Source organism: Culex pipiens, chromosome 1 (genome assembly GCF_016801865.2).
Source record: "Culex pipiens pallens isolate TS chromosome 1, TS_CPP_V2, whole genome shotgun sequence".
In the NCBI taxonomy this organism is placed as follows: domain Eukaryota; kingdom Metazoa; phylum Arthropoda; class Insecta; order Diptera; family Culicidae; genus Culex; species Culex pipiens.
The window spans coordinates 100,230,579-100,344,200 of record NC_068937.1 but is presented as its reverse complement, the minus strand read 5'-3'; the positions used below and the strand labels follow the sequence as shown (position 1 = coordinate 100,344,200).

The following is a 113,622-nucleotide window of genomic DNA, read 5'->3' as shown; positions in this document are numbered from 1 at the left end:
GCTGGCGGTTTACGACCATCAGTAGCATTATGTGCCGGAAGTGATGACGGGACAGTGTGGGATGTCCTGGAGCGAGACCCGACGAACCTGATCAAGAACATCTACCCGGAATACCGAAGAAGTCACCGGTGAGTATTGAGATTGTGTTCAGTGCCAATTTCATTTACTTTCAAACTATTTCAGCAACTCCCGCCCGCAAACGCTCATCTCGACTCAACTTCCCTTCCCGAATCAACAACCAATGGCCAACTCCTCCAAGCCTTTCCTGAGGATGGCCGGCAACGAGACGACCGTGTTCTCTACATCGCTGTCGCGCTCAAATGAAGGCCGCGATGTTGCTGCCCAATGAAACATCCATCCGTAACCTGCTCATCCTGGGGCCTTCGAACGTTACCGGTGGCGTACCGTGAGAATCGGTACAGCTTGGACGCGGAAGTTGGCCAACCATAAGCAGATGCGTTAAATACAAAAAAAAATATTGAAATAAAATCCATCACATTTTTCGAAAATCAACAATGTAATGTTAAATGCTAGGGGTGGGACAGAATTAATGTTTTTATTATTCGTTAATCTATTAATCTTCTCATTGAAAAGTGCCGGCGACAAAATTGGGCGAAAAGTTCACCGCCCGGAGATCGCGAGTTGGCGCGAGCGAATGAACACCGCGAAAAAAGATTTGGGGGTGCATTGGGGTTAAATGATCATTTCGTCATTCGGCTTAATTAAAAAATAATTATTTTTTCGTAAATATCGCTACTTTGATGCGATGTAATTCATTTTTACAGTAAATTAGGCATTGTTACATCAAATTTGACCTTTCAAACGCACTAGAATGGCCAAATTTTAAAACATCAATGTTTGCCAATTCGACCGTTTTTTTTTTATATTGACGGGGGTTTTGATATTTTTATGAATAGACTGACGAATAGTTGAGCTAGCGTTCCCACCGTGTATTATAAATCTCGGTTTAATTTGACAGCTGATAAACAAAAACATGACAGTACATTGTTCTTGCCTTCTCGTGATTTTTTTAAGTTTAAATGTTTACGGTAGCAAAGGAAAGTTAAAAACGGATTTGATCCGGAATCTGTTTTAACAAAAGACGTGGACGGGGATATGGCCACTATCTGAAGATTTTTCTATCAAAAAACGAGGGCGGGGAATTTGTGGAAGCATCCGGAACGGTCAACAGTTATGCTGTTTGAGTCGTGCAATGCTAGAAGACGTTTATCAGGGCAGGGTTCCGGCGGCACCTTCGTCCCCCATTATACGTGAGCCGTCTGGCAAAGTAAAATCTAGGAGACTTGGTGGAAGCATTCGGAACGGTTCACCATCTTGTTTTTTGAGTCCTTTGGAGCCCAAAAACTATCACGGCGTTGTGCAATGAACAACAACGAGGCCAAAAACCTCTTTCAGACGATTTTCTGTTGAAGCCCGTCAAGCTGCCCTTGGAGCAAAAGGAAAATTATTTTGTTCCCCCACAATTTCTTCCCGTTTTCCACCATCCTCGGCTGGACTTTTGCTGTGGCTTCTGAGGAACAGCTACTGTCTTTAAAAACCCCGGGAGACCCCCCCCCCCCGTGTACAATTCCCATACAAAACAAATCTTTTTGTACAATCGCTAAAACCACCCTCCCTCCCCTCCCCTAAGGTGACCAGGTGGTTTATGGATGGTCCCTTATGAAAGTTGCAGTTGATATTTCTCAAGAGTGAGTCCACGAACAGGGCATACCCCTTTGTACGGGACGTCGTTTGGACCTCACCAATCTGCCTGAAATTTTCAGGGGTTGTTTATACATATAAAACTAGCATCTTGCCAAAATATGAGCACTCTAGGTCAACGGGAAGTGGGGCATATCGGGACACAAAGTTTGAAGGTTCAAAAACGTCAAAAATCTTAAAAAGGCTATAACTTAGGCAAAATTCAATTTATTTTCAAAATTCAAAATGCATCTGAAAGGGCTTAAAAAATGCAACAAAATGCAGGATAGAGCATCCCAATTGGTTAAATCTAAAGGGAGTTATTGGCATTTTAGTGAAAAAAAAGCATAATTTTCAAACTCAAATAAAAAGTGTTCCATCCAGATATCAACTCGGTTCGACCTGCAGCTTGTAGGGGACATCTGGGACTACCATCTGAGACTGAGAACGCTTTGGGTAAGGCAGTTTAACATATTAAATAGACACTTTTACTTTTAGTGAATTTTTTGGTCGTAAATTTTTGCTCGGGGGACCCCTTAGATCCCATTTTCTGGTGATAATTTTATCATATTCGTGTTCCTGAGACAATTTCACAATAGAAACATGCGTAAAAATGTTTATTTTGATCCATTTTAACCCTTTAAAAAATAAAAGTTAAAAAAATTAAAAAGCTTCTTTTTTCTGGTGTCATCTAGTATCCTTGGAAACGAACTTGATTTTCAATAAATGTGAATCGCAGATTTTTTTTAATCTTTAATTTTTAAAGGGTTAAAATGGATCAAAATAAACATTTTTATGCATGTTTCTATTGTGAAATTGTCTCAGGAACACGAATATGATAAAATTATCACCAGAAAATGGGATCTAAGGGGTCCCCGAGCAAAAATTTACAACCAAAAAATTCACTAAAAGTAAAAGTGTCTATTTAATATGTTAAACTGCCTTACCCAAAGCGTTCTCAGTCTCAGATGGTAGTCCCAGATGTCCCCTACAAGCTGCAGGTCGAACCGAGTTGATATCTGGATGGAACACTTTTTTATTTGAGTTTGAAAATTATGCTATTTTTTCACTAAAATGCCAATAACTCCCTTTAGATTTAACCAATTGGGATGCTCTATCCTGCATTTTGTTGCATTTTTTAAGCCCTTTCAGATGCATTTTGAATTTTGAAAATAAATTGAATTTTGCCTAAGTTATAGCCTTTTTAAGATTTTTGACGTTTTTGAACCTTCAAACTTTGTGTCCCGATATGCCCCACTTCCCGTTGACCTAGAGTGCTCATATTTTGGCCAGATGCTAGTTTTATATGTACAAACAACCCCTGAAAATTTCAGGCAGATTGGTGAGGTCGATGCGAGATGGGTATGCTTTGCTCGTGGACTCGCTCTCAAAATGTCCGCTGACCAAGAACCCTGCTAGCGAAGATCTCACCAAGGTGTTCAAGCCATGTTACAGGAAGCACATGAAAACATACCCCTCCTTACCCCTTTTTTATTAGCTAATTAATAAAAAGCGAATACATTAACTTTATTTACGAATAAAACCGAAAAAATTCAAAATTTGAAGCAGCCCGTATCTGCGTTTCTTTTTCAATTTTTTGTTCTGGGTTTTTCTTCGCCTGCTATTCGGTAGTGCACAATTTAATCGCGATGGGTGCTTCGTTGGAAAGTATCCCGCTGACCGTTCGGTTTCGGTTCTGGTTGAAAAGGTGCAGCCTGAACGTACCGTTGACGCTCTACTGCATCATCCGCGGGTCCTCCAGCAGTGCCGCCTGCTTCGAGGCCAAACTACTCGTACTCGAGATCAACCCCGCGACCGACAGCATCAGCGAAAATGACGACGATGAGATGGTCGCCTCCGCGGACAGTTTGAGCTCATCGATCAAATGAGACTTTCCTCCTCCTCGTCGTCGTGATGGTTGGATTGATTAGCTTCATCAGCAGGATAACCTCCTGGTTGAGCTTGAGCGACTCGCACTACGGCTCCGGCCACTGGTTGCCCACCATAGGCGGTTCCTCCGTATTCCTCTCCTCACCAGCAGTAGCGGCTATGTCATCACGTCGACCATCCACAGCACCACATTGGTGACCAGTTTCCGCCCAGATTGCTTAGCGAGTTGAGCAGTGTCATGCACGCAACAAACATACTGTAGAGAGCGATCTGAAACAGGCCGTAGTTGGTCAGCAGGATCAGATAGTAGTAGTACGGAACGTGGTGGTCATAGATCATGGCAACAGACGGCCGCGGCTAGATGGCTTTGAGGTAGACTTCCATGGGTCTTGGGCCGGTTATGTACTTGCTGATGACGAGTCCGATTGTGACTGTAGAATGGCCGTTAGGATGAGAATGAGCTTCATTTAAATAAAGTCCAGCAGAAGGCGATACGTTTGCTTGATGTTGAGATCTACGCTCTCTTCGTTGCCACGTTGGGCACTTGGCAGGGATTTGCGTTTTAGCAGGGCTGCCATCGTGGTCGTCACCAGGAACACCAATCCCCAGAACCGCAGGGCCCGGCAGCGTCACTAGCGCCATGAGCACCACGTAGCACAAAAAGTATCCGGCCGTCTGGCCAACGCTGTTACAAGTGGACGAGTGACCTACGTTGCAACGCTTCATCATCGTCAGCGCCCACCCGTCAACGGCAATGTTCTGCGTGGCAGCGAGAGTTTCGAAATTTGGATGCTGGGTTTGGATGCTAACTAGCGTGAGCTGGCGGCGAGGAAGTTCAGCGCGAAAAAGATCCCCGTCAGGATGGAATGGGCGGAGGATGGGCGCGACGTGGGACGGCACATCATCTCCCTCGGAGTTTCCCAGCCAGCGGTTCACGTGCAGGCTGAGAATCAGCAGAAACAATCCGATCAGGTACTGCGTCGTCAGTCGCCGCGCAGGTCGCTCCGCTCGTGTTTGTCCTCATCGTAGAAAACGCCGGCACCGGTTCCTTTAGCCACCAGCAGCTGCTCTTTCTCCGCGGGCCGCTTTCAAACAGCCATCGCTGGTTCTGTTTCTTGCTGGTGCTTTCACATGGCACGTTTCATGGCACACTTAATCTGAAAACTGTAGAAAAGTATCATAAACAACTTGAACAAAGGCTGTTTGCCATAACAACTGACCAGCTCCTTGCCGGCTTCGTGGCGGATCTCTTTAGCTACGTCTAGTGCGATTCATCAGCATGCCCCACTTTTACTTCGGGGCGCATCTTGGCCCAGAACACTGAGCGTAACTTAACCTGAAAATTGAAAAAAATACATCAAATAAAATTTCACCAGATTTTAGGAGACTAAAATTAAGTATCAGTCTAGAAATATTGAGCAATTCTTGACTTTTTTTTGATAAGGTCCTATAAACAAATGTAAACATTGAGTGTATCCCGCTTACTCCGATGGACTTTGACATAAGGTGTGAAAGGGATACACTCAATGTTTACATTTGTTTATAGGACCTTATCAAAAAAAAGTCAAGAATTGTACTTCTTTTTATCGCAGCATTCTGCATGAAATAAAAATTTGATTGCGGTTGATTCTGCGTTGCGAATGGCAGCGATTGGCAGTGTTTTGACTGCATTTTCTTCCGGCTAGGCCTTTTCCGACGACTACTGTTGTGAATGTATATTTTTCCTTGCTGGCACATAAATTTACTTACCGTTTCCGAGGAATCATCAAACTCGAACTGATTTTTTTAAGAAAAAAAAAAGCTCCGAACGCTTTCACAACACTTCCTACCGCCCGAGCACAACAACAGCAATGAATGAAAATGGCGTCCCACACGCATTTATTTTTTCTCACACGCTCAAAGAATTAGGGTGGGAAACCAAGGTTTGTCAAATCGATCAAAATGAAAAGGTGGGTTCGCGTCAATAAATTAACGAAATATCAATACTTTAACTATCTATTTTAATGTGTTAATGATCTATTAACCTATATGTCCACCCCCTAGGTTCGCGTCAATAAATTAACGAAAAATTAATACTTTAACGATCTATTTTAATGTGTTAATGGTCTATTAACCTATATGTCCACCCCCTAGGTTAAATGTTATTTATTCTTGCCAAAAAAGTTTTTTCTTATATTAAAAAGTAAAAAACTTTTACCAATACAACGATTTTGTTCCAGAAATGCATGGTAGTATCACAGACAAACAGACGTGAAACTCTTTTCTATTCCATCGCTAACGAAAACGGTCAATTCAAATTCAAACAAGCAAAAAACATGGATGCCATAGTACCGCAACGAGACACGATCAAGAATGATGTCGCCACCGTACACTTTGACGTTTCTTGAATTGATTGGTTGTGTGTGTGAGCGCGGGATATTTTTGTTTATGCCGCTTGATTGCTGTTGCAGCAGAACAAAAAGCACGAGGTATTGTGAAAATCAAAGGAAAAATTGCATAAGAACATCGTTTTGATCAAATATGATTCAAATTTGCTGTGAAATGATACAGGAGTTTTTGATAAACTAAAAGAACTGTTATTTTGGGAGATTTTTGAATCCACGTTGCTCCAGCTTTACCTTATGAAATCTTGGACCGTTCCCTGACAGGATTGATCAGCGTGAACGTGGCCCATCTAATCTGCGGAAACCTTGGCCTTGGCTCAGCATTATTGTTGTTTTTTGCATGATCAACTGCGAAAGCAAAATATTCCTATTGAGATTCCCGTTAATTTCGCCACTCCGTTTAAAATAAACACAAAAGTATTTTTTCCTAGCTCCTCCTGTACTTGTTCACTTTAGCCAAGGCCTTTTGACCTGCCTTTGTCGCCCTGTACAAATGATGGTTCATGTCGGTTCCGGACCGCGGAGTGGAATCTGCTGCGGAACGTCGTACGAAAGAGGATACCACAATGCAATGTTTCTGGTGCAGCAACAGTTTAATTTGCATTCTTTGACGCCATCGCGTGGAACTTTGGCAGCATTTTCCCGATAATTTGTCTGATTCAAAAAAACTTACCCTCGAACATAACAATGTTTCATTACATAAACAACATACAAACGTCATTTTTCTTTTGTACTCGCCTAATCGGATAAGGGGAAGATGGTACACTCTTATGGTGGTTTATTGAAACGATGAGGTTTCCGCAACAGGACTGCAGATCGCGCTAGTGTGCAGCCCAATTTTGAATTTTCTTGTGGGGACGATGGATTTTTTGAAAAAATCAACTAAGATTCACGTCTGTTTGTCTGTGAGTATACTGTCGTCGTGCACAACCAAGCCAACTTTCAAGCTGACTCCGTTCGGGATCAAATTGCTGTGATATCTCAGAGGACCGTTTCGAAACCGCGCGGGCCCACTTGATTGCGAACAAAGTGGAGTTCTTTACCCACGAGAGCGAGCGGCAACTCCGCGTCGTCATCAGGGGACTTCCATCGGCTTGAGTGAAATCAAGCGCTTGAGAAGATTTCACATCCGGTGGGATGCCTACCGAAACAAGCGACCGAACGTGACCCAGTGCAGGAACTGCTTGCAGCTGGGTCATGGAACCAGGAACTGTCACCTCAAGGGGAGGTGCAACAACTGTGGGGGTCTCCACAAGACGGACGAGTGCGAAGTCCAGGAAGCCGCCGCCAAGGAAGGCGGAGAAGCAGAGTCCAGCAGTTCCGGGGTTCACGCCGGCGGATCGTGTACATCAGCCTGTGGCGCAACAGGCTTTGACAGGTTGCGCTCGTATTTGGATTTTTGTCTGCCTTCACAATAGAGTTATCTACGTGCGCATTAGCCTGTCCCATTTTGAGGTCATGTCGAGGAATTTCAGGTGCTCACTTCTTAAATGATAGATTATGATGTTAGGAACAATGTTTTCTTAGACAAGAAAAAATAATAAAATACTTTCTCGCACCCCCTAGTCGATTTACTGAAAAAAGTCACTTTTTTGAACAAATTTTCTAAAATCGCTTGGAATCAATACAAAAACTGTTTCGATCAGGTGTGTATTATCTTCAAACGATAGGTTTTTGTCCATAGATTAAGATGCACTATCAATATTGGACCAAAATTTAAGTTTTTGGACTCTCCCAGGCGGATTTGTGTCGAAAAAATCGCATTTTTTCGAAACTTTTTTCAGAAATGTTCATTTAATTTAGGGTAGCCTATTTTTCCCAGTAAAACCAATACATGCAGCTTGTAGGAAATTTCATGGCGAACATTTTTCCCTCTGAGAAAATGCAATTTCGACACTCCAGAGCCGAGATATTTGAGTTTTAGTGAGGAAAAAAGTGCCAATTTTCAAAATTTCTCAGAATTCAGAAGCAAGGCCTACTAATTACACGATGTAGCAAGCATATGTCTCAAAGGTCAAGGTATGCTTTTTTATAGTAATTTTGGCGGCTGAATCCAAATCTGAAATCAAATTTCGTGTAAACAGTGATGTTTTGGAGCTACACCCTTTTGGAATGTTATTTGCGTGTTTAAGAGGCAGTTTTTGTAAATATTACTCGGTTTGTTCTAGAGGTCGTATCGAGGTGCTCCGATTTGGATGAGATGAGATGAGATGAGGGAAGTGGGGTAAAACGGGCATTGAAGTTTGAAGTTTCCAAGGATTTCGAATATGACAAAATTGAGACTAAAAAGTGCCGCTATGGATGCTGTAGGGACAATAACTAACGTTGTAAAATGTTTTTTATAGAAAAATCGAAAAACTATGAGAAAAACTGCGATTGGCCAAAAAGTTATTACCGTAGGATTATAGTCCATGAAATTCCCTAACTTTTGAGCTAAAAGAGTATGGGTGTTGGAGGCTGTTGCAAAAAGATTTTGAGGTTTTAAAAAAATCCATTTTTAACAGTAATTTTTTTTTTTTCATCATCCCGGTACGAGAATCGAACTCACGACCTCTGGATTGGAAACCCAGCACGCCGCTAGTCGAAACCCATCCCCTACCGGTCAGTATTCCCAGTGAGCATATTTACTCTTTTAAGGGATCTGACTTTGCCGAGCCAGACAGGAATCGAACCCATCACCTTCCGCTTACGAGGCGAAACCCGCAAAAGCTATGAGAAAAAGTTAAACTAATCCTGGATGTCTATGGCTCATTTTGAAGTGCTTCTAAAGACCTTTCGAATGCATCTAAGAGTGTTTTGAAATGATGAAGTTTTACTAAAATGCGAGCAATTTTAAGATTTTTTATGTTTTTGGATCTCAAACTTCAATGCCCGTTTTACCCCACTTCCCTTTGTCGTAGAGGGCTCATATTTGGCATGAGTTCATCTCATGTATAGACAAACAAACGCTGAAAGTTTCATCCAAATCGGAGCACCTCGATACGACCTCTAGAACAAACCGAGTAATATTTACAAAAACTGCCTCTTAAACACGCAAATAACATTCCAAAAGGGTGTAGCTCCAAAACATCACTGTTTACACGAAATTTGATTTCAGATTTGGATTCAGCCGCCAAAATTACTATAAAAAAGCATACCTTGACCTTTGAGACATATGCTTGCTACATCGTGTAATTAGTAGGCCTTGCTTCTGAATTCTGAGAAATTTTGAAAATTGGCACTTTTTTCCTCACTAAAACTCAAATATCTCGGCTCTGGAGTGTCGAAATTGCATTTTCTCAGAGGGAAAAATGTTCGCCATGAAATTTCCTACAAGCTGCATGTATTGGTTTTACTGGGAAAAATAGGCTACCCTAAATTAAATGAACATTTCTGAAAAAAGTTTCGAAAAAATGCGATTTTTTCGACACAAATCCGCCTGGGAGAGTCCAAAAACTTAAATTTTGGTCCAATATTGATAGTGCATCTTAATCTATGGACAAAAACCTATCGTTTGAAGATAATACACACCTGATCGAAACAGTTTTTGTATTGATTCCAAGCGATTTTAGAAAATTTGTTCAAAAAAGTGACTTTTTTCAGTAAATCGACTAGGGGGTGCGAGAAAGTATTTTATTATTTTTTCTTGTCTAAGAAAACATTGTTCCTAACATCATAATCTATCATTTAAGAAGTGAGCACCTGAAATTCCTCGACATGACCTCAAAATGGGACAGGCTAGTGCGCATGTATTGCGTGTACGTAGGTACACGAAAAAGATTAAGGTCAAATTTTGTACCGGCCAGCAAAACAAATGGCGATAACTCTATATACTGCTTTAAAAAAATGTGATATTATTTCTGATTTCAAACCACAATGTTTAACATTTATTTTTATTTATTTTTCTTTCGTATATAGAGAAGATACAAAGGTTGTTTATCTTTATTCACTTTTTTTGTTTACTTTCTTCTTCTCTCTTGTTATTACTCCTTCTAGCGTCTTCCTCTTCATCTTCTACTACTACTACTATTTTGCTTCTGCTCCTTTCTTCCTTTATTTTTCCTTCTTCTTCTTTTCTTTATCTGAATTGCCTGAAGTACGCGCTAAAGATAAAGTGAAATTGAAAGTTTTGTTGTTGCCCTATCTGGTTCCGTTCATGTGTACAAATACAAATCCTGTCTCGCAGTACAGTTTGTTGTTCGCCACATCGTTTTTTTTATATCGAACCTTCAATTTTAGCGTTTTGCTGTTGTTTTTTTTCCGTTATCACCTTTTCAAAGTGTGTGTGTGTGTTTGTTTGTTGTTGTTGTTAATTTTGCTGTTTGTAGTTGTGTTTGTTTTAGTTTTTGTTACTCTTTTTTTTTCGCTGCTGTTATTGTTGAGAAAAGTGGGGGCCAATATTTGTCCGTTTCGAACCAAAAAAAAATAATCAAATAATAGAAAAAGTAAAAAAACACTGCTAAAACAAAACAATAAAAAATCAAGAAATTTTTCTTAATTGCTGTATGAGTGTGCAAGTATGTACGTATGATGTGAGTCTGTATTGGTGAGAGTGTGAGTGAAAAGAGAACTGAAGGAATAGTTTGTTTATCTAGTAATAAAAAAATGCTGTTTTTGTATCTCCAAAACACAAAACAAACAAAGGTAACACTGAGCACAAAACAAACAAGGGTTAAAAAAAAGATGATTTCGTGTGAGAGGGGGTTGTGTGAGTGTGAGTGAGAGAGTATGAAAATGATGTCTGCTCATTTTTTTAAGTGTGTGTGAGGCGGAGAAAGAGAGTTGGAGGTTAGGGGGAAATGTCAACGAAGATGTGGGCTCATTACTCTACTAATAACGCTAACTACTAGTGAACAAAACTTATAAACGGAGAGCGTAAATAACTCTAGAATCTTTCGCTGACGGATGACGTTTACGTGTGTTACTGAGTGAATGATTCGGCGAGGGAAGTTTGCTGTTTATGAATGTGTGTGTGTTTGTAATGGTAAATGAGTTGAACCTACTTCAGTAACTCAAAAAAAAAAAAATAGTTTAAACAAAATTAACACAATAACGTCGGCAAAGTTGGCTGTGACAGTTGGCATTATTCTCTCTATCTCTCTCTCTTTCTTGCTCTCTCTTCTTCGCTATTGTTCTCGCAGCGCGCTGCGCGCGCTCTTGTATTAGTGAGTGAGGCTGCCTGCGTTTGAGTTTGATACTCTCTTTCTCGCTCTCTCCATGGTCTCCTTGGATGGCTTGTTGGGGGTTTGTTTTGTTTACTTCTTCTCCTACTCGTTTCGTTAAACAGAAATTGAGAAATTTTCAACGAAAAAAATCTAGCTCAACTTGGTGGTGTTGGTGGTGGTGGTGGTTGTTTACGCTCTTCTGACGTCTACACAAAATCAAGGGGGTTTGCTTTTTTATTTGTTTACCTTTTTTTCGCTTCTCCGAGACGCGTTGCTCGTGACTTTTGTTACGTGTGTAAGTGTGTGTTTGAGAGTGTGTTTGCATGTGTTTGGTGGTATTCTTTTGTTTACTTGCGTATTGGTTATTTTGCTTTGAATGGGGTTTTGTTTTGTTTTTTTTTTTCTTGGAGAGTTAATTGTTGTTTTCTTCCGTTTTGTTTTCAGTTTTGCATGTTTAGATAAAGAGATTAAAACTATTTTGCTTCACTATGTTTAATGTTAAAATTCTGTGATACATATTATAATTGTTGTTTTTGTTTTGTTTACTTGCTTCAAGTGTGGTTGTGTGTGTGAGTGGTGGCTTCTGCTTTCTGGATTAGCTAAACTAGTGTACGTGTGAGTGTGTTGGTTCATTTGTTTGGGTTATTCATGAAGTTAGGGAGTGTGTAAGTAGGGATGTGTTTGTGTGGAGGTGAATTTTTAAGGGGAAAGGGGTTGTTGCTTCTCTTTCGTATCGTTAATTAATTAAACGTTGTAAACATTAAATAAAAAATAGTGTGTGGAGGCTTTTGGATAATTTAAAATTAATTAATTATTTTTATAATGTATTTCTATGAATAGGTATTCCATTTTTCAACGGCAGAAGGGGGAAATCGTTCATTGTTTTTGTTTGTTTCTTGCGTAATTTTGCATTCTCAAATTCTCTCGCTTAGATTTTGTCTGGATTTCTTGCAGTTACAATATTTAATCTGGGCTCGCTTGTGTTTTGTATAAACTAAAAATAAGGGTAATTTTATCTAAAATAATTAAAATTTACGTTAATGTAATCAAAATACAATATAAAATAAAAAAATATATAATTAACATAATAACTTCTCAATATATATTTTATACAAATATTTTTGTTTTCGTCCATGAATCTGACGTCGCTTGCCTTCACTTCCGATTAGTTTCGTCTGTGTTTGATTTTCTTTTAGTTTTGTTTTCTTTTAATATATTGTAGCTTCTTTACAGTGTCTCCATTCCAAGACTTCCTTTTCCTTTATAGCGCGTTTGTTTTTTTGTGTATACAATTAAGAATAACATTTTTTTTTTTTTTTTTTTCATAAAATTATTTTTATTAGGTCCTTTTCGGTACTGGGACCTGGTTAGGACCGAGTCGGCTTTTGTAATTACATTTGGCTTAATAATTACAGAGGATCTTGTGTGTAAATGTTAGTGGGAGGGGAGCCGATTACCCGCGGCCTACTCGGGGTTAGTAGGGAAGGGATTGATGTTAAAGACGAGGCGTGGGAAGGGAAGGGGGATTGTGTAGGGGTCTTGGTTGGCTCTGCTGGCCTTTGCGTTTTGTCCTCAGCCGCAACTATTAAGAATAACATCTAAACGTTAATATTTACTTTATTAATTTAAATTTTCCGGGGAAGGCGCCGCCATTTCATTTCAATTGTCACATAATTTCGCAAAACTCTTCGAGAACAGTGCAAAACAACAACTGTCCTACCCCTCGCAGCGCAGCTGTCAAACTGACAGCCACGCGATGACCGAGTGGCTCGACACTGCTTGTCACCGCTCGAAATGGCTGCGTGCAGTGCCGGCGCAGCAGCAGACTAACAAAATGAACGTCGTTTAACAAACAAACAAACAAAAAAAAAACAAGAAAATTACGATAGATAACGATTAAAAGGTAACGAAAAAGAGTACGTAACGGAAAATTACAGCTATAAAAGGAGGTAAAAAGTGTAACTTTGGATCAAAACTTTCATTAAAAAACGTAAAAATTTAGAACGAAAAGAAAACTGAAACTGCGCCACTGGCGGCACTGCCGCTGCCAGAGTTTCAAACTCAAAAAAATGGATCCAACTTGCAACCCCTTCCCGCGATCGACTGGAAAATGCGTAATGATTAAACTTTTTTTTGTTGCCTGTCCTTTACATATTCCGCTACTTCTCGCTTGGAGTTTTTGCTTTCCCTTTCTCTTGTTTAGAATATTAAAAATAATGATTGAATATTGCATAATTTTACCTTTCTGTTCAGCGCGCTCTTCTCTCTCCCTCCCCTTCTCTCGCTTGTTTTGCCGTCCCTTTTAGATTACAATTAATTTGGATCGAAACAGAGAAAAAAATAACTGTAATAAGACGCTTCTAGCTCTAAAAAAATACGCTTTCATAAACTGCTGGTTGCATTTGTTTGCCTCAACCGTTTTCCCTTGTTCTCCGAATTTTCCTTCAAACTACCCCCCGTCGGATTTCAAATTGGCAACACTGCTGCGCGCGCGCGCTGTCAGCGCGACCCAGGGGGGTGACACTTGCTTCCTTTTCTTTTTTGACGCAATTTTCCCTTTCCTGTTTCCTGCTTCGTTTGCTTCACCTTCTCTTTCTCTTTCTTTTTCTTCTTCCTAAATAATTTGAAATAATTTTCATTCAGTCTTTTCTCCCACAATTTTTTTGCTTGTGTGTGTATTTATCGTTTGTATTTCCCTTTCCTCCTCCTTTTCCTCCCGCTTCCGATTTTCGCTCTCTTTCTCTCTCTTTCACTTTTCTGCTTGTAAGAGTGTGTGTGTGTGTGTGGTGTCTACGTTTCTGTGTCTAGTGTTTTCGTGTGTAAGTGTGTGTGTGTGCGAGTTTTCCATTCTGTGTAACTTTTTATATTTTAAGGCAGCTTTTTGGGGCACCATTTTTCAAAAAAAACAAATCATAAACACCACGAAGCCGACATTCTCTTGCGCTACTTTTTACTCTTTCTCTCTCTCTTTTCTCCTTCTCCGTTGCAACCAGGTTCGAGTCGCTGTTCTGTTCTGTTGTTTTTCGATCGGGAAGCACGCTGCAAAAAATCGCAGTGGTGTGCCCCTCGGGCTGTCAGTTTGACAGGCGCGATGCGCCCGAGGGGCGCGTCACTACGATTTTTTTGCAGTGCATTTTTCGACTGAAAAGTTGGTTAATGTTATTTTTAAGATTTCTAGCAAAATAAAGTATGACCGAAATTGGGTTATTGAACGATTCCTCTGCTATCCTTCTTTTTTTATGGGGTTTGCTTTCAAACAATGAAATTTAACGAAAATCTTGTTATTTTTTAGTGCATTTTTTTTGGAAACTGTGCGCTCCTCTAAAGATACAAGCCGCCGAAACTAAAGTTTGCCTTTGCAGGTTGGGCAAAGCCTTTCACACACAATTTCCTCGAACTGATTTTTTTACTTAAAAGGGGTGTCTCGTGTAGGGTCAATAGTTTGGGTTATAACAACTAAAGTTTCAACTTTTATACAATGTTTTTTTTAATGGTTATTTTCCTCTCCGCTCCTCTAGATCCAGTTCGGTTTTTTTTTCGCCAGTAAGTGTGTAAGCAACAAATAACAAACCATGAGTGATTTTTTTGTTTACCTTCAAAACAAATTTAAAAAATAATCGATTCGCGACGCTACGGCGACGGCCAGTGTTGCCAGTCGGTCGTCAACAAACATTTTCGTTTTTTTGCTTTGCAAAAGAGCTTTAGATAGATGTTGTTTGTCAAGTTTTCGCAGTGTGGTGGTGCTTCTTCTTCTCCATTTTCCCCGATTTTGTTCTCCAAAAGCTGTGCCAATGTTGATTTTCCTCCTTTTCACTTTGTTAGTCCCGATATTGTCATGCCTAAATTGATTTTCTTTGTTTTTCCTTCGTTTGCCTAGAAAAGATGATATAAAATTTTCGCGTTTCACACTTTCTATTTTCGTATTGTTTTACTTCTTCCGAAAGTTGTTTTTGCTGGATTTTTTTCTTTTTTGGGAAATTTTGAATTTCGATATCACTTCCTAAATGCTTCCGATTTTTGGGGGTTTTAAACCGCCTTTGCTTCTTCTCTAACTTTTTTGTTCGTTATTTTTTGCTGAAAGATTATATTTTGATGATCACTTGTTTTCTTTTTTCGCCTAAAGCCAAATGGGTTACGTTTCGTTTCGTTTTTTTCCCTTCCTCAAGAGCCTAAATCCTAACACATTCAATTTTACAGGGTTTTGTCTTCTTTTTACAAATAATTTCTTTTGTTTTAAATAATCACATTTCACCATATTGTTTTAATTAATATTGTTTCACGTTTTCGTCTCAAAATAAATCACTAATATGTTTCTAATATTTTTTGTTTTCTTTTTGTTTTTTGATACCATCCAAACTTTTTATTTTTTTCCTCCTATAACTTTTGCTTTTTATTACTAAATACACGTTTCTTTTTTTCGCACATAATTTGTTCAAAATGTATTTACACTTTCAATTTTTGCCGTACCAAAAGAGTCACCAAAATAAGACCTTTTCACTTTTTTCCGAAACACAACTAAACGTTTTTTGTTAATTTTGCCTTTTTTTTCCTGAACACTCAAACGATTCGCCTTGCTTTTTTTTCCTGTAATATTTTGTGTGTTATTCACTTGTCGACACGATTTTGCTTTCTTTTCATTTCAAAAATTGAAGCACTACCATTAATAGTCTAACTAAATTCCTTTACTTGTGAGAGTGTATAGGTATGTGTGTGTAATTGTGTTTGTTGACCGCGACTAGGCGATTCCTAAGCGATTAGAAAATATTGGTAATATAAGTTATAAAAATAAAATTTTACGATTTTTATCACTTTTTTCCGTTAGCCCATCCCTTTTTTGTTTTTTTTTACGACTTGGTGGTGGAGATCCGCATTTGCTTGCATATTTGCTTGAACAAACTAATTCGTTTATTTATTTTTGCTGTTATTCTGTGACGTGAGGGAAATTAAAATTTGGAATTTTGATAAAAATTCGCTAAATAATAGCTTCAAAACGAGGGGTGACCTAATTGTGTTGACTGTTATTATTGATTTTTTTTTTGTAATCTCAAAGTTCCGAATCGATGAAATTTTTACAAACTTGTTTGCTGTTTGTCAATAAGTTTTAAACGAGTTTTGTTTGATTCGTTAATTTCTACATCTTAAATATTAAGAATTACGAAAAATTCAGTCATTTTTATCTTCTATTATTATTGTTTTTTGATGATTAGCGAAAGATAGATTTGTTTTTGCATGTTTTTTGTTTTTTAAATACAATATTTAGCGCTCTAATTGTGTTTTCGTCTCGCGACGTAATTTAATTACAATTTATTAAATGGGACTGCTATTTTGCTTTATCAATAGTACGTTTATTACAGTTGTAGCTTCCAATTGGGTTGCAGCGCGCCGCTTTTACCGCTGTCTAATTTAGAGTGTGTGTGTGTGTTTAGCTGTATTAGTGCACTCAGCGCGCACTTGCTGTCAGAACTTTTTCTGTTTGTGTTAGTGAGGGTGTTGTGGCGCGACGCGCGCGTCCGTATTTGTGAGAATTTCTAGTGTTTATTGTTCAGCGTGCTGTTTGTTGTTGTTGCGGTTGCGGTTGTTGTTGTTGTTTAGCAAACTGTTGCGAATCCTTAACTCCACACCGAGTACGTGTCGGTGTACCACTGCTCCCCTCCGTTGGTGCCGAGGGGCTGCTGGGGTAACGGCTGGCTGCCCCAGTTACTACCAAGATTTCCTAACGCCGCGGCCGCCGCCGCTCCGTAGCGCCGTTTTATATCCCCTTGATTTTGGTGACCACCGTCGAACTTACGCTTACCGATTGCTGCTGCTTTTTGTGATATCACGCGATTGGAAAAAAAGTTGGGTAAATGGGGGTAGAAATTGAAGAAAAAAGGAAACATTATTTAAAAATCTTGATTTATTTTCATCGAGGGTTTGGTTAGAGTTGGCTTAATCCTAAATCTCTGTTCGTTTTTACACTGGTCAGTATTTGACAGCTAACGGTAACGCTTAAATCTGTAACGCTCCGTCTAAAAACTAGCCAAAGAAGCATGTTTCAGGGTTATTTTCATTTTAATTTCGTCAAAACCTAACCTAATCACCTAATCAGTTTTTACCTTTCGAGCGATTTTTACCCAAAACTGAGTCGTAGAATAAGAAGGCTGACAAAATCTGAGTGTAAAGCAAGTCTGAATTATTTTTTATGAGCGTGCAACCACAACAGTGACGTTCCCCTCGGTACTCAAAACATTGAAAACGAAAAACGTCGTTTGCAAACATGTCAAAACACACTTTTGACAGTTTCTGTCTTTCTCTACACGCACGTTTAAAATCACTCAGATTCCTTTTAAACCATACTTATCTAGAAATTAGTAAATGAGGCATGTGTCAAATTTCAAGCAAAACAATGTAAATGGGCCAATACCGAAGTGTAAACAAAGAGTTTGTTCTGCTCGTTCCTAATGTAAACATCCACTGACGTAAGCAGGATAGACAGTTTGTTTATACTTCGGCTTTGGCCCATTTACATTGTTTTGCTTGATTTGATTAAATTTCACATAAAACTAAGCAATATTCACTCGTTTTTGAATATAAGTAATTTTCAATGTACGTGTAGGGAAAGACGGGAACTTTGCAAACAACGTTTTTCGTTTTCAACGTCAAACACAACGTTTGCACGCTCATCAAAAGTAACTTATTTCAGATTTGCTTCTCAATCAGATTTTGTCAGCATACTTAGTTTACCAACTCATAATCCAAGTTATTTACCAGGTTAGGTTTTGACGAAATTGAAGTGGAAATAAATTTAAAAAATGTGGTATTCTGGATATCTGAGCTGTCAGTTCGATAAGCGTTTCAGATCGAGGGGCGCGACACCAAAGAAAAGTTTCAGTGTAAATCAAAACAGAGACATGATTTAATATTATGTTCATAATTGTACAAAGATTTAGCTGTTTCCTGCGCAATAAAGTTATAGTTTTTACAAAGTTGACGCGTTTTCATACAATTCCTGCGATTTAAGATCTCTTTCTAACCGCTGACTTCCCTACTCGCTTCCGACGACAGTCGCTCCAAAATCTCCTGCAGCTTCTCGAGTTTTTTTTAAAGATAACGCAACAATATTAATTTTAACAGCAACGTGACATAAGTTACTAAAATCCTAGAAAGCGGAAGGCAAAACAAAAAATCTGTACTTCAAGATGGCTTCCGTTGGCTTCAGTGCTTTGAGCAGCCACGATTTTCTGGACCGTCTCCTTGTGAGTTATTGGGATTTGAGGAAGTTTTCGGTAAATTTTGAGTCATGAAAGAAACAAAAGGGTTGATTCAAATTAAAAGATTTCGAAAACAAAACAAGATAAATAGAACAATTTTGTTGGGGGTGCATTCTAGAATTTGTGTCAAACCAATATTTGAAATAAAAACCAGAGGATCACTTTGCTTTTTCCACAAAGAGAATTGGATACAGAGCTGTGGAGGAAAACCTGGTAAAGCACGGATAAAACAAGAAACAATGTGCTCTAATACGAGCAAACAGCTACAGAAATAGACAACATTCTCATCTACTATTCTCGAAAAGAAAATAAAAACCTATAAACGTTACTTTGGAATAGTAAATTTGATCAACAAGAAGTGTCGTGCCCCTCGGTTCGAGTAAAATGACAGTAACACGTTGAAAAGAAACTGCAAACAAACGAGTAAACAAAATATTCACTTTTCATTCAAAATTGTCTGTTTATTTTAAATAATCTTTAAACCAGATTATTTATGTTGAAAACTGTTTTCATGTTTGTTACTTTAAAATTATTAGCTACTAACCTAAGATCTGATCGCGTCGCTTTTCAGGAAAAACAAACCTCAAAACAAAATTGCGGATCTTTTTCAATTTGTACAAATTTGACGTTTGTTGAGGGTGCCAAAAAGTTTGGTTATGTTTCTGCTGGCAAAAATCAATGCGAACCGAGGGGCTCGACGCTTCTTGATGATCGAATTTATTATTTCAAAGTAACGTTTGTATGTAAACAAACCGTCTGTTCTTCTCGCTCTAGCGAATATTGGTTACATTGAGTGAGAGCGGGAACTTATTTACGTTGTCATTTTGACAGCTACACTCTCAAAAACAAATTTAAGACGATTGTTTCTTGTTTTGATCTCTCTCGCTCTCCTGCTGATTTTGGTTACAGCGGTGTGGTGTGCAATCGTTTCAACTGTCATACACAAAACCAGAGTTCCCAAATGAACCGGTTAGGCTAGGTTCACCTATAAACTTGGTTCGGCTTAAGCCTCCCTTTGTGGTTCAATCCTGGTTCAGTGAACCATGAACCATGGCTTAAGCCAGGCTAACCAGGCTAATGAAAACCATAGGAATAATGCACTGTGTAACAAATATTATAGTGTAGCAATGTTACAATGTAACATTCATTACACCGTAACATTCGTTACACCGTAATATGGTTACACCGTAACATTGTTACACCGTAGTATGATTACACCGTAACATTGTTACACCACAACATTCGTAACACCGTTACATTCGTCACACCGTAACATTGTTACACCGTAACATTGTTACACCGTAACATTGTTACACCGTAACATTGTTACACTGTAGTATGATTACACAGTTACCTTGTTACACCACAACATTCGTTACACCGTTACACCGTAACATTGTTACACCGCACCATTCGTTTCACCGTAGTTTGGTTACACCGTAACATGGTTACACAGCAACCGGTGTAACCATACAACATTCGTTGCATCGTAGCATTCATTACACCGTGACATTCGTTACACCGTAATAATGTTACGATGTAAGACTGTTACGGTGTAACAATGTTACGGTGTAACAATGTTACGGTGTAACAATGTTACGGTGTAACAATGTTACGGTGTAACAATGTTACGGTGTAACAATGTTACGGTGTAACAATGTTACGGTGTAACAATGATACGGTGTAACAATGTTACGGTGTAATGAATGTTATGATGTAACAATGTTACGGTGTAACAATGCTACGGAGTAATGAATGTTGCGGTGTAACGAATGTTACGGTGTAATCATGCTACGGTGTAACAATGTTACGGTGTAAAAATGTTACGGTGTAACAATGCTACGGTGTAACAATGTTACGGTGTAACAATGCTACGGTGTAACAATGCTACGGTGTAACAATGCTACGGTGTAATGAATGTTGCGGTGTAACGAATGTTGCGGTGTAACGAATGTAACGGTGTAATCATGCTACGGTGTAACGAATGTTACGGGTTGAGCATACTACGGTGTAACAAAGCTTGCCGTTTAGCCTAACATTCTTTGATCAGGTTCAAGCCAGGTTCAAGCCAATGGTTCATTTTGGCTAGCCTCGCCTGGTTTGAACCAAATGAACCATGGCTCACGGCGCTCAGTGAGCCTAAGCCGACGATGCTTGCCGACGTGTGGTGTGAACCTGAACCAGAAAAATGAACCTAGCCTAGCCGATGGCTTAGGCTCGTGGGAACACTGCACAAAACTAATACCAAAAAAACACTGTAAGAAGAGAGAAAAGAAAAAAAAACGAGTGGACACAGAGTAAAATTTTGAGCACTTACCTGAAAGTTTGCAAGTGTGTGTGTGTGTGAGTGTGTGTGAGAGTGAGTATTTTGTTGGTTTGGTTGGTCGGATCGGAATATGGTTTTGTGTGGGTTGCGGTACGGAATCTATCGTTGGCCAATTTTGAGAGGGGTGGGGATGGAACAAACTTCAACTAAGGCAAAAAACTAAAAGTCAACAGGCGCTGACGTTTCGACACGCTCTCTAAACGGAAGTGAACGGAAAAAAACAAACACTGCATCCAACTTCTTGGTGGAAAATAAACAAGTTTCGCTTTCTTTCCTTGTGGAGCACGGAAACCGTTGAAATAAAGAATAATAAAAAAATCATTTCGAAAGGAATATATGAATATATATTTTTTTGATTCGCTTATCTTTGCAGTGTTTCTGACGTAGCAGTAGAGAAGAACAGAAAGAAAATAAACTAAAACCTGCTGGGTAAAAACAGCGTTTGTTGTTGCATTCGCACAATCGTGTATTTTTATTGTTTCATTTCATTGCGTAACTTTCGCTCGCTACAACTTAAGAACTCCAAAGACTAAATATCCTAACAACTAGTATAGACAATGTTTGCTTCTCCCTCTCTTTCCTACATATCTATGTGTGTATTGGTGTGTGTTCGTGTTAGCACTAAATCTCGTTCACTTTCGGTTGCTTAACGTCTAAATAAGGCATATTCGCATTGTTTACTTTCTCCCTCGCTCGAAATCCTAACCTAACCTAACATGTTTCTGTTGCTGTTGTTGTTATGAAAGGGGAAACGAATCGATTAGTATTTTTTTCTCTCTCTCTTTCTCTCGTGACATTTTGATGATCCAAATTGTTTTTGTTGCGATAAAAAAAAATAATGAAAACTCTCTTTTTCACTGTCATCGGCGACGGTTCAGAGCACTGTTTTTGTTTTGTTTTGCTTTTTTTCAATTGACTCAAGGAACCTATTGTTTTCATTACGGTAGTTGTTGTTTATTATTAAATCAAGACAAATAAGGAAAAACGAGGATTGCTTTGTGGTGTTCCGCAAAAAGAATTCTTTTCATTGAAACGGATTTTGGTCTATTTCCGGGTTCCGGGGAAAAGTGGGCATTTTTGTTGCAGAAATGTTTATGTATTGGTGTGTGTGTGTGTGTGTGGGTGCGAAGCAAAGTAGGGAGTGGAAGGTAAGCTGTACGTAGGTGACATTTGCGGAGGAAACAATACGGCACCAACACGGTTGCGCTAGTGTTGGTGTGACGTTAATTTGATTATTTAGGCGAAAGGAAAAGACAACTTATGGGAATGGTGGGGGGTAGTTTGGAAATGCAGCAAAGAAACAGTAAACAAAACGCTAGTAATCAATGGTGCTTGATGGTGTAGGTGCGCGGCAGATGAAGGGTTAGCGTTCGCGCAAATGGTTGTCAAACAGAGGACCTCTATTGTTATTGGAAATTTGTTGGTGTTTGTGTGAGAGAGTTCAAATCATAGCAAGAGCAGCGAATCGGAACTCAAGGCCGTTTGTTTTGGTGTTTCATGGTGGGGCTCTCAAAACAAACAGACGTAAAACTTTGACTTTGACAGTTCGACACCTTCACCAGTGCATTCACGTTGCGCTAGGTTGTGTGGAAATGTCAAAAGTTTTACGTCTTATTTGTCCGAGATGTAATGGTTTGTGGAGGAAGTTCACTTAAACTAGAATTTAGGAAGTAAAAATAATTTAACAGCAGAAAAATCAACAAAATCGAATTAAAATAGAATATCTAATCTAGCTTTAAGGAAAACAGACTTATTATATCTTCTCAATTTTCAGTAGCTTTTAACAATAGTTGGCGCTGCGTTGTAAAAAAGAGACTTTTATCATCTACCCATAATTTTGACAGATAAATTTCGGCTAAATACTAATCGATTCATTGTGTCAAACAGTTGCTTACAAATCTAGATCATTGCTTTACATTGAATAATTAACTATATTTTGCTTATTGTTTACTCTTTCGCCTTCGTAAGCAACCAGCGAGTTGCATTCTTTACAAACAAAAAACGAACAATCAAACTAATCACAAACTGCCTAACTCTGACCTCGCTGAATTGTTCTTCTGTTTAGCTGTTGGAAAAAAAATACAAGTTGCTCAATTGCTAGCAAGAGTTAATGTTTAGTAAATATTAGGGGGCGTCTACAATCTCCCTCAAACGTAACTTTTTGACATTTGCGGTTACGTTAAATTACTTAGTCCGTGTGATAAAGAGCGATAAACAAAACTTAAATACAACAATAAACGAGCCGCTTCGATGTGTCCTCCTAACGCGCTTGCGTCTGTATTGGTATAGCGCACTCTAGATTTTCTTACAGCGGTACCTCTCTCACTCTCTCGATTGTTTACGTTTCCTTACTTTTTTTCTTCCTTCTGTCGTACTTCTAATTGTTTGCATTGCGTCACTACGATTTCTCTTCCGTTGTTTAAAAATTAGTTTAATGTGTATATTTTTTTGAATTTGTTTTTTTGCGTATTTTCTAACGTTTCTCGTTTGCAATTTTTGTTTGTTTTATTTCGTTTAAATTATAAAATATCAAAGTATATGAAACAGAACTAATAAAAAATTGGGGTAAACAGAGAAAATAAAGTGAAAGCTGGCCGGTCCTCACCTGGTATATTTGGTGGCGGTTTGGCGCGCTGATGGGTGCCACGCCCGCTGAGACGAGTTCGACCCACCCCAGGGACCACCACCACCGCCGCCCCGACTGGTGCCGGAGCCCCCGCGGTGCCCACTCGCAGACCCGGCGGGACCCCCCGGCGGTTGCTGTTGCCACGGTGCCCAACGGTTCGGCCACGTGCCGTGGTTCCACGTCCACGACCAACCCCCTGTTGTTGCGTATGTTTGCATGTTTGCGTTTTTTGACAGTTCCGGGTGCACGCGTTTTTTTTGGTTGTTTCGATTTGATTACAGCGGTTCGCATTTTGTTTACATTTTGGTTCGATTCGCCACGCACAAGTTTTCGTGTGTTTGTGTGGGTGTGTGTTTTTGGAAATGAGTTGTGTTTGTGTGTATGCGTGCGAGCGGACGCGCATCGACGGGAACAATAGAAATGAAAATAAAAAAGAAAAACATAAGAAGAAAAAGAAAAAAAAGCGAAAAACGCGTTAAAAAGTGAACTCGATGGTTGGACGGTCCCGGTCCGGAGAGCGGAACGGGTCGCACCAAAGATCAAACTTAACGTTAAACGTAAAAACTAAGGTAATTGTACATTTGAAAATATAACTGTAAATCTATACTGAGCTCCTCTCATCTCCTTCGACTTCAACTCCCTAGCGTCTACCGGTTCCCTAACATTCTAACCTTTCGTTTTTTTTTTGAAAATTGAGAAGAGTTAAACACAACAATCGTTTGTCCCGTGTTCCCTTAACGCCGTCCAGCGCCAACAAAATGGCGGGACACGCTTTGTAAGGTTAGTTTAGAGAAACAAAAGCGTATGTGTGTGTGTGTGAGATAGCGTGAGTTTGGTAAAGGTACCACTTCACAGTTCGAAACTCTCCGCCATGATGTGGTACCTTAAGAGCTTGACAATCTGGATATTGCGAACAAAAAAACTCTCCTAAATGCTGACATTTCCTTCCTCTGTTTGTTTACATGTGTATGTGTGTGTTTTTTTTGGTGAAGAATAACACTGCAATCATGGCCGAAATGAGGTTTTAAAGGATTGGTCCGAAAACATAAAGATGATGCGGTGGCAACAAAATGGGTTAACACTTGTAGGTTATGTTTTTGTGAATGGGGAGGTAATGTGGGGTTAAAAAAGCATAATATAAACAAAAGCAATTTGGGGGTACTTAAAAGCAAATAAAGCGAAACTAAAAGCGTTTGAAGGAGTTGGGGGAAAGAAACTAAAATCTAAGAAGCGATAATGGCGGCCATCTTAAACTCTACCCAGCTGTCAGGCGCGTGACAGCTCGACCCTAACCTGTGTCGGCCGGCTAACTCGTGGCGTTTGCGATCGAAAAGTAACAACTCGGTAAGTTAAGAAGAAAACAAACAAGGCACCTGTGGTTCTCAGACAATCTTGCGCAGCTTGGAACCGACCACGCCGCTCCGGGCGGCAACCGCGGCGGCCGCGGCAGCTGCAGCCGCCGCCGCTGCTGCCGCCGAATGATGGTGATGATGGTAGTGATACGAATGATGATGATGATGCGATGATCCGGCGCCTCCTCCTCCACCACTTCCACTTGCTCCTGCTCCACCGCCACTACTGGACGTTCCGGCGCCAGCAGCGCCACCCGCCGTCGGATAGTCAAAGTAGTAATCGTCCCCGTAGCCGCCGCCACTTCCTCGGTAGAAGTCGTCGTAAAATGGCGGATCGGCAAAATGGCTGCCACTGCCACTAGCGCCGCGCAGCGGATAGTCCGCGAACCCGTAATAGTCGTAATCAAAGTCTGGCGCGTGTGTGTGAGTGTGTGAGATGAGTTCGATCGTGTAAATGTATTGGTGGGAGGCGCGTCGAGGGCGGGCATCGTTTTGACGCGCACACACAGATTCAGTTTGCAGCAGTAGTGGTGATAGGTTTCGTTCGCACCGCAATTTTGGGCCGTGACACGTGACAACAGAGTGTTTGTGTGTTTGTGAGTACAGGTGAGAGAGAGCGAGGAAAAGAAGAGAAGATAGAACCAACAAATGCGCTCAATCAAAACATCATGAATTGTGACACGTTTGCCTCGGCTGCCTAAACTGGGGGGTCCTAGAAATGTAAATTTTGGTTTGTTTTGGTTTTGTTTTTGGTCGAAAGGGGGTAAATTTTGACGTTTGTTTTTTTAGTTTTAAGGTAAATTTTGAATTTCGAACTACTTTCACGATGTTTTTACGCTGCAATTCTCTCTCTAGTGCTTGCAAATACTAGCAAATTTTGGATTTCTCTTCTCCCACATGTGGACACCGGAGGGGGGTTCGAGGGGGGTTGCGCAACGCTAGACTTACTTGGAGGGGTGCGGCCAATTCGTAGTATGCATACAAAACAAAGTATATTTAACCAAATAAAAAGGTAAACAACCGATACCGAAAACTACCGAAACCAAACTAACCAAATAAAATAGTAAATAACTAAAAACTACCAAACTATGACGTGGAAAATAAAACATTTCCAGACTCTAACCTCAAAAAGAGCTTAACTTACTTACCGCCACCTTTGTATGTGTTAGTGAGTTAACGCGTGTGATTGTGTTGGTACAAATTACCAAATTTAATGTATTTTAAAGAACTTTTCGAAAAGTAACTTAAATGCTTCAAAGTGACGAACTTCGCACACAACAACAACCCGTGGACACACTTGACACATACACACATAGTTACATTTTGGGGATGGATTGGTTAGTGTTTGCACGTCCAAACGAACTACGCCACAACTACAACTACAGCAACTACTATTTAGGAGAGGTTATGTTTGCAGATTTTTTTATAGCTGAGAATTTTGAAGGATTGGGGAATCAAATTTTGATGAAAATTGATGACAACGAAGGAAAAAAAAGCGATAGAAAGTGACAGTACTTAGAGGTTGACGTTAGCGTTAGCGTTAGCGAATGAAAAACCTACAAAATACGGGACGCACGGGATTTGCGAACGACTCTACTTGGTTGGTTTCAGAAAACTGGACACTTTCCGTACGGATTTTGTGCGGATTGCGCACTAGCGCTATTGTGCTAACGGCGTTTGTTTTTTTTTTTGGGTGGTGAAAATCTCTTTTCAGATTCCTAAATTTTTGTTGGTGGGGCAAGGGGTGTGGGGGGAGGTGTGTAAAGTAGGGTAGGTTGGCAAATTTTGTGGGTTTTTTTTTGGTTTTGGAAAAAAAAGTTTTATTTTTTTGAGTGTGTAATCAATTAACGTAATAATAAACAACAACATTTCTTAGCAATAAACAAAAGTCAATTGAAAAATCATGCAGTGTCTTTCCTTATATTGTTTTTACTGTCGCTCTCTCGCGCGCTGATTTGATTTTTTTTCTCTCTCGCGAACGCTTGCTTCGCAAACGCTTCAAATCAATCTCTCTCGCTCCCTCGGCTAACGCTAAAGAGAATCGCTCTCGACGTCCGGCAGAGCGTTTGTGTGCAAAGGGATGAGCGGGAAATTGTTGAACGAAATCGAAACCGAAACGGAAAATTACTCTACATGCACTGAAAAAAAAAAATCAACTCAAAAAGTACAACAACGAAAAATGTTTTGAAAGAAACCGAAAAAATAAAGTTTTGCGTAAAATTTTGCGAATTTTCCTCTTTGGGTGAAATCAAAAGAAGTAGATTTTTGTAGCTTCCAATTTTGATCGTTTTTTTTTTCGTTTTTAGTTGTTCATTGTGTAGAGAGAAGATAAAATGGTTGATCTGATTTGTTTTTTTTTTCTGGGCTCGTGCTTTCGAGAGCTCGCGCGCGCTAGACTTTCGTTTCTGATGCGGAATCGTAATTGGTTTGTTGGAATTTGAATTTACATAAACTAGGACTACACACATTGATCGAGTGCTGTTGTTCCTTTTTGCACAATCGGTTGATGTTCTACTTTTTGTGTTTTGCTACCTCCCTTTAAGTTTCTCTTTTTTCCACTCTATTTATTTTACTAGCTGCCACAAGATCGTGCACAGCGGCAGCACCAATTTGAGTACTCTATGTTTAGTGTGTATATATTTTAAATATTCTCATCTCTTGCAGTACATAATCAATATATATATTTAGTACGACGAGTGACTTTCCAAGTCTCCCACAGTTAAAAGAAGGAAGAAGAAATCTAAGTGTTCAAAAGAATTGCATCGACTTACCATAATCGCCACGGCTCATCGGTCCGCCCCGGATCGGCCCGGTCCGGGGGCCACCGGCTCCGCTAGGAACTCGCATCGGTGGCATTGCACCTGACATCATACCGGCATGCTGCGGCGACATGCTGTAGGGAGGAACGAAATCACTGTCGGGAGAGAAGAGATCATTACTACTCGCGGAAATGAGCTTCGTCAGTTCGAAAGAAAGGTCCCCCCTTCCCACGGCCCCTCCAAACCGGGCACCCGGACAACTCACCCAACTATCCCCATTCGGCTCTGCAGAAACTGGTTCATGCGCCTTTCCCGGGCCCGCAGAATCTCCTCCTTTTTCTTCTTGTCGGACGGGGGCTTAGCCAGCGATACCTGCAACGGAAAAAAATCCGTTAGCAAAACTTCAAACCTCTCGGAACCTCCCGGAAAACCTACCTCGATGGCGGAACCGTTGATGTCCTTGCCGTCCAGGTCCTTCATCGCGTTGACCGCGTGGTCGCGGTCCTCAAAGTGCACGAACGCGTAGTCCTTGATCTTCTTCACCCGCTCGACCTTGCCAAACGCCTCGAAGCTTTCCTGTAAGAATCACACAGCCATTAATTTTAGATACTCTCTACCAACTAATCACGAAAAGCCTACCTTTAACTTCTCTTCACTCGTGTCCTGTGTCAGATTGCGCACGTATAATACTTTCACCTTGCTCATCGTTTGTTCGTCCGGTTCCTCCTGCGGGTCCGCCCAGTCCACTATTATATCACAACCCCACACCTAGAGAGAAAATGAGAGAAAGATCTGATAAACTTTGCTCGGTGGAGATTGGTGGTGGTTTACTACTGCTACAAAGTATCAAGCGACTCCATCAAGTTGCGATTATCCTTTGAACGGTGTCCCACAGACCCCCCAAACAACCCCCCAGCTACCATGTAAAAATACTTTGAATGTGTTGGTAGCCTTATTGTGGGAGGTACAATAACATCCCACAATTCAAGCAAAACAATGTAAATGGGCCAAAGCCGAAGTGTAAACAAAGAGTATGACCCGTTCGTTCCTAACGTAAACATCCACTGACGTAAGCTGGACAGACTGTTTGTTTACACTTCGGCTTTGGCCCATTTACATTGTTTTGCTTGAATTATTGAACAGGCAATTTGGAAACAATGTTTTGCTGCTCTTGATAAAAGAGTCTGCAGTATTTTGTAAACAATCAACTTTAACAATTTCAAGCGGCGCACTGTCACTTTTTACACGGCGCTCACGTACACTACCAAAATTTCAAAAATCTGGCCAAGCCGATGAAAAATCTGGCAAGCAAAACTTAGTGGCGGACACGTGGCGGATCAAAAAGGATTATGTCAACTGAAAACTATTGTTGTGTGATTAAATGACCTGATTTGCACTGTTAAAAATATTTGAATTTTAAAAACATAACCTTAATAAACAAAAATTGAGATTTCCACGTTCTTATTAGTAACGAAATATTGCTTATTGCGAGATAAAATCACTTTCCTCCTTCGCTGTGACTGACAGGAGGTTACAGCCGCCGAACTACCGCTGTGTAAAAATCAGCAGGTTGAACTGAAATTCAGCGTTGATTTGGCTGTCAACCTGAGGGCTTTTGTTAATTTGATTTGGTTAACCGCGGTGGATTTTCTTGAAATAATTTGAACTGTCAAAAATCCACCAAAGCATCTACCACATTGATCGCACAAAAATCTGTGGTAGAAAAGTATCCACCGGTAGATGCTTTGGTGGATTTTTGACAGTTCGAATTATTTCAAGAAAATCCACCGCGGTTAACCAAATCAAATTAACAAAAGCCCTCTGATTTGTTTTGAATATTTTCCAAAAAGTCAGCAGAAAACTCAAGGCAACCTTTGACAACAGCCAAAGATTTGTTCTGCGGCTGTCATGCGGCCATTCTTCTGCGGTCATATCAGCGCGCGTGAACTCTAATTATTAACGCCCGCGATAATATTCAAAATCAACTGAAAATTAAAAATCTGACGAAATCTGGAATAAAGTATGATTTATCTTTATTCTGTCGTGCACTTAAAAAATCGGGCATCTCTGCTATAAAAACAAACGCTCGGTAGTGTCTGTGAGCAATTTGTTTGACCTCGAGGGTGTCAAACCAGCGGGGTCTAAACGGTCTAAAGCGAAAGCTCAACCAGAGGCAAATGAAACGTCAAACGCTGCAATATGTACTTTTTGTAGATGAAAAATGCTTGTAAACAATAAAATGTTGTTATTCGCAAAAAGTGATTTATTTTTATTTTTAGAATCCCCCAGCAAACCACAAACCATGAAAGATTGGCGCAGGGTCTTATCCGGAAGAGATCCGGACTAGTGTGTAGTCTGCTCACTCGTTATGTAAACATGCATTGGTGCTCTTTGTTTACAAACTGACATTTTTGCAATCACATTGATTTGCTAGATATTTGTTCTACTTTGACGTTTGCTGGGGGTTTCGAAAAAAAGGTGTTTATTTTTGCAAGAAATAATACTGGAGCTGAAACTTAATATTGTTTTTTTTTTATTTCTGGAGCAACATTTGAAAGGGGCGGTACGACATTGCTCCTATGCACCCTATTGGTTACCTATGCTCATAGAATCTTTTGAAAACATTCGTGAGAAAAAAAAAACAGATGAAGAATCAACTCTTCAACGAACTGTCGAAATAACAACCCTTCGAAAAATTATAATAGAAATGTCAGAATAACATCTATCTGAAGGACAATGACGTAATAAATATGCCGCTACCCTTGAGTGACTCCGGCATTGTTAACACTAGATCGATTATGATTCTAAACAATCAAGTAAACATCAATGCTTCCCTCAAAAGGTCCTGACTTGTGAACGTAAACAACCATTGAAAGATTTACGTTCGCTCAAATCGATTTGTTTACAAACATTTGTTGCTCTTGAAATCAGTTGTCATGCCGAGGGGCGCCTCACTACTAGCAATTTCGCTAATCAATCAAACGCTTTTGGGTTTTTCTTAGGTTGGAATCGTCGAATTAACAAGAAGAAATGAGGGTTCGTCGCTTTTAGCTCACTTTTTAGAGGAGTCATTATTAAACATTTTTTCATTGTGAACATTCATGTCAACATTGTCACAATTATGTAATAAACCGTAGAAAACGTTAATTTGGATATTTAAGCTTATTTTTCAGTGGAAATTCCCGCTCTTTTCTAAAATTTCAAAAGAGACTTGCAACAACATGATGGAGACGGACGTACTTTGTGACTAAGACTTCATAGACTCACCTTTATTCTTCCTGTTCCGAGTCGCCGCTTCGCGAGCGAAGCCGCTTTGTGTGATTCGTACTCGAGGAAGCAGAATCCCCGGTTCTTCTTCTTGTCGTCTGGTGAACTGTAGATTATCACTTCTATTAGGCCGGCTGCGGGGTCCAGACAGAGTTTCGGATTTGCGAGTTTTCGATGACGAGTTCGTTTTGAGAGGGGCACACGACGAAGAAAAAGAAAACGTTTTAGTAAAGTTTTGTGGAGGGTGAAACGTAGTACTAGAATGAAATCTTATCAAACTATGGTAGCACTTAAAACTAACGCTGCGCTAAAATTTTTGATTTTAGAAAAATGAAAACATATAATTTAAGTAACTCACATTTTGCCGATTTCACGCACAATTTTGTTGCATCCTAAGCTTTGTTTTTAGATTTATTTTTGTTTTGCCTTTCCAAAGCAGGGAATCGAGCAAACGCTCAATTCTCACAACAGATTTTGATTTTTCGGTCAAATTAGGTCAGAATTGTGCCAAATTCAGTGCCAAAATCACATTTGTCCCTTATTGCGAATTTTCAAATTGCACGGATGGTGGTGGAGCGTGCTCTAAGCCGAATTGTACCAAAAAGTATCCCTACACTGTTCGACATGTTTACAAACACAAACGATTGTTTGTGTTGAATCCTTGAGTTGACATTTGATCAACGTACTAGATTTTGCGCGCAACTTGACGCAAAACATGCACGCAAGTTGCACACAAAACCAAGCCATCGTATCTCCGGGAAGGGAACAAAGCATGTCATTCTGACGGAGAGCATAGATACAGAGGAGTTTAAGGGGTGAGGGCGTGTGTGACGGGGGTGTTTCAACCGGGGTCTTTTTTTTTAAAGGGGGGTGTGGTTGGGAGTTTGTTCCATTATCTATGTACACTGCGAGGATTTGCACGATTTGAGTCGTTTATTTTCCACGCACTATGGGAATGATGAGCGAAAAATTGGTCAAAATCAAATAATAAGTTTATGACAGGAGGTAAAAAGGGACAAGGGGCGCGAAACTGAAGAGACACATAGATCGGTGGGGTATTCTACCTAAACACACACACATTTATCGAAATTATAAAGAGGAAATGAGAACTAAAGAAAATAAATGCAATCGCATCTGACGTTTAACGTCAGACACAGAGTTTCTCCAGTCATTACACACACGGTTTTCGATTGGTCGAAATCAAATCTTGGGAGCCCAATAAAGGTGGCGCGCTGCTTTCCAATCGGTTGGGCCAAAATTGCAACTCCACATTGTTGAACACACACACAAGTTTATTCCGGATCAAAACAAAGGACGCAAGGAGGTGTGTAAGGGGCATTGAAGACGGAAAAAGATAGTATTGGAGAAAAATTGCGAAAAAGAGAGGTAGAGGTTGAAAGAGAGAAAGAGAGATAGATAGTTCTGATCTGGGCCGAATTGTGTGATTTCCGGAATGGCTCAAACAAATACACACAAAGAACGGGGAGTGACGTTCCGAATTGAGAGGTACTAGAATTGGGTGCCGTACTAGAAGGCGTACTCTGTAGCTTGACAATTCGGTTTGACGTTTGTTTACCAATCTAGTTGGGCGTGGCTAACGGAGTGTGGGAAATGAAGGCCAGATCAGTCCGTGTTTTCAACGAAAAGGGGCGGGGGTTGTCAAATCAGTGAGACCAATGATATTTTGCTGTTCGGGACAGTTTTGAACTCGGTAGAGGGTACAAATAGTGCGAATTTGGCAGTGATTTTGGAACGTTTTTCAATAGCTTTTTGCGTTTTTTTTTGTAGGTTGTAAATTGTTGAGCTACAGAACCGTCAAGGTTGAATTTTGACAGATTTTGACAAGATCGCAAAGTTGTTACCGTAAGTGGTTGTTGAGGTTACGTTCGATTCCCGCTTTGGCCCTAGCGCACAGGGTGTCTCTTAAGATTCGCGTAAATCAAAATTTTGCATTCAATCTACTACTACTAAACCAGCCAAAAAACAAAACCAAATTTTAAGAGACACTCCCTTCTTTTTCCTCCTAACACTGGGAAGCGCCAATTTTCCCGCAATTTAGAGCAATTTTGAGAACAAAAGAAACAAACCAAATTCGGAAACGATTTCCACTAATACAAACAAACCAATCGAAAAAAGAAGAAAATAATAGTAATAAGAATAAAACCAATCGCATTTATCGTTCTTACGGGTAGCAGTGAAGAAAACAAAAGTTTGTTGTTTTGTTTTTGTGAAACACAGTAAAAAAATAAGAAGAAGCCAATTCGAATGCGTCAAATTCCAATCGCTAGTAGTACAGGGTAATACCAAATTATCACACGGTTGTTGTTGTTGTTGTTGTAGTGTCCATATTTTCGAGAGGTCGGTAGCAATTTTTTTTTGGGTGGGATTGTTTTTGTTTTCGAAAAAAAACTATTCTACTACTGCACACGGCAAATCGGTTGCGGATCGTGGTGGAGGGGTTCGTTGAGGTACTAGAATATGCCAATCCATTATTGTTGTTGTTGTTGTTGTTTTGGTTGTTCGGAGGGTCGTCGAGCGTTTGTGAGGTCGGAAATTTTGGATGCGTACACAAATTTGGAAAACTCTGCACAAAAATACTCAAAAAAATACATTCTCTGATATTTTCGTTTTTGCTTTCTTGCATGAGGTAGATTTGTTGTGTGTACTTTAAATTTGTTGCTTGGTTTTTGGTTAAACTTACGTGCATATTTAGTAAATTCCTCTAACAACTCATCGCGATCTCTATTCTTAGGAATATTGCCGACAAAGAGCCGGTGATTGTTAAATGATATCGTAACACCAATCTTTTTGCCTTTCCGAATTTCATAATCATTCAGCTGGAATTGTAAAGTTCAACAACAAGGGAAGAGATTTGGGGTTCAATGCATATTCTTTTGAGAAAGAGAGAGAGAGTTGATTTGTTTTGATTTTTGGTGGTATGATTTGGAATGATTTTGCTTGAAAACGAAACGAAAAAATGGCGGTGAAAACTAAAAAATGGAATTTTCTAAAAAAAATCTATGCATGAGCGAACCAAAAAAAAAGGACTAAAATGAGCTCGAGGTATGAAAAACTAAGCGATTTGTGAGGTTTTTTTTAAAGGGATAAACAAAAAAAACGGATAAGGGGATCGACAAAATGGCGGAAGCGACAAACGCGCTGACAGCGAGCGAGGTGAGCTGAAATGTTTTGACGTTTCGGGTGGAATGGATGAAAGGCAAGTTAGAAAAATTTCTTTTAGTCTTGTGTTGCCCAGTTTTGGATTGTTTTTGTTTTTTCAGTTGTCCGTTTGACGTTTCTCTACGCTACAGAAAATTTCTATTGGTTTTGTTTTTGTTTTGAATGCGCTGTTTTTAGAAAGAAAACAAACAATTTTCGTTAGGTTTTAGAGAGATAATGACTGGAGATTATCGCAAACTTGGGTTGGGTTAATTCGTTGCTTCTATTGTTAAAATCGTCGCGAGATGGTGTGTGTGAATGCGATTAGCCACTTTTGTTCTCGCCGCGCACACACACACATTAACTGTTAGAACACAAATGACGGATGACTGACATCTGTTTCGCTGGTGGTGAATTTCTAGTGTGGTGAACAATGCGGTATGAGGTGAGATTTATGAGGTGATTTTGGTCACGTGGGCTGCCCACTTTTTTTTTGTTTTGGTGGTAAATTTGAATGAATTTTGATGATTTTTGGAAGCCAATGAGCCGGATGGTGGTTAGACACAAAAGTTAAAAACAAGTTGCTAAACGCTGAGCTAAGGTCGGTTAACACAAAATTGGAACTTAAACAAATAATTGAACTTAAAAAGGAACGGAATACTCAACGCAAACAAATCAAATAAAAATAAAATTCTGCTGACAGCACTGCGACGGAAGCTCAAGATGGCTTGAGAGTTTCAGGACAAAAATGGAAACTGACAGCATTGTTTCGATTGCTACAAAAACTGACTGGGATATATTATGATCAATGATAACTTAGACCGATAATTGAAATTACGTCCTATTGAGAAATCTTTCTAGAAATTTTAGAAAAACATCTATCTGAAGGACATTGACATAAACAATGTGACGCAACCCTTTAGTGGATACGGCATTGGCAACGCTGAATCGATTATAATTGTAAACAATCATGTAAACAACAACGTTTTCCTCAAAAGAGCCAAACAATCAAATCGGTTTGTTTACAAACAATTGTTGCTCTTGAAATGAGTTTTCATGCCGAGGGGCGCGTCACTACTAGCAATTTTGGTAATTAATAAAACTTTTATGGATTTTTTTATTTAAATTAAAATTAATTTGAAGTGATGCCATTGTTTTCAACAACTTTAAGAAAATATTCTAGCTGCGTTTTGATTGACAGTAACCGAGGGGCTGCTAAATGTGCAAACTGTTCAAGAATTGTCAACAAAAATCTCCGAAAATTAACTTTTTGTGCTGCACTTGTTGAAAATCCACGTGCAAACGTGCAACTGTAGGTCAATGCCCACCAAAACCAAGTGAATCTCACAAAGTAACAAAGAGGAGGACCATCTTTTAAGGAGCAGCATCTGGTAGCCGTCAATCGCCTGCAAGTGGTGCAATTACAATCTGCATCCTGCATCCCCCCGTTGCTCTCCCACGAAAAGCTTCGAGAGGGCAGTCAATTGCACGCACTGAACCCGGGCCGTTTCATTATTTTTGCCTCGAGAAATAATCCCTTCCCTCTCCGCCGATCGTAAATTTGAGGTTAGGGAAGGAAAAAAAACTTGTAAAAAATTGAAGCCAGGTGTTGAGCGCGGCTAACAAGCGCGCACGTTAAATTGTAGTTTGTTTGTTGCAACAAAGAAATTGCACAGAATCCCGGACGAACATTGACCAGAAAAAAAAGTACAAAGAAGTAAGGAGAAGTAAAAAAAAATGCACATCTCAAATATAAAACAACAAAATAAGCTGCAACTGCTAAACGCACGGGAAGCTGCACGGATGAAGATGAAATTGATGTCGAATGTGTTGAAAGAGAGAGAGAGAACGAGAGAAAAGAGAGGAAAACAACACAAGAAGAGTTGCGTCGACGGCGAACAAGACAACTCAAACAAAACAAATCAACGCCAAACAAAAACAAGAAGGAGCGCGCGCGCGATCCTTGCGTGAGAACGAAATCAAGAATGTTTTGCGCAGCGAAGGGGACGATTAGAAGACAAAAAAAAACTTTTTTTTATTTTTATTATTTGCAAATGGTTTGGTTTGCATTTCAACCGGGCAGGAGTGCCCCCCGCCAAAAAGGGAGAAAGATGAAGAAAGAAAGACACAGGAAACGAGAATGTGCAATTAAAGTACGATTTACGATGAAGGGCGGACGAAAACGCAGACGACGATGTTTTGGGGTTATCGAAAACTGAACATTTTGGCGAAATGACGCAAGCCGCTTCGCCAAAACGTCAAACATGAAGTTGTGACAGCGAACACATGCACACGCGCGATTGACAATGAGAGTTTGATTTGATTGTGTGCGTGTAATTGGGGCGCGAGCAGAGAGAGTAACACTGAAGAGAAAGAGCTACCGACGTTTCGACCCTTCAGGCACGCGTTCCTCTTGGAGGTACGTCAGCGCAGCCGAGTTAGTGTGATTGGTGTAAGTGTGTGACGTTTTGCTTGTTTACGTTATCGTTTGTTTGGTTCGTTGTTCTCGGCGGCAAACTTAAACGTTAGTTGTTGGCAAACTTAAAACTAAGGGTCAGAAAACTTAAAACGATAAAAACGAAACGTTTTTTCAAAACTTTTATCATTTTTCCCTGTTTTTTGTTGTTGCTATAAACCAATTAGAAGAATTTTGCTTGTGTTTTTACCTGTTAGTTTACCAAATTCGTCTAATATCTCCTCTTTGCCTTTTGATTTAGGTATGTTGCCTACAAAGAGGCGCAGATTCGGTACGCTTACGTTAATTTTCAAACATTTGCCGGGCTTTATTTCATAATTATCGAGCTGTGGGTGGGAGAAAAACGGTACAAATGGGTGAGGAGAGAAAGAGATAGAGAAAAAAATGATAAACAATGGATAAACGAAAAATAATGCATTTTTGCCGATTTGTTTACTACGTGGCGAAATTGTCACCACGTAGATGTTGCCAATTTACGAGGGGTGTGTCACGGCGAGTGTTATTGTTTTGTTGGAAACGGGGGAAATTTCGTTGTTTTGACATTTGAAATTTTGATGATGAAAACGAAATAAACGAAACAAACGAAAATATAAGGAAAATTATAGGATAATTGTGGAATGAATAAAATAAGTAAACAGAAGGTTATGAGAAAAAGGAAAAACAAAAGAAAACTACTGATAAAAACAAATCTAAAATCACAGACAAACAGACGTAAACAAAGTGTTTCGTTCAACGAAAGCTAGATGACGTTTACGTCCACTTGTCCGTGCCGTAAAATATATGATACAAAACTAAACTAGAGAAAAGTTAAAGTGATGAAGAAAAAAACTTAAGCATGCTCGTAAATACAAGAATAAAACCAGACACGGAGGAAAGGCGCGCCCTCTTCAGAGTGTCAAAGTCTCTTGACGATTCTGAAACGAGCACGAGCCGTTCCCAGCCAATCGAGAAAGGAGATTTTGCTAAAATTAGACGACAGCACAAGCCAGCTTTTCCAATCGATTCGTACCCGCGGTTGTTACCAATTAGGTTGCTGCCGTTGTTGTTGTTATTGTTTTCGACGCAAAGAGGAGAACCTACGGAATAATTTAGCTTCGGATTGTTTGTAGAATTGGTGGTCGCTTCGGGGGGATGTTGAATGCGTGCATTTTTCAGTTATTGTTATGTTGAACAACGGTTACACAATCGTTGCAACCCTTTGTTAAACGATTGTGTTATCTGTTTGGAACAACAATAATGAGTCACTACTCCTAAGTGACATTACAAGCTAAACAAGCGTTTCACAGCGGTTGCAACCATTTGCGAAACACTTGTGCAACCTCTATAGAAAAAAAACCAATCGGCAAGTCGTCCAAGAAGCAACTTTTCGTGATGACCTGCGGTTGCATCATTAGCGGCAAACTGCAACAAAATTACAACTGCCGGAGAAACCAAGGATGCAAAACAAAGCAAAATCCAACACACACAAATGGCCTCCAAACACGAAGCTTCCTTTTCCTGAACTCCTAAACCACCCTTCGGAGTCCGGTTGGCGAGGAAAGTAGTAATTTATTGGTAGCAGCTGCTACCATTTCTCCGCGCCGACGAAAATTGCAGGACGCCCGGAAACCAGCTGACTTGTTACAGGTCATTAATTTCGCGAGAGAAAAAAAAACTGCACACAGAAGGTGAAAAGGGTGAAAGTTGTGTCCGGAAAGAAAGCAACCTGCTGCAGCAATTTAGGACTCCGTTTTCGGAAGGTAAAAGCAACCGAGGTAGCAGATGCATCACTCCGGCAAACAGGAAGAAAGGTGGGTCATCCCCATTCGCGATGCCTTCGGCTTTTGTAATGAAAAAGTTTTCTTTTTGGCGATATCTTTGAAATTGATCGATTGTTAAATTCGGTTTGAAGTTTTGTTTTTATTTGTGTCGGAAAGCACATTTCAAACTAATTGGTTGGTAGACCCCTCGGATTCCGTGGTGAAAGAGATATTCACCACGGCAGCGCTGCGCTGCTAGCAGCTGTCAATGTTACAAGAGTCTTGCTTTGTTTACCACCTGTGACGGCATTTAATTTCGCGAATGCTGTTTTGAGAAAATGTATATTCGTTTGTTTTGAAACGTCAAATTCAGATTCACAACAGCGCTACCGTCAAAATTTAGAAGTAGAACCACAGACAAACAGACGTGACTCTCCATACAAATTATTTTTGAAATTCATCGTCCTTCATCAAACCACCAAATCACGGCGACGCCAGCGCTGCCTGGTGAGCTTATGCCGAAGCGCAGCCCAAACATGCCAATACAAATCCATTACTGTCATGTGTCATGTCAGTGTATGCGTGAGACAATCAAGCCTTAACGATTGTAAACATCAACAGCTGATTGAAATAATGTTGGTGTTGCTTATCGTCAGTACTCGATGCAATAAAAATTAAAATTAACACCGACGGCCGAAGATGACGGCCAAACCATGCGGCAGCATCAGCAACGACGCACCACAACCGCAACGACAGAGACCAAACCACTGGTCCTCCCCGTTGCTCCCAAAAACATCCGCGTTTCGTTTCGAAACATCCGCGGGAAAAGTGTCCACGGCGCAATTAAGTTGCATTAAACAGCAAAAAGTGGCGAATGAGATGAAAAAAGTCGCAAGGATTCCAAAAAACGCTGCCGCAAACTCTTAGGTACATCGAACATCGCCAAAAGGACGACCAGCAGCAGCAATCCATGAAGGATAAGCAGGTTGCTCCAAGGTTGCTCCGAAGGTGATGACTTCTCCACAGAATCAAGCTTCCTCCGCAGTAGCGGACGCCTCATCAGCAGCCTCGGCATCGGCAGGCCTACCGGGTTAATAGTGGGGCTAAGGGTATGTCCTCGCTAGTCAGCCGCTCATCTGACCCTGATCGAAACTGCCCCAATCTTGTCCCGCAAAGCCTGGATTGTATATCACCGTTAGAATTCCTGAATTCTATCATATTTTGTTTTGTTTTCATTTGCTGCCACGTGCTCACGCTCAACTTTACAACAACAAAAACACATTACACACACTGAGGAAAGACAGGCGAGCTGTCACGACAGCAGCGCCATCAGCGCCGGGTGAGTGGATGCCGAAGCTATATTGCATTTGAAATAACCGTTTTTGGCCCGGTTATTGAAGGACGATGGTTCCGCACTCGAGTGTCCCGTCTGTTTGTCTGTGGTAGAACTTAAAAAGAAATAATTCCGGGTAAACTTCGCTTCTGTATTTTGCAATTGTAACAAGAATTGCGACCTGCGACACAGCTGTCAAAAGTTGTTATTGTTTACAGTTCAGTTAGTCCGGAAGAGATCCGGAAAAAAGATCCGGCAGCAATTTGTACTGATTTGAAGTTCGCTGAAGGTGCCGAAAATTTTGGTTATGTTACTGCTTGCAAAACACAATTTTTTGTAGCCGGTTTAGCCTCACTTTTTTGGAACCTCAGTAAACTAAACAAGTTGCACCAACCAAGTAGAGGTCAGGTTGGCCAACGTAACCTCTGACGTAACTGAAACATTTCCCTCAAATTCCCCCTTAAATTTACTGAAAAATGCACACATCCGACAAGCACGGGATATCCTTCCAGAAACCTTCCGCGGCAAAGGTCAAACCCGCTCGGGCACGACGAGGTCCCGTTAGCCGGCGCACGCGGCGCCATTTGGCGATTGTCCCGCGAACCGTGAAAGGTTTCGCCCCGAAGTGTGCCCGCTGCTAATTTGGTGTTATTTATGGGTGCAACCTCTTTGGGACCCCCTCTTATTTTGGGCTTCCGTTTCGGCTACCTGGACAAACTGCAGTTTTTTTTCGGTTTGCTCCTCGAGGTCATCCTTCTGTTGCCAATTTGGGCGTCCCTTCGGTCGATCCCGTTATTGCAGTTTCGCTAATATGTTCTTCTTCGCATAAGTCTGACACGCGCGCGCGGTAACGGGACCTCCGGCACGCGACTCCCCGACAACTGTCAGTTGGCAACTGTTACGCGGGCGCGCGCGTTTGTGTGTTTTGTTTTTGTTTTGCGAAACGATGACAGGCAGACAGGCGGGCGGGCGAGAGAGCTATAAACTACACGAGGTGAAGTCGTATCAATCGCTACAAGACCGTGATGAACTCTGGGGTGCGTTGAGATAACCGGAGTCGGGGCGGGCGGTTAATCACACAGGTGTTTTCGACAGTTTTGTAAACATAAATATAAATATATTAACGGGACTCGGTCACACGGTATTCACAGGTCACGAATTGATTGGTGGAGGTGGAGGAGGAGCAGGAGAAGACAGAGAGAGAGAGCGAGAAAGATTGCCCGAACATGCCCGATGCGATGCCATAATAGCGCATGCCGTAAACGTCAGGTGCGCCGCCATTATGGCGCCGCTGTCAGTTTGATAGGAGAAGAGGTAGTATTTGCGCACGAGCTACGCTCGGCTGTCAATATGTAAAAAGTAAATAAAACATTGTTTACATCCCGAAAGCAAGGTGTTCTTTCCCAAACCGTAAATAGAAACAAACTAAAAATAAACTGAAAATAAAACCCGTAAACTAAAAAAAAAGGACTAAAAAGTAACCTGCTGTGTAAGCAAAATACCAAAGTTACGGTCGTGGAACGCCACGAAATACCCAATCACCTCTACTCATTTGGATTTGAAACTTGTTACAAAGTACGGACGTGGTTCCCGCTCTCCAGATTAGACAGATTAGGTACACAGAGAGAGGTCGGTGTTGTTCTGGTTGTTGTTATACGAGAGAAACAGATAGCAACAGGACACAATATCTACAGAGGGGTGGGAGTGTGTTCCCAGGGTTAGAAAGAGGGAAAGGTCGTGTAGTCGTCTCGTTGGGTTTCTCTACACGAATACGACAGAGATGATAGGAGGGGTTCAAATGATACGTGAAACTAGTGCTAGATCTAACGGGTTTGGTGTGGTACTAGGTCCGACCTTGGAATACGAGCGTTAGCGAAGTACTAGATTCGACAGTGTTCTAAGGTCGGACGCAAACATTTCTGAAGGAGAATCTTGTATTGAAAAGAGACAAAAACATTCCGGGATTTTTCGGGGAGGATCATCGGGATGAAGGAATCGTGTGTGGCATTTTGAGAGGGGAGGCAATATTCGACAACAGTAGATCCAAAAAAGTAATGGCCACGGGGCCGGCTTACCTCTCGCACTGCGTTGCAGGCAGCGTCCCGGGAGGTGAAGGTGACGAACGCGTAGCCCCGATTCGTGCCCGTCATCGGGTCCATCATCAGGCGGAGATCCCAGATTTTGCCGCACTTTTCAAACAGCGGTATCAGCTCGTCCTCGTACATGTCTTTGGGGATCTTGCCGCAGAACACCTCGCACCCGTTGCCCGGGGTGCCGCCCTCCCAGTTGGGTGGCGGCCCGCCGTACTTTCGTTGTCCTGCGGCGACAAAAGGAAAACAACGGTTGCAGACAAAGCCCTACTCGTCACTCCCTCTCCTTCTTACCTGTGGTCACGTCCAGTGTGTATCCTGTGCGCTCCAGAATCGCCTTGATCTTGTCCTCGTCAGGGCCCTTGGCTTGTACTGTTATTGCAGGTGTGGGAAGTCCTTGCTGGGTGGCTCTGCTTTTCTGACTGTAATACCGTAATCAAAATTAGAACCACCCTAACCTGCTGTCAAAGATCTGCCGCCGGACTTACCGGTACGTCTTCATGACGCCGCACAGGTAGGCCGATTTGTTCGACACGTGCTCCAGGTTCGACTCGAGAAACTGACCGAGCACGTTGAGGGCGCCGTCCACCGGGAACTCCTTGAGCGCGTCGAGCGCCCGCTCGTCCAGCTCCGAGTGTGCGAGCTTGCCGGTTTTGTAGATGTCGTCCAGCTTGCCGGCGACCTGACGTGGGGAACAGAGAAGAATGATGGGAGGTTAACAAACGGGTTAAGTGAGAATTGGAGGGTTTTAAAGGGTTGGTTTTAATCAAAGCTGGTACTTCGATTATATGCCTATATTCGGTTAGTATTTCAAACTCTCCGGAAATTGATTACCGTCAACGGAACGAATCGGGACAATACAATATAAACAGGGACAGCAGGTTTTTTTTTTTTTTTACTTTTTACGAACTTTAATGCCTCATAATTTGAAACTTTCCTTTTTCGTTTCATAAGTCCCGATTCGCTCAAGATTGTAATTGGAACAACATGGTTCGGTGTTGATAGTAATATCCGGATATCCGATTGATAATTTTCTGAAATTCGAAGTTCAAAAATATCCGATACAATTTATATGAAAAGTTGAACTGCTAAATGGTGAGTAAACTTCGTAGCATGTCACAACGTAAATAATTTTCGTTTTCATTTTTTGTAACGCTGAACACGAGCACGCGAAAGAGAACAAGCCTATCGTCTCTCATTTGCGAGATATCACTGAAACGAAGAGATTTTCGGGAGAAATTTGTTATCGCTGCATTTTTGTTAATTTTTGATGACGAAAAATGTTGGTAAATAACGTGATGAAATGTGTTAAATTTGACGAAACAATTGGTCAGATTTGTGTGATGATTGATATCTTCTTGTTCAAAAAATCATTCGTCGTTTTGAGTAAATTTAAACGCTGGATTTTGTAAAACAACAACAAACCAAACATTTTGTTTAAAATTCTTTTAAAGCATCAAGTTTTAGATTTTTTTAAATACTTTGTTCAGTGTTGTCTGTGAAAAAGAATTTTCAGAACAATTTATCGTTTATTCCATGGGTTTCAAAAAAAATACGTTTTCTGTCAAATAATGTTTATTATTATTGTATTATGCTGAATCGCATTTCAAAATTTAAAATTTTGCTATCTTTTTTAAAAGGTTCTATGTGCTTAGGAAACCCATGGCGCAATGGTTGTTTTGAAAAAGTACTCTAGAATTGTTATTTTAAATCTGACAGAAGCCTTAATTGGGTGACTTTTTTTTGTATTGCGAACCAGTCCAAGTTCTATTTCAAGTTTTTGAATTCTCCTGTCCCATTCCTATACAATTATCGTCCCAATTAATCCGGAACCCCAACAAAGCTTGAGGAAACCATAATTTAAGTAGGATTTATTGAGCAATTTTTATCAAAATAAATAATGTAAAAATTCAACCTGTTTCTTTTGTAAAAAAATAAAATTACTGCATATTTTTACTTACAAACTGAGGATTTCAAAATATTTTTTTTTGCAACAGGACTAAAATTTCAAATCTTTTTACTCTATTTTCGAGAAATTTCGGTAAACAAATACAAATACTTTAAACACTTGTTGTTGCACATATTTAAGATGTAATATCGATCTTTTTATTCCTGTATTTAAAAATTTGATGTTTAAACGTCTTTTCACTTTAATTAAATGAATTTCAATCGTTTTCTCTGAAATAAAATAAAGTTATTTCTGAAAAAATCGTTAGTAATGACTACAAAAAGCTATATGTAAACAATGACAAAGATTTTTGTGACAAAAAAGTTTGTATTTATCATGTTTGCTGCCAATACAAATTTCCATAATTTTTTTGTCTGAAGTATCTCTTTTTTAATTATCTTTTTTTGCAATCATTTTTTGAATCTACTTACTATTTCTGTCAATCTCGAATGACAAAAGGGTCGGCTTTTCATCATCAAAAATAACAGCACAATAACAAAAGCATCAATTTGAGTGCCGTAATGTTCAACTCAACTTCTTGTGTTTTACTGCAAAAAGCTATTCGAAGGATATTTCCGAAATTGCACGCAATGTTTTACTCAAAACGATGCAAAATTTGTTTTTTTCAGCGCTCGTCGTATTCTGTACGCCTTCTTCTGAAAAAAACCTCTTTTTGCACCTTGTTTTACCAACTCCTATAAGAGTTTGAGTCTGTAGCATCTAAGAGAATTAATCAAACAATAATTTCACAAGCAAAATTTGTAAAATTGTCCTCAATCGTCCAATTATTTATTTGTATTTTTCACTGTCCAGGAAGCCATTTTGAACAATTTTTTTTCTACGAAAATCTTTACTTCACTTGTTTTATGCATTTCTTCTATTATTTTTATATATTTGTACGATACCTTTTCTGCAACCTCTCTTTTTATCTTTATCTTTTGCCGTTTTGAGTTTTTTCAAAATATATTTTTCCATTCCCTTTTTTGTATCATGTTTTTCATATTCTGTGCCAGAACATTTTATCATTGCTTGAAAATACGTTTAGATATAGTTTGGAATATAACAAGAAATAATGCATAATTAAATATTCTTAAAATATAGGGAAAATAAATCAAAACACAGGCAAAGATGACCGTAGAAAAATGCATTTTTTTAATGTTTAAAACAAGTCAAGTTGCAAAACCATAATTTTGTGAAAAAGAATAGTTTTTTGAATAAAACAGATTTGAGTCAAATATGTTTTATCCTCAAAACTTTATTTTTATCGTTATCTCAAAATATGTTAGAAAAAATCAGACTCAAAAGTTTGAATACAAAAAAAAACAATGACATTCAGAATTACCAAAACGGAACGACAGACTCACCTTTTAATTTTTGTATTTTACTTTGATACCATTTCCAGAAATGTCTAAAAGATCTTAAAATTTGCGATGTTAAGTCCAAACCATTGTCCAAATTCGATTTCTAACATAGTTTCCATGAAGTTAGACCACTTTTATGAAAATAGTCGCTTACCAAAACAAACATTTTTGAAAATAGTTTTAATATGTTGAAATAAGACATTATTTTTACAAATAAGCATCAAAACAACTAAAAAATCAACTAATGTTACATTAAACGTGATTAGTGAAGCTACCAAGAGTGAAATAATTCATTTAGCTCAAATTTCGTAACTTTTGATTGTTTTTATAAGGCAGGAAAAGGGTGGTCCATTCTGCCCCCAAGTGGATTTTAATTTGACACTTCCACCACCAAGCCTCTAAACGATTTGAAGGTTCCGTTGTTGTTTGATTACCTTGAGAATAGCTCCATGTAACATTCTAAGCATTGATCAAACTTTTTCAAACAATCTAACTTTCGAGAAAGCTTATTCAATCTTATATCCCACAAGAACCTCGAAATAAACAACATTTGCATGGTTTTGTCAATAAATTTACATTTTTGCTCATAATTCGAAAAACACAATGAATTCAAACGTCGTTTTCGGTGTGGTGATGTTAGTTGACGTCCTTTATAAGAACCTTGCCTTACAGTTGGTCTAAATCCATTCTGCCCCCCTCCCCTCCCCCTGCCCCTATACTTTATCACACGCAGAAAAATAAGGCATATTTGAATCAACAAAACGTTTTGTTGATTTGAAAATCAAGCTTTTTGTTGAAACAACGCTAAACGTCAAAGCAACTTTTTCAAAACAACAAAAGAAGTTTTTGTGGAATTGAGAAAATCAAGGTTTGTTTCAACGCAAAATCGGCGTTGATTATACTGCCGCTCTAATCTTGTCCGTCCCATATGTAAAAAGTGAGTGCTGAGATAACGCTGTGAGAAGCCCAAAAAAAGTTTCACCATTTTTCTCATTCTAAACCAACATTTTCTATATAATTTTTTATACAGTTATTTCGATATCAGTCTAAAAAACACCACTATCATAAATTTGATTTAAAAAAATAACAATTTGAAGGTAAATTTGTGGAATTTTCAACAAGAGACCGACTTGACTTTATTTGTCCATAAATAAAGGCAGGTCAGTCATGGTATCAAGGTAGGCTTGAACATTTACACCAGAGGTTCAACCTGATTCAACTGTCATTTCCAGGTTTGTTTTGGAAGTTTTCCAAGTAATTAATGGTCACCAAATGATACAAATTTGTTTATTTCAGATTTTTATAGAATTCCAAGATACAAAAATATGACCAGCAATGACACCAGAAATTTAAGAAATAAAGAGGCAAATGACATATGGATGCAAATCTCAACTGCTTAACCGTTGAAATTAATTTTAAAAAAATCCGCTTTTCAGAGGTGGAATCTTTTCCAGAACCAGGATCAAGCCTATTCATTCAAGACAAAATAGAACTAATTGTATGGTGTAGATATTAGCCATAACGGTATGCATTTTATTTTTTCTATTCGTGGTTTTCCCTTGAAAAAGAAAAAAAGCAAAAAAGGTTTGGATTATTTCGTTTTCAATATTCAAATATTTCTTCAGAAATGAACAGATAATTATATTTTCATGCTTTAAGTATTCATAAAGACATACTCTGTAAAATTTAAACAATTCTGCATCCACTCAAACGATTTGCGAGACATTTCTATATGAGGAACTGACTTGCCTTTATTTTGCATATGGGACAGCACGAAAGTCATATTTATTTTGGGTTTTTTAGAACAAACATTACTTGTTCATTCAGTAGGCTAAAATAACATGTAAAAACAAGACTTTTGTGAAGTTTATCTCATTTTTGACAAAAATACATATGGGACGGACTAGATTAGAGCGGCAGTATATTCAACAAAAATTTTGTTGGATCAAACCTCGTACAGGCTGATTCTACAAAATATTTTCTGCGTGCAGGACTGTGGAGTCGAAGTCGGATCCGGAGTCGTTGGAACCCGGAGTCGGAGTCACAAAATCTTTTGAAGTCGGCTAATTCCCGACATGTTTGTATAGGAGTGGTTGTTGGAGTCATCGTCACAGTCGTTAGGGTCTGATTTTTTTTTTGAATAGCTTTAGTAGGAGAGTAAAGAATTTTTCTCGCGTTGTTCCAGATATTCGATTTTTTTATTTCGAGGTTCGATTATCCGAAGTGTTTTTTTTTTCGGACTTTGGATAATCAAGTTGGGCATGCACTTACAAAAAACCCAAATCTATATTAAGAATGTAGTAAACGTTATTACGTTACTGCTATTGGATTTGGCAACCACATCTGAAATATTTCTTAAACGCTTCAAAATCTCTTGTGACATTACTCGAAGTTAACTCAACTGGTAGCGCATCCGAAATAAAAACAAGAAAAACAAATCAGCTGGTCAAAGGCCAGGCAGCAACAATCACTCACCTTCTTGTCCAGGCCATACTCGAGCAGTTTGGTGTAGTCCTCTGTCCGTTCGCCGTCGCCAGCGCCTTCGCCCATTTTCGGATTTGTCATTTCTTCCACCAGCTCACCATTACCTTCCGCCATTTCTGTGAAAAAAAAAGAAGAAAAAGAAAATACCAAATTAAATCACCGCACCTTAATTACAGCCCTTTTACACCACCCCATTAATCCCTAGGCGTAACAAATAAACAGAAGAACAAAAAAAAAAAAACTGTGAACAAACCACGCATATCATTACAACACACCAAAAAAAAGGGAGGAAGCAAGCAATTGAGCGATTCACCCCCCAAAAAAATAAACCAACACACTTGTGAGAGGGAGAGAGGGAGCGGACAAAAGCGGTGCGTCACGCACTTCTTTGCGCGAGGTCAGGATCCGGTGGAGTCGCATCATCCCGAAAAAAAAAAAACGCACAGCCTAAAGCAGGAACAGAACGGTTCCGAGGAGACGCATCCGCAGAGAGTCATCAAACGCAAGAAAGAAAGAGAGAAGAAAAAGAGGGAGCGAAAACGAAACGCAACCGCGCGCGGTGCGTGCACCGCAGAGAGCCAAAATCAGCGCGAGAGAGCGTCACCATCGCTCTCTCCCACAGCCTACCGCGATTTGACGGTGACGAGACAAAGGCGCGCACAGACTAGACCAGGGAGAGAGTCACGCAGTTTTTTTTGTTCATTCTGCAAACGCACAAATTTGTGCGAGGGGGGGCAATAAACATAACCTCTCTCTAATCGGTTTCTTCTTTCCCGTTTCGTTGCGTCGCGTCGCCGCGGCCAGTGTGCGAATTTAGCTCAAGGTCGCCGACGCACACGCATAGGCGAAATCGCATACAACGGTGCGCGAATTTTACGCACAAAACGCACCACCACAAAATTGCGTTTTTTTTTTCGCGGGTCTACACGCGTTTTTTTTTTGCTGCGCGATCTCTCTCATTTTCGCATCTTTCGGGCAGTTTAAAAGCCGCGAATCGTCGTGAGTATGCGTTTCGCACTAGACGGACGGGTGCGTAAGATGCGTGAGTGTGTTGTGCACGGCGTCGACGCGTGAGGTAATCTCGGAAGACGACGGTAAAAAAGAGTGAGAGTTTCGCAAATTGGTCAGGGTCAGCGCCGGTTTGGCATCCAACGAAAAAAAGAAACCGGTTTGGGATGGTGTGCGTAACGCACACGCGGAAGACGAGCTCTGGATAGACAGGTTGTCAACTCCGGGTGTTAGAAAAGGGGTGCAGATCTTCGCTTCTATTACGGACATCAAAGTTGAGGCACCTGCGTTGAACAAGTGAATCGTTGCTGAAACAAGGGGTAAGTACAAGTGACGTCCCAACTGCGGACTTCAACTTTAAGGTACCTCAAGCAGACTAGCAGTCTAGTTTGAGGTGTCAACGTGGATCAACCGGTAAGTACAAGTTAGCTTAAGTTCTGTCAACTCTGTCAATCTGTCAACCCAGTCAACGACCTTAGTCACCCATCGTGGCGATGCGTCCTTTAAACGCTCGCTCACTTTGCTCTTACTCTCGCTCTCTCTCTCACGCACCGTGCGTCGCTCTCTCGCTTGGTGTGCCAAAAAAAAAAAAAACTGACGCAACCTAGCAAATTCGCACTTTTGCGCTGCGTAAAGCCGGGGCCCCAAAACTAGGTCAAGCTGCGTGCGTGTGCGTTTTCTGCGAGCGCGGCGATTAGAGACGGACGTTGAGACGGGGAGAGGTTTGGGGTTTTTTTTTTGGCGAATGCCATTATTTTGCTTTGATGCTGGGGGTTCGGTTCTGCGTGCGTACGAGGGTTGGAGAACGGGGGGGGGGGGGGGTCGACCCGACTGTTTGTGTGCGTACGGATTCGCACATTTTGGCACACTGCCTTTTTCGTAACGAGCCCGGTTGAAAGTGAAAACGTCGGGGCTTCAGTCGACTAGGTTACGGTGCGCCGCGTGGATCGCCAAGTTCTGCCGACTGACACGAGCTGACGAGCGAGATTTGCGTTGACCTACTTTCGGGGCGGTGCGTTATCAAGAGTGACCTCAATTTCGGCGATATTTGCGGGATTGCGGGTGGAATATCTACGCGAAACCGAGTTCAAAATCCCGCAGTCCGACCCTGGCGTGGGGGTTCTAGCGCGCGCGTGAGTTCTTCACCGGTCGCCATTTTCGGATTTGCCGTCACGATGCGGATTGGAGGTTTTGGACCGTTTCTGGACCAGATTTGGGACATCCCAGGTCGCGTTGAAGGTTGCAAACGATTTTAGGACCGGATTTTGGCAAGATCCCCCAGGAAATGGACCCGTTTCAAGCTGTCCAGCGCCCTGCTGACGTCACAACAACCAGCGTGACGCTGTGTGCGTGAGCGGCCAAGTTTAGGACGGAACTACACTCCTTGGAGGACATCCGAGGCGCTTTGGAGTTGCTCCGCAACTTCAGGACTGCAATTCGGAAAGACACCGCCGGAAATGGATTGATTCCAACCTGTTCAGCGTTCGTCGTGACGTCACGGCAGTGTGACGTCTCAACTCAGCGTTGTTGTCTGCGTGAGTTGCAAGTGTTAAGGTGAAGGTTAGTGGCCCAAGTTTCGGGAGTCCCTGAACCGAATCCCTCCTGGATTCGAGCCCCGCTACGTCCTCGGGATGGCGTGCAAAAAGGAAGACGCGCAAGGAATACCTCGATTTAATGACGGGGTTCGTCGCGATCAAATTTTCAAGTTCGCGTGCGTGAGTGTGTGTGTGTGTGGTGATGATTTGTGTACATTTAATACTTCAACTTCTAACAAGTTCCAACGAATCCGAACCCCGTCCCGCGCCGTCCATCTCGTGGTCGTGGGTTGCGTCGGTGTGCGAGACAAGGAGGAAATTCGCACACACCAACACAAACATGTTGCGTTGGCGCGCGTGTGTTTGTGTGTAGGAAATTCGCGACTTTTGCCAATTTTCTTTCCAAATTTCGGGTGTTTCGCTTTGGTAGCATGGTTCGCACCAATACAAAGGGGGTCTTCTGGAACTTGGCGAACTAGAGGAGGAGGTGGTGGAGGCCCACTTTGGAGATCCACCGGGGTGGTACCGTTGGAGGACCAACACCACCGTACACATCAATCACCAGGTACCTCCCCCTCCCCCTTGTGTGTTTCACCCCAAAATTACACACTCACACCAGCGAGGCAAGTTTTGCGAAGCAAAAAAAAAACGCGTTCACGCTCTCTCGCGGCCCAGGTCAACGACCTCGGGGAGTCTAATGACCTTCGCGGTAGCGCATTTTTGGGGCCCCACGGTCCCTAATCCTGAACCCTACGACTCCCTATTTGCCCGACACAACCGTCCTAACCCGATCTGCTTCCCCACTCGACAGGCCTTACCGGGACACTTCCTGGAGATCCGCTGCGCGCGACTTCAATCTCCACAAAAAGGTTCTGCCACTTGCCACCGACTCCAGCGGCACCGAACTCAACTTCCGACAGCTCAACAGGTCACAAACCGGGAACCGGAGATCCACAAAAGAGGCGGCAGCTCTAGTTTTTGCGTTACGCGCTAGCAGGAACTGACTGACTTGAATTGAACAACTAGAAGCGTGAGCAACACCCGTGGTATGTGAGCCGCCGCGGTGTGAGATGAACGTGAGCAGCAAACGGTAGGTGTGTGTGTGCCAAGGGATCCCGCGAAATTGGGAAGACGCGGGCAGGGCGTTGAGGGGTGGTCAGTACGTCACACACCCCAAACCTAACCTACCAAGCACCCACCCCCCCTCAAGCTTCCGAGTTTTTCGGAAGGGGGGGGGGGGTGGTACACTAGAAATGGCTTTAATTCGAGCTTTTCAATCGCATGTTTCAGGTGGACGAGCAACCAGTACCTGCTGCTGCCGCCACTTCCCGGTTTCTTTGTGGTTTAATTATAACCGTGGGACGTGACCCCCGGGACATTCTACCGAAGAGTACAACCCCAACTGCAGCTGTTTGAAATGGTACGGCGGTGCAATCGGACAGTCACAAAGGAATGACAGGTGAGCGCGATATTTCACTAGCCTCGGTAACGAAGGGAAGTCGCGTTTTGTAGACTACCTTACAAGGAAATTCCTGTGCGAATGATTCGTCAAGTGGACTATTCACCAGGTGGAAAATGTTAGTTGTATTGAATAATCGAATGAACAATTGTTCACGAAAATGAAATTTGGAGTAATATATTATTTGGTTTAGAAAGCAGAAAGCGGCAAATGCGCTCGAAATAGGTCCAAACCTAACCTAGAACCTAGAATCTTATGTTGGCATATCAGCACAGTGAAGTTCGAATACATCTTCTGAAAAGCGTTCTCAACCGATATTAAGTAATGAAGAGCATAATGGAAAAATTGCAAGCATTGTTCTGCCAAAAGTTTTTCAAACAAATTATTCAAAAAGTGAGATTCTGCAAATTAAATGGAAATAGGACCGAATCCTCAACCTGCCAAAAATATGAGAATTTCTTCTTATTCGTCTTGTAATCTGATCATAATATTTACCAATTTTGATAGGCATATTTACCCACAACAAAGTTTCACCACCGCTACAGAGCAATTCTCTACCAAAACCGGAAATGGATTTTATTTGTATTTTTTGATTTGGCTCAAACTTTGTGGGGGCCTTCCCTATGACCAAAGAAGCCATTTTGCATCATTAGTTTGTCCATATAAATTTCCATACAAATTTGGCAGCTGTTCATACAAAAATGGTACGTAAATATTCGAAAATCTGTAACTTTTGAAGGAATTTTTTGATCAATTTGGTGTCTTCGGCAAAGTTGTAGGTATTGTTAAGGACTATTTAGAAAAAAATAGGTACACGGAAAAAAAAATTTCCCGATTTTTTTATTAACTTTTTTTTTCACAAAAACTCAAATTCCCAAAATACGTATTTTTTGATTTTCGAGATTTTTTTATATGTTTTAGGGGACAAAAATCCGCAACTTTTGAGCTATAGAGAAACATGGTCAAAAAATCTGCCGCCGAGTTATGATTTTTTGAAAAACTGGTGATTTTTGGAAAAAATTGAAATTTCATACATAAAATTTTTTTGACCTCATTTTTTTATGCAAAATTGAATTTGCAATCGAAAATTACTTTACAGATTTTTTGATAAAGGGCCCCGTTTTCAAGATATAGCCACCGAAAGTTTGATTTCAGCGAAATATTTGCAGTTTTTCGATTTTTAAAAATAGTGACCATGAGTGACCATTTCTAAAAATATTTTTTTTGAAAAGTTCAGAAAATTTGCTATAAAATTGTCTAAGAGACATCGAAGATTGGACCTCTGGTTGTTGAGATACAGCGGCTTAAAGAAAAAGAAACACGAAAATTGAAGTTTTCTACGTCTCACCCAAACAGCCCACGATTTTCTAATGACGATATCTCAGCAATTAATGGTTCAATTTTCAATGTTAATACATGAAACATTCGTGAAATTTTCCGATCTTTTCGAAAAAAATATTTTGAAAATTTTTAAATCAAGACTAACATTTCAAATGGGCATAATATTCAATGTTTGGCCCTTTTAAAATGTTAGTCTTGATTTAATTTTTTTCAAAATATTTTTTTCGAAAAGATCGGAAATTTTCACGAATGTTTCATGTATTAACACTGAAAATTGAACCATTAGTTGCTGAGATATCGTCATTAGAAAATCGTGGGCTGTTTGGGTGAGACTTAGAAAACTTCAATTTTCGTGTTTCTTTTTCTTTAAGCCGCTGTATCTCAACAACCAGAGGTCCAATCTTCGATGTCTCTTAGACAATTTTATAGCAAATTTTCTGAACTTTTCAAAAAAAATATTTTTAGAAATGGTCACTCATGGTCACTATTTTTAAAAATCGAAAAACTGCAAATATTTCGCTGAAATCAAACTTTCGGTGGCTATATCTTGAAAACGGGGCCCTTTATCAAAAAATCTGTAAAGTAATTTTCGATTGCAAATTCAATTTTGCATAAAAAAATGAGGTCAAAAAAATTTTATGTATGAAATTTCGATTTTTTCCAAAAATCACCAGTTTTTCAAAAAATCATAACTCGGCGGCAGATTTTTTGACCATGTTTCTCTATAGCTCAAAAGTTGCGGATTTTTGTCCCCTAAAACATATCAAAAAATCTCGAAAATCAAAAAATACGTATTTTGGGAATTTGAGTTTTTGTAAAAAAAAGTTAATAAAAAAATCGGGAAATTTTTTTTTCCGTGTACCTATTTTTTTCTAAATAGTCCTTAACAATACCTACAACTTTGCCGAAGACACCAAATTGATCAAAAAATTTCTTCAAAAGTTACAGATTTTCGAATATTTACGTACCATTTTTGTATGAACAGCTGCCAAATTTGTATGGAAATTTATATGGACAAACTAATGATGCAAAATGGCTTCTTTGGTCATAGGGAAGGCCCCCACAAAGTTTGAGCCAAATCAAAAAATACAAAAAATAAAAATGGTCGAAATCGGCCGGTTTTGTAGAGAATTGCTCTACAGTAAAAAAAGGTAAATATTATGATCGGATTAGGGGTCATCCATAAACCACGTGGACACAAGAATTCCAAACCCCCTCGATCGTGAATAATTTTGTGTATAAGACAGTATGTTAAATGGGCGGCAAACAGTTTAAAACATTGAAAAAAGGAGCCATTCAATAATTACGTAACATTTAAAGAAAGTGACGCATTATCGAATGACAAAAATAAATATCAAGAAAAATAATGAAAATGGGTCAAGAACGTAACATACATTTCATCCTGCTCACGTTATTTGATGTTTAAAGAAGGAAAGATCAGGATGGACGGCTTGTTTACACTTTGTTGCTGGCCCATCAACATTGTTTTGTTTGATTTTTATTGAATTTTTTGTCATATATTTTCAAAATCAATTAATTTTTATCAATAGTCATCATTGTAAACAATGGAGCAAACAAAGAGTTTGAATTTCAATCAAATTTCCGCGAACATTATTATGAAGGGGCCATCCATAAACCACGTGAACCCTTAAAAGAGGTTTTAAAACATGGCTTGAAATTTATATTCTATTTTTAAAAAGAAAAAAAAATGTTATAAGAAAGAACCCCAACAACTCAAATCAAATAAACATAAAACGGGAAAGATTGATTGCATCAAAAGATTCTCAAACAATAAATAAGCAATGTTTTCTCTTACAGATTTACTCTGCATTATTTTGCTTGTTTTCGCGCATGCTTAGGCCATTTTGAACTGTTTTTGCGAAACATATCTGGCGCAACATTTGAAAAGGGCGCATAAGCATTTTGACAGCTGGAACTTATTTGCAAATTCTGAGACACCGAGGTCACTATTTATTGTTTATTGTTTATTGTTCAACACGTTTAGTTTTATGAAAAAAATCAAAATAGCCTGAGAATAAGCAAAACAGTTCAAACTTTCAAAATGCTTAACCGTACTTTTCTTGTGTTGCTCCAGATATGATTTAATTGTTTTAATAATATTGCGGTTGAAATTTGTTTGTAAAGTTTTTCTCCGACCCTGATCGAGTTTAAAAAGGAGGAAAAGTCTTCAACTGTCATTTTTTTTTAAATTGTAAAAAATCATAGCAAAAACAATCAAAATCAAGTTTTATGTTTGAATCAGAATCTGAGTTTGATATTATTTTCATATTGTGTACATTCTTCTCAAATCACACCTGAAAATTACAAGAAAGATATTTCATGATTTGAGCACATTTTCTTGAAAAAAAAAATGGAACTAATAACATCAATACCAAATTTGGTTATTAGGATGGTCGTTTAGTTGTTAAAATAACAGAGCCCAATAATCAAAAAATGTTCTCAGAATAACAAGAAAATAACAAGCTTTGTTATTGCAATAACGAATCAATAACATAAATCAAATCAATTTGTTGTTTCAGTGCATTTTTATGTTTTATTGGCCTTAGTAATTCTAACAACAAATCCGACCATCGCAATAACAACTATCATGCATATTGTTAATGAGATTTCATTCCCGTCTCGGGTTCCCGGTTTTTGATATTTGAGTTGCCAGAAGCTTTCGGAAGATAAGTTTATTCATTTTAAATCAATAATCATAATGGATTTTAGTGTTCTTCACAAGTTGAGACTATTCAATAACGACGCAACGTTTTGAGAAAATTAATTATTTATGGCAAAACAATTCTTAGAAAAATATCAAAAAATTACATAAAATCAGAAAAACATGATCAATTTAATTAATTTTCCAAAGTCCTCGATAATAATTTCAGTTGTGTGTGTGTGCAACCAACCAAACGGGACCACGCGTCCTCGATAATGATTTTAATTCTCCTCATAATCGAAAACCCGAGCAGACGGAAATAACTTGGGAATAACATTTTTTGATATTTGAAAATACTAGGTCAATAACATTTAATGTTATTTCTAACAAGATTTGTTATTGTTTGTTAAAATTTGTTTGTTATTGGTTGTTATTGTAATAACAGACTTATAACACTTTTAGTTATTCTTCGAACAAATCTTTGTTATTATTTTTTGTTATTGGGTAATTCTTCGCCAACTCACACGGGATCGGGAAAAGTTGCCCCGACCCCTCTTCGATTTGCGTGAAACTTTGTCCTAAGGGGTAACTTTTGTCCCTGATCACGAATCCGAGGTCCGTTTTTTGATATCTCGTGACGGAGGGGCGGTACGACCCATTCCATTTTTGAACATGCGAAAAAAGAGGTGTTTTTCAATAATTTGCAGCCTGAAACGGTGATGAGATAGAAATTTGGTGTCAAAGAGATTTCTATGTAAAATTGTACGCCCGATTTGATGGCATGCTCCGAATTCCGAAAAAACGTATTTTTCATCGAAAAAAACACTAAAAAAGTTTTAAAAACTCTGCCATTTTCCGTTACTCGACTGTAACGTATAAATTTTTTTGTAATTGTCTGCTCTACAACTTTGTAGAACATTGTTACACTCTCAAAAATAACCCTGAAAAGTTAGAAAAAACGCGAAATTTTAAAATGAAAATTTTTGTTCTAAATGAAAAAGTGACCCTATTGGGTCAATGTAGATTCGAAAAGTACATTAAATTTCCCTTAAAATGACATGTTCCACAAAATTTTACGGTCAAGTAACCGAAAATGGCAGAGTTTTTAAATTTTGTTTAGTGTTTTTTTCGATGAAAAATACGTTTTTTTGGAATTCTGAGTACGCCACCAAATCGGGCGTCCAATTTTACATAAAAGTCCCTTTGACACCAAATTTCTATCTCATCACCGTTTCAGGCTGCAAATTATTGAAAAACACCTCTTTTTTCGCATGTTCAAAAATGGAAGGGGTCGTACCGCCCCTCCGTCACGAGATATCAAAAAACGAATCTCGGATTCGTGATCAGGGACAAAAGTTACCCATTAGTACAAAGTTTCACGCAGATCGAAGAGAGTCGGGACAACTTTTCCCGATTTCGTGTGAGTTGGTAGAGAATTACCCTATTTCAACAACTAATCCGATCATCCCAATAACAGTTGGATATATTCTTCCATCCCGGGCAGACGGTAATAACAAAATTCATGCCTTTTCAATAACAAATACTGTTAAAATAACAGAAAATGTTATGGAATCTTCTTGGAAAATCCAGTTTTACATAAGAGTTTAATAACAGTTTTTGTTATCATAACAAAATTTGTTATTGGGCTGATATTGGTTGGAAGCCAAAACAACTTGGGAATAACATTTTTTGTTATGGAAGAATACCTCCAACTGTTATTGGGATGATCGGATTAGTTGTTAAAATAACAAAAAATAATAACAAAGATTTGTTCGAAGAATAAATAAAAATGTTATTAATCTGTTATTACAATAACAATCCAATAACAAAAAAATCATAACAAAGAATAACAATTCATGTTATAAATAACAAAAAATGTTATTGGCCTGGTATTTTCCAAAATCAAAAAATGTTATTCCTAAGTTATTTCCGTCTGCTCGGGATAACAAACAATTTTATTCCAAAGTTGTTCTGGCTTTCAACCAATATCAGACCAATAACAAATTTTGTTATGATAACATAAACTGTTGTTAAACCCTTTTTCAAGAGGATTCCATAACACTTTCTGTTTTTTAAGTGTTATTGTTACTGAAATGGCATGAATTTTGTTATTACCGTCTGCCCGGGTGACCAATTATTAGCTGATTTGGTCAACACAGTGATGAGATATCATGGTACCATTTTTCACCTTTTTCAGATCTTTAAATTGTAATTTCTCAGTCAGTTTTTGAACAAATTGCTCTAAATTTTGATTTTTAATACAGTTGATTGTTTAAAATGAACTTGAAAAGAGGATTAAAATAACAATTCAAAGTGCTGGTTGGTTTTCTAAAATCTGGAGTTTTTTTTTGAAAAGGTCCAATAAACCAAATTTTCAGTTTTTGCTTTTTGGGTGTTTTTTAATACCCCTGACTCAAGGCGGTTTCAAAACACCCGAAAAGCAAAATCTGGAAATTTGGTTTCTTGGACCATTTAAAAAAAAAAAAAAAAAACTCCAGGAATGTGATAAAAAAGGCGATTCAAAAAAAAATACTGGAGGTTAACAGTTGATTGCAAGAAAATAAAAAGCAGGAGGTTCAGTCTAATTTAGGTATTTTTATCGTTTTTTTTACAGCACGTGAAAATAGACAAAAAATTTAACCATACATTATTAAAAAGTCTAAATCTGAAGTTTCCAATTTATAAATCGGAATTTTCTAATTTGGCAAAAATCAGATATTTTTATTTACATTTTCAGGAAGTAGCAATCCATTTTTCACAGCCATGACAACTGAATTGTTTGGCAACACTCAAAACTTTGTGATTTAATCACATTAAATTTTAAACTTCATGAGGCTTAGCTGAGAACCCGGTTTACCTTTCTCAACCGTCGTGGCTCCTCTTTCCGGAGCGGCCACTTCCATGCTTTCTGAGACCACCACTTTTCACACAAATTTCTAGCAATTTTTCACGTGACCGCAACCGAATTTTCACGCACCAAATTCAAAAGGCTGGGACAGTTTCTTTTGGAATTTTCCACTCCACGTTGGAGACGTAATTTAGCCCGGAATAATCTCCTTCCGCTTCCGCTGTTTTCCTTTTTTTTCGGCGTCGAGAACGACCGGGGGGAATCACTCACTCACACTCGCGCTCGCGGCGTTTGACAATCGAGACCAGAATGAAACGATTTTTTCTCCGGTGGGGGCTCGAAAGTCATGGCGAGCTGTGATTTTTTGCTTTGATTTACACGCTGCGGGAAAATGGGTTCAAAACTGTTTAAAAGTAGGTACGTTTGCGTTGGAAAATGGCCAACTTTTCTGTTTGGGGAAAGAAAAATGGTTTCCGGGCAAAAATCTTGGCGCAAATCCAGCGGTTTTCTGAACGCAAAACAAAGTTGCAAATAGTTTCTCGCAATCCACTTTTAATCGATTTTCCCCGTTTTCCCGACAGCGTGTTCTAGCCGCCAAACGAAAAAGGATGGGGCTGGTGGAAAACTTTGTGAGCGGCGGCGGCTTATCAGCAGCCACGGAATCCGACGCTTTGTGGAAAAGTTGCTGCTGCAGCAAGAGTTTCCAACTTCCGGTTATCGATTTCTGCACACTCTTCCTGGCTGTGCGGTGTTGTCTGTGCAGACACGGTGAATTAATTTTTGAGGAAGAATAGTGTGGGCACATGTTTGCTGGGGAGATTTTTCAATTGAGGTACATTTTTCAATTATTTTTAGAATTTTGTAAAATAATTTTCCAAAAAAAAAAATTGTGAAAAATAGAAATTGAAGCGGAATTTAACTAAAAATGGCAAATAACTTTGAATTTTCCCTAACTTAACTGGTTGGAATGATTTCAAATCGTTGAGAACACCGTTATAGCACATAGTTAACATAGCTTCACGGAGCGGGAATTGATCTACATAAACGGCTTACTGAGTTGCTTTTTGCACTGTTTTTTTTTCATTTTGTTGAAGCTTGACCAAATTAGAAATCAAAGGAGGATTTGAGTCAGATTAAAAATACGGGTTGATCCACCTTTTGGTGGTTGGTGCCTTCCTCACATTTTATTTAAAATAGCAATAACTTTCAAATGATAATTAAATTTAATTGCAGTACTCACAATGGCTCATACTGGTATTGTAAATATCTTTAAAAAATGTATAACTTGACTGGTTCTTCCAAAACTTTCGAACTTTACTCAAAATCGTTTTGAAGCATAATTTTTGAACTACTTTACTAAACATTATGATATTGGAGTTCAAATGACACGAATCTGGTCAAAATCAGTTCAGACAAAGCTGAGAAAACCTAAAGAAAATACTTCACATGGACAGACATTTGTTGAGTTTTTGATTTTGAGTCAATATGTTTAAGTGAAAGTGGGTATAAATCGAGAAGTTTTTTTCCGGTTTAAATATAATATCTTATTTATCCTTTAATAAAAAAGTATATTTTAAAACAGATTTTCCATACTTGAGCAATTCTCAACGAAATCGGTATTTTTTTCAATCCGGCTGAAACTTTTTTGGTGCTTTCGGTAAGCCCAACGAAGCCATTTTGCATCATTTTTGTCCATATAATTTTCCATACAAATTTGGCATCTGTCCATATAAAAATGATAAATGAAAATTTAAAAATTTGTATCTTTCGAAGGATATTTTTGATCGATTTGGTGTCTTCGGCAAAGTTGTAGGTATGAATAAGGACTACACTGAAAAAAATGATACACGGTTAAAAAAGTTTGGTGATTTTTAATTTCACTTTTTGTCACTAAAACTTGATTTGCAAAAAAAAAACACTATTTTTATTTTTTTTATTTTCTGTCAGTTTAAGATGACATCAAATGCAACGTTTCCGAAATTTCCAGAACAGGCAAAAAAAACATTGATCGAGTTATAAATTTTTGAATCAATACTGATTAAAAAAAAAATCGGAATATTGGCCGCCAAAAAAATCGAATTGGCAACCAAAAAGTACTTAAGTGAAATTTTGATAAAGTGCACCGTTTTCAAGTTATAGTGCCCATGTTTGCCCACCTTCGAAAAACATATTTTTGAAAAGCTGAGAAAATGCTCTATATTTTGCACTTTTGAACTTTGTTGATACGACCCTTAGTTGCTGAGATATTGCCATGCAAAGATTTAAAAACAGGAAAATTGATGTTTTCAAAGTCCCAAACAACCCGCCATTTTCTAATGTCGATATCTCGGCAACTGATGGTCCGATCTTCAATGTAAAAATGCGAAACATTCGTGAAATTTTCCGATTTTTTCGAAAACATTTTTTTGAAATCAAGACGAACATTTCAAAGGGGCGTAATATTGAATGTTTGGCCCTTTCGAAATGTAAGTCATGATTTAAAAAAATGAAAATATCGTTTTCGAAAAGATCGAAAACAAATTAAAAAATATTAAAAAAAAACTTTTAATTAAAGTTAAAAACTTTATTTTGTTCATTGTAGCGACAATGACATGAAAGATATTTAAGTTGTCATGACGAAAATTTGAGATTGTTTGTCTAAAAAAAAATAAGTTCAATTAAAAAAAATAAACCTTTGAATTTTTTTGTTTTTAACGATGCAATGATAAAAAATAATCAAATAAAATGTTGATGATTGAAAAGTTTTTCGTATTTAACTGTTTTTTAAATTTAAAATGATTATTTCGAATAGTGAAAACAAAGATTGAATATCGTTTAGAATTTAGAGCATTCCAAAGTGTCATCAGTGATCTTAATTAAGTGTATTGTATTTTTAAGTTAAATAATATTTATTGAATAAAGCAAACTAAAAACATTTAAAAAAATCCCTCTAGTATAGGAGAAATAAATGTATTTAAAAAAAAAAGTTTGATTATTTAAACTGATTTAAAAATAAATAATGTTAGAACTACATAAATTGAAAACTCTAAAGTTACTAAAACATTTCAAATGTTGTCCTTAAGAATATTATCATGCATCCGGGAATTTAAAAAACAAAGTCAAATATAAAATAAATGTAGAGGAAATGGGTACATAAGTAAGGGTTCTTTCAAATATAACGTAACTCAAAATTTGGCGTTTTCAAATTTTTCCGTCACGTAAAAAATGTTAAACAAAAGAAAATTTAATTGCATAAAATGTAACACTGTTGTAATTTGATTTTCAAGTTCAGATATCTTCTGTTTCGATTAGCGTGACCTCAGAAATCTTTTAATTTATTTAAATTTAAGGTGTTACATACACGTAGAAAATCAAAAAAAAATCATATTACAGAAAATTTATTAAATCGGCAAAAAAAATGATTTTCAATCACTCCTGAAAGTTTCATGAAGATATTCCATGATTAAACTGAGTTACAGACGATTTAAGCTCAAAATTTTGCCATGCGCAAAGTGAACTGTCAAACTTTCTGAGCGTTTTTCTCGAAACACCGAGTTGATTTACGGGTGCCACGATATCTCGAGATGGGATGAACCAAATTGGCTGAAATTTGGGATGAAGACTCTCAAGACATATCCCGTGTGCATGACGAAGCCCGATTTTCAAAATTTAGCTTTTTTGAAAAATACAAAAATCAAAAACTGTCGATTTTTTCTATGAAAAACACAAACATATTTTTATCTTTTTTAAAAATAAACTTTTTGAAAATCGGCCTTCGTCATGCACACGGGATCGGTTCAACGAGTCTTCACCAAAATTTTGAGCCGATTTGGTCAAAGCACTGTTGAGATATCGTGGCACCCGTTTTTTGAAACTGCTAACTTCAAATAGCTATATCTCGGCAATGATACATCCAAATGTCTTCAAATTTGTTTTGTTAATTGATGAAAATGTATATTTTAATGCCCTGAAAACAGATTTAAAAAAAGTTGAAGTGTGTGTACCTTCCTCTGAATTTTTTACCGATTTACATGTATGTAACCCCTTAAATTAACACTATGGGTTGATACATTTGTATAATTGGCAACCATCAACAAATCAACACTTTACATGTATAAGTGGAACTTCCCAAGGAGAGATGTTGTAGACAAGGGTCCTGATTTTCAGTTCAAAGATCAGAAATCACTCACTCATCACCGAATGAATCTTTGCCGACTGGAGCAGGCAACCATTCGCGAGCGAACACTACCCGCTCTCTGCCAGCGGCTTGCTCAATCGCTTCACTCAGCGAAACAAATACTTCGTGAATTTCTTTTTCTACTCCGTCCGTCAACCCGAGTCATACACGAATGTGCTCAGAGAGGAGAGAGCCAAAAAAATACTAGCGCGGTGCTCATTTGGCCTGCACTACCACAGTTTGCCGTCAATTAGAATTTGGTATGGTGGAAATTGCTGCCAAATGTGTCTTTGATGTTGTGTAAACTACAAAATTGCAAAATATTATTGATATCATTGATTTTAAGCAATTTCTTAAATGATCAAAGCTAAGCCGATCGCAAAGTATTCTCAGTCAGCATTGAGCGACTTAACGAAATCGGTCTCTCCGAACCATTCGCTGTACTACCCGATTTGAATGAGAGGGAGAGCAAAGAGAGAGTGTTCGGTAGCGATTGGTTTGGAAGTGACAAACGGTAGAAATACATCAGAGCAGTTTTTCGTCGCTCTAGATTTGTGCTCGCGAGTGACTGAGTCTTTTTGGAGCAATCAGGACCCTTGGTTGTAAATTGTAATGAAGATATCTTGCGGGATTTTACTAACTGTACAACGATAGAAATGTCCCACGCGTGTGGATCAATCGGACCGCGCACTGGACTCACACAATCCAGAGGTTACTGGTTCGAATCCCGCGGCGGGCGCTCTAAAATTCTTTGTGTAAATATGGGTATTCGGCGCCGTCGCTCCGTGCCATACTTTCATACACTTAGGAGCCCAGGGCGGCGAAGTCCTTGTAGATAAAAAGGAAGACACTAGTGGTTGGTAATAGCAATGGTGGCTGACAGCTATAAAGTTAACTTCGTTTTTTTCGTTTTTACAACGATAGAATTATCCGAAAACATGAACTTTGAAAAACTGGCAACCCTGTCTTATCATAATGCTCCTTCAATCGAAAACTTGCTTATTTTAAAAATAAATATGAAATCTAAGCCATATGTTTAAAAATTAGATGGAAATTGAGATAAATGCTGGTGATCTGGCAGCACTTACAAGAGATATCGATACATTTATCAACATCAACTCCTATGGTAATTTCATATATCTTTGTTAAGTTATCAAGTTAAGGGTTCAGTCCTCTTTCCATTCAAATTGACTATTCTCACTATTTTAACATTTTGTTTTGCAACCCTTTTGATACAACTATGTTTGCTCACTTCCAAACGAGCTCTAATACATAATTGCTGTTTCATTATTTATTTAAATTTATGATTTGGCAACACTGTAAACTTATGAGCTTTTAGATGGAATTCATTAGACATTTCATGGCTGGATGCAAGCAATTGGGTTGAGAATTAGTTCAAGAACCATAATTCTACAATAGGTTAACAGACTTTCAAATAAATTGTGAAGTTTGATGATCTGGAAACACTACGATGAGATATCGACATTAGTGTGGATAAATATTTTGAATCAATTTTAAACAAACCATAAATCGATCAAAATTTAAACCAATAAATATTTTTTTTGCAAATTAATACACGACACTGTGCTGATACCTCCCCGCCAAAACAAATTAAATTTGCCCAGTCAACGACCCCCAGCTCCCTTCTCCCCCACTCCCGAAAAAAAAACATCCCCGCCGAGACAACAATATCGATTCACATCTCTGCCCAGACTGGTTCCCGACGGCGAGAATTCCAAATTTCCCACACACACGGCCGGAAAAGCGGTTCTTATACACTGTGATTTGTCTCGCACGGTGGGGTGGGGATTTTCCACCCTACCACAACAACCCACCCTCACCAACACAAAGCAAAAACGCTTCCTGGAACCAGTCCCGCACACCAACACAGCGAAAGCCGCACATTTAGACAGTTTGTTGTGTTGGTGTGGGGTTGGTGAAGGAATCCTTTCCGCAACAAATGCGCCCCCCACCCACTCCACCGGTGGGGCACCTGTCTAGACGGCGCGGGTGGCCACGTGGAAAAGGAGTGGAGTTGGGTGGGCCGGGAGCCGACAAAATCGATATTTAGCTACCGGGAGGAGGGTTTTGCGACCGAAAACGGCCGCAACCCTTTTAAAATGAGGATGGTGGGTGGAGGTGGGTGCAAGTTGTGCAAGAGGGTTGATTTGATTTGTTGGCAAAACTAGCTGTCAGTTGAGGGACTCTTTGTTGATGTCCGAGGGGCGGGGTGTTGATTAATAAGTCTGCCGTCTGGAAAACGGGACAACTTTAGTTCCGGTGGCGACGGCGGTGAGTTGAGGTGGGTGGTTTTATTTCTGGTTCTCCCACCCAACTCGAAAAAAACTGTCAAACGTCGGGTTGGGCTGTCAATGCTGTCACGTTAGGGGTAGGTTAGGGGCTGCCTGTCTGGCTGATGTCAAGGCTGTGTGTTGTGGCAGGGTTGCATCACTGTATTGGTGAAGGGTTTTCCGCCGCCACGACGATGTGCAGTGCTGCGTCCGGAAAAATGGGCAAAAAGAGTCCTTCGACTGTTTCCGTCGGAACGGTAAAAGGCGGAAGGAGGGAGTGCGGTGTGAGCGGTTTGTCGAGTTGGAACGGAACCCAGGAATGGAAGAGCGGGAAATGGCAATACAATTGCATTAATTTTGGATTTTGTGACACTAATTAATTGGATTGCTTCATTTTGGGACGAATACGGGGTCGACAACGAGGTAAGCTGCTGAGAGTGGTTTGACAATTGGGATTCGTATCGTGAATCTTCTAGAAGAAATATTGATTTGTTTAAACACTCCCTTTTTAGTAAATTTAGATGGATTGAGGCGTCCTCAAATTTTCTTTTCATTGTTTAAAATTGAAGAAAAGCATTAGCATCAGCACAATTTATTATTACTGAAGATGATTATTTTAAATTTAAATTTCCCTGCTAAGAAATCACCTTGGGCCAAGGTTGAAAAAAAATCACTTCGAGCGAATAACGATTGCCTGAAGAAAAGTCCACTGAGTATGCTTTGATCTCTTCTTTCCTGACTGCCACTTGATCGCTGATTGGGTTTAGTCGTCAAATTGCTGCGATCTGATTATAATTTTCCCCATTTAACACCAGCAGTCATGGGTTGTTATAATCGTCGCTTGTGCACTTGACGAATGACAGTTAGTCGTGGCAATTTGAGAATAAAGATTATTCTCAGCAGTCTTATTCGTGAGGTGAAACAGGCAGCGATTAATCGCAAAATTAATCATAGTCGTCGAATTTTCAATACTGCCTTGGGCAAACTAAATATTTTTGAGTTCTACGTCACAGCGCAAACAATGATCGAGCTCGAGCTGTCACAGCCCTGCGAAATATATTGGCTGGAATATCGGACATTAGTGAAAAAAACCAGCTAGAAGTCGCCTGACAAAAAACTTTTGCTAGAAAGAGATAGCAAATCTGATGCAAACAAACCCGCACCTGCCATGTAAACATACTTTGTCTCAGAATAAGAACGTAAACGAAGCAGTGTTTTTTCGATCTCCGTTTTTACGTTTTTCCATTTTTCATTCTCTTTTTATGCTGTCAAACAGTTGTAAATGCGCTGTGGTGAATTCAAATGTGCCGTGGTGAGTTTCCGAACACCCCTTTTCCGTTAAACCAGAATTGATGGATTGAAAAGCGTCTGTTTGTCTGTGAAGTGAGAGATGGTGATTTTTCAAAAACGATAGTTATTGTACGATCAGTTCCTAGCTGGACTCGGTCACTGGAAACGACCGGCGACTCAGTGACCGACGAAATAGGCGGCGGGCCAGATGCGGGCATAAAAATGTCAAAATCTCTTCCCCCCTCACTTCGTCTCACCATCCAGCTGCAGCTTTGTTGACAAACAAACGGAGCACGCGGTCGCATGATGGCGGCATCGAGCCAGAATTAGGGGTGATCATGTGATTAAAAATGAAAGTTTTTTCAAGAAAAATAATATTTTTCCGACCGAATAAAAAAATTGCGAGTATGTTCAAACAATTATTCCTGATGTCGGAGAAGTGATTAAAAAGCAAAATTTTATTCCATAATTTTTCTATAAATTGAATTTTTTCACTCCAACTGGGAACCCCTAGGTCTACCCACGACCGTTTCCAATGACCGTGAGAAGATGCCAGAAAATCCAGCTACGAGCTAAATCCACAATAAAAAATCATCGAGTTCGTTTCAATGCTTAGTTTAAAATGAAGTTTTTTGGAGAATTTTCAAGATTGAATTACATTTTTTTAGGCAAGATTGGGTTGATTAAAATTTTTTGGATAATTTTTTTCAGTTTTAGTGCCTTCAGAAAAGTTTAGGCAAGATAAGGCTGTAATTTCAGATTTGGTTGAATATTAGGGTGGTTCACGTTTTGGGTAATTCCCAAAACATTCCGGCAATATTTTTTTCAAAGAAAAAAAAACCATTTCCAGAAAGTTTGATAGAAATGTTCTTTTAGCCATATTTTTGATGAATGTTTTGATTTATGTTAGTGACAGTTTAAAACAGTTAACTATTATAAAATGTTTGTATCGATGATCAACTAGATTTTTGTAAGGACCGATAAGGTCATTGGCACTAGGTGGGAGCTGAATGTTTACATTTGGTCCTTTGGTTATTATAAAACAAAGTTCAGAAATCAACGGACTTGCAGTTTATTAAGAGAATAAAAAAAAATGTGATTTGTTTATTAAATCAGTTTTACTTCATGAATTATTTTTGTTGGATCATCAAATGATGTTTCAATAATCTCGAAACGTTGGAATTTGTAATTTAAACTAATCAAGAAGATCGATATTCCGGACTTAATATTCGCAGGCCGGCTACAAAACTATGAGAAAATATAGTCTTTATTAACCTTGGGTTAAAATGATTGATTATGTCAGGGATGCACAAATTTGAACATTTTGAAATGCCAAAATTGCACGCTTTGATTGAATTCCAAATTGACAATAAAGAAGGCTGAAATTCTCTCGAATTTGGAAGTTGCATCAGAGATATATTCAATAAGTAATTGTTTGTTTTCTTTTTAGGTTGCCTGATTGCCAAAACAACTCGAGGACACAAGCAATATCTGACGGAGACGCATGATACTTCGTTCGCTACAATCCTAGCGAAGTCAGCTTACTCTAATCGCAATGCAGTTGCACGAGCCAAACTCAGCTGATAACACAGTTCCCAGCTGATTAGCCTGCGTGATTACGGGAACTCGTGCACCCCCGGACTAGAGACATGTCCAGCATCATTGTAAACGAAACCGGTTCGCGCACCCTAAATAGCACAACACCAAGCCAGTTTCCATCCTCGCAGTCCGTCACCCTTAATAGTTGAAACTAGTTTACCCGCAGACTAGTCACAAACCTCTGTGAGAGGTGAACAAAAAAACTCATCCCGTGTAGTCCTGCGAAAAACCTTTAGCCAAATTAGAAGGCAGTCGAAAAAAAAAACGATTTAAAGGGTCTTCTCCCTTTCGGGACAGGTTGATGCAGCTGGGTTTTGTTTTGCCCAAATTCCTAGAATTTGGGATGATCCCGGCGCAGCCGTGGAATGCACCTTCAACGCCTTGATCTTCTTTAATCGCCCGGATCGCGTCCGCAAGACTATAATTTTAAGCGAGGGGGTCAACGACGTTCGGAGCCCAAAACACGTGTTTTCTCTGTGCATGCAACGCGCCCGACGCCATCGACGGTGTCGGGCCCCGGAACCAACCAATACAACCGGCCTCCGCCACCGTGTGCATTATCTGACGTTTGTGCACCAACATTTGCAGCAATTGTGCACGGCGGCTGCTGCATGTGTATTGATGCACTTTCGCCCCGTCTCGCTCTGGCGAGAGTGAGAGAGCGCGCGCGAGCGCACACACGGCGGTTCCCGAGGGGCGCGGGGGCACTTGAAAAATGGACGGACGGACGCGTTGCACTTTTCGGGGTTTCTTCGGCGACGACGACGGCGGTCGTCGTCGGGAAAGGCAAGAAAGAGCCGGCCGTGAGTGAGTGAGCGCGAAAAAACAAAATGGTGGACGGCCGTCGCCGCCGAGAACGGGTTCGCAGGTTCCGGCCGGTTCCCCGGTTTTGGAGGTTAGGTCGGCGTTCCGGGGCTGATCCAATTTGAGGAGGCTTGCGAGCATGGAAAAACGGGGGCGCTCACGCAAACACGCACACACAAACACGGACGTAGGCGGTGAATTCCGAGAGACCCCCGTTGCCGCATGGCAACAGGGCGGACGTACCTTGAAGATTTCCTGAGGCCCGGTTTATGTAACTGCTGCTGATGGTACTGCTACGGATGTTCCGCTTTCCGAGTAGGTTAGAGAGTCCGGGATTTCCGGACCGAATTGAGGACGGATTATGTTTGCAATCAATTTGTAGACTCACACGAACACACGCACGTCGAAAGTACAGTTAGACGCTCCAATTCCGCGGACACTTTCGCCCCAAGACGCACACCTTTTTTCTTCGGCCAGGGGTCGTAAGCGGTTGGCGTGACTCCCGGAGAAAGGGCCTTTCTCCGCGCGGCGAGCAAAAAATTGAACACTTTTGGCTGGCAACAACTAACACACTGGAAGGTGAACGGACACACACACACGAACGCGCACAAACACACACGCACAATTATGGTACACCAAAATTTCGGCAGGTTAAATCATTGCACTTCACCGTGAACCCGGTCGGATCTTCCCGGGAGCAATCTCTGCGACGCGCGCCCGCTCCTACCGGAATCCAAAGCGCCAAGGGTTCGATCACCTCTCCAAATCTCGACACGACACGCAACAGAACTTGTGTAATGGCGGCGGCGGCGGCGGCTCTGCTACGTTACACGGCTGCTGCTGACCGCGGATTGTATCCGCCGTGGGAATCGCTACCCACCCAGGTGACCCCGCGGGATAAACAACGAACCAAACAACAACAAAAAAATCTCACAGGACGCACTTCCTACTGCTACTGTGGGCTGCGCTGGATCAGACCGTCCTCTCCCTAGGATCCGAGGATACAGAGCACGAAAACACACCACGACACGCCGTTTCGAACTCCACAGCAGCTACGCTACAACTGGGATCCGCTGGCCAGCCAGCCGCCTAGCTGTACAGCGCTCAACCGGCCTCTTGGCCGACACAGACACACTCACTCGCTGACCTTTTCTCTGTATGGGAAATAAATAAACATTGGTCCTCTCCCCAACACACACGTGTAGCACCAAACCAGCCACCTCACCCCACCCGGACTCCTCCCAAGACACACACCGCACGGGAAACCTCCCCAAGAAGCCCGCTACACACAGACTACTACGATTCCACCGTCACACCGAAGAACCCTTTCACCCAGAACCCACCTCCTTCCGACACTCACCTCGGGATGTCACGGCACACGCTTGGAGACCCCTAACCAACAACAAAAACAACAAAAAACGCAGGCCGGAGATCCTTCTCTCCGGTGACAGCTCCAGAACCGACCTGACAGAACTAACTTTGTGTGTTTTCCACCAAGACTCCCGAACCGCGACCGTCTTCCAACATCACCACCACCACTTTACTCACCACTACCACCAAAACAGTCGGGGGGGAAGCAGAGCGACGGAAAACTCACCCCCCCCCCCCACCTCACCAACCCCTTCGCGAAATTCGCACACCACCACGCGCCACAAAAGATTCGCACCTCTCTCGGTGGACTCGTTTTGCGAACACCAACACACGCTCGCGCTTCGGGTAACTCAAATTCGCACACGCAAAAACTAATCGAGAACAACGACGAAAGGGGATTGCGAAATTCTGGTCGAACGCGCGTGGACGATGAGATTTTTTTTCGCGAACAGCCGAACTTGACCTCCAACGAGCTATGGTGAGTTGGTGAGTGAGTCGTGAGGCGATTTGATGTGGAGGGATGGTGGTTTGTTTGGGTGTTGCGGCCTTTTGCGTAGCGCAAAGGAGTAGCCTGTGACGGTGGTCGGCCGGTTGTGGGAGGGGTGAAGTACCGGGTGGCTCCATCGAATGGGATTGTGGGGTGAGAGGTGTTGGGGTTAGGGTTGGGTGAAAGGATCTGGAGGGGTTGAGGAAGGACTCGGGAGATTTTCTTACTTTCAAATGTAAAAAGAATCATATACAGAATTTTGAGTTCGGGAGAATTATGCTAAAAACTAAACAACTTGCCCCTCGGCAGAAAAAAATGACGAGCTTCGGCAAAATAACTCATAATTTGCCGAAGTTTGCAATTTTTACAGCCGAGCGATAAGTTGTTCTGTTTTTGGCCATATATTGTCGAATTTTGGCAGAAAAATCAAATTGTTTTTGTTTTGTTTGTTTTCCAATAGATTTTTAAATTATTTGCGGAACTAAATAATAAGTTTTTTTTTCTCGTTTCCAGGAAAATGATAAGAAAACCCACAGGAATTTGGAGAAGTTTAATATCCTGAGTAATAATTTGTTGAAGAAAAAAATCCGAAAGCCCTGATATTGTTGTGAGTGAAATATTCATGAATAAATATAAGGAAAAAAACACTAGTTTTTTGCTTGCTAAGTAAAGGTGAATGACTGAATTTTGTTTAAGAAATTGATTAAACATTTATCTTGCTATTAACAGCTTACAAAAAACAAATTCTTGTCATTTAAAAGAATTTTAGCTCTTTGAGACGCAAATAAAAAATAGTTTGTAGACTAAAAAAATATTTCAACATTTGAAAAAAAAATAATGAAACTTTCAATCCCGCTTTGACCAAGGCTGGACCAAAAATTTTATGTCTGGCAGGGATGGAATTATCACAAAAAAAATCATTTTCGCTTGCGAACTTTATTCACCCGCGAAAGAGAGAGGAGGCAAATCAAGCAAAAGAAAATCTCTCCCGAACTTCTTCAAGAAAATCAATCTGCTGATGATTTTTTGTGAATTTCCTTGTCAGCACCACTTAAAAATATTGATTTCACTTTGTTTACACACATTGCCCATCTACAAAATGTGACAGGTCATTTTTCGACGTGTGACGTTACACTTGCAAGATGTTCCGCCGAATAATCATGATGATGATTTTTTTGATTTTTTACCGATCATTCGTGCGCGAGAGAGGAGAGCGCTCCCTTCGGATTTTTTCTCTTGATGAACGTCCAATGATTTTCTTTTGATGATGATTATTCCATCGCTGATGTCTGGAAATATTTTATTTTCATTCACAGTCTACAAACTGTTTTCCCTTAAAAGTCACACTTACAACTTTGAATGTTTCGTTCAAAAGTGCTAAATTTGGTTCAAATGACGAGGAGTCATGTTTTTTTTTAAACAGAATCGGCTATTGAAAAAAAAACAAAATTCTTGGAACCACCCTGGCTTATCTAGGAAAAAAGGACCAAAATTAGCAAAATTTAAAAAAAAATACGATTAAAAAATAATTATGATCACTCTAATCGCCAACTTACATATAACGTGTCAAATTTTGTATGTCAAATAACCTGCTGACCAATTTTGAGACATTTCAAAATTTGGAATATTAATGTATATATGGAGTAGCTGATTATAAAATAGGCTTAAATATAATTAACTTAGAACATTTCTATACCATTTTCCTTTTTATTTTTCCCATGGCATGGATTTTTTTTCAGTTATCAAATTTTGTGAAATTTAATGAAGCATCTTTTACAAAAATCACATATTAATCAATGGTTGATTTAAAAAAAATAAAAATGAATTTTAACTGATGATTGTTTAAATACTATTTATAAATGTTAGATATATTTTGAAATGTTGGGTTGAGTTGGGAAATATTTTTGAAAGTTTTCTTGAGTTTGTTTTCAGTGATAGTTGATTATGTTTTAAGTAAATTTAGTTTTTTTTAAATATGTTTTACCTTGAACAAAAACGAGTTTGTTTCAAAAATGTATTGTTATTTTCATGAAATTATTTAATTATTGAAAATTCCAACTGCATAATAATGTCATCTAAAACTGATTTAAAATGAATTATAAAATCATAGTGTTATTTGTTATACTTGAATAATGAGCAATTGTGGAGGTATCTAGTAAAAGTACACTTTTATGTAGATTTATTTACATTACCTGTTTAAGTATTTGAGCAATGTTTTGTGAATTTTGTTGGAAAAGAATTTATTGACAGATTTTTGCAATGAATTACCTAAATCCTAGACAATTGTGTTGAATTTAAATTAATAACAAGTTCTTTGCTAAACAAAAAACATAATTAGTAAAAAATACGTTTTTTCAAAAAAAATAATTTAATACCTTTTTTTTATTGATTCATAATTTACTTTAAAATATGATATTTTTTTTTTGTTGAATGTTACATATTTTGTTCGATCAATTAGCAAAAAATTTCTTTGAAGTCTTATAATTTTATTGACGTATTTTCTTGAAGTTTGTACTTGTATAAATAAGTTTTTCTTCCTTTAAACATTAAACAATATTTTAAGATTTTACGGCAAACAAACGATCGACGAGTGCGATTTGAATTATTGTGAAATTAGTAAAATTACTTGAACGAAAATAGGAAGGAGTTTCACTAGAGAAGAAGTTTCGTTTAAATCGTGTAGGCCGTCGAAGGTAAATATTTTTTTCGCGAGTGTGGTGCAAAGTCGGCATCGGAAGGGTGCGCTGGAAGCAATTTTTATTTGCTGTGTTGGGCTTCAGCGTTTGCACTGCTCAGGTCGTGCGAAGGCGGAAGAGGCGAGCCTGTGTTTAAAGGAGCTTTCCAGTCCGGAGGCAGCGGTGAATTACAAAAAGAGTTCCTTGACTGGATAACCGAGGCAAAGTTGGTGAGCGAGAGATGGATGAAATTCACAACGGTAGGGACTAAAAGACCTGTGATTAGAGGTAAGTTTTTCTAGTTTTCAGAGTGATTTGGCGTTTTATTTATTTACCAAGGTTAGTCCAGTTTTTCCGGTTAATTTTATGTGTACACTTTACAATATTTGTTTGTTATACTTCAAATCTTTTTTATTAATCAGTTTAGTCTGGCTGAAATGTGTATGTTCTGTTTATTTATGTCTTTTCTTAATAATTATTCCAATATTATCTCATCAACAGAGAGCGAGTTGTGGCGCTATAACCATGGCAAATAGTGTCCAGGGCATTTGTGGAAATACTATGTCCCATCCTAGAGGGTCCCGGAGCACCAAAACTTCTTAGCATGGTGCTCCCAACGATAAATTGCCAAAACAAACAGGAACGTGAGCGGGGGATCCCCACGTTTCTTCCTCCCCTGTAGATTCAGAAATGTATTGCTGTTTGAACACTCGTGCTCAAACTCAATCCAATTCAACGAATCATCTTTGCGGTAAACTTTACGCAGTTGGCCTGGCCGCTTTAACGTTTGTGATGTTTCAATGCATTCTAATGCAATGGCGCACTGCAAATGTTGATAATGACAAGAAGATGCTAGGCGTCAATCAACCTAAGGCATTCTCCAGGATGCCCTCGAAAGACTGGCTGCGCTAGGGTTAGATTAGATTAGATTAGATTAGATTAGATTAAACTATAAACAATATTTTAAAATGGTGTTTGAAAACCTTTTCAATGCAACTTCGGATAAATTTTTGGAAGATTTTTTGATCAACCTGTGAAGTTCCGTAACCAAGAAAAAAAAACATTTGTAATGAAAAAAAATTAAAAATGACAATGAAAAACAAAAATAACTAATGCTTTTACATTGACATTGTTAGAAGGATATTTTAATGTCCTATCCAAGTTTGCCAGATTGTCTGATTAATCTGATAATGCCAGATATTTCAAGTTCCAGACAGAAAACAAATCCAGACTCTTTACTAGAGTTTACCAGTTTTTTTTGGTTTAAAGACGATTGTAAAATAATCTTTAACCAAGTTGAAAGTGCCAACCATAAAATTATTTAATTTTGGTAATGATTTCTAACGTTTTATATATTTAAAAGTGTAGATATAGCCATTTATAAACAGAGGAATAGGTTCAAATTGTCGAAATCTACAATTTTTCAATAAATTTGTCACCTTTATCACTCTTTCCCGTCTGTCACTGATGATTTTTTGCTTGCCAGATTTTTCCATTTTTTTTTTAACGGAACTGACTAAAGACAGTTGAAGATCAACAGCTAAAGACAATAACGGACAAATGAAGAATACTTAAGACAATTAAATAGTATATAACTGAAGTCATGTGAAGATAACTAGGGGACAAACCACGTGGACACTTTTTTGAAATTCTCAACCCCCCTCCCCCCCATCCCCTCTTGTGGACAATTGTCCATACAAAAAATGGAGCGTGGACAATCGCAACCCCCCAAAGTGTCCACGTGGTTTATGGATGGTCCCTAGAGACAAAGATGAATAAAAAATATCGATCAATTTAAAATCTGTCCTATTTCAGGAAAAACTCTTTATTTCATGAATCAAAATTCCCCCTTTATACAAACCCTCCAAAGTGCCACCCTGTGTTCAAACAACCTGATTGACGAAAAACCCTGACCGTGAATTGGCTCTGGCCTTGCTCTTCATAAATGGCATGCATCGAAAGGGGGCACACTCATACTCCCGTAAAACCTCCACCAGCAAGGTTTTGGTTTTAAATTTCTCTAATGTACATAATTCGCGAAAAAAAAACACCAAAAGGTAACATTTTAGCATCGCGTTTTTTGTGCTTTATTCACCTCACGTCAAGACGCTCAAGCCTAAGGTAAACAAACCCTGACGAACAATGAGGAGTCGTTTTTTGTTGCAAACTCCTTTGAGACGCGTTTTTTTAGTCGGTCCTAAAGGCAAAATTCTAACCTCACCCAAAACCCTAACCTCTCAGCGATTCGCGATTTTTGCGTGTGTGTGTGTGTCTAAGTCACCAACACCACCGCGACAAAAAAAAACCTTCATCGAGAGGAAGCTGCTAAAGGAAGCGAACCATTGAGGAGGAAATCAAAGCAGGCTTCTGGGCCGACGACGTCGAATCTCCGCCAAAAATTCGCGTACATTGCACTCTGCGAAACTCACCAACACCACCGCGCCTACTGTGGTGAACGCGCTCGTTCGCTCGCATAAATTCGCGAATAATTTGCAAACTCTTTTTTTACTGCTCTGTGCGAAATTTTGGCACTGTTTGCTTGCTAGTATTGGTGCGCGTGTGAACGAACGCAGCGCGCGACTGCAAACGTCGCGAGGGGCGAGTTGCGAGACGACGCTCGGCAAAGGTGAATCAAAGCGCGAGGTGAGTTTGTGAGGGGGGTGTGGGGTGGGGAGCGTCTTGAGGAAATATAAACTAAATAAAGGAGAAGAATAGCGTGGCAAGCAGTGAGAGAGAAAACCAGAAGCATCCGAATCTAAAGATTTGCAAAAAGGAAGAGGAAGAAGCAGTAGGCTGTGAGGACAAAAAATCAGTGAGTGTGAGCGCGAATCGTGGTGTGGTCCTGACGACGGAGAAGACGTCAAATTTGAGGTGACACCCACGGGTGTGGGGGGTCAGACGGAGGCAGAAGGAACAACAACAGCTAGGTGGAAGGGTGATAAGCGGTGCGAACGATGTGGTGAAGTGCAGTGCGAAATGGTTCTGTCAAGTTGGTTGAGTTCTGCTAGAGGAAAAAGTAGTTAGTTTTGTCAAATTCTGTCAAACTCTGTCAAATCGGTTAAATTCTGTCAATTCTGTCAACATAGTATAGTTGAACCCTGTTGGTTCGACGTACGTCGAACTTCCAGCGGGTCATCTGTGCGTTCCTCCCTCAATCAACCCCTATAAATCGCTCAAAGATGCGTGTCTGTATGCACAGTCCCGAACGTGTATGCTCGATTGGGTATGGATTTCATTACAAGAAAGCAGCCACTTGAGACACTCGCCGGATATTTTTTCTCCCTTTTTGCAACGACCCAGACGACAACGACCACGTTCTCGTTTTACTGCACTCTGGTTGTTGTTGTTGCGGACGACCTCCATCCGAGATGTGTACAGCGAGTCCGCTTTAATTAGAAACTTGAGAGCATTATGCGCTCGCCACCACCGGGAGGGATGCCAACTGGCCACGCCAGACTCTGGCGGAACATGTGGTGGGCTTGGGGGAGGTTGAACAGCTCTCGAGAGCGTTCAACTCCTGGAGATCGAGCCTGGACACCGGTTTCGAGGGGCAAAATATTGATTTTTGAGATTTAATCCCTCAAGTATCGTTGAATTGGACGCGGTTTGAGGGTTTGAGCAAGTTTTGCTCCTTTCAAACGTCAAATAACAGCATCTTTTTGAGATTTCTTCAAGTGTTTGAGTTTTGAGGTTAGAAAGAGTGACAGTTTTTTCTTTGCACAGACTTTGTTTGGTCTTCACATAAACTCGTTTCAGCCCCCACAACCAGTGGAACTTTCCGACACCCTTCGGAGCTGTCACTGCATCCCGAGCGCAAACGTCCATAAATTACTCTCGCAAAACTAACCAGACAAGCATCATCTAGCGTGGCAGTTGCAGCAGAATCATCAACACAAAGTCCCTCAAATGCAGTGGTGCAGTGTGCAAATTTGCATTCTCCGTCACCGCACACCTTTGCACAACCAACAGGGGGGGCGTTCAAAAGTTACGTGACGGCATCCGCCATCTTTGTTGGAGTGGCGAGCAAACACGTGCGAATCTTGATGCTAGTTCGCAGTCAGCTCCAGGATGGCATCGCAGCAGGCGTTGACGGGAAGACAGGGGGGGGGGGGGAGTTTGACAGTCGTTACCTAACCTAGAAACGGGACAATTGCGATTCTGGACTCGAGACGCTTCGAGAAGCGTTGGGAGACGTTGCATAAGCGAAGCTGGAGTTGACGCTAGTGTCGACCTGTTCGGCAGTTTGTCAAACGTCGAATTTTGAGGGTTAGGACGACAATCGCACCCTCTACCGTACCCCCTTTCAAGCGCGCAAACGCATTCACTAGGATCGGCCGTACTGAAGTGCTGCAGGCTAGACCGGCTGGACTGCAGTTGGCCTTGACTATTATTGCACGTCGCCGTCTCCACACCCATTGCACGGCCTAATACTGCTGCCGCTGTGATGCAAGCGAAAAAAAAACCCGTTGATAAATGCGGGACGAGTCTAGGTTAGGAATTTATTAAAAGTGCACTCGGAGAGTTGGGTTAATTGAAGTCAATCGTGTCAGGGATGGCGAGTTTTGAGCGAAACGATTGCTAATGCTAGAGCTAACGCTAACGCTAACGCCAAGCCTACTGCGGAGCGTTTGCCGTTGCGACGATCTTTTGTTTGGAACGCTAGCTTTATATTCCCTGATGTTTACAAAACAGTTATGTTAGTTATCTCAAAACTAATCAGTTTTAATTGGTGACGCTCGTTACACAACCTGCGCTGCTGTGTCTAACGCTTTCTTTGTCACTGCTTGCAATCAATACAGTTCACAGTTCGTCAGCAGTAAAAAAGATAATCACGTCCAAGAGTGTGCTGCACACGTTGGAGGTCAGCAGTGCTGATCCCCGTCGGGGAGTGCATCTGTATTTACTTTTTCGCGCTGATAAGCGCCAACGCTACACCTCAAACGCTCACAAAAGACGGCAGAAGCTGCAATTGCAGTGCACTCAGCGATTGCAAAAGGAGGCCACGCCAATATTTGCCGGAGCTATTTTAACCCACCGGAGGTCGCGTACGTGTACTTTGTACACAGTTTGTAAGGGCGCTTGTAAGAAAGGCGAAAACACGCGACTTCCTTAAGGTTAAGCGCGGCTGGAGATCATCATCAGCGCACTAACCTCAATCGCGAGAAGAAGCGTTAGCGGCGTTAGCAGTCAACTGACAATTAACGCGCCGCTGCGCACGTGTGGGATTGCTTAGATCATCGCGCGTCGTTGAATGACACAAGCTCTTCGAGCTTGCAAGATGCAGATGTGCATCGACCGCACCCTTTTTCCTGCGCTCAAAACGCCACCAACACTACGATATCTCTGGCCGGACCGGAATGCTGCAAGTTCTCTAAGCACTTCTAAGCATGCACGAACAGATACGTGTGCGATACGGTGACGACTTGCATGGGGTGGTTCCAGTCTGGTTTTTCAAAGTGCAGTTTGAAACGACTGCGCGAAGCTGTCGTGACTGGGTGTTCTAATGTCAGCGTTGAGGGCTGCCTGCGGCAGCTTAGAACGAAGTTGCGATGCACTTCTTCGAAAGTGGTTGGCATTTGCGGGACTGGAAACTGGCGACGGCATGGCGAGATGATGTCAAGGATTGCAGTGTGGGAAATGAGGGGCACGTGGTGTGGAGTACTAATGTTGTTAATTTATTTCCCACTGTAACGAATGTCAGTATTTTTTACAGTCTTAAAGTCTTCTAAAATAATGAACGATTATTAAACAAATTAAAATAACAAAATGGTAAGCAAAAATATGAAAATTCCACCAATGGGTTTGTTCCAAAATATGTATTTCCATCAAAAATAAACAAACATTCACACCTCTGAGTGCCACAGAAGTTGGTTTGTTTGCATCAGATTTGCCTTCTCTTTCTCGCAAAAGTTGTTTGTCGTGCGACTAAGAGCTGGTTCTTTAAAGCCTACCGCCCGACGACTGCTAAAATATTTCGTAGGGCTAGGCAAGGGTCCTGATTTTCGGTTCAATGAACAGAAACCACTCACTCATCGCCTATCCAGTCGTCGCCTATTCTAACCCGCTAGCATTCATGAGCGAATGATACTCGCAAGCAGCCAGCGAGTGGCCCGAACTGTTCACTCAGCGAACAAATACATCGTGAAAATATTTGCCTACTCCGTCGCTCGACGACACTCACACACTACCATGCTCAGCGAAGAGCCACTCTCACAAAATGCCAGCGCGGCAGTCTTTTTGTCTTCACGCCCTCAGTTTGCCATCAATTTGATTTTTTCTTGGTGGAAGTTTCTTTGAATGGTGTCTATAATGTTATGAAATCAAAATAAATGCACAATTTAATTGATAACATTGATTTTAGGCAACCCAAATCAATGAGTATAACGCAGCGCATCAGAGAAAAAATGTTTTCAGTTCAGAGTGATCGGTGACGTTCGGCCTGCCTGAGCCGTTCGGAGACTGAGCCGATCAGAGAGAGAAGGAGAGTAGAAGCGAGAGTGTTCGGGAGCGAATAGTGAGAAAGTGACAAACAGTAGGAATTCATCAGGGCAGTATCGCGTCGCCTGCTATTTGTGCTCGCGAATGGAGTGGTTAATTTTGAACAATCAGGACCCTTGGGGCTAGGGACAGTGACAGCTCGAGCTCGATCATTGTATGACACTGTGACGAGTAGTTCGTCATTTTTAAGTTAAATTATTATTTTTTTTCACTGGTTTGAATGTAAACACATGTTTGTAGCATTTCCATTAAATTTGGGAATCGCTTGAAAAGTTGACAAAATTTTAAAAAATGTTTCCATTTTCTAGCCACTGAGGTCATTTTGAGCTTGCACTCTGTCGTCTAAGATTCGAAGGCATATTGAATATTATGTTCACGCTTTTTTTTTGGGTTGAGTTTCTTGGACCTCGCAGTTTTCTAGTTATATTCTGCCATAAAATGAAAGTCGTCAAATGGAGGGTTCACGTCCTTCTGACATAAAATTACACATTAACTGCTTGAATAAAAATTCTATCTATCTACTAAGCGAAAATCGTTAAAAAATATTCAGGTTATAAAAATCGTTTCTCTCGGACAAGTTTTCAAAATAACAAAAAAACGTTTTGTAAACAAAGCCGTTTTTGGTCAGTTTTCGGTTTGGCTGATTTTAAACATCTGCCGCCACGAAAGAACCAATTTCAAACTTTTTTTGCTTAGGATTTAAATCCAATTTTCACGAATACACTTTTTAAATGGTCGAGAAAAGAAATTTGAAAAAAATATCAGAAACAGGGAGAGTTTTAAAACGTCCAACATGCCATTTGCTTTTAGTCACTATTCAAACAATTATTTAAGAAGGTGAAAAATCTCATGTCAGAACTTTATCATTTCAATGAAAAATTTGATAGACACCCGAACAGTTGATTTGCATTCATTAGTTTAAAAAAATGTAAGATTTGACGAAAAAACAACGTTTTGCATACATCGAAAATTACCTAGAATTCAAATGATTTTTGAATAAACCCAAACATGCTGAAAATGATTCTAATCGCAGAGGCATGCATTTCAAATTGATTTCTGCTGTTTGCACTTAGACTTCCACTGAAATTTTGAAGTTTAAAAAATTTTTTTTTGCTTCTTGTTTTTTCGAACCGCTGTCAAAGACTTTGAAATATATTTTCAACAGTCTAACTTTTTGTGCAAAATTGTTTCCTTACTTTTTTATCAGGTTATGCATCACTAGATATCAATTGAAAACGCTTTTAGAAGCTTTAATTGAAGTTTAAATTGATGATATGCCAAAATGTGTTGCTTGATGGAATTACATGCGTTTCGAATTCAATTAACTTAGTTCATAATTTTATGAGTTGGAATTTTGTGCGAGGAATATCTTTAGTATAAATTTCATTCTAAGATTTTTTTCACAATAAAAATGTGTTATTTAAATTTACATTTTTACATTTTTAACAGTTGTTCAACAAAAAGAATAAAGCATAACTTAAAAAAAAACATTTTATTGTTACTGGGTTAAACTGTTTTTTGATTTTGAAATGTGTTTAAAAAATTATTGTACATTTTGTAAAATTTATTAAATTTTTTGAATGGAATTTAAAACAAGATAAATTAATATAAACAATTGCTATTTAGAGAAAAAAATGTTCATCACTTTCGCTCTACGAACATAATGTGGACAAATGAACATAGTTTTAATCGATTGTTTAGTTTTTTTTAATGAAAAATCAGCAAGAATGTAGAAATAATTTGAATCTTGATTTTTTTCACATTCCCTTGGCATGATTTGTTTTCAGTTGAAGATTGTCCATCAATCCTTTTAATAGTTTTTAAGTGAAATTTTTTCGATCTTTTTGTTTTTTCGGTTCAAATTAAACATTTTCTTTTTTGAAATGGTTTATTTTCAGGTTGAATCTTTATTTTTAAAAAAGTTTCAAACTCATTTAAAACAAAATTACTCTATTGATTGAGGTTTACAGAATTCGTATTTTTTTCCTTTTTGATTTGTTCTTAAGCTTTAAATTGCCATAATTTTGTAATTTTTTCGGCCTTTAAAAATCATAAGCATTCTTGGAGAGTAAAGTTTTTTTTTTAAACAGAATATTTGATAAATATTTTCGTTAGTGAAATTTTAAACCATGATCAATGCCTTATCAAGCTAGAAAAGTCTTTTGTTTAATATTTTAGAACTCAATAATTTATAATTAACTGAATTGGGTAAGTTCAGGCATATTTTTTCCACAAATTTCCAGGAAACATTCCATTTTTTGATTAGTTAATTCTTTGAATTATCGTTAAAAGAGTTAAATATTAGTTATATATTTTAAACACGAGTTACATTTGTAGAACAAGGTTTACCTAGTTGGATAGATACGATGAGTGCTGAAAAAAGCGACTTCTGCAACGAGTTGAATAAAAAGTTTTTTTACATTTCCGGACAAACCCAATTTTTCAATTCAATTCAATTCGGTTTTATTTGTGAATAATCAAGTAACAATGAGTTCATTTAGGTACACAACAGAGTTTTGGTGTTCCTTTCAGCTGTGTTTAACATCGTAATTCAATCGAAAATTATTAATTATGACTATGGAATAGACAAAAGTAAGAAAAAGTTTTCAAAAAACTTCAAGAAAGTGCAAACCCAATTAGAATAAGATTTTTTCAGTTAAACGCTTGTTTCCCAGCATAAATGTTGCTAGCCGTCAAGATAAGTACTTTTCGATACAAGTTCCGAAAAGTTGAACATTTCTGCACTCAAATGGTTGCTGAAAAGTACGTTTTAGTACGGCTATTTTTGGCGATGAAAAGAAAGCCGTTTTTCTTCATATATTACTTTCTTACGGATCTTACGAAATTACGGGGAAAAGTAATTATATTTTATTATAAAAGTGACCAAATAAATTTAAAATGCCCAGATTTTTTGAAATGTGACATCAAAAACTGAATTTTGAACTTAGAAAGTTGCATTCGAGGTTAGGAATTTGGCGTGCAATAAAACACGTGTTTTTCAAACAGATTTTTTTTAAGAATTGGTGTATCGCATGATTTAGGTGTGGTTGGTTTTTTTTTTGATAAGTTGATGTTTTGTTTTTTTTTTTTAAATTGTTGTTAAAAGTCATAAAATGAAAAAAAAACTTGCAATTTCGGCTCAATTTGCATTTGATGGAGACGCATGGTCTCCCTCCTCCAAAATCCACAATTTCTCGGCACGTCAAAGCTCTTGCACTCTTAAATTTCCCCCAGCATTTTCCGCGCTTAATCCACTCACCTGAAATGAGTTCCTGCTTGTCCTTCTAAAGATGAAATCCTTATCTGCTCCTTCTGCTACTGCTGCCGCTGCACTTCTTCACGGATGTTCGGAATCCGGAGGGGGGGAGGGTTACTTTGTCCAAAGTGTTCTCGATGCTTCCGAAACTTTCGGGGTAGGGTTGGCAGGGGGGACAAATTTGAAATCTCTCTTTTTTTTCCTTTTAGCTGGAACAGTATTTTCCGGTGGGGACGATTGGAAAGCGTTTGCGAAGAGGGGGGTGGCTAGAAATTTTAGTCCTCCGAAATTCCTTTTGTTTGCAATTTGATGATGTTTTTTTATTTCTAGTTTAAACTGTCCAGCTTTTTTTTTGTACGGTTTTCTCTCGATGCGATTTGAAGAGATTTGAGTTGAAGTTTTGGGTCGTCGACGAACGAGTGCGCCTTATTTGACCTTTCGATGGGACTTTTGAGTTTTGAGGCCGATGCCAATCTTTGCTATGTGCGAAAATTTGCTGCCAGCTGCTTTTGACGACATTGGCGCTGCCGTGTTATGCCGGATCCGGAAGCGATGCTGCTGCGGGTGTTGCTCCGACGTCCATCCAGAGGACCTTGAAGTAATCCGAGTTGAAGTGTTCTTCACCGAGTATCGATTTCCTTTGTTTTCCACGCGAACTGCACTTTTGTGTGTGTGTGTTTTTTCCGACTTTTCCTCTTTGTTTTTTTTTTCGATGGGGAAAACTTTTCCGGGTTGTTTGTTTCTCTCTCCAATAATCAGCACTTTTTACATAACTCTGGAACTGATTCACCGATTTTTTTCTTCTTGTAGAACTAGTGTTGTGTATATTGAAGATCTGTTAACTTCTTCCAGTGTAGATGCTTATTATCCAAAAGATGCTCGCACACGTTTTTCCTTAACGAATCCTTACCCTAGGCGTTACAGCTAGGCTTACACAGGTAGAACTTAGGGTGATAACTATCTTATCTACACACTTTGTAACATTTAAAAAACACCTTCCTTGCACTCTTCTCGCAAGACTCAACCAATAAAAAAAATCACCAGTCTTCACCGAGTTAGGGTAGTCACATTTCCGGAATACGCGAATTCCTCACAAAAAAAATCACAGTCCTTCCTCGTAAAAATTCTTCCGCAAATTCCACTTTAACCGCGCGCGCGTTTGCTCCTTCGCCCAAAAATCGTCGCGACTTCGAGCCCCGGGTGGATCAACCTTTTTTTTTTGCTTTTTCGCTACGACCAAAAACCAAAAAAAAACACCACACTGTAGAGAGATCACCGGACGCGACGACCGACCGACCGACGACGCTGCAACGACCGACCGTGAGTTGTTTCCCAAAAAAAGGCCGAGAGTGGTGTGAGCCGATCCTGCTGGACCACGGCCGCTGCAAGCCCCGGAGAATCTTCCGAGTCGGCTCGAACTTTCAATGTGTTGGTGAGAGAAAAAAGCCTCAAAGAGGGAACTCTTAACTCATGAACGAGGTTCTTGATCGTCCGCGCGTAGCTTCGCTAGTGGCGCTGAACGGGTGCCGAGACTGCTTTTCCCCCCGTACGCGACGACACATGACACCGACGATCCCCGCGAATTCAAACCGAGGTGTATTGGTGAGGGCTGAAAGAGACCGAGCGATGGTGGTGTCGCGCTCGCGCACTTTATAACAACACTCATTCGCGTCCGGCTGCAACTCTCGGGAAGAAATTGCATTTCGGCACAGGCAAAAAGTTGGTGAACGAATCGAAACGAAACGACTACAACGGTAGCAGCCTACGAACGCTGTTGAGCGTTGAGTTTGTATTTGCATGTGGTGTGGACGTGTGCAGTGTTGATGCACTTGAGGTGGTCCTCTAAGGTTATGTGATGGAATGTGTTGGATGTTTTCAGGATTTAGTTTTGATAATTTTTAAACATGTTCTTTCGGATAAATTCATGTCAATACAAATTTAATGGAACACTTCCATTCGAGCAAATCAAATCATACCATCCACTATAACGACCCCCAGGTCTTTTTTGGTCTCTATTGCAAGTTTCTACTCGAACCTAGAAGTCCATAGGCTTGAATGGGGAAAGCAGCCAAATCTCTTTCTACTCCCAGGAACATTCCACCCCAGGATTCGAACTCGCAACCTTTGGATTGCGAGTCCAACCGCCGCCAGCGATTCCACCGAAGCAGGCTTGGTTTGGTGTCTTGTTTGTACTCTCACGGGGGAGTCGACTCCTACACCTGGAATTATACTTGACGGCCTAACAACAACTAATTCGGGACCGACATTTTACTTCCCGCATCCGATGTTCGAGCAGTTTTTCCTTTTTTTTTTACAATGTATTTCTTATGGGAGAACTGTCATTTCTAACACTCGAATCGGGTGCTCCATTAATGACTCTATTCTTATGATATCCTAATCATACTTGTCAGTCCGATAATCATCCATATAAATCACCATGCGTCTCCATGTAACAGTTGATCACCGAAGCAATGACACATTTTCCTAACCCAATGTAGCTTAACAACTTATATGTTTGTTTAGGGTATCTTCATGTATCATTCATATACGACACATTCTGCCGTGACGTTACAACGGTTTGACGTTCCATTTTTTTTAGTTTGTTTTGCTGTAACTCGGAAATTTCCAAGAAAACAGCTCACAGATTCTGAAAGTACGTTAAATCTGCCATAAGAATCAACATTGGGCTAAAGATTTAACGTTTCGGTTGCTGTTCTACAAGCGAATATGTTGACAGAAGTTTCAACGGTGGAGAATTTTGTTCCTTCAATATTTTTTAGAAAATGCTGTGATTCCGCTCTGCTCTGACAAACATAAACTAGACTTTTTATGTTTATGCCTTCCTCACCTTACTGAGGAAAGGCTATAAAATCACTCGAAAAACGAAATTCTTCATTTGATCTCCTTGACCCACCTTCATGTATACATATCGACTCAGAATCAAATTCTGAGCAAATGCATGTGTGTGGTGGGATGTTGATAAAAAAAAATTGCACTGGATTATCTCGGCACTGGCTGAACCGATTTGGACCGTTTTGGTCTCATTCGATCCGTCTTAGGGTCCCATAAGTCGCTATTGAAAATTATAAAGTTTAGTTAAGTACTTCAAAAGTTATGCTAAAAAAACGATTTTAACAAAAGTCCGGAAGATTGTAAAAAGGGTGGTTTTTTTTAAGAAACCCCATCATGTAATACATTTTAAGAAAGTATTCGAAAGACCGAGTTCAAAAGATTGAAGATCTGACGACCCTATCAAAAGTTATAAGCACTTAAGTGTTATTTATGCACTTTTTGGAGGCCGGATCTCAGATATTTTGATGAAAACGTTGTCCGGATCTATCATGCGACCTGTCGTTGGATAGGTAATTAAAAGACCTTTTCAACGAGTTCAAAAGATTGAAGATCTGACAACCCTATCAAAAGTTATAAGCACTTAACTGCCCACCATTGAAAAAACGGCTAATATCCACTTTTGGCAAAAACGAGATATTAGCACCAGGTGGTAGAGGATGTTCCAACGCATCTTCTGGAACTTGAATTTCACTGAAATAGTGTTTAGACTTGGCTGCCGATGCGAAAAACCAAACGGCTAATATGCCACTCTTATGGGAAATTGCCTTGACGGAGATTTTGTCACAAACACTAAAACGCGTTTTTCTCGGAATACTTGATTTGGCATAATAGCCGAATTTTCAATTATGGGCAGATAAGTGTCCTGAATTATGAAGATCTGACTACCCAATCTGATGTTATGAATAATGAATCCAGTTGATAGAATACTGAAAGGTCCGCTTTTTAGTATCTTTTTTGGATAGCATTACCCTCTAAATGTGACGAAGGCACCATCCACCTAAGGGTGGATTGAGTAACGTTTTTAACGTAAAATTGACTGCTGAATCGAATGCCATCATTTGTTTTGGAAAAAAAGTTAAGCCATTTCGTGACGTTACAACGCAGACTTTTACAAAAAGGGTGTTCTGCTTGCGTTGTAACGTCACGGAAATTCTCAATGCTGTATCTTTGGGACCATCCATAAACCACGTGGACACTTAAGGGGGGGAGGGTTTGGCCGGAAAAGTGTCCACGTGATTTTTGGATGGTCCTTTTGCGAAAAGTTGACCAATTTCGATCTACCCCGATGCATTCGACGAAAAATTTATCCTATTTTCAGGATATGATCAGCTTTGGAAAAATGGTTTCTGACCACCGGAGATATTCCGGGTTTCAGTAGGTGGTTTTGCGGTGTTTTTTTTTGCTGATTGAGGTGCCAGAAAACACGAAACACGTCAAATGTCAAGGATATATATTTTTTTAAATTTTCCCACTTGTACACTAGCCCGTAGAATGTGTCTTATTCATTTGTGTTTTGATAAGCGACGAACCCCAATATGGAGTACAACACAAGACAAACAGAAAACAAGGCGATTCAGGTTCGTTTGAGAATTTGTAGTGTTTAGGGTTAAGCGGTAAAAATGAGTGAGACATTAGCAGGATGAGGATCTCTTATTTTTCTGTACCATAGGATAAACTAAATAACGCGTAATGTTTATGAGGTCACCGTTGAGAGTTGAGTTTTATTTTATAGAAATTTGAATAAAATTCAAGAAATTGTCATATCTAAGATTCGAATTTCAATCGAACAACTTTGATGAAGATCCTAAAACGATTTTAGCAAATTCTAAAAAGTTGTGAATCAGTTTATGCATGGAAATATTTTTCTCAAAGATATCACAGATTAATGAGAGTTTATATAATATACAGTATGTAAAAAAGGTATTTACACCCCTTGGGCACTATGCACATTTTGTGATGAAACATGCAAACAATTTAATGTTTGACAGAAACCTAGTACTATGTTTTGTTCGGAAACTCAGGCCGAACATTTTGCTACAAAAAGCTCATGAAAAGATGATTCCTATAAAAAGTTCTATAACAAATACTATTACAAAAATCAAAAAAGGTGCAAAAAAAGTTTGTACACCTTTCGAAAAATTAACATAAATACAGTTTTACAAATTATTACAAATCATTATAAATCCAGTGTCTCAACTCCAAATAGGCATCCTTGACTGATAATTTGTATTTGGATTGAATATAAAGTTTACTAACTACTTAGTTTAAAAGTTAATATAACTATGGAAATTCTATATAAAACTTATCTAAACTTAAATTTGCAAACTCTTAATTTATCTAAATGTCAATATATTACCATTGAGTTGCTCAATGAACATTTTGGAGTGGATATAACACCGTTTTAGGTTTCTTTGTATCGATAGAATTGATTTTTGTTGGAATTTCGTACCAACCCGGAATTACGTCGTCGGAAAATCCGCCGGCATCCGAACCAGTCCACGATTCACAAGTCAACCTATGTCTCACCGAAAAAGGCATCACATTTTGCAAACATCTAGGTTTTCTATAAAACCCACGTTTTTGAATACCAAATGAGCAAAAAGTAAGTTTGATCCACGAGAACAAAAGTTACGAAAGTCCGTACATTTTTAGCAGGTTGCTCAAACGAAACCATAACAAAAATGTAACCTAGGTATTTAAAACGTGGGTTTTATAGAAATAGAAGATAGAAGATGTTTGGGTATAAAAAGATCGGAAATTTTATGCCCTTCCGATGGCACATAGGAAGACTTGTGAAACGTTAACCGGTTCGGATGCCGGCGGTTTTTCCATCGACGTAATTCCGGGTTGGTACGAAATTCCAACGAAAAATCTATTCTATCGATACAAAGAAACCTAAAACGGTGTTATATCCACTCCAAAATGTTTATTGAGCAATTCTAGTGGAATATATTGACATTTAGATAAATTAAGAGTTTGCAAATTTAAGTTTAGATAAGTTTTATATAGAATTTCCATAGTTATATTAACTGTTAAACTAAGTAGTTAGTAAACTTTATATTCAATCATAAATAGCATAGCATAGCATAGCATAAATAGCGTTATACAATGTACCGTCTTCAGGGGTGACATTGGGTCCGGGGGTGAGATTGGGTCATACAAAAAAGCAGAAATTCTGAATAATCAACATAAAAAACAATCATGTTTTTTTCCAATAAAAATTCAATTGTATGGCGTACTCAAAATTTACTTACAGTGCTGCCAGATATGAACATTTTGCGTTTGAAGTTAACTTTTTGGACCAGCACTGACGGGAAAACTGACAATTGCTTGCGATTGCTGAGACTTTGTTACATTGAATTTAAGTAAAATCTCAAAGCAAAACGAATAATTCTTTAGATATCATGTTTTTAAGTTGGGTAGCCCTGTATTGCTAAGCAAATGTTTCACTAATCCATGGGTAATTCTCTACCAACTCACACGAAATCGGGAAAAGTTGCCCCGACCCCTCTTCGATTTGCGTGAAACTTTGTCCTAAAGGGTAACTTTTGTCCCTGATCACGAATCCGAGGTCCGTTTTTTGATATCTCGTGACGGAGGGGCGGTACGACCCCTTCCATTTTTGAACATGCGAAAAAAGAGGTGTTTTTCAATAATTTGCAGCCTGAAACGGTGATGAGATAGAAATTTGGTGTCAAAAGGAATTTTATGTAAAATTAGACGCCCGATTTGATGGCGTACTCAGAATTCCGAAAAAACGTATTTTTCATTGAAAAAAACACTAAAAAAGATTTAAAAATTCTCCCATTTTCCGTTACTCGACTGTAAAAAATTTTGGAACATGTCATTTTATGGGAAATTTAATGTACTTTTCGAATCTGCATTGACCCAGAAGGGTCATTTTTTCATTTAGAGCAAAAATTTTCATTTTAAAATTTCGTGTTTTTTCTAACTTTGCAGGGTTATTTTTTAGAGTGTAATAATGTTGTACAAAGTTGTAGAGCAGACAATTACAAAAATTTTGATATATAGACATAAGGGGTTTGCTTATAAACATCACGAGTTATCGCGATTTTACGAAAAAAAGTTTTGAAAAAGTTACTTTTTGCGTTTCTCTTTGTTTCGTCGTCCGTGTCTGTCGCGGGTGACCGTGAACGGCCATGATCGATGACGACCAACTTTTTCAAAACTTTTTTTCGTAAAATCGCGATAACTCGTGATGTTTATAAGCAAACCCCTTATGTCTATATATCAAAATTTTTGTAATTGTCTGCTCTATAACTTTGTAGAACATTGTTACACTCTAAAAAATAACTCTGCAAAGTTAGAAAAAACACGAAATTTTAAAATGAAAAATTTTGTTCTAAATGAAAAAATGACCCTTCTGGGTCAATGTAGATTCGAAAAGTACATTAAATTTCCCATAAAATGACATGTTCCAAATTTTTTTACAGTCGAGTAACGGAAAATGGGAGAATTTTTAAAACTTTTTTAGTGTTTTTTTCGATGAAAAATACGTTTTTTCGGAATTCTGAGTACGCCATCAAATCGGGCGTCTAATTTTACATAAAAGTCCCTTTGACACAAAATTTCTATCTCATCACCGTTTCAGGCTGCAAATTATTGAAAAACACCTCTTTTTTCGCATGTTCAAAAATGGAAGGGGTCGTACCGCCCCTCCGTCACGAGATATCAAAAAACGGACCTCGGATTCGTGATCAGGGACAAAAGTTACCCCTTAGGACAAAGTTTCACGCAAATCGAAGAGGGGTCGGGGCAACTGCTGTGTGAGTTGGCGGAGAATTACCCCCATCCATTTTCTACAATTTGTTGCGTTAAAACATGGTGGCCGATACGGCAAGGCGTGGTTCAATATGCCGACGATCTTGGGTTCGAGTCACGATATCGTGACTTTTTTTTTGAAGGGTGAACTTTTTAGAAAAATAGTAAAGTACTCTCGGTAATTTCAGGATTTATCCGCTCCGTCCGTTCACAGCACCATTTTACTACCGAACCATGCTCTTGATCCTCTCGTATGCCGATGCCCAGTTCTGGGTGTGAGTACATTTTAAGCGTGCAAGTCAAGCGATCTGATATCGTGGTGAAATTATATATTTACATCGGAGGAGATTACCAATTACCAAGTACCAAATTCCATAACTTACCTAAGTGACCCTTCAGAAATAAACGTTCAGACATCAGCGGTCAAAATATTAGAGTTTTTATCAACAAGACATGATAACCTCAAGATCGCCAATGGGACTCTTATGTCAAATATCAGCTAATTATGTTGAAACATGGTAATTACTCTGCCCATAATTGAAAATTCGGCTATTATGCCAAATCAAGTATTCCGAGAAAAACGCGTTTTTGTATTTGTCACCAAATTTTCGCCACGGCAATTTCGGCAGCTAAAACTAAACACTATTTTAGTGAAATTCAAGATTCAGGAGATGCGTTGGAACATCCTCTACAACCTGGTGCTAATATCTCGATTTTGGCTAAAGTGGATATTAGCCGTTTTTTCAATGGTAGGCAGCAGGTCTAGGGAGAATTACTCGTGATAAGGACAGGTTCTTGTAGGTGTGCATTGGCCCGTCGTCCGATGTCTCCGAAATCAACGATTTTACCCTGCAATGCATTGCATTGTCCTTAAGAAGCAACGACACAGTTTGATGAAAACCATGACGCCACATGTCTGACGATCTTTGAAACAGCTAGAAATATTACAGGATAAAAGCATCACACAGAATCTTAATTATAGTTTGTATCTAGATTTCATATGGTGTGAATAAAAAAAGTAGAAATGAAGGGTGAAATATCATGCGTCTCCATTTGAATGAAGGAGGAAGTCCACTGTTAAAATGTTTGTTTGCATTCTTGTCAAAACACTGCACTGTTATCACATTTTCCAAGTGCACTCCGGTAAACTTCCCTTTTACTTCAATCAATACAATTTTAAGTACTTTAAGGTTAAGAAAGGCATCATTCTCGATCGGCCATTTGGCGGCCATCTTTGTTTTAGAAAAAACATTCAAATCATGATTCAAAATGTATCAATAAAAAACGGGTTTCTTTGTGTTGTTTGTAGAAGTGAATTACAGATAGTGATTAATTTTTCATTTCAATTTACTATTCCTGGACCCTGAATTCAGAACCATAATTAACAGTCAGTTATTTGTGTCTTATTTTTATCGATGCAAACTGATATAAGTTGAGTAATTTTTTTACTTTTTTTTAAATGCTTAAATGTAGTTTGACTGACATAACAATCACATTACAGTTTTATTTATTTTTATATGAAAAAATAAAAATCAAAATTGACTAAATGACTAACAGTTTTTCAAATAAATGACTTTTGCTAATTTTTGTCACTGTTAGGGAGTTATTTTTTCTTTGAATGAACTTGTATCCATATTGTGTTATTAATTTTGTGGAAATTAATTTTTCAGTTTTTAATTGCAAAAGTGATATTTAATTTATTTTCTCGTTTCATAACTTTACGACGATCCCTAGCCCATTGACAAACACTTTCAAACAAGTATTTATTATAATCTACACTCATTCTATCGCACACATGCACCCTCGGAGAGCTTCACCTTAGCTCATTTTTTATCGCCCGTGTGCAGTTCGCAGCAACGAGCTCAAACATATTTTTTTTTCTATATTCTGTTCAATCTATAATTTTCTAACACTGATGACCCAACCAAAGCAGCACCCCGACGTTGATAGTGACCGTGGCCTCGCGCGCGCCGTGGCAACTTTGAGTGTGGGTCGAAAATCGGGAATCAGCCGATGCAACCCACCCAAACACACTCTTACACACTAATACACTCCAAATAAATATAAAAGAAAATCGCACAAAGAACTGCGTTTGCGTTTTATGCACTTTTCCTTGCTTGTGGTGGTGGTGTGCAAGAGTGAATGGACTCACGAACCAAGTCCGAGTGCGGCAAGATTCCGCCGGTTGCTCTTCGGCTGCCGGTCGGTTGGACGGTCTTTCGCCGAGTGTGTTTGCACGAAGCTATCAGTGTGCTGCACATTCAAGGAGTGTGTATTGAATTAATTGATTTTTCATTGGATGCAATTGTTGGGGGTAGGGTGGTTGTAGGAAAGTGCAAATTAATTAATGGTCTGTAAGTCTATAACAACAGTTTGAACGAATTGTGATAAATTTTAGAAGTTTTCAAATATATTTTCTGTTAATATGTGTTAATAATAAATTCTTCCACTTTAATTAATATAACTCTGATAACTCACTCAATCCCTTTTCTTAAAATGTTTAACAGGTCGCATTGCGCTTGGAAAACTTTCAATCTTAAATGGTTTGTTACTAACTTTAATCGTTGAATATCTTTATGAATCTTCATGTGCAGATTAAATCAATTTTCTGTAATATGAAATTTTAAGATTTTCTTTTTTTAAGTTGTATAAAATAGCTATGTAAGATTTTTTTTTACTTGTTTTTTGAAAAAAATATCTATGGTGAGCCGGGTTTTAACCAAATCAAAATTTTCATTGTTTGAGTTTATTAATTCATAACATGAGACATTGGAAGCATGTAAGTGGCTGATGTACCATTTGTCAGAATGGATTTTATTCCATTAATAGTATTCTGATATTAAACAAACAGCTTCTAAGTTACTAAAAAAACCATGCGTCTCCAGCAAAAATAATTAAGAAATTGCTTTTATGGAGACTGAACATGAAAACATATTTTTAGATAGTTTGATAGTCTCATAATTGATGGCATGAATATTTACCTGTTTTGATATTATGTTCTAAATATTCTGAAAATTTGTTTTCAATCAATTTCTATATACAGCAATTCTCCACGAAAACAGCATGATTCGAAAAAAAGTTCTGTTTTGAAGGTCTCGGAACCAAAGAGCCTATGTCTGAAAATATTTTTATCAGATTCCTCGGAAAGTTTTACATGACATATAGAAAAATGGTGAAGTTATGTTTTCAATACTCTGAGATACGATTTTTTGAAAATAAAAACTGGGGTTTTCGACGCGCCATGCGCAAAAATGGGAAAATGACGAAAATGGGAGAAAATCGACTTTTTTCACTAAAACTGCGATAACTTCAAAATTTCAGCGATGACCTATACATGTTAGGGTACCAAAATTTTCGTAATTGAAATACGCAACTTTTGGTACCTTTGGAAGAACTTTTTTTCGAATCATGCTGTTTTCGTGGGGAATTGCTGTATATTGAGTGCGTCCATCCCGGGAATTCCCGGGATTTTTTCAAACCCGGGAATTCCTGAATCCCGGGAATTTTTATATTTTGTCCCGGGAATTCCCGAAACTAACAAAGTTATCAAATTTTGGTCTGGAAATTCAGATTTGGTTGTGGAATTAGATAAACAGCTGAATACTTAGAAATTGATAAGCAGTAACATTTATTTTCGGCATATATCAGCATTAATTTGGCTTATTGGGGAAAATAGTTGGAAAATTTTAGTTTACAGATGAGCAGTTCTCTAGGATTTCGGTCATTCGATTTTTTTGTATTTTTTAATCCGACTGAAACTTTTTTGGTGCCTTCGGTATGCCCAAAGAAGCCATTTTGCATCATTAGTTTGTCCATATAATTTTCCATACAAATTTGGCAGCTGTCCATACAAAAATTATGTATGAAAATTCAAAAATCTGTATCTTTTGAAGGAATTTTTTGATCGATTTGGTGTCTTCGGCAAAGTTGTAGGTATGGATACGGACTACACTGGAAAAAAATGATACACGGTAAAAAAATTTTGGTGATTTTTTTATTTAACTTTTTATCAGTAATACTTGATTTACAAAAAAAAAAACACTATTTTTATTTTTTTTTATTTTTTGATATGTTTTAGAGGACATAAAATGCCAACTTTTCAGAAATTTCCAGGTTGTGCAAAAAATCATTGACCGAGTTATAAATTTTTTAATCAATACTGATTTTTTCAAAAAATCGAAATTTTGGTCGTAAAAATTTTTTAACTTCATTTTTCGATGTAAAATCAAATTTGCAATCAAAAAGTACTTTAGTGAAATTTTGATAAAGTGCACCGTTTTCAAGTTATAGCCATATTTAAGTGACTTTTTTGAAAATAGTCGCAGTTTTTCATTTTTTTAAATTAGTGCACATGTTTGCCCAGTTTTGAAAAAAATATTTTTGAAAAGCTGAGAAAATTCTCTATATTTTGCTTTTTCGGACTTTGTTGATACGACCCTTAGTTGCTGAGAAATTGCCATGCAAAGGTTTAAAAACAGGAAAATTGATGTTTTCTAAGTCTCACCCAAACAACCCACCATTTTCTAATGTCGATATCTCAGCAACTAATGGTCCGATTTACAATGTTAAAATATGAAACATTCGTGAAATTTTCCGATCTTTTCGAAAAAAATATTTTCAAAAATTTTAAATCAAGACTAACATATCAAAAGGGCGTAATATTGAATGTTTGGTCTTTTTGAAATGTTAGTCTTGACACAACCCTCTAAACATATCAAAAAATAAAAAAAAATAAAAATAGTGTTTTTTTGTAAATCAAGTTTTCGTGATAAAAAGTTAAATAAAAAAATCACCATTTTTTTTTTACCGTGTATTATTTTTTTCCAGTGTAGTCCATATTCATACCTACAACTTTGCCCAAGACACCAAATCGATCAAAAAATTCCTTCAAAAGATACAGATTTTTGAATTTTCATACATCATTTTTGTATGGACAGCTGCCAAATTTGTATGGAAAATTATATGGACAAACTAATGATGCAAAATGGCTTCTTTGGGCATACCGAAGGCACCAAAAAAGTTTCAGTCGGATTAAAAAATACAAAAATTAAAATTGAAGAAAAAAGACCGATTTCGTAGAAAATTGCTCAGATCCGCAAAATGCCTAGCGTTTTAAATATGTTCTATTTAATTTTATATATTTCTAAAAGGCTGGGTATTATATTTACGTATATTTATGGTCTTAAATTGAAAAAAAATATCATATTTAATTATTTTTCTTCAAACACCAGCATCTTGGTCAAATCAGGGAAAATGTAACGACAGCTGTTCAAGATTTTTTCTTGCATGATGTTTTGATTTTTTATTGATTTCGTTTAAAACATGAACAGAACAACAAAATCAGAACTCCGATTTCCAAATTTATTGCTCTGAAATATCCTGTACCTATTCAGACTGTAGTCCCGACTTTCCCCAGTTGGCGATAGTGACTTTAAGATAATTTGTAAAATATGTTTTATAAAAAACAAGACATTCTTAACGTATCTAAAATATTACATTGACTGGTATCTTTTGTTCGTTGTCATTTTTTTACATTTTCAAAGATTTTTTTAAAGCTGAAACAAAAATATTAGTATTAAGGATTTATTTAATCTAAATCACATTGAACATAAAATTGTGGTTAATTTAAAATTCAAGGCACAACAAAGCTCAAAAAACATTTTTAATTTCTTTTCAGCTATCTAACAACTGCTATCTTTGTTTCGATAAAAGTTAAGGTTATCACCAATTAACGGTATTGGGGAATGCTATGATTTTATGAATTCAAAAAATATTTTTCCCGTTTCCCGGGAAATTCTAAACCCGGGAAAATTGGACGCCTTATATATATTCAAAGTTTTTTTTAAAAATAAAACTTCGTCCATGCATTCCTTATCTCAAAAGATGCCATTTTGCATAATTGGGCTTTCCATACTTTTTTGCGAGCTGGTCATAGAAAATGTGTATGATAATATTCGAAAATTTGTATCTTCAGAAGGGATTTCCTGATCGATTTGGTGTCTACGGCAAAGTTGTAGATTATAATTTCAGGAAAAAAAGCATGCGGTAAAAATCGCGATTTCGTTGTGTGACATTTAAGCACTAATAGTTGAACTTCGTATTTTTAAATTAATTTTTTTTTCGATATGTTTTGGGGGAGTAAAAAGGCTTCTTTTTCGCCAATAAGTTACTGGAATTTTGATTGTTGGAGAATATAATTGAAAATATTATCAAACGAAAAAAAAAAACATTATTAGATGAAGAATCAAATAAAAAACAAAAAACTTACGTCGTTTCTGTTTATAGGCATTTTCTTGAAACATTTTTCGAATAATGTTCTCTGGCAATTCAAAAATAGTATGAAAAAAAAAAATGAAAACTTTCTACAATTTCTCATTTTTGGATATTAATGTTCGGACTGCTGGATGTTGAGATACAGCTTCTTAATGTTTAAATTGGGTAAAAACTATTTTTTTCCTACTTAAGTTAAATCATCCCTCATTTCTGAACTAGTGATATGATTTTAATGAAAATATTTACAAAATTTTAAGCATGTAATATGAACAAAACAAGTGTTACTATTAAATTTCAAAATTATTTTGATTGAAAAGATAAGTGAATTTCATCAATACTTCATTTTTTAACGTTGTTAAGTACACTAAAAAAACATATGGGTCATCCAGGTCAACTGAGTACACTTTTGGACTCGACCTTCACCGATTTGGACCAAACTTGGAGGGAACGTTCATCTATCGATACTTAACAGAAAGTTTGGTGCTGATTAGACCATCCCTTTTTTTTTTGCACCGTCCTCTTTTTTGACGATTTTCTAAAAAACTTTTTTTTCTTTTAATCATAACTTTGCAACTATTTGAGCAAAAGACTTTCTACAGGTTGCATTTTATAGAAAATTGTCCAAGGAATTCGATAAAAATAAAATTTTAACCCTTAAATGCCCACTAATATTATATTTTAACGTTTTAAGTATAAAAATCAGTTTTGACCAATTCCTTATGTTTTGATTTGTTTTATTTTATCACCATCGTGTTCCCCAGACAATTTTACATAATAATTAATGTAGACCTCTAACTAAAATGAACTATTGTCGAGATACAGCGATTTTACTGAAAAAAATCATACTTTTTTCAGTAAAATCGCTGTATCTCGCCAATTGTTCATTTTAGTTTGAGATCTACATTGATTATTATGTAAAATTGTCCGTGGAACACGATGGTGATAAAATAAATCAAATAAAAATATAAGGAACAGGTCAAAATTGAATTTTAGTACTTAAAACGTTAAAATATAATATTAGTGGGCATTCAAGGGTTAAAATTTCATTTTTATCGAATTCCTTGAACAATTTTCTATAAAACGCAACCTGTAGAAAGTATTTTGCTCAAATAGTTGCAAAGTTATGATTAAAAGAAAAAAAAGATTTTTAGAAAATCGTCAAAAAAGAGGGCGGTGCCAAAAATAGAGGGATGGTCTAATCAGCACCAAACTTGGGATTTCTGTTAACTATCGATAGATGAACGTTCCCTTCAAGTTTGGTCCAAATCGGTGAAGGTCGAGTCCAAAAGTGTACTCAGTTGACTTCAGACTGTTTTTTTTACTACGAACTCTTTACGGCTGATTTAAGAAGAAGAAGTTTAGATTTAATTAGATATTAAAATTTTAACTAAACTAACATTCATTGAAATTTGAACTGCTTATGTGTGATTTTGCTTTTTGATCAAGTATGATACACACTGAAATAAAAAAAAGTATCAAATTCTTAAATTCTAGGAATTTTGCCTCCTTTTCTTATTAAGTAATCCAAAAAATCCAATTACTAAATAAGGAAAGGATCCAAAATTCCTAGAATTTAGGAATTCGGTACTTTTTATTCATTTCAGTGTAGTAGAAAATTTAACATGAATTTTGACCACCCTAGTTCGTTTGCAGCTGAATAATTGAGCGCCTTATTGCAAAAACTCTACTGTTCTGTTTCTATTGCCCTTTATTTTATCTGTTTTATTCATCACTCCCATAACAACTCTATCGATCATCGATACCAATTAAGGCCGATCATATTCACCTCCATTGAGACAAAATGCGCTGCTCGTCAGTGTTGGTTCTGCAAAAAGTTCTCCTCCGTTCAAATGCATGCATCACCAAGCCCATATCCATCATCACCCTCTCAAGCTGCTGGCGAGAATTTATTCGCAAAACTCAATTAGCATTTTCGCTTGCAATTACTCACTGGTAGTGGTGCCATCGTCGTCGATTTTATAACCACACAATCCCCACTAACACCGCCACTCATCGTCATTGTAGGTATTATCGCATTTGCGAAGAAAAACCGCGCGATACTTTGCGCCGTTTGCGTTTGTGTTTGTGTCGCGTAAGTGTGTGTACGGCAGCAGCAGAGTGCATCAACTTCCTCTGCAAGAATGAAAAAAATAAATAAAAAAAAACGCACACACGTGGTCGCCAGAAGGAACTCCGCGGTGATGTAAGAGAGAACGCAGTTTTTGCAGAACAATTACCTAAAAAAGTGGAGTTCTGAAAAGAAAGAAAGAAGAAGAAATTGGCACAGCAACCACAACACCACAACGCACCAACTTCTAATGCCCCCCCCGAAGTAATGACCCTTTTCCAGGGACTCAATAATTGCTAGCCTCAAAAACCCAAAACAACGCACCACCACCACCCTGAAGGTTAGGACCCCAGAGCAACGAAATACATAACCTCACAAAGCAAAAAAAAAACCCAACTGTCCCCTCTGCAACTTAGTTTGCGGAACCCCTTTTCGGAACCCACAGGAACTTCCTCCGGTAGGACAAATTATACTCTGTTGACTCGGAAGGGGTTCCCTCTTGCCTGATGGTGGTTTTGATACCTCTCGGGGACTTGTTATGGTTCATTTTTTCATGTTATCATCATCTGGTTACACAACATTACTTCTAATAAGTGTCGTCGGAGTCACCTTTTGCCGCCGCGATGTCGTCCCGAACCCCTTTTCTGGAAGTTGAGAGGGTTTTAGGACGATTTTGTGGTGACAGTGGTTCCCTGAAATATTTATTATCATCAGTTTTTATGAGTGCTTCTTCAAACATCTATTTTAATGTGTTGCAAGCAAATTTTTATGTAAGTTTCAGATTTCACAACAAAAAAAAAAAAAAAAAAATTAAAAGTTGTTTTCCCATTCCTCTCCATTCTAATATCTCTAGGCTCTAGTATTCCTAGAGTGGAACACTTTCTTTCAAATATTTGAAATTCAAATAAATTAAGATTCTAATCTCTTTCACGAGTTTGCTGTTGTGCTTAAAACACAACATTTTGCCATGAAAAGTTGAATAAATTCCATCTCAATAGCGACACAGGGAAAATCATCGAAAAAAGTGTTTCATACGGAATCGACGTAACACCTTATAATGTGGCCCTCTTAAACCTTGCGGTTTCGTCAACGGATCCACAGGTGTGTATCGTTCTTTTTGCGACAAGACTCCGCCTCCCGGGTCTCCTTAGTGTGAAGGTATGGCACGGTGAGAGGGCACCGAATACCTATATTTACACTTAGAATTCTTTGCGTCCGCCTCGGGATTCGAACCAGCGACCTCTGGATTGTGAGTCCAGCGCGCGGTCCGATTGATCCACACAGTGTTTCATATTCATACTAAAAGTTTCACTGAAAATAGCATTAGTTTTGAGAAATCATAAAAATTGACATGCATCTTGCCCTTTTTACTGGACCAAAGTGGCAAATTCTTCCCCCGGGCCATCAGGAACTGGTCACAGTAGGTCACAATTGACTGTTGCACTAATTGGACACTAGTAGTAGGTTATTCAGTTGAAATCATGACGTTTGAAATGCAACTTGTCAAAATTACGGGACTTTCCTGTAGTCAATCTTTCGCCGGGGTCTCGGAACATGGTTCCTGATGGCCAATTCTGTACGGTTTTATCTTGGGGGATCTTTATACGTCGTATCATGTCAAGAGCGACATTTTTCGTTGATATTTGGCCACAATCGGTTCGCATGACTTTTTTTTTACTAATCTAATCTAATCTAATCAATCCCTAGCGCAGCCAATCTTTCGAAGGGATCCTGGAGAGTGCCTTAGCCCGAGTAGACGGTAATAACGAAATTCATGCCATTTCAATAACAAATACTGTTAAAAAAAACAGAAAGTGTTATGGAATCTTCTTGAAAAATACATTTTTGCATAAGGGTTTAATAACAGTTTATGTTATCATAACAAAATTTGTTATTGGTCTGATATTGGCTGAAAGCCAAAACAACTTTGGAATAACATTTTTCGTTATGGAACCTCCAACTGTTATTAGGATGATCGGATTAGTTGTTAAAATAACAAAAAATAATAACAAAGATTTGTTCGAAGAATAACTCAAAATGTTATTTGTCTGTTAGGGACCATCCATAAACCACGTGGACACTTTAGGGGGGGGGGGGGGTATGGCGATTGTCCACGCTCCATACAAAAAAGTTTTTTTTTTGTATGGACAATTGTCCACGAGGGGGGGGGGGGGGGGTTGAGATTACCAAAAAAAGTGTCCACGTGGTTTGTGGATGGTCCCTTAACAAATTTAACAAATCTTGGCCTAGTATTTTCAAATATCAAAAAATGTTATTCCCAAGTTATTTCCGTCTGCTCGGGAGGTTAGATTACGCCTAGCACTTTTCTTGTCATTTATTGACATCTGTATTGTGCCATTGCATCGCAATGAATTGACACATCACAGACGTTAAAGCGGCCAGGCCTACTGCGTGAAGTCGTATCGCAGTGACATGATTCGTTTGAAGTGGGTTGAGTTTGAGCACGGAGTGTTCGAACAAAAACACGATTCTGAATCGACAGGGGAGGAAGAAGCGTGGGGACACACCACCATACGCACCGAGTTTTGGTTGTATACGTTGGGAGCACCATGCTAAGAAGGTTTGGTACTCCGGTACCCTCTGGGATGGGACACTGTATTTCCACGAATGCCCTGGACACTATTTGTCGCGGTTATAGCACCACAACTCGCTCTTTTGGGAAATTGAGTTCTTGAGAAAAAAAACTTGAAAAAAAAGTTAATTTAAAAAATCGGCAGGTTTTTTTGTGTACTTTTTTTTCAACGGTGCTCAACAATACCTAAAACTTTGCCGAAAATAACAAAATGACCAGAAAATTCCTTCAAAAGTTACAGATTTTCGAATATTTACGAACCATTTTTGTATGGCCAATTACAAAAAATGTATGGAGATTTGAATGGGTGTACCAATGACATAAAATGGCTACTTTGGTGAAAGGGAAGGCCTCCACAAAGTTTGAGCCAAATAAAAAAAAATACAAGTAAAATCCATTTCCGGTTTGTAGAGAATTGCTTATCCATAAACGTCACGCGAAAATTACCATAACTTTTTTTTTAAGTTGTTTCCCCTTTTCAATCTTTGAAAAAAAAAATTATTTATTCGAAAAGCCGAAAAAAAAACTTTTTTGGACATTGTTGATCCAACCTTTGGTTGCTAAGATATGGCTTTGCAAAGAATTAAAATTACCAAAATGAATTTTTCTAAGTTCTACCCAATTTACCCTCAATTTTCAATTGATCAGATTTTCATTATTAAAAAGTGAAACTTGTGTATGATTTTCTCTACTTCTTGCAAAATATATTTAGGGTTGGGCCAAATATTATGATTCCAACATATCGGTATTGATTAATTTTATACTTATTATATAAATATTTATAAACCTCTGAATACCATTAAAATAACATTTATTTTTTGGGGCGCTTACCTAGGAATCGCAAAAGGTAAGCTTACCATTCAAAATGTATTCAAAATGGCTGAAATGGCTCTCCAACAAAGGTTTATGTTGATACCTTCAAACTTTAACTTAGATGAAATATGAAGGTTTTCCGCTTTTTGAAAGTTAATTAATTTAAAAAAGGATTTTTAATACAACTTGAGGTAGTAAAGAAAGTCTGATATCGTTTCAATATTTTATTATCACTTTGATTTCAGTATAGAAACCCCTGCCAAAACGCAATAAATTTAACTTTTTAATCTATTACAAATAAACACGTGTCATCGCGGTCTGAAATGTGATCTAGCAACCCAAACCTTACGAATAAATCACTTTTTGAACCGACAACATTCTAGCTGGATCTTAACCAAAAAAAATCAGGACCTGCTACGATCCTTTCCCTTACTCTATCAAGAGTTGCTCGAAGCAAAAAAACAGCAATTCTTCAATCCCTGCCCAAAAGTTAATTCGTTCCAAACAACCATCCCCAGCCATCTGCGATCTGCGAGAGTCCCAAAAAAACAAACTTGTTTTTGTTCCCCGCTTTCTGAGGGGTCCCTGAACTTTCCACTCTTTGCTCTCACACGCGTCCTCGTCCTGTGACCCCTCGCGCGTGGATCCGCGAAATTCGTGGGTCTTAGAGAGGTTTAGAGAGGTTAGGTTTTTTTTTCATTTGCGGGGACCGGGACACGTCCCAAAAGTCGTTCCGAATCAACGCTTTCAGCGTTAGGGGATTTCCACGAGGGATCGGGTTAACGTGAGGAATCCTTTAGGTGGTGAGATTTTTTTCTTGAAAATTTTAATTTAGCCAAGTGCATGAACACAAGACAAGTGGTAAACGGAACAAGAAGTCGGTTTGAAGAAATTCAAAACTTGGCAAAACAAAAAGAAGCAAGAACAAAGTCAAGCTAAGCGAAGTGCATTGCCAAAATTCGCGAACAAGCCCGCGGTCATCGATCGCGTGCACTTGGCAAATTTGAACTCTGTGGTGGATGTACTTGTGGTGGTGATGGGTTTTAGGTGGGTTTGAAGGTAACGTCATGATTCGAATTCCCGGACGCTTCGAAACCCGGACACTTCATCTTGTTTTATCAATTATTTGGATATAAGTTCGCATTATGAATGTCAAAACTGTGTTATTTGATGAATTCCAACATCAACTTTCATTTAAAGATTGTTTGAACGCTGTAGTTAATGCCAAAACAATTAAATACAATAAAATTATAAGTTTACCAAAAATGCGAAACATTTCACGTGAAATATTTCATAGGCGTTCGAAGCACCGGGAAGGCAAAGCAGAAATTTATGGTTTCGATTTCCTTAAATTCTAGCAAATTTTTATATAAACTATTGATTGTTTTGATGTTAACAGCTTATTTGAGACCTAAAGAATGCCATTCACTAACATTTCAGTCCAAATTTGTGCTATTCATAAGTAAAATCGAGTGTCCGGAATTCGAAGCAAAAGTGTCCGGATTTCAAATCAGCTTTTATCATCTTCCGGGATTCGAAGCACAACAAGTCATTTTAATTTTAAAATTCTGATCAAAAATTGTTAGAAAAGACATATTTTGCAGGCATTCTCATAAAACAGACTGTTTATACTACATCCTTTTTTTTTTTTTTTTTTAAATTAATATTTATTTTGATTTTCTCTTCCATGTACATTCATTCAGTTAAAATATTATTGAGTGTCCAATCACAATCGATGACTTTTCACCTCAATTTTAAATACTAGCAATTTTCATTTATTCATGAAATATTGTAGCCTTCGCTATTCAGTGATTTCAAATGTAGGAAGACCTACATGTACAAAAGGGAAAAGGGATACCTTAAAACTAACTTATAAACTATATAAAGAGCGGATCAATGCTGCTGAAGACTGCAATGATTTTTGTCGAAATGCATCAATTATCTTATTGGATATAACATCCAAAGTGTCAACTTCGGCTAATTGATGAAGTTCACTGGTGCTGAACCAGGGAGGAAGTTTCAGAATCATTTTCAGAATTTTGTTCTGAATCCTCTGAAGTTTTTTCTTCCTGGTTAAGCAACAGCTTGTCCAGATCGGCACAGCATAAAGCATGGCAGGTCTGAAAATTTGTTTATAAATTAACAGTTTATTCTTGAGACAAAGTCTAGAATTCCTGTTTATAAGTGGATACAAACATTTAATATATTTGTTACATTTAACCTGGATACTTTCAATGTGATCCTTGTAAGTAAGGTTTTTGTCAAAAGCAAGTCCAAGATATTTCACTTTATCCTCCCACTTTAAATTTACCTCATTCATCTTTATAATGTGATGACTTTTTGGTTTCAGAAAATCAGCCCTTGGTTTGTGAGGGAAAATAATAAGTTGAGTTTTTGCAGCATTTGGAGTAATTTTCCATTCTTTCAAATAAGAATTGAAAATATCCAAGCTTTGGCGGAGATGCTTGTATCATCAGCAAAAAGTGATTTCTGACATCCTGGGGGCAAATCAGGCAAGTCAGAAGTAAAAATATTGTATAAAATTGGACCCAAAATGCTTCCTTGAGGGACGCCGGCACGTACAGGTAGTTGATCAGATTTGCTGTTCTGATAACATACCTGTAGAGTACGATCCGTCAAATAATTTTGGATAATTTTCACGATATAAATCGGAAAATTAAATCTTTTTAATTTCGCAATCAAACCTTTATGCCAAACACTGTCAAATGCTTTTTCTATGTCTAGAAGAGCAGCGCCAGTAGAAAAGCCCTCAGATTTGTTGCTTCGAATCAAATTTGAAACTGATGAGTAGTTGAATGCCCAAGGCGAAATCCAAACTGCTCATCAGCGAAAATTGAATTTTCATTAATGTGCGTCATCATTCTATTAAGAATTATTCTTTCGAATAATTTACTAATAGATGAAAGCAAACTAATGGGCCGATAGCTTGAAGCTTCAGCAGGATTTTTATCCGGTTTCAAAATCGGAACTACTTTAGCATTTTTCCAACTACTGGGAAAATATGCCAAATCAAAACATTTGTTGCAAATTTTGACCAAGCTACTTAAATTTGCTTCAGGTAATTTTTTAATTAAAATGTAAAAAATGCCATCCTCGCCAGGGGCTTTCATATTTTTAAATTTTTTGATAATAGATTTTATTTCATTCAGATCCGTATTAAAAACTTCATCTGATGAAAATTCTTGTTCAGCAATATTCTGAAATTCTATTGAAATTTGATCTTCAATAGGACTCAAAACATTTAAGTTGAAATTATGAGCACTCTCAAACTGCTGAGCAAGTTTTTGAGCTTTCTCCCCATTAGTTAAAAGAATATTATCACCATCTTTTAAAGAAGGGATTGGTTTTTGAGGTTTCTTAAGAACCTTTGAAAGTTTCCAAAAAGGTTTGGAATAAGGTTTAATTTGTTCGACATCTCTTGCGAACTTTTCATTTCGCAGGAGAGTGAATCTGTGGTCAATAACCTTTTGCAAATCTTTTTGAATTCGCTTCAGTGCAGGATCACGAGAACGTTGATACTGTCTTCGGCGAACATTTTTCAGACGAATCAAAAGCTGAAGATCGTCATCAATAATGGGAGAATCAAATTTGACTTGGACTTTAGGAATAGCAATATTCCTAGCATCCAAAATTGCATTAGTTAAAGATTCCAAGGCTGAATCAATATCAGCTTTGGTTTCTAAAACAAAATCATGATTAAAATTATTCTCAATATGATGCTGATACCTGTCCCAATTAGCTTTGTGGTAATTAAACACAGAACTATTGGGTCTGGTAACTGCTTCATGAGAAAGTGAAAAAGTTACTGGAAGGTGATCAGAATCAAAATCAGCATGAGTCACTAAAGGACCACAATACTGACTTTGATTTGTCAAAACCAGATCAATTGTTGATGGATTTCTAACAGAAGAAAAGCAAGTTGGCCCATTCGGGTATAAAACCGAATAAAGGCCAGAAGTGCAATCTCTGAATAGAATTTTACCATTGGAATTTACTTTTGAATTATTCCAAGATTGGTGTTTGGCATTAAAATCACCGATGATCAAAAATCGAGATCTATGCCGAGTAAGTTTATTCAAATCCCCTTTGAAATAATTTTTATTTTCCCCAGTGCATTGGAATGGCAAATATGCAGCTGCAATCATAATTTTCCCAAAAGAAGTTTCAAGTTCAATGCCCAAACTTTCAATAACTTTTAACTTAAAGTCACGTAACGTGCTATAAGTCATACTACGGTGGATAACTATTGCAACTCCACCGCCATTTCGATTCATTCTGTTATTGGTTATAACTTTATATTCTGGATCACTTTTCAAATAAGTGCCAGTTTTTAAAAATGTTTCGGTTATAACAGCAACATGCACGTTATGAACTCGTAAAAAGTTGAAAAATTCATTTTCTTTCGCTTTTAAAGAGCGAGCATTAAAATTCATAATATTGATGGAATTACTTAGATCCATGATTAAACTTCAGGGTAAGAACAACATCATTCGCAAATTTTAATCCAATCTGGATAGCTTCCATCATGGATGTAGCATTACTCATTGTTTGAATCAAACCAAACAGTGAGTTTTGCAAAAAAGTCATTTTTTCAAACGTAACATCGCCGAGATCAGAAGATCCCAAAGCGTTGCCAGCAGAAAAATTTTCAAATGAAATTTGAGGTACCTGCCCAATTTGAAGATTGGTAGAGGATTTAAAATTCGTGGAAGAACCCGAACCCGAAACGACGTTGGCATAAGAAATACCATTAGTGTTACCTAACTTTTCCACGGTAGGGGTATTTCTAGCATTGTTCGAGTGAGACAGCACGAACGTTTGATTTAAAGATGCAGGTACAACCTGACTTTGAGAAAATTTCGGTTTGGATTTCGGCTGATGCTTAGCACGAGAATCCAAAACCTTTTTTCTGATGGGGCAATCCCAGAAATTTGATTTGTGATTTCCACCACAATTTGCACATTTAAATTGGGTGACTTCTTTCACGGGACAATTGTCCTTGTCGTGAGAAGAATCCCCGCAAACCATGCATTTTGGAACCATGGCGCAATGATCAGTACCGTGACCGAATGCCTGGCAACGCCGGCACTGGGTCAGATTCTGGCCATTACCGCCATGTTTCTTAAAATGCTCCCACTTTACCCGTACATGGAACAAAAACTGAACTTTGTCCAAAAGTTTCAAATTGTTGATTTCATTTCTGTTGAAATGAATCAGATAAAATTGTGAAGTCAAACCAAAGCGAGAAATATTCCCGTTTGATTTTTTCTTCATTGGTATTACTTGGGATGGGGCAAAGCCAAGCAACACCTTAAGTTCGTTTTTGATCTCATCCACCGACAAGTCGTTGGAGAGACCTTTCAGGACCGCCTTGAATGGACGAGCATTCTTGGTCTCATACGTGTAGAAATTGTGTTTGTGGTTTTTCAAATAACCAACAAAAGTTTGGTGATCTTGTAAAGATTCCGTCAACAAGCGACATTCTCCTCTTCGACCAAGCTGGAACGAAACCTTCAAATTACAAGTTTCCTTGCAATTCTTCAGTTGCGTTCGAAAGCTGGCCAAATCGGAGACGGAAGTCACTACAATTGGCGGAGCCTTTACTCGTTTCTCGACGGCAGTAGGCTCAGTACGAGGAGAAGGATCCTTGTCAACAGTTTCGGATAAAACACCGAAACTGTTTGCCAATGGAATTGGAGGATTGACCTCACATTCAGAATCAGAATCAGACCTCAGAAGAGGCTGTTTTCTTTTTCTGTTTCCGTTAGCCGGTTTAGCGTTCAAACGCTTCACCGACGTAACGATCAAATCTTCAGAAGATTTGCGTTTACCTTTGTTTTGACGCATTTTGCAAGCAAAGTTCTCTTAAAAAGATGGCTTCGTTTGTAAAATACAACAAAATTTCAGGTGGGGTTAGTCTTGAAAAGACTGTTTAGAATTTTGGAAAGTAACTCAGGTAGTCTTTAAAAAGACTGTGAATTTTGTTTGAAATAACTCTGAGCTTAGGTAGTAAAAAATACCGCAGCTCTAGTGTCCGTTCACCTCGAAGGTTCGCAAGACACTGATTATACTACATCCTGATGATGTTTCTACTTTTCCAACTTATTACATGTTTTTTTGCCAGCTATAACAAAAACGATATGCACTAAGTGTCCGGATTTCGAATCATGACGTTATTTCTGGCTTTTGCGATGGTAAAGGGTTGCTCGGTTTTGGTGCAAATGCAAACAAATGGTAACGTCATGATTCGAATTCCCGGACGCTTCGAAACCCGGACACTTCATTTTGTTTTATCAATTATTTGAATATAAGTTCGCATTATGATTGTCAAATCTGTGTTATTTGATGAATTCCAAGATCAACTTTCTTTTAAAGTTTGTTTGAACGCTGTAGTTAATGCCAAAACAATTAAATAGAAATAAATTATAAGTTAACCAAAAATGCGAAACATTTCACCTGAAATATTTCATAGGCGTTCGAAGCACCGGGAAGGCAAAGCAGAAATTTATGGTTTCAATTTCCTTAAATTCTAGCAAATTTTTATATAAACTATCAATTGTTTTGATGTTAACAGCTTATTTGAGACCTAAAGAATGCCATTCACTAACATTTCAGTCCAAATTTGTGCGATTCATAAGTAAAATCGAGTGTCCGGAATTCGAAGCAAAAGTGTCCGGATTTCGAATCAGCTTTTATCAGTGTCCGGGATTCGAAGCACAACAAGTCATCTTAATTTTGAAATTCTGATGAAAAATTGTTTGAATAGACATATTATGCATGCATTTTCTTGAGACTGACTGTTTATACTACATCCTGATGATATTTCTTTATTTCCAACTTATTACATGATTTTTTGCCAGCTATAACAAAAATGATATGCTACTAAGTGTCCGGATTTCGAATCATGACGTTATGACTTTGTTTTTGAAATGGCCTTCACTTCTACGCAGTATAGAAGTGAAGGAGCCTGGTGGAATAATCGCAAAAAATCATTTTCACTTGCGAGCTTTCTTCACCCGCGAAAGAGAGAGGAGGCAAATCACGCAACAGAAAATCGCTCCCAAACTTCTCCAAGAAAATCAATCTGTTGATGATTTTTCGTGAATTTCCTTGCTAGCACCACTTAACATTATTTATTTTGCTTTGTTTACACACATTGTCAATCTACAAAAAGTGACAGGTAATTTTTCCACGTGTGACGTTACACTTGCAAGTGTAGTAGTGAAAAAGATGTTCCGTCGAATAATCAAGATGATGATTTTTTTTAGATTCCTTTTACCGATCTTTCGTGCGGGAGAGAGGAGAGCTTCGGATTTTTTCTCTTGATGAACGTTCAAAGATTTTCTTTTGATGATGATTCTTCCATCGCTGGAAGGAGCACCTCAAGATTGTAACATCCAGTTTTTATTTTATTTTGACATTGGCTAATTATGCCACATTTTGTATTATAGTTTATCTATAACATGTTGCTATCAATATTTTCAAAAACCGTAATAAACATCGTTCGATGGGTAATCTAAATACCTACTAAACGAGTCTAATGTTTGAAGAATTGGCATCGCTGTCTCATTTGATCTCCACTAAAGTGATAATTAGCTTCTTATTTGAAACTGGATTTCACAAATGTTATTGAAAACTATGTCTGGATGGTTGGATAGTTACTCAAATCCAAACGAGTCTAATATTTTGAAGATCTGACAATTTTTTTTTCATTAGATTATTTTTTAGTAGGTCCTTTTCGGTACTGGGACCTGGTTACGACCGAGTCGGCTTTTGTAATAAGATCTGACAGTCCTGTTTAAAGTTATGAACATTTAACCTACCTCAAGCTTTTTTGATTGTTAAATCCCTATTGCTTTTATGTTTATTTAAATGCTAGAGCCTTGAAATTTTATAATATCAGGCATGAATACACATTGTACATAAAAATGAACCTTTAGAGACCCGTAGGGGAGCGTTCATAAAAAGGTTACTTGAAAGATATTGAGGTCCTTTTCGACTCGAAAGTTTAAAAATCTTGTTCTCTTGATCTTTAATGAAAGCTTAGGATGCCCCCTTCTAAAAATCGATTGGAACAAAATCGGATTTGGCCACCGGTTCCAGAACCTAGAAAACGGCCAACTTGACCATTTTGATGAAACAACAACATGTTGCATATCAGACTTCATTAGATTGAAAGTTGTGACAATACACGATAACTGATAGCAATTTTAAGATTTTAAATGTTTTTTGGGCTTCAAATTTCAAATTTGTCAGTTCCCTTTGTTGTAGAGGACTTATATTTGGCATGAGGAGTTCATCTCATGTTTCAATAATAATATGAAATATTATTTTCCAAAAAAAATATTGAAATCGGAGGACCTTGATACAACTTTTGAGCATCTTTAGAACTAATGAAATATTTTATAGCATTGTTTGAATTCGATTTTTTTATAGATGGTTAAATTGTATCCAAAATACCCATGAATTTGTCTCTTATCATTCAACGCAGGTCACAAATCGTCTTTCCTCTCTCCAGTATTTCTGTGTGTATATTAGAACAAGTCCTCGGTACTCGTTTCAGAAGCCCATTACGAACCATATTACAGCAAAAAAAAAACCCTAAAAATTCAACTCGGAGGACATCGCAGCAGTGGCCAACAACAAGACCATAGGACCAAGTCCATCTCCCCCAGGACTTCCTCCAATTATCTCTCCCTCTCTCACTCCGCCAAAGAGGTCCACATCCATCCAGCAAACATATTTCTTCCAGTTTTCGCCAGTGCGTTGAATAATTTTCCCCGTGTTCCTCCGCGGATCCTCGGGCTTGACCATCTAATCATCGAAAAACGAGAAAATTTTAAACGCCAAGAAACGACGACGCAGAGAGAGCAACAAAAAAAAGACGGATGCTGCCTCACCTTTCACAGTACAGTCTCTCTCTCTCTCGGGGGCTCTAGTGCGGCCAAGTAAGACATTTCAGAACGATGATCATCTTGCGCTGCTAAATCTCCCCTCGCGCTCGCTGTATTTTATTGAGAACCGCACGACTTGCCCATCAGCAAGTTCAACAAAGACCCCTCGGCCTAAAACATTCGGAACATTTGGGGGAAGAAGAAGTAGAAGACGGATTTTGATTTACTCTGGTGCGCTTTTGCGCTAGATTTTTATAAGATTTTTTTTGTTTGAGAATTTTGTGTGTCCTCTTTTCTTTGGTGGATGTTCATTGATTTTTTTTTGAATTTTCTGTTTTTCTTGTGGTAAAGTTTATGTCTGATGCGTCTTTTCGCAAGTACCTTGCAAGTACCTTTGGTCTGGCTGACCACGCCGGTAGACGTTTGTTTTGCTGGATTATGGCGAGATTTTTTTGTTCGTGACCATCGAACAGTACTAGACCATAAACCAGAACAGTTTGAGATTTCGAAAGTACCACAAAACTAATTTTTTACAACGTTTGAAAACATTTTTCAGGCGAAAGAGAGAGAGAGAGAGAGAGAGAGAGAGAGAGAGAGAGAGAGAGAAAGTGAGAGTCATCTTCACTCAGATAACATAAACCCATAAAAAAATCCAATCTTTGTGAATAAGTCGACTTTTTAGGGACTTTTTGCCTTTCTTACAAAAGAAAGGTTTAAGGTTTGCTTTTGGAAAAACGCTTTTTTCAGAAATCTAAAAAAATTCGTGCACGGCGAGGAATCGTCCCAGGAAAAAATCCTATTACTAAATTGAAGGTTTAGATGCGTTCTTTCGATTGAATTTTGGCCCGAAACCCGGAACTCAAAGTCTGATTTTTGAGAGCTCTTTTTCTGAAATACATGGCCGAAGTCTGTATCCGCTCTTAAAAATTTTTGTCTTCCATCACTGGAAAACCGCTCGTAAAACCCACAATTTTTAAAAGCCAGATCTGTAGCCGTGGGGTCGGAGACGAACATTTTATTTTCCGATTCACAATTTTCGACCAGTAAATGTGGTCAAAGCCATTTTTGGAGGTATTTTTTGGACTATTTTACAGATAACACTATCAAATTTAAAGAATTCAGTTTCAAACAAAAAGCCATTCAAAAACATGCGCCATAAATTGTTTGGGCTCAAAATTTGAAGCTTTTCCAAAATGTATTTCCAGAGATATAGCGATTTTTGTGTTTTTCGTCTAATTTTTACCCTATTTTTTCCTATTAAATTTTTGGATTTATACAAAATCATATACTGAACATCAAATTCGAAGTTCCGGCTTGTTCTTGCTCGAAAGCTCGACAAGTCGTCAAGTCGAAGCTTCAACGCCAGCGCTTCAACGCCAGCGCTTCAACGCCAGCGCTTCAACGCCAGCGCTTCAACGCCAGCGCTTCAACGCCAGCGCTTCAACGCCAGCGCTTCAACGCCAGCGCTTCAACGCCAGCGCTTCAACGCCAGCGCTTCAACGCCAGCGCTTCAACGCCAGCGCTTCAACGCCAGCGCTTCAACGCCAGCGCTTCAACGCCAGCGCTTCAACGCCAGCGCTTCAACGCCAGCGCTTCAACGCCAGCGCTTCAACGCCAGCGCTTCAACGCCAGCGCTTCAACGCCAGCGCTTCAACGCCAGCGCTTCAACGCCAGCGCTTCAACGCCAGCGCTTCAACGCCAGCGCTTCAACGCCAGCGCTTCAACGCCAGCGCTTCAACGCCAGCGCTTCAACGCCAGCGCTTCAACGCCAGCGCTTTTACGCTTGCGCGTTTTACGCTGCGCGTGAAAGTGTTCTTTCTGGCTTCTCATAATTGATCGACAAAGTGCAATAGCGATACATATTTTTTTAAGTTAATCATAGACTAACATTATAGACTGAGTACCCTTTATTTTTTTTCTAATAATGTCAATCCAATATGTTTTTCTTAATTAAATTTAAATGTCTTGCGACAAATAATGTACTCCTGAAATTAAAAAAAAATGCATTTGAGGTTTAGCCTTAAAAGTTTCGAAGCTTTTGGTAAAATTCTCACTGGATGGTATCATTATGTTTTTGAAAAAATAATTGCACCAATATATTTCTCGGAGTTTCATCATTTTGTAAGAAAGGCTCTATTTCACCTCTGGTGATATTAAATCGGGTTTTTTTTTGGAAAAATCAAGCAATATAATGTTTTAATTGAGGTCGAAACGCTTCTTCGAATCAGGGTTGTTTGAACGACTCCAGCTTCTGAACATTTTATCACTCCGACTAAGACTCAAAATTCTGAAGATTTAGTGAATCTGACCCTGACTTCGACTCCAGCTCTTCAAAAATATTCGACTCGACTGGCTTCTTCTCCAACAATATCTCATATTCAAAGTTGATGAGAAAAAGCTGACTCCGACTTCAGTTTTTCATTGATTTAGCGTCTACGAATTCTCTGAATTTGACTACGGGTCCCCAAAACAACTCGACTCCGGCTCCGCCTTCTATTCTACAGCCCTGCCGTTCTACGCATAATTGTCCCATGTTCAAAAAAGTGCAACTGAGAAAAACGCGTTTGAAATTTTTTGACCGTTTTTGTGTTTCTACGCATAATTGTCCCGTGGGTCCCTATTCACCCCATAAGTCCCTAATCATCCCAGTTAGCAGTTTATCACTCTTATTAGTAATCCTCTTGCTATACATCAGGTAAACAAGACACAATACTTCGTAAAACTAATGATTTCGTGGAAAAAAAATACTTGGTTTG

The 113,622-nt window shown here is 38.7% G+C and overlaps 1 protein-coding gene, 1 long non-coding RNA gene and 1 pseudogene across 18 annotated transcripts; 1 reads left to right on the top strand and 2 right to left on the bottom strand.

Moving 5' to 3' along the window:
- Positions 1 to 3,508: 3,508 nt before the first annotated feature.
- LOC120426216 (acetyl-coenzyme A transporter 1-like) lies at positions 3,509 to 6,658 on the bottom strand (annotated as a pseudogene).
- Positions 6,659 to 9,833: 3,175 nt separating this feature from the next.
- Positions 9,834 to 84,060, bottom strand: LOC120426221 (heterogeneous nuclear ribonucleoprotein R). 15 transcript variants are annotated; one of them, XM_039590951.2, is made up of 12 exons: positions 58,152 to 58,430; positions 47,281 to 47,405; positions 41,985 to 42,178; positions 41,791 to 41,918; positions 41,482 to 41,723; positions 36,525 to 36,660; positions 30,700 to 30,833; positions 28,072 to 28,200; positions 27,698 to 28,008; positions 27,445 to 27,587; positions 23,301 to 23,517; positions 16,688 to 16,925 (listed from the first exon to the last, which is right to left on the bottom strand). In XM_039590951.2, exons 1-12 carry the CDS (start codon positions 58,195 to 58,197, stop codon positions 16,910 to 16,912), a joined length of 1,821 nt encoding a protein of 606 aa, XP_039446885.1. In that variant the 5' UTR covers positions 58,198 to 58,430; the 3' UTR covers positions 16,688 to 16,909. The 15 variants fall into 15 exon arrangements, with proteins under 15 accessions (XP_039446887.1, XP_039446888.1, XP_039446885.1 ...); XM_039590952.2 differs by having other exon boundaries at positions 16,688 to 16,922; positions 58,152 to 58,429; XM_039590949.2 differs by lacking the exon at positions 16,688 to 16,925 and adding an exon at positions 17,993 to 18,351 and having other exon boundaries at positions 58,152 to 58,431.
- On the top strand, positions 49,119 to 68,516 carry LOC120426223 (uncharacterized). 3 transcript variants are annotated; one of them, XR_008211761.1, is made up of 4 exons: positions 49,119 to 49,857; positions 50,644 to 50,922; positions 51,123 to 51,291; positions 67,330 to 68,516. It is a non-coding gene; the product is annotated as an uncharacterized LOC120426223 (long non-coding RNA). The 3 variants fall into 3 exon arrangements; XR_008211760.1 differs by having other exon boundaries at positions 50,644 to 50,926; XR_005606671.2 differs by lacking the exon at positions 49,119 to 49,857 and adding an exon at positions 49,870 to 50,397 and having other exon boundaries at positions 50,644 to 50,926.
- Positions 84,061 to 113,622: the final 29,562 nt, after the last annotated feature.

Excerpts from the sequence above, each read along its gene's own strand:
- LOC120426221 (XM_039590940.2), bottom strand. The coding sequence starts at position 58,197 with ATGGAAGTGGCCGCTCCGGAAAGAGGAGCCACGACGGTTGAGAAAG. Across the intron at positions 47,406-58,151 it reads AGCCACGACGGTTGAGAAAG|AAATGGCGGAAGGTAATGGT; the intron begins GTAAACCGGGTT and ends TTTTTTTCACAG. Across the intron at positions 42,179-47,280 it reads AGTATGGCCTGGACAAGAAG|GTCGCCGGCAAGCTGGACGA; the intron begins GTGAGTGATTGT and ends TCCCCACGTCAG.